The sequence below is a fragment of the Cryptomeria japonica genome, chromosome 6, assembly GCF_030272615.1.
Source record: "Cryptomeria japonica chromosome 6, Sugi_1.0, whole genome shotgun sequence".
In the NCBI taxonomy this organism is placed as follows: Eukaryota; Viridiplantae; Streptophyta; class Pinopsida; order Cupressales; family Cupressaceae; genus Cryptomeria; species Cryptomeria japonica.
Window position 1 is genome coordinate 659741998 of NC_081410.1, and position 144179 is coordinate 659886176.

General features: G+C 35.4%; 1 protein-coding gene across 1 annotated transcript; it reads right to left on the reverse strand.

The window, feature by feature from the left end:
• Positions 1–9752: 9752 nt before the first annotated feature.
• LOC131054817 (synaptotagmin-2) lies at positions 9753–80407 on the reverse strand. Its single transcript, XM_057989426.2, has 8 exons — positions 78876–80407; positions 61518–61759; positions 59567–59585; positions 59021–59226; positions 57380–57489; positions 57097–57195; positions 27499–27943; positions 9753–10406 (listed from the first exon to the last, which is right to left on the reverse strand). Exons 1-8 carry the CDS (start codon positions 79784–79786, stop codon positions 10318–10320), a joined length of 2121 nt encoding a protein of 706 aa, XP_057845409.2. The 5' UTR covers positions 79787–80407; the 3' UTR covers positions 9753–10317.
• Positions 80408–144179: the final 63772 nt, after the last annotated feature.

Sequence of the window (144179 nt, forward strand, 5' to 3'; positions counted from 1 at the left end):
AAGCAAAAACTCCACCAAGAAGAGAGGAGAAGTGAATGTTATCTTCAAATAAATGATATTACAATACATTCATTTTCAGTCTCCTCTTTGCCTCCATGATAGCATTTTTGTATCGATTAACAACCTCTTTATATCTCAACCTATCCTTTTTCCAGTAGAGTAACTTTACATTCAGTTGTTCCTCTTTAATTCTACATACAAGGAGCAGTTGTATAGACTTGCTAAGAGCTCTAAAACACAAAATAAAGCGTTTAAATAACATTCTTCATTCCAAACATCCTATCATTTTGGATTGCCTCCTTGAATGGGAAAGGATATTGATTTTGGTTCCAATACTTTCTCTCCAACTTGGCTGCCCACACTTGGAAGATAAGCATTACATTAAATGCAATAAATGGCATAATATTGAGAGACACGTGTTGCCTCTTCTAAGTGACCACTTAGAGAAGCCTAATAGTCATTCATTTGTCCTTTTTCACATGTCATTCACCATCTCATTCTAGGCGTCCACATGTGGGAAAAATAATATTAAATATTCATGTTCACAAGTCACCATTAGTACTACTAATGTAACCCATCACTACTTATGAATGCTTGACAAACAATAGTGATAATAAATATTACTAATAATTTTTCCAATATACCCTAAGTGCCTAGGGACACTTTCCAAGGATGTTGGAACCATGCAATATGACATACGATTTACAATGTAGATGGCACATTAATCCTAAGATTCTCCCACTTGACATCATATATTGTAAAGACACCCATAGAAAATCCAATCAAAAGAAAAACATCCTTTCGCTCATCGTGAACCATGTATATCTTCATCATGCTCTCATGCTCCAAAAAGATACATGTAAAATCAACCATGATAACCACCATCAAGCAAAAAACTCTTCACATATCCAACATGCCACCTATGGAAGAAAAGAAATATGCCAAGGTAAATCATATTAAGTAGTATTGAAACTTGCACCAATATTTACATGGATACAAGCATCAAAATCAAATGATAACAAAGGCTACAAGTAGTTGCCCTACTCGTACCAACTAGAATAGCAATCGCAACAAATTGCTATTCATTCAAGCTAACTGTACCTCAAACTAGGGTATATCAATCATACAAAGAACTTCATGTCATCAACAAATCAAATCAAAACCACAATCAAATATATGCATATCCATCCTCCTATCTCAAATGCATTAACACAAACAATCTCGCGAATACATAAAACCCACATCCAAGCCATCCCACTGCAAGAAAACAAAGAGCTCCAAGTTAACAAAACATAAGTAACTCTATGAAGATCCATGGTCATAAGCTCCCAATGCCCAACACAGATTACATTGACAATATCCAGGGCTTCAAATCTCATAGATCTGTAAAATAAATTTAACTCACAAAACAACCATTATAGCCCCATGCACCTCGAACAACCTTTAATTCCTTCTAACAAATTCTTGCAAGCTTGCAAAGCTAAGAAATAAAAAACAACGAAATGCCTAAAAGAAAGTTAACCTATAGCTCTAATATCAAATGTTGAGAAATATTTAGGCTCTAACACCAAAGGTTGACAAATTTCAATTTCTATCCAAATAATCAAGATACGACTTTAGTAGATGAGATGCAAAGCTCATACCACTACAATATGAAAATATGAAACTTTTATGCCAATATAAAAAATTAAGTTGCCTTAATATGGAATTACCATGATTAGATCTATTTCCTATTGATTTTAAAAATGAGCCAACATATCATGCTCAATAACACTACCTTATGTGAGCTTATAACAACAATAAACAATGAATAATATCATCATAAAATAGCAACAATTAGACACAAATCAACAACATAAGAGCAACACAACACAAAATTTGTGTCAAGAAACTTTTGTAGGGAAAAACTCCACCAAGAAGAGAGGACAAGTTAGTGTTATCTTCAAATGAGATTACAATACATTCATTTACGTTCTCTTTGCCTCCAACGTCACAACATCTATGTACCTATGAACAACCTTCTTATGCGTCAACCTATCCTTCTTCATGCAAAGTAACTCTACATTCAATTGTTCCTCTTTAATTCTACATCCAAGGAGTTGTTTATATAGACTTGCCAGGAGTTCTAAAACACCAAACATAGCGTCCAAAGAAGACTCTTCATTCCAAACATCCTAACCTTTTGGATTTCCTCGAAATGCGAAATGATACTAATTTTGGCACCAATACTCTCTCCAACTTGGGCACCCAAACTCGGAAGATAAACATTGCATCAAATGCAATAAATGATAGAATATCAAGACACACTTGTTGCCTCTTCCAATTGCCCACTTAGAGAAGCCCAATAGTCACTCATTTGTCCTTTTCACATGTCATTAGCCATCCCATTCTAGGGATCCACATGTGGGGAAAACAATATTAAATATTCATGTCCATAAGTCACCGCTACTGCTTCTAGTGAAACCCATCACCACTTATAAATGTATTACAAACAATAGTGAGAATGAATATTACAAATTATTATGCAAGAGCTTCCATAATAAAAAATATTTTTAACAATTTCCTTTCTCCAAAATGCTTTTTTATAATGTTTTTGCACATTTAAATTTCCTTCTCCACAAAGTGACTAAATATTTTATATTAGTTTGGCTTTGCAAAAGTCACTTATACAATACTTTTAAATTATTAAAACTAGTCGTCTTCTAATTTGTTTATTTTTTCAAACAAATTAATTTTTATTATTTTAATTTTTTCCAAGGTCTAATAAAAAGGGACATTGCATTCCCCAAGGATGATGCCAACATTGAGCACAATTATTTGGAATGGATGTTGTCAACCAATCGAGATGATGTCATCATGACATCAATAGAGAAAAGGACATTCAAGGAATCAAGGATGGAAGGGAAGGTAGGAAAGTAGTGTAAAGCTCGAAAGTCCAAAAGGCGAAGAATTTGAAAAGGGCCAATGAAGATGTCAAGTATTAGAGATTAGAGATGCCCCTTAACATGGGACAAAAGATGTAGTAGGGATTACGACCTCAAACATTTGGGGATTGGAGGAAATGGTAGATAGGTAAGCAAGGATGTGAAAGTCCAAAAGCTGAAGACACGAGGTAAAAGGTATAAAGACATGGATGTATTGAGAAGTCTAGAAGCTTGACAAACAAAGGATTTATTCTTGTGAAGACTTTCTAGCTTTGAGTATCCAAAAGAATAATGACATATGCTTAAAGGAGGGGGATAAGGGAACCACCCATGACGCAATAAACAAACAAATACAACACTAAACCAATAATACACTTTGAACTTTGGGAATGGTGAATGTAGGGAAATGCGTACCAAAGATGTAGGGATGTAAATGAAATTCCAATATTTCAAAGTCCAACAAAATCATCACTTTGGCTAGGAAAATTGAACAACATCTATAAGCAATGACTAGCTCGCTTAAAATTTCTCATATCGATTATAACCCTAGGCTAGTCAAACACAAAATAGAGATATATAGAAAAGCATAGATCAAAATGAGACAACAAAATGGAGGGTCAAAACTGTGATGTAACCACATTAATGAGTAGGAACAAAATTTTAAAAGCAAAAAACATTAAAAATTAACCTCAAAAGCAACAAGAATAATGCTATTTGATTTTTGCACAGAAAAGATCGATAAAGTCCAACGAAATATGGTGCAAAACTAATTCATCGTGCCTTACCAGGCATAGCAAAATGGAAGCTACAAGACTCAAAGGTTAAAACAATCACTAAATTCTCAAAAGCACATGCCAATTTGAAGCCTTCAAAAAAAAAATTTTAAAAAAAACATATCCAAGGTGAATAGAATAAAACATTTACAAGCAACTGGTTCCCAATGAAATCTCTTTGTTTTTTGTACCAATTGATTTTCCCAGTTCATCTTTTCCGTTCACGCTACTATTCCCTTCACCTTGTGCACGACTATCTATTATCTTGTTACCACACAACTTTGTCTTTGTTCAATTCTTCCCATGTTTCTTCGGCAGCTAGGCTATGTTCTCTTCCTAGCCCCCTCTTCTTCCTAAGTAGCCACTAGAGAGTGACTACCTCCGCCACATGACTGTCTACTTTTGTTTTGGCATGGTTTTTCTTGTTCCCCTTTGTTTGGTTCAAAGAACCCCTTCAAAAACCCTTTTCCAACTCCCTTATGCAATTATTCTCATTTTGTCCATGTAGCTTCACTATGCAAGAGTTTCAAAACTTTCTTGCCAAGTGTTTTCTTTTGCCCTCAATAGCAAATGAAGGGTTCTTCCCTTTTGCAACAATTGAAGGATCTTTTCAACATAGCCATTTGTATTGGCTCCATTTGCCAAGGGACTATAAACGTTATATTACAAAAATGAGGAAAACAACAAAAGGTTCAAGTTTTGATTTGTTTGAACATGCATTTGGAAACATCTCACAAAGCGCTCAATGAATAAGCACAAGCTAAACAAAACCAAATTAGTCAACTATGAGCAAACAATTGAAAACCAAATGCAAATTATTATTTTTGGGTGATGTGGATCGTGACTCCACCCAAGTGCTTTGACATCAAAGACCACAGGTATGGAAATGTTCCATGAGTGTGAAACTCACGAACATTTTGGCATTGTTGGAACTAAAATTCCAAACTTTGCTTGATGTGAAGAGCTGACCCAAAAAGCCTCATCTCTTGCACGATTCTTTCAATGAACCAGATATTCCCAATGTTATTTTTGCCTCATTTTCTTAGCTATGCATGAGGCAACGATTTGGTCAACTCGCTCAAACTCCTCCGACAACTTGTGTGCGCATTCTGGTGCATCCAACAAATTTGAAAATGTAATATGCTACCCACTTGATTCGCCCTCATGAAACTCATACAAATCTATAACATTGAATATTGGAGAAATATCAATACCAACTGGAAGCTCAATCTTGTATGCATTTGATGAGAACTTTTGCAAAATCTTGCATGGGCCAATCTTCTTCCACTTCAACTTGTTTAAAATTCCTTGTGGAAATATTTGCTTCCTCAGATGTGCCATCACTAAATCACCAACTTGAAATTCTTGCACTCTTATGAACATCATCACGTTCCTTATATTTGGTGGCACTCTTCCTTTGACTTCCTTGCACAAATCATGGATATACTCAGCAAAATCATCCGCTACAACCCTCCTCAAATTTACGTACACCACTTGGAATGGACTCTTTCCCACACTTGGATTGACAAAGTTATTATATGCAAACCCTGTTTGTGTCAATAGAAAATTTCATTGAGTTGGTTAATCTCCAACCAAACATCTCAACAAATTACCCAAACTTTGATTTACAACTTCAGTTTGACCATCAGTTTGAGGATGGTAGGGTGAACTAAAACCCAATTGTGCTCCCATCTTCCACAAAGTGTGCCAACAATGACCAACAAATTTGGTGTCTTGATTTGAAAAAACTTTTTGGCAAGTCATGCAACCATACTATCTCTTTGAAAACACAATGTAGCCATATGGGAAGCATCACTACACTTGTGACAAGGTATAAAGTGGGTAATTTTTAAAAATCTCTCTAGTACAACAAAAACATAATCATTGCCTATGTGTTTGAGGTAATCCCAAAACAAAATCATGCGAATGCATTCCCATTGTCTCTCGGGTATCGACAATGGTTGGTATAATCCAATGTTCTATCTCACTCCATTAGCATGTTGACATATCTAGCAACCTTGTACCATTTTTTTTTACATCTGCACTCATCCCTGACCAATCGTAGCTCTCATTTAGTTGTGCCAATGTGTTATCCACTCAAACCCCCACTATGTTTCTCCTTCATTAAGTTCTCCCTCATTGAACCTTGAGTTATGTACAATCTCTTCTCTTTGAACAACAAATTCTCTTGTATACAATACTCCAACCATGGAGTTCTATTAATCCCAATTGGACTCTTACACATTGCCCAAGCTTCTTAAAAATCTACACCTCTTCATACAACTCTCCCATACAATCAAAACCAACAACACTCACTCTCATCTCATTCGGCGACAAACATCTCCTACTTAATGCAACAACAACTCTATTCGATTTGCCACTTCTATGCTTCAAAACAAAAGAATAACTTCGTAGATATTGAACCCACTTCACATGTTTTTAACTCAACTTCCCTCGGCTATTGATGAATTGAAATGCATGATAATCAGTATACAACACAAACTCCTTTGGTACCAACATCTCCACTTCTTGAATGCTTGCACAATTGCATAAAACTCTTGATCATACACTAAGTATTTCCTTTTTGCTTCATTTAGCTTCTCGTTGAATTAAGCTATTGGTTTGCCGTCTTGACTTAAAACTCCCCATATTGTTGTCCCACTCACATCATAATCAACTTGGAAGACTTCTCCAAAGTTGGAAGTGCTAACACAGGCTGCTCTGTCACCCAAAATATTGAACCTCTTCTCTGTTGTAGCTGTCCAAACAAATTTTTGTTTATTTCCTTTCATTGTTTCCATAATTGGTGCACAAATTTCATTAATTTTTTTAATAAACTTCTTATAGAAGCTTGTTAATCCATGGAAGCTTTGTGCTTCTAACATACTCTTCAGTGAAGGTCAATCAAAAAAAGTTTTTTTTCGAGTCCATTTTCAAACCACTACTAAAAACCACAAAACCCAAATACACCAACTCTCCATAAAACTACACTTTTCAAATTCACCATTAACTTTTCTTCTTTCAACCTTTGCAAAACTGATCTAACTTCCTTCAAGTGCTCCTCTTTCATTTTACTAAATATCAAAATTTCATCTAAATACAAAATCACAAACTTACCAAAATATGGCTTCAAAACTTCATTCCTCAACCTCATGAAAGTGATTGGTGCATTCGTCAATCCAAACAACATCACTAACCATTTGTACAATGCATCTTTGGTCTTGAATGCAATCTTCCATTCATCACCCTCTCTTATTCTTATTTGATGATGGTCACTCTTCAAATCAATCTTAGCAAAGTATTTGGCTCCACTCAAACAACCCATCATATCATCCATTCTTGACAATGGGAACCGGTACTCAATGGTTATCTTGTTGATTGCCCTCGAATCCATACACATTTGCCAATCCCCATCCTTCTTCGGTGCCAACATTGTTGGAACAACTCACGGGCTTGAACTCTCTCTAATCAACCCCTTATCGGGCAACTCTTGTACTTGCCTATTTATCTCCTCATGTTCTTTTGGTGATATCCCATATGGCTCCTTGTTTGGTAAACTTAAACTGAGAATCAAATCCACACAATGGCTAATGCTCCTCATGGGTAGCAATCCATGAGGTAACTCCATCAGAATTTCTACATATTCCTCCAAAATCTCTCAACCTTCCTTTGGCATTTCCTCTTCTTTTTTCACTATCGTAACTGCTGCAAACTTGGGAATTACGGCAAAACATGCTTTCTCCTTTTTTAATTCTCAAAAATTGGTTTCCAAAAACCAAACATACCTTTATTTTATCTTTACTCTTCAATGGGTTCAAAATGTACTATTCTCCATATTTCTTGACTACATATGTATTGATTTCACCATCATGAACAACCTTCCTATCAAATTGCCACAGCTGCCCAAGAGAATATGACACAGCCATTGGCATTATGTCACAAGACTTCATCCTTGTAGTTTCCAATTTGAAACTCACCAAGCATTGTTCATTCACCAACAAGTGATGCTCCTTTTGCAACCATGAAACTCTATATGGGTTGGGATGCTTAATTATTTTCAATTTCAGCTTGCTCATCATTTCCTTAGACACAATATTATCAATGCTATCGTTGTCCACTGACTTTGCAACATTTTCCATTCACCTTACATCTTGTTCAAAACAAATTTCGTCTTTGGATTGGCTCCAATTTCTCCTTTTTAGGATTAAACAACACCTTTCACAACATCAATGATTCTCCATCTTTGAGGTCTTCTCTATGCTTAGTGGTGGCCTCCTTTTCATTTTCAGCTTGTGCTACATGCACTCTTGCTTCATTTCCCTTTTCTCCATAATGCTGGATTTGTGGACAATCAAATGCCAGATGTCCTGTTTCCCCACATTGGAAACATGTCTCTTTGAAACTTCCTCTACCTCTTCCAAATGACCCTCTTACACAAGAGCAGTCTCCTCTTCCTCTAGGGAAATCTCCTCTCCCTTTGCCTTCCTACATATTGTCACTTGATGTGCCTGCTTTAAAGAAGCAAGTTCAGGCTCCACGCCTCTGGGCCCTACCCTCTATATGCCATTTTTGGCTACCTCTCTGACAATCTGTAGGTCCTCTTTCCCACAATCAGACCCTAGCTCTGATAGCAATTGGTGTAGAACTAATTCATCGTACCTTACCAGGCAGAGCAAAATGGCAACTACAAGACTCAAAGGTCAAAACAATCACCAAATTCTCAAAGGCAGATGCCAATTTGAAGGCTTCAAAAACAATTTATTAAAAAAAAATATCCAAGGCAAACAGAGAAACAATTACAAGGAACTGGTTCCAAATGAAATCTGTCTATTTCTAGTAGCAATTGATTTTCCCAGTTCCTCTTTTCCTTCCATGCTGCAATTCCCTTCACCCTACGTGCAGCTATCCATTCTTTGGTTACCACACAGCTTTGTCTTCCTCCATAATGCCCTACGGAGCCTTGTTATCCCCCTGTTTCTTTCGCAGATAGGTTACATTCTTTTCCCAGACCCCTCTTCTTCCTACACAACCACCAGACAATGACTTCCCCTACCACATGACTGTCTACTTCTGTTTTAGCATGGTTATTCTTAGTTCCCCATTGCTTGGTTCAAAGAACCCCTTCAAAAACCTTTTCCCAACTCCCTTACACGGCTGTTCTTTGTCCACACAGGTTCCGCATCAGTTCCAAAACTCTCTTGTCAAGAATTTTCTTTTGCCCTCTGTAGCAGATGAAGGGTTCTTCCCCTACACAACAGCTTAAGGATCTTTTCAACATAGCCATTTGTCTTGGCTCCATTTGCAAAAGGTTTGTAAATTTTATATTACAAAAATGATGAAACAACAAAGGGTTCAGATTTTGATTTGTTTGAAACTTTGAACACACATTTGAAAACATCTCACAAAGCCTTAGATGAAATAAGCACAAACTAAACAAAACCAAATTAGCCAACTACGAGCAAACAACTGAAAACCAAATACATTTTTCTTTTTGGGTGATGCTGATCAAGAGTCTACCCGGATACTCTGGCATCAAAATGCCCCACAATCGGCCAGTCTTAAACCACACACCCTAAGCAACATATTAAGCCTAGAGAATGTTAGTCAACTCTGAGTGTTTAACACTTTTAAGCCTAGAAGTGTATTCTTAGTGTGTCCACATACATTAAGCAACATATTAAGCCTAGAAAATGTCAGTCAACTCTGAGTGTTTAACACTTTTAAGCCTAGAAGTGTAAACTTAGTGTGTGTGGTTTAAATCTTTCCCCCACAATCTCTTGTAACATAATTTGCACTTTATGTTGCATCCATGTTTTTTTGGGTCAATAATCACCTGCTGAACAATGTTGTTAGCTCACAGTAAAATAGTTGTATTGAAATATCATAAAATATTATGTTGGACAGCTATTGCATGTACAGATATGAAGCAATAGAGATTGTTTACATCATAAATCAGGTTTTGTGATGTTCTCTCATCTCAAAATAACATAAAATTTTGTTGAAGTACTAGTTAAAAAAGAAATGCTAGCAACTTAGACTATATTTAAGACTTGCATTCATTCAAAAATATGTAGCGTATCTGAATACAAAATAAGGCACAATCACGAAAAAGAATAACAGTTGGAGGCATCTGCACACCAAACAGTAAAGGATTGCATCTGCGAATCCAGAAAAGAATAAAACAAATACTTCTCAAAATGGAGACTAGAACCCCAATTTATTAAGAAACCAATACCCTAAACCATAGTGGTATATACCAATTGTATCGCAAAAGGAGTAGCACTACCATTAATAACTAGAATATTCCAAGAGATGGCTTGTGAAGCAAGCTGCTAGCTAGAACCTAACACTATAAAAAATGAGCTTTATAGAAAAATAGCTCATCACATCCATCTTTGAATACGATGTCTGGGTAAACAAATAGATTGGTACAAGTTTCACAAACCTTGAAATCAAGATCACCCATAATTATTAATTTCAAAAAAAATTAAAACATTGCACAAGCCAGTTGATGAAAGCACCTTTGCAATATAGAAAACAACGCATTGGTAAGATAATCAAAACTGTGAAAGCCACACCGCCTTTAAAGCTGAACATGAACTTTTGATTTTTATAGGAAATCAAGGATTGAAAAAGTTTGAACCATCCAAGCTTATAGCCACCAATACACCAATACCAGTGATTAGAGCAAGCCAAAATATTACAGAGCCTGCAAACATGTAAAATTGAAGTTATTTAAGCAATAAACAATCAAACAGAAAAAAATTGTAATAAATTTTCTCAATTAACAGTAATGAATGCTTGCATATATACACTATTTCATCATGAAGTGTAACTCTTGACAGTCCATTCACATCTCAAATATTCAAGAACAGGCAAATAGATTGAGATCTTGCAGGCAATGTAAAAGGTAATATATTGAGAAATCAGATATCCTTTGACACCGAAGATTAGAACAAAGACATTATCATTATTAAGCAACAGCCAGTATTGATCATGTATTAGTACTCTACGTTAACAATCTTGGCAGCAGCTACAGAGCCTCCTATTTTCTTGCCCCATCGTGAGAGTCCTTCTTTCCTGCTTAAATTATTTAGGGCTGCTTGGACTGTAGACACAGAGCAATTGACTTCCTTTCTTTTCTCAGTAGTCAAGCATCAAGCAAAGCGTTACAGTTATTTTATATTATATTTTGCTGCAAGGTCTCATACTATCTAGATCTCCTTGTGAAGACTTTTTCTATAATATATTAATATTATGTGTTGGAAATGTTGTCATTGATGTCAAGGGTATATAGATAATTGAAAGTTGTCATTAATGACAAATGTAGGCAAGACTGTTGTCATTGATGTCATAGCCACTGTAGAAGGAAATCATTGTCCGATAACGTCGTCAAACAGGAAATTGTGGTCCAATATTGTCATTTTCAATGTCAAAATGATTTAATATAGTTAAGTCTTTTGGGAGCAATGATCTTATCAGTAAAACATACACCAGAAGAGTAATGAGTTCATGCATTGACAAAAGCGATGAAAAAGCTATGCAAACTGATATCAAAGGAGATGTAATCATACAAGTATACTAATATCTAGGCATCGATTATCTTCATACAAACAGAGATGAGAAGGCAGCGATTATATGTTAATTATCATAAGGATTAAGGCAGCAATAAAGTAGTATGGAAGGGAGTGATTAATATAATGAGAAGCGATCAAAACAGTAATTACGATCACTTTAGGACCGTGATTTAACATTGTTTAGAGCAGCCCCATGCATATAATATAGACAGCGATTGTGATTAGTAAAACAAAGATTATGATGGGCAGCACAAATGCAACGATTTGTATATCAAACAATGACAAACTAAGAGGCATCGTTTATGATTAATAGAAGATGGGCAGCAATGTTAATGAGTAAATAAAGACAGCGATTAGTAAATACAAACAGCTATAAGCAGCGATTTGTATATTCATGTTAAAGGCAGCGCTAATATAAAGAGCAGCAATTATATTGAACAAAGGCAGTGATTAGTTTAAAGAAAGTTTATAAACTAAAGGTGATGTACTTTGAAAGGCTTCGCACTCAAAGAGATGCCTCTCTTCATGGAGGCATAAGGATATTAAAAAGAGAAAGAATTGTGGAGGAAGAAAGAGTGGTGAAAGGAATAAAAGTAAAATATCATTCAAACAGATTTTGGATAAAGTAAGAATAGGAGATGTGTGTAACTCAATGAAATATCAGTGAATAAAAGGAACATGTTATAAGCAGATTTATGAAGAAGATATCATTGAAGATGCAGATTTGAAAGAGAAGAATATGCATGAATTGAGTGAAACAATAGAACATATATGAAAGTGTGGCGAAAGGAATAAAAGAAAAATATCATTCAAACAGATTTTGGATAAAGTAAGAATAGGAGATGTGTGTAACTCAATGAAATATCAGTGAATAAAAGGAACATGTTATAAGCAGATTTATGAAGAAGATATCATTGAAGATGCAGATTTGAAAGAGAAGAATATGCATGAATTGAGTGAAACAATAGAACATATATGAACACTCAAAGAGATCAAGTGTGGAGGAATGACGAACAAATAAGGAGATCATTTAATAAGTATGAATGAAGAAATGAGTATGTGATTTCTATGAGAGACATAAACGATATGTATGTGGAGATGATATGCAAGCATATGCAATTATACAAGTCCATTTATGTTTTGGTAAATGAGAAGAAGGGAATCATGAAATGAATAAATTAATGATATCGTAATTTCCATCATCTGTTGAAGAAGCAACATAGAAGGTGGTACTCTGCTTTGGAAATTGGTGCTTCCTAAAGAAGATATTGGTGTCTCTCTTGCTGCCTACGAATTCAGTTGTGGGGGTTGGTGCTCACAAATTGAATTGAGGGGATTGGTGTCTCCTCTAGATTGGTGCCAACAAAGATTGTAAGAGGTTTCTATATATAAAGCAATATTTTTTTTATCCCGCTAGTGTTCCACATAAATCTTGTATTCTCCTTGTGTAATTGTTACATCTTATGTTGTTATTGTGCAATTGATATGTTTATGGTATTAAGTTTGGAAAAGTAGAGATTGTTATACTGAAATGCTTATGGTATTAAGTTATTTAGTGGACTCATTACAGCCTCAATAGACCCAAAAGTGTATCAGTTAGGTTTCTATATATTAAACAGCAAGCATCCAATCTTCATCCAAAGTAAGATTGAAATTAGAAAAATGTGAGGTTCAGTAAAGACTAAAGAGTAAACATTAAAAAGGACCTATAATAGGAAGGATGCCAAGGTAGTGTTGTGACCATTTCACACATCGCCCCATTAAAATGGGGACCCCCTTTTTTTTTGCTTTTGTTTTGCCTGTTCTTCTCTCTGCTTTTAGGATTTTGAGTAAGTGAGTGAGTCGTCTGGACTAGGGTTAAGCCTTAGGAGTTGCCTTTTGATATTTTCAAGCCGAGTCCAGTCTAATTTTGAAAGATTATTAAGCATCCTAACTGAGATTGCAATTTTGAAATAGCCTGAGTCTGTCAGGAAGTTGAGTATGTCTCAGGATGGGTCCAGTCAGGATTTTGAAGGCAAATTCAAGTTAGGTCTAGGGGTTAGCATTTTAATGATTGAATTATACATTTTGTCTGGGCAAACTCTAACCAAAATTTTGGAAGCAAGGTAATCGATTCTTGGACTTGAAGATGACTTAGCCCTGCATGATGAAGTGATTTGAAGACCTAATTTTTGATATTTTGGCTTATAAGGGCAAAATCGCTCCTGTCCCTCTCTCAGGGACCAGGGCGAAAGTGACATTTTATGCATCTTGGTTATTGACTTGTTTTAATTGTTTTGTGCAGGGTCGCCAGGGGATATGATCGAACGTGAATTAAAGATTTTGAAGATTTTGAAGACTCAAAATGACAAGTTTTTAAAGTTTAAGACCAAATCGCTCCTGTCCTTCACTGAAGGACCAGGGCGAAATGGTTTTCTTAGGTCATTTTGGGCCTTGGTTGATCGAGCTGAAGCATCAAGGACGCAATGAAGGATGAAATGAGCATAAAGGAGTATCCAGACTTCGTCGTTGACAACGAAAGATTGAACTTTGGGCCTCACAAGACAAGTTCGCTCCTGTCCCTCACCCAGGGACCAGAGCGATTTTCCTCAAACACACCTTCTTGGACATTTTTTGGATTTGGACTTTTGTTCATAACTTGCGAAATGATGGTATTTTCCCCAGCAAAGGAAATTTGAGATGAAAATTATGAAGATTTGACCTTAAGGACCAAAATCACTCCTGTCCCTCACTGATGGACCGGAGCTTGTTTTTTAAAGTTGCACTGTCCTTGCAGGATCAAGACAATTTTATGATTAGAAGAGATCAAGGAGGGCATGTTTTGTCCATTGAATATAATTTGAGCGACCAACTAGCAAGGAAATATGCTAAGATGACAAAAATCGCTCCTGTCCCTCACTGAAGGACCGGAGCTTGGATGCCAAGTTTGCCTTATCCTTGCAAGATTTAAATGATTTCGCGATTTGAGAAGGACAAGGAAAGTACGTTTTGCTCATTGAATATAACTTGAATGGACCACAATGGAGAAAATCGATCCAAATTGGCTAAGGCGCTCCTGTCCCTCTCTCAGGGACCAAGGCGATTTTTAAAGGAAGCTCCTGTCCCTCTCCCAGGGACCAGAGCGATTTTCTCAAAAGACAAGTTTTTGGCAAAGGTGAAGCAAGTTTTACGTTTGGGATGAGTAAAAGAAGGCATAATCGATCCATTGAAGATAATTTTGAAAGTTTGCAAAACACAAGTGGAGCCTATATTGGCCGAGGCGCTCCTGTCCCTCACCCAGGGACCAGGGCAAAAAATGCATTATCAAGTCTCCCCTTCCAAATTTGGTCGAATCCAGGCCAAGGCACATGATGAAGATGATATTTGAAAGGCTTCAAGGGAAAACAAAGTTGCAAAGACCGCAAAACTGGACGAATAATGGCCAAAGCGCTCTTGTCCCTCACCAAGGGACCAGAGCGAAATATTCAAGTATGCCTAATTTTAAAATGCCAATTTTGTTTCCAACATTCAAGATGGAGTAAGCAATGACGTTTTTCACCTTGAAGTCAATTGGAAGTTGACACGATCAAGGGTTTGTACCAAGAACTAAATGGCGCTCTTGTCCTTCACTCAAGGACCAAGGCGATTTTCATAAAAACAATCATTCCCTTCCAAAGCCACGCCAAAGCAAGGTTGTACAAAAGTCAAAAATGTCTTTCGAAGGGCGATGAACAAGGAACCAACCCTAAAAATTGACTAACTTAAGCACAAATGCCAAAGCGCTCCTGTCCCTCTCCAAGGGACCAGGGCGAAAATCCTAAGAAGGTCAATTTTGCCTTGAGAAAACAAGCAAAACATGCATAAAACAAGAGATGATGATCATTGCCTACCTCACATCATGAATTGGCGATTTGGAAAATGAAGTCCAAAGATAAAAGATAGAGCGCTCCTGTCCCTCTCCAAGGGACCAGAGCGATATCTTCAAATTTGCCTGATTACCTAACATTTTGGAGTGCCACTTTCGTTTGCAAGACTCAAGATGAATTAAGGAACAATGTTTTACGCCTTGAAGATGATTTGATTTTGATATGATTAAGGATTTGTGCCATGGACTAAAGATCGCTCCTGTCCTTCACTAGAGGACCAGGGCGATTTCTATAGAATCAATCATTCCTTTCCAAAACCACGTCAAGGCGAGGTCATGCAAAGTCAAAAATGTCTTTAGGAAGACGATGAATAAGGAGTTAACCTCAAAATCAACAATTTTAAGCTCAAAAGCAAAAAATTGCTCCTGTCCTTCACTGGAGGACCAGGGCGAATATCCTTGAAGGAGCTCATTTGGTATTGAAGAAACAAGTTAGGCATGCATAGAACAAATGAGGAAGATCATTGATTGCCCTGCATCGTGAATTGGCGATTTAGAAGATAAAGATCAAGGGCAAAAGTAGAAAATCGCTCCTGTCCCTCTCCAAGGGACCAGGGCGAAAATGTTCCAAGGTACGCCCCTTCCAAAGATCACATGAATTGAACTTAAAGTTCCAGATGAAACGCCATTTCGAACATCAAGGATGAAGTTTCAAACGTAAAAAAAAATGAAGGATGGAGGACCAAAATGCATGGGCGCTCCTGTCCCTCTCCCAGGGACCAGAGCGATGTTGATGTCCCAAATACCTCCCATGCTTAGGCGCCAATATTTTTCAAATTACATTAAAATGCCAAATTCGCTAAAAACGTGAAATATTTAATTAAATGGGCATTTAATGAGTTCGCATAAGGCATTTAATAATTAATTTAGCCTTTTAAAAAATCGAAATTTTAATTGCAAAGGCATTTAAATTAATTATTATTAAATTAAATAAAAAAGGAGTGCGCTTGGGGTATTATTTTAATATTTTTATAAAGGTCGGCCTCCTCTTTATTTAATTTTTATTTATTTTTAGGCTTATTTTCCAAGTTGGCCTATGGGAATTGCAATGCATGAGTGCCTATATAAGAAAGGTACTTTGAAGCATTTTAATCCATCATTCAATCATTGTTTAAATGCGATTTTGAAGAAGCAGTAGAGGTGCGAATTTTGATCCAAGGAGTGCGAACTTTGTTGGAGGTGGAGCGAGTTTTCCTCAAGGCATTGAAGACCCAAGGTGGTGAAGTTGATGAAGGAGGCGCCTTTGCTAGAAGACTTCGATCTTCATTTTGCCTAGCGAATTTCTTAATTTTTGCATCGTTTTTTTAGAGCTAGTTCTCTAAGAGAGGTATGGCAAGATCTCCCTTGTTCAAATTTTGAAATTTTGAATTTCCAATTGCATAATCGTATTTAGGAAATGATAATTCAAAGATTTATCATAAAGTTTCCTAAATTTAAAGCTTAAATCCAATTTATATTTCTACGTTCCAAGGTATATTGCTCATTATGAAATGTTGTGTAGGTGTCAAGATGGCGACCCCAAAGGCAGGAGCATCCACCAGTCGTCCAGCCCTTATGAAGGAAGATCAAAGGAATGAAGAAATGGAGACCAAGATCGTGTCGAAATGGAGTAACATTGGAGATACCAACTTGGGAAACTTCAGTGTGAAGAAGTTTCGAGAGGTCCCTTACATTGGAAAGCCATCACCTGTCGCAAGGAGAATAATTGAAAGTGGCATTATCAAGGCGGCCGGCTTCCCTCCAGCAGTCCAGTGCCATGAGCTGATGATCGAGTGTGCCCGCCATTATGACCCACAGTCAAGATCGATCGTGTCCAAGGAAGGAAACACTTTGGCCTATCTTTCAGATGAGGCTATCAGTGAAGCTCTCCATTTGCTAGAACATAAAGATATGATTTACAAAAGCTTGGAAGGAGCAAGATCCATGTACGAAGATGATCCAAACACTTGCTTGAGCATCATCAACAAGAATTGGTTACTCAAAAGTCGTCCTCGCCTGAGCAAGATTCCCAACACACCACATAGGATCGACTTCCAGGAGGAGTACAGAGATTTGATAACCTTACTCAATCGAGTTACAGGGGCTCCTCAAGCCTTCTATTTTGAGAAGTGGATGTTCTTCTTCATCCAAGTGATAGTTCAAGGAAAAGGAACAATTCATTGGGCTAGAATTATTAGCCATTGCTTGGACGTGCAGTTGAGAAGACTGAAGGCTACTAAATCCTTCCACATGAGCTCGTACATCATGTATGCCTTGATCAGGAGTTTTGAATATGCAGGACTACCTCACAGAGGAGCAATTGGAAGAGGACCTGGAGAAGTCAGAGTTTGTGACTCTTATGTTCATTTGCATCATCCACCTGGGAGTAATTACAAGTTAGTCAATGATACCTTCACAATGAACATCATCAGGACACTGCAAGGCGGGATTCACAATCGGCTATCTCAAGAGGCACAAGAACTTGTAAAGAGGTATGGTGCTTGGTTTATCCAATTCCAGAAGTTTACATATATTAGAGTTCATGGGTGTCCTTCACCTCCATATATGTTGCCAAGATATCCGACAGACAGGATAGTACTACTTGAGGTGACTAGGCAGTTGGCAGCTTATGCGAAGGCATTCAGACACAAGCATGGAAATGGGATTCCTGTACCTATCATACTAGGAAATTCAGTTGAGGTATGTCCTAATGCTCCAGCTTTAGATAATGCAGAAAGAGAGTTGGCCTTATATTCATTTTCATTCTTTTCATTGAGGGAGAATTTTGATCCTTATGGGTATATAGAAGAGATAGTTGGTAGAAAATACAAGCATGAATGTCAGGTAGAGGACTTTTGGATGAATCTCTCAGATGATTTAGGTGAAAAGAAAGATGCATTCCAGATTGCCTTTGGATTTCATCAGGAAATGCAAAGTTTATAGAGTGGCCGATCAAGCTCAGGACAGTGGCAGGCACCTCCAATCATCCTATGATAGAGAGGACAAGGCAGTAAAGATAGATTGGAATGAACCTGAGGTTGTGGACTTAAAAGCTTTGATGGCCCCAGTTTTGTCCTGTACTCGCAGATGGGTTGATGTGCAACATCAAAAGTTGAGAGAGCAGAACATATCTATGACTTTTACTTTGGAGGAAAGATCGGCAGAAGGAGGAGCAAGCGCAAGTGAGGGCCATCCTCATCCTAGAAGCACAAGCGAAGGCAATCCTCACCCCAGAAGCGTAAGTGAAGGCAATCCTCATCCTAGAGGTGCGAAGAGGAAGGAAAGACCTGAGAAAAGAGAATCTTCCAAGAAGGAGCAAGAAGCCAATTGAGATCGCTCATCCGGCACATCTTCTCGACAGGAGAAGAGGACACTTGAAGTGGAGGAATCTATGGAATCAATGGTTCAGAATGACAAACATGAAGAAGGACAGGCATCTCAATGTTCATCAAGTCAATCTCCCCAAGTCAATGAGTTACATGAAGACAAGAATGACGATGAAGCGACATCTCCTCTCCGGAAAGAAGAGCCACTACCTAAAGAAATACAAGTTAGAGAGACAAGGTCCGCCATTCCAGATTGGTTGAAGGAGAGACTAACAAGGGTGATTGTGATCGAAGACGAAGATAATGTGATTGATTTAGATAGCCTTGTCGGAAATTCTCAGGGAGTCACGGAAAAGAAGAAGGCCACCAAAATGTCCAAGATGATCAGAGATGAGACAGGGTCCAGGAAGTTGCAGATAGCTACACCGGCAGTGGACAAGTACGAGGGTGAAATCCTTGCAGAAGAATATGATGTAGAAACCGTTGAGCTTGGTCCACTCACCACCGAGCAGGCATTGGATGAGGCAACTGATTCATTTGAGGCACTTAAAGACAAGCTTAGAGGAGAAATGGAAAAGAATAGAAAACTTGAGAAAGAGGTCGGTGCTTGGAGAGGCTACTTTAGCCACCTCAGTCAGCCTTTGGGACGTCAGGATCCAGCAGTATCTCCTGTGCAAGCACTTCCCCTTGAATCAGTTGGTGAGGCAGAAAGAGTTAAGAGCTTGGTCCAGCTTATGAGCTCTTGGATTGACAAATCCCATACAGTTGCCGTTGAGTTTGCAACAAGAATGATGCAGACCATTCATCGGGCTATCCAGGTCCTTGAGATCATCCACAACCTAATGATAACAGTAGCCGCCTTTGCTCATACTAAAGATGTTATCATTCCTGTTCTTCAAATAATTAGGCAAACACTAAGGAAGACCTTAGCACAAGAAAAGATAATGGATGGAGGAGCTCATAATTTACTAGAGTGGTCTACTTTACTCCAGATGAAGGAAGTTGTTTTTGAGGACACCAGCGCCAAATGCAATCAAGTGGAGGAGGTCATCCATCCAATCCAAGACAAGGTGTTTGGGGTTTTATGTACTATTCTTGGTAGAAGGATCGAAGTTGAGACAGATGTGGATCTTCAAGAGTTGGAAGAAAGAGTCAAGGTCATCTTTTGCAAAGATGAGAATGTTATTTCAGATGAGCAAAGAGATCAAATGTTTGCTACTATGCTCCTGATTGAGAAAATCAAGGAACTCGAACCTGAATGGGACGCAGCTCTTCTCAAGGCCTTTGATCAGATTATTCACTTGGAAGAACGAATGAGGAATCTTCCTGAGATTCCTATTGCTGAGATTGAGGGAATCGTGTCCAGATTCATTGCATATGCTAAAAAGGAGCATTGGAAAGGGAATAAGGTTCTAGAAGAGGGTTGTTATAGATGACATGGCACCTTAATTATCATTGGTCTATGTTTCCTAGATTTTTGTGCCAAATTAAATATTTTGGCTATGCATTTAATATTGTTCAATAAAAAGGGAACTTTTGTAATAAAACCCTAATTAGGGTTTAGGTGTCAGAATCTCAGCCATTGATCTTCTTTTGATCTGGGCCGTTCATTGTAATTGAGGATGCTATATATACCCTCATTCATTTTTCATTTTGTAATTAGAAATAGAGCAATAAGAAATAGTTAGATGATTAGAGCTTTTGGAGAGAAGAAAGTTATTTTGTAGCAAGATTGAGTTTTGAAGAAAGAATTTCAAGCAATTGTGTTGTCTATTTTGGCTTTGAGATCAATAAAATATTGAAGTTATGGTGTTTTATTGCAATTCTTGTGGCTATCTTCATGGTTGTTTGTTTTCTTGAATCATTCTCAGTCGAAGTAGTATTTAAGTTTGAAGGACTAAGTGTTGGGCTTGATTTTGGTGAGATTCACGTTCCAAACCACTAGCTTCTTACTGATTGTAGGAACGCCTTGTGTGGTCAACTGGAGAGACTTGAATTGTTTAAACCTTCAATCGTCATTAAACTTTGGATATGTGCCTTTGTGGTAGTGTCCATGATCCTTGATGAATTGAAAAATCATTTGTTACCTTAGAAGATCGCATCAATTTCAGTTAGGTTGTTATTTCATGGCAATATTGAAATTGGTAGAATCTTGCCAAGTCTAGCCTACATTAGGTCATTCTTAGGATTAGATTAGAATTTATCCCTTGCAAACCCTACCTTTGATCTTTTTGAGAACTTGTTAGTTTAGAGAAATCTTGTTCCTACAGCTCGGAGGACGTAAGGCCCCTTGATGAAACAGTATTCACAACGACCACTGGTGCTTATCCACACGTAGAGACCCTACATAAAAGAACATTGGAGTCACCTTGATTGATCCTTTTTTGCGACATCTTCAGCAATCAGAGGCTTTATTCAAGAGAGGATAAGGTACCCTTGGGTATTTTATTCTGTGTATGATTGTGTACAAAATACACGTCAACAGAATTGGCGCTAGAAGGAGGGCCTTTGGACCACAAATCTAAAGGAACAGTACTATCCAGAAAATTTACCAAAAAAGAAGAGGAATACATTTCGAGCATGATCATGAATCACGATGGTGTTGCCACATGAAGGGTTGAATCAAGTAGTGCAACCTAATTTGCAGATAGGCTTTATTCAAGAGAGGATAAGGTACCCTTGGGTATTTTATTCTGTGTATGATTGTGTACAAAATACACGTCAACAGGTAGATGGCATGAGAGTCAGAGCAATAAAACCATCTGAAAATCAAGTGGTTAATCTGCCAAACTATTGTAAAACTCATCTATAAAAGTATTAAAAAAGCCGGATATATTAGATGCATGATATTTGTCTTGTGTGGACATTCTGTCCCAACTATGATTCATTGTTGTGATGAACATCATGGCCAACAACCCTACCAGACCAGCACACAAAATCATCATGATCATGGCTATCCTCGCATAGGTAGGCTTGTTGCCTCCAACTCATTTCAACCCTCATAGGAACTCCCCAATGAGACACCGGTTCATATGGCCACAAATAGTCAAGCACTGCCATGCTTTGGCAGAAAAGTCAACAGAAAAAGTTGTTCTTGCTACCAGTTTGTATATGTCGTTGCAAAGGCTCAGTGAAGAATCCACTTGTGGAGGCCACACCATACCAGGCATTCAGTTATCTGGTGAGTTTGATGTTGATTTTGCTTCAATAAGAACGCTCATTAAAGACATAACATCATTTTCTTTATTCCAATTCGGAGGATGAACTCTTGTGAGGTGTTACAAATCCTAATAAAGCTTGTTGTGGAACGACATCAGAATTTACTTCTACAACTATATGAGATACATATTGGTAGGAATTTTTTTTTTGTAGTATAGTATGTTAATACCATGGTTGTTGATGTGGATATTGAGCATGTAGTAGATTCACATCCACTCTATCAAGTAGGCAATTCCCTTGTCACGATCCTCCCACATGCTCCAAAATGAAGGATTTGTGGAGGATACACTCTGGCATTATGCATAGCACATCCTTGTGCTTTTGCAGCCAGTTGATGGATGTTTGCTGATACAACTGGTAAATTAAATACAGAAAATAATAATGTACATGACAATGCATATCAGACACGGCAGTAAAATATATCTTTATTCGCACATGCAATTATTACAGAGAAGAAGACCAAAGATGGTGGACCAAGAATTACAATAGATCTGACTATACCGTACTCCCTTCCTTGGCGGTACACAATATATTTAAAGAACCCGACGGTTGCCAAGAGGTACACAACCGTCAACCAACCGACACCTAATTACCTGAGAGTGACAACCCACTTAATACAAATAATTAATACTTTGGTTGATAACAAATATTATCAAATATAACAATAAGCAATTTATGCAAACTACAATGGAGAGCAGAAGGGGATGTAGGAGGCAATCTAAGCCCTCAACACCAAATTTTAAATGAAATCAATAAAGAGAAAGAAAATAAAAAATCCCACATTTCAGAAAAAAGAAAATAAATATAATAAACGTTTTTATCAAGGTTGCATGGGTACTTGTACCCAGCCCCTGGGTACTCGTACCAGAGACTCGGGCACGTCTCCCGCACCAGAAACTTCGTTGGAAACGTCTCCATAGAGAGGAGACTTCTCGCTAACGTATCCGCCCGTCTCCCACCGTCTCCAAGCCAAACAAAAAAAAAGGAAACCTTAAATGTTAAAAAAACAAAACACAAGCAACAAAACAATCAAAATGTAGTACAAATGGAAAAAAAAACAATGCTCAAAACAAATGCAGGTCACAAGGATTTCTTAAAACGTTGCAACAGCCATTACTAAATTATTATATTATATTTAATGTTCAATGTCATTATATTTTCAGAATTTCTATAAATTATTAAATTATATTTAAAAGAAATTGGCGTCTCCAAGTACCCACGTCTCTTATTTTGAAAAAATAGTTGTACCAGTACCAGCACCAGTCTCCAAAGTCTCCAAGTACCCCCGTACCCGTGTAACCTTGGTTTTTATACACAAGAACAAATGCAACAGTTTTCTTAGCAAAAAGACACATCTGATGGATGAACCATTGAAGCCATGTATCCAATTTTACAACAAATTGCAATAATGATCCCTAGGCACCTCATGCATATTTTTAAAGATTTCCAATTCTCCTCATTCTTCCATACTTAAACAATGCTCATTGACCAAATCCTATAAGATTCGATGAGGTGAAGAAAAAAGGTGAAGCAAAGCTACTGTCCATGGACAAACGACTGTTGAACACCTCAAGTTACCTAGCATTGAGAACCATAATGAAGACATTCTAATATTTGAGGATCTCTCTGACGTGATCAAGTTCAAAGAACCACAATGTTTAAGCTACGCATAAGAAGAGCGATCATTCAAACACAATTGGAAGATGCTTACTTTCATCATACTGCTAGTTGAAGATAGGGTGTGCTTATGCAAGTTAAAAGCATGCAATATACTCGTGGTTTGGAAAAACTTGAAGACTGTGTATGAGGCAATTTATACGTTACCCAATTTATATTGTTACCAAACAAAGCTAAGCATCATAATCAAAGGTTAAACTGGAAATGCAGATTTGAGATTTGAGTTAGTTGTAATCATCCCTCTCAAAAACCATCCAAAGGAGCATGCACAAAAGACCAACATTGCACATGGAAGAAATGGCCTGTGTAAAACTAATAAGAGGATTGTCCATTCCACTCATTGTGCAGTCATTTAAAGCTTGCAAACAAATTTTAAAATATTGTGCATAAGTTTTAAATACAATTATGGGAATGGAAGACACCTAGAACAATAAAATTAATGAATGCCTGGCAGATAAGGCTAGCACATGTCAGGGTCTTATCTTATAATTTTTTTGCTTAAAATATAAAGTTAGGGTGATTTATAAAGTTGTAAATAATTTAAATACCCAAATGAATGATCCTATAAACATTTGTAAGGGTCTTATCTTATAATGTTTTTCTTCTAATATAAAGTTAGGGTGATTTATAAAGTTGTAAATAATTTAATTAATGTAAATAACTAAAAGGTTATAAGGTGAAAAGTTGTGACCTAAACACGAACCCCTCAGTTTACCTTAAATATAGGCTTAATCATATTGAAAATCTTACCTTAAATGTAGGCTACTTTGTTTATGGTAAATTGAGGGGTTGGTGTCTAGGTCACAATAATTAAGGGCAAAGAAGGCAAAAGTTGAAATTTCCAAGCCTACAAGTCCAACACAAAACCCTTAGAAAATATTAGAGATTGCATAATGATGTGCACCATGGTAAGTCAAGGGGACAGGTTTGTTGGAAACTTGAGTTGTTGTGCTTTGTTGTGATTGATGTCAACCTATCTTGTGTTGTCATTGATGTCACTGTGTTGCAGATTGTCTGGAAGTGACTGTCCTAGTATTGTTGTGTGTTCTAGTGAAGATGTTGAGGTGTTTCCAAAAGATTGGTGTAGCAAAAGTTTCAATATGCAAGAAAGAGTATTTAATATCTCAATGGAAGAATGCTTTGCATTCTTCCGGTATGTGAAGATTATGTGTCGTGGCTCTGGATATATTCTCATTGTCTTGTGTATATTGCACTATCAAATTTGCAAGTCCTTTGATGCTCAGATGGTAGAATTGGTGGTTGTTTTTGCCTACAATAAGGTTGTCTATCTGAACAAGTCTGGAGAATGCTTGGTGGCTTCTGGATATGTGGATTCAAGTGTTGCAGTTTGGAGAATATGTTCATGTGGTTGTGTAGTGTCCAATTTAGCTTTCAAGTGATGTTTTGACTAGCAAGTGCAGTTATGATGTTCTAAGTTTTGTGTTGTCATCTGGTCGAGTTTTCGGTTGATTGTGGTGATGTATCCTACTTGGATCACATTCCTTGATCCGGGTTTGCTTTGGAGAATGAGTCTAGTTACTATTTTGGGTCTCACCATGGCGTGTGTAGATCCGCATTGTGTAATTTGCATTGGACATTTATTTTTGGGCTGATTGGTTAATGTGCTTTAATGTTTATCTACACGTTTCATTTGATGTCGACCTTGGAGGATGCATTAGCGTGTGTGGTGAATCATTTGGAAAGGATGTGTTGTGATGTTTTAGGGTCCTCTCTATCTCTTGGAGTGGACTGGAATGAATATTTTAGGTCTCGGTGGCTGAATTTATGTGATATTGTTTATTGTCTATGTCAAACTAGTTAAGGGTTTTAATGATTAATCTTGTATATAAAGAAGTGTGAATGTGTGAGTAAAGGTACGGGAGGAGTGTGAATTGACAAGCAACGGATGTTAGATTTGCAAGCAGATTTGACGTTGGATTTGTGCGAAGAATCAGTTGTGAAGAGTTTTGATGATGATATCTATTGTATGATAGTGTTTTGAGATAGTGTTTGAAGTCAGATGTGTTTGCCATGATCTTGGTTGCTTGACGTTTGAAGGCAATGTGTTTTAGTTCTGCAAATCATTTGTATCTTGCCCTAAGGTTGTGCACCTTAGTTTTGCAAGTCCTCTTAGGAGTAGTGGGTTCTAAAGGTGACATTGTAATAATTTATATTCATATTGTGAGTGTGCTTCTCACCATGGGTTTTCCCTACTTGGGTTTTCCACATAAATCTTGTGTTCATGTGTTTGTTATGCTTTGTGCTTCATGATTTATTACTGCTCTGATTATATAGTTGAGATTTAAAGTTTGAAGATCAGAAATTAAGTATTTTTGTGTTCCGGACTGATTCACCCCCCCTCTCAATCCTGTGGTGAGTTCAACAAGGTTGAAATAGGTACCTATTTTTCCTGCATTTATAACCCTTGTAACATGTTGGCTACTTTTGCACCCTTTTTGAATACAATATGTTATATTTTAGCCATTCTAATGGCTTAGAGGAGAATTATGATTATTTATTAAAATTTTTATTTTAGGATAAAATAATAGAAAAAATATTAACTTGATTGTGTTCAATAATGAATGTTGCCTACTCTACCAGCCTATAGCATAACCGGAGAAATATTTTGCAGACAACTCATATGGACAGCTCCTGTAGCAGAGGATTAATGGAAAAGGGCAATTGTTGATGATGTTAAAGATGTGGGATCATGGCTATTCTAATCACTAGTAATTTCCAGCTAGCTGAGAGATATGCAAATGTCATGGAGAATAACGATATTTTGGTTATTTTTAAAACGCTTCATTGAATTTAGATAAGCTGGATTGATATTGAAAGGATTTTATTGTTTTAATTCGTTTTCATGCTAAGCCGTTGGCCTAGCAAAGTGGAATTATATTAGTAAGACTTCACCATTCCTCTTATGAGTTTGGAGAGACAACATGAATAATCTATTGATTACTGTGCAACATATGGTGAATATAGCAGATCTGTTTTATCTACATTTTTATGCCAATTGGATGTTAGAAATCTTTCGTAGTAGCAAGTGTTACAAAGATCATCTCCAGCACAGGAACGTGAGGCAAGGCCCACCCACTGACTTGGGCATGTTCGTGATTGACGATTTCTTTCTTTGTATTTATGTGGCTTGGCTTGATTTACATTCTATTTCGGACTTAGTATGGTTTCATTAGTACCACATATATGTTATGTTGGATTGGATTACCATACAATGAATAAACTATTCTTGTAGCCGTATTGCAAATTGTTCTTGTACCTTACTGTTTCCTATAGCCAGTGATATTTTTCCAAGACTGCTTTCCACATATTGGTATTACTGTTATCTCCCTCTCTTTCATATGAGAGCTGCACACATACACTCAACCTCATTACCTGCAGCCCTTGACCATACTGCCACTGCATCTTCACAAGCTTACGCTTCTGGATCACTTATATTGAATTCAAATACCAAATCTAGTCAGCAAAGCTGCCCTATAGCCAGCTCAGTTTTATCCAATCGCCAAGTGCATCAATTCTATGCTATGAAATGCACTTACTAAAAAGAAATGCAGTCTATTTTGATATTCACGCTCATCTCACCATAATGTACTAACTGGAATAAAAATTTGATGTGGAATTTACATTTGACCATGACTGGCCTATTTACAAATCGATATAGTTCTATAGAGTCCACACTGATGACTGAATAGGTTAATAGACAAAGAGAACTTATATCTCACAATACCATTATGCCCCAGGCCTTATTTGATCTAATTCTAGAGATCTTGAAAAGTTAAATAGCCTAGAAAAATAAGACGAATAAATTAAAATGAGCGACATAAGATGCAAATGGGTTTGCTTTGTAGAGCCATTATTGAGACTGCAGAGTAAAATTAGAGACATCCCGTTGATTATGATATGGTAATTTCTGAATTTCTGAATATAAAAAAGTCTCACTTGTTTCTCCACTCTACTACAAACAATGACCTGTTATCTTGATAATGCCATAGATTATTGGATGTAGATAAGTCGAGGATCCTAATTCAATTTTTACACATTATGTTGTCATAAACGAACAATAACAATATTTGTAATTTTATGTACAACATCCAATCTTACCTTCCTGTTCCTTTTTGTCATCTGTCAACTGACTGGCTGAGCTTTCACCCTCAGTGTTAGTATCAACCATTTTTGATGCCTTGATTTCTTCAAAGTTTTCCTTATTAACTGCTTCAGATTCAAATATTCCTTGAAATTCCTCACTTACAAGCAATGCCACAAGATTGTCCATAAATGACTCATTCTCAGAAGTATCTGAGACATTGCTGCGAGTGGATGTGCCAGCACGAATTTTATCCTCTGAAGTTAACATCTCATCATCAGATATATCATCTTCTAGTGACATGTCTCTTGTCCCATCATCTTCTTCATCTTCCACATAAGCTTTATATGTAAGCCGAAGCAAAATTTCACCAGTAAAACTCTTGCTAAAGAGACCCCAACCACCTTTTAAAACAACCCTCCTATCAGTTGGAACAGTATCTTGTAGACTACCAAGTTCAACCTGAAAAAGAAAGTTTTAAGTTGAGATGAATTAAATCAAGAAAATCTAAAATAAAACAAGTTCAAGGTATACTTTGAGTAAAATCGTCAGATGCATCATAATCTCAAAACTTCAAAAGCATGCAAATGCATTACATCTCAAAGATTAAATTGCATTGAAATCTCATGGATTTTCCAAGATGAAAATTTTGATCTCCACCCATTAATATTATAAAACTGCAACACTCCCAAACAGACATTTGCCAAGTCTATACACATAAATAGAAAAGTGATTGGCATAGATTACACTGGTAGATTCAGTAGTCTTTTAAATTTTTAATTGATACTAACAATAATTGATTCATTATAATCTGATTAACAGAAACAATAAAACAATATAATTAACACATTGGTTAACATTAATAGTTTTGATGCTTAGGGTGATCCAATTTCCAACTCCTCCGTAACAAAATCTGTGACGTAAATAGTGGTGTAAACTGTGCAATAAGAAAGAGTGGGTTTAAAGTTATAAATGCAAGAGTAATTAAAAATGTAGTTCAATAACAGTCTGAAAGTTTATATTTGATGAGCATTAAAATGTGTTCACTGGCAGCCCCAGCCAGAGGCTATCAGTTACCTTCTGTTATGTGAAGGTCTGTGCGAATTAATTAACTTACAAACTTTTAGTATTTGTAAGATATGGACTAAAAAAAGGTTAATTTATTGCATTTTTATTTGCTCCATTGTGTTGTGGCCAACATGGCCTGATAATTTTACTATAAAAAACAAAGTTACCGGGTTCTTCCCTGCAGGCCTAGGTTCTGGTTCTGGTCCTGGTTAGGCCGGGGTACTGATCCGATCCTGGTAAGTCCCTGGGTTCGCCCAGGGTACTGGTATATATGGTCTTGATCAGTTTTGGAGGATTTAGATGTGAGATCCCAAAGTCAACAATCTTTAGTTTCTCAAAGGTTATTTTTGGACTTAAGGCTTTTTGTGTATGATCCATATTCCTAGTTAGCTCATAAGTCCACATGATTATAAGCATATTTGTTGGATGCCGGTGCTTGACTTAAGAGTATCTTGAGCATAGTTAAAAGTTTTGAGTGAATCTAAAGGATTCTTTATTTATTGAGTGCCAAATTATATCAGATCAAACTTGCTGTTATCCTCTTAAGCCATTAATAATTATGTCAGCCTTCAAATTTGCTGCACAAATTCTGTTTTCCTTTATTTATGGGTGATCTCTGTTATCAGACGTGTCATGTGAGCAGAAATATGAACATAAGATCAGAGATGCTAGACCTAAGTACTTGGTGGTGGACCTTATTAGTTTTACCTGTAGGTTTAAGGGAACTTGACAAAGATGATGACAATTGAATAAGGTTTGGATGGTGACATGTACAATCTGCTCAAATTGTGCAGCACCAGGGGAAACGTGTGTGGAATCAGCTGAAAACGGATTGATGATCATAGAACACGAGTTGGTATAACCATAAGTTATTATTGGAAAATGTTTCTTGAATCAACGTGCTTTGAATGTTGAACACATATTTATCACTGTCATTTGATATATTTGGTATATCTGGTCTTGGTATAAAAAATTTATAATTCACAATGATCAGCACTTATTAGAGCAGATAAGCATAATAGTTGCACACACACACACACACACGTTTATACATATACATATACATGTACATGTGTGTGTGTATATATATATGATTTTTACATGTTTCTTGTACTAACGTACCCAAAACGAATCCAAACCTCAAAAAAAAAAACTAGCTAAACCGGCAACTTAGATAAAAAGACAGGGATCCCCTTGTTTATAATTTTCTAGATTTTCAGCGGTTGAATTTGGTGTTTAATTGGTTCAGTGTCTTGGTTACAGTCATATGGTTTCGCTCATCTGTGTTGAATCTGGCATTTAATTGAAGAGCTCTATCCAGCCATCCATGCACTTTTTCCAAATTTCCCCTCAAGTATATTTTATTTAGTTTTTGCCATATTTTCATTATAGAGGATTACTTGGACATTTTGGCAGTTGAGAAGGTGTTTCTTTGATCAGATCACTTCATTTCAGCCACATTTCACGTATTGATCTCTAATTTTATCACTTGAGGAGCATATCATTGATGTAATCATGGGTTATGCAACTCATCCTTCTATGAAAATCCTGACTAAGGACAATTATGAGTCATGAAAAAAAGCATCCTACCACATTGCAGGTGGCTCAATCTTTTGCCTTATATTTATGGAGTCATCCCTTAGCCAGAGACAACATTGAAGAAATCAATTTGGGGTAACAAGAATGATCATACCATAGGATTGAGTGGTACAAGTTTCAGTGCAAGCATCTTCAAAAAAACATATCTTAGGAATCAAGTACTACACACAATTTGGACCAAGATTTGGGAGATTTATGGAGATCCACATAATCCTCCATTCCCAAATGATCCTGCATCAAATTGCCTCATTCCACTTGATGATGTTGCCAATTTACCCTTTGATGATGATACCTTAGAGTTTGAAATGATGTAGAAGTTGAGTGTCTTGATGATCCATATACTTCTCATATAACTCCTTCTCCAATTGAGATCACACATCTATCTTCAGTAGGTCTGCTGTTGGCTCATTAGAACTTCTTGTGAGTCATTGCAACAGGTATCTAATTGTCTCCCTGATTGGGATTCCTATTTATCAGACATTGCTTCTTTGTTTGTCGAGCCTCATATTTTAGATTTCGAGGACCAATTTGAGGGGTTATCTCTCTTATTTGGTGGCATTCATGGCACAACTGTCGTCACATCATCTTTGTCTTTGGAATTAGTTCAATATCAATTTCCATTTGTTCCTGGTTTGTAGCCTTTTGTTGTGATTGGGCATATACTTGATCGAACAATGGCATCATCATCATCATCATCTACCAAGGACTTACTGACAAATGAGCATATTTTAGAGACATCATCCTACATTTGGATTCTTCTTCCTACCAATTCCTATCCAAAACGGGAAGCATTCTCGAATTTGAACTTGATTTATCTTCTTCCCAAGGAGAGAAATGTTGTTTGTTGGCATTGGACTATGTTTTGTCTTCAGGCAATCACCATTTCTACAGGATATTATACATTGTGGGTGGGCTATATAGTTTCTCTCATTGCCTCTTAAGGGGGAGTCATTGATTGTGTTTATAATGGATTAGTCCTTGGGAGGTATCATTGAGTCCTGCATACATCATTCTTGTTTGTATCTTTTCTCTTTGTGTATGCAGGTAGAGGATGATGCAATTCTAACCCCAGCCAAGCAGACTCTTGACTAGCTAGTATGAAGATCAGGTATGAACACATATGAAAGGCAAGGGACTAGCGGAAATTCCGCAGTTCATGCAAATGATAGCTAATGATGTAAGCCCAGTCAATCAAACTCCCGGGAGCACAAATTACCAAGATAAAGTGGCACATCCACAATTCAAAAGAATCAGAACAAGCATTCCCTACAACATGGTGCCAAAGGACTATAATCTCTGCAACTTCATCCTTAAAATGCATTCTTTTCAATTTGGCGGGCAATTGGGACTTACCTCCTTTTTCAGACTTCAACCAATTTTTGGCAATGCAGTTCATACACTAGTCTCCATGCATTTTGAAATATTCTTCACCAGCTAGAATGGACATGTCTTCAAAGGGTTTCTTCTCAAGAAGGCATAAAGCGCGAGAGACGCTTTCAGCATTAATCCGTGCCACAACCCTACCGCCGTCTAGCGAATTTCTTGTGTCTCTGGGTTGTATCTTTTAGAGCACGCAATAATTAAATCTACGCAAGGCATGGCGGTCGGAAAACCAGCTGCAAAAGCCAAGCCACACTGAAGAATTCTTTCCCGCAACGGAGCTCTCCTATCTCCTTCAAGTTCTTGTAGGAAAATCTCTAAGTTCAATTGTTCAACCTCTGTGTCTCGCACACTTGCCCAGTGGTTTTGTATCACACTCTGCAGGGACACAAGCTAGATAATGCAATTTGTGAAAACTTGGAAATGAGAGTTGGTTCAAAAATTATCCACCACTCCGTCTGTGTCCTCGAGTGATGTGACATGCCTTAAATGCTACATTTACTTCGCCTATTGAAACGGTCTTTTATTTTGGCTTGTTCCCTGTTGACAGGCAAACAATGTTAGTTCATACAACAACTTGATGCAAAGGCGACGCCCCAAGACCTAGGTGAGGCTGACAAGTCGCGCAATCGGGAAAAATATGAACTTACAAACCTAGGGTCGGGACTTAAAAACTTTCCACAACTCCCGCCAGAGCGACTGAAGCACAAATCAATGGGAGGTCGGAAAACCGAATACTTTTGGAAATACCTAACCCCATGACAAGACTTGGAAAAGGGACACTTCGCGCTATAAGACTTTGAAAACTCATAAAGCTCGCAACAAACAGCTTGAAACATGAAGCAATAAGGAAACACTTAAAAAAAATTTTAGAGGGCGGCTCCAAAATTAAAAAAAGGGGGCAAAATGCTGAAACGTTGGATGTTGTTGAGTTCAAGCTTGACATCATGCCAAGCATATCCATGGAAAAGCTTGACATGGTCATGTCCAAGTTCATCGTATTTGCTCTCAAGGAGAGAGACAAAGGGAACGTTTTTCTAGAAGAAAGTTTGTTGCAGTCCTAGTTGGCATGGAATTTTGCCATTTGTTCTATTTCCTCGCATTTTGTGCCAAGGAAGGTGTTCATCTTCTATTGGCTGGTTTTTATTAAGTTTGGCAATCGGTTGGTTACAACTAACCTTAATTAGGGTTTAGTTGTCTCAATCTTGGCCATCGATTTTAGATTGATCTTGGCCCTTTATTTGTATTTGGAGCTCTATATAAGCTGCCATTTTTTCATTTGTAACTAATGAGAGACTTGGAGAATTGTTGCTATATTGCTGCTGGATTAATATAAGACATTGAAGCTTGGTGATTTTATGTTATATCTTGGAGTATTTGCATGGTTTTCCATCTTCTCAAGTTAAAGTTTAAGTTCGCTTAGTTACTTTCTCAATGAATGAAAGATCTTTGTGTAAGACTTATGGTGAAACTTTCATGTTCATACTACTTGTATTTCGCTGATTGTTAAATACTTTGCATGGTCAACTGAACTCTATAATCAAGCTTAACTTCAATTTCTATTCATTCATTAGTATGCATTCTTTTGATGGTATTGATGATTGTGAGTGGTGATTTGAATATCATTAACTATCCTTAGAAGATTGCACTAGCTTTGTGAAGTTGTTCATTTCATGTCAAAGCAAAGCCTAGTTAAGCTTCACTAAAAACTTGCTCATTGTCCTTGCATTCCTAGATTAGTTTAGTATCTTTCAACCCTTTAATCTTTTGCACATTTTTTATCAATCATTAGTAGTAGCAAGATAAGAGTGCCATTGAAAATCATTTACATCTAGACTCATTGAGTATTCCTTGTGTCTAAGTGATTCATCTCCTAAGAACAACTACATAAGTCCCCTTAAAGTACCCGCAATCACATCAACCATTGAACTATCTACAAGTCAAGACCTGACAATAGAAACCTTGGAGTCATCTCGATTGATCACATAATTTAGCATCCAAGGAGATTTTGCTCAAGAGAGGATAGAGTGACACTGGTATTTTATTTTGTGTTGCATAGTGCATAAAAACCCATCAACAGGCACCTTGATAAGCTTCTTTCATTAATCACTCCGATCATGCTAAACTCACATTGTACTACCATTTGAAGCCCATTCATGTACCTTTCACTTTGCTTCATCATCCTCTACATAAGAAACTTATATGTTGAGCTTGTAGAACTCTTCTGTATATTTTGACAATTACCTCCCTTTGTTTCAAATTCTGTAATTGATTTAACAAATTCAGGTGGTAATCTACAGATAAAAACATTGATTATAGTTTTACCAACATTTGAACTCATGATCAAATCTTCTCCTTTATCTATCCATATGTACATGATCCCACCATAGGTATGCATGACACTTCAATTTGGTATTAGCAAGTTTCACCCTCTTCAAGTCTTCTATGGAGTCAAGTTCAAAGTACTACTCCAGATTTGAAATCAAATCCACAAGCTGTTCTTTGTGTTGTTTCCAATGCTTCCAAACTTGCTGCCATTGCCCTCAACATCTCTACCGTTTTAGCGTTCACATGAGCCACATCTCCTCCTCAACTCTCTACATTCATAGGATCCACGCACCTGCAACAAAACTCTTAGAGCTCTCAAGGTCGACTCGCACTTCAGCAACCCAGCTAGCAACTTGGCTCTAATACCAGTTACTGCAGTCACGAGTTCAAGTGCCCAGTGGTGCCCAGTGAAAGGTAGTTGATCCCACAAAAACAAAACATGAAACCAAGGAAAAAAAAATGATATAGCAGCGAGTTCAAGAATGAAACCAAAATATTCTATCACCCCTAGTTTAGGAGTACAATAAAACAATACTAATACATTTTAGCTCACAAATTTAACTAACATTCTATGCTAGCTAGCTAGAAAGACTTAAATTCTACATCTTCACGACCTCTTGTACTTGCACATACACCTCTTCACATTAATTTTCTATGATGTACCTATGACTCTATCTGCTTTCTTTGACCTACCTACATATATTAGTCTTATATGAAAACAACCACTCCACAAGGATAAGCTGCCAACAAATAACAAGAGAATAGCTTCCGTCATCTGCCAATTATAACAACTGCAGTGAATGTGTCATGTCCCCTCTTTGAAACTCGAGACTTTGACCAAATGCCATTATCGATAGGCATACCTCAGTGAATAAGGAGCACTGAATAAGCCTATAATATATGACAACTGTAGAGAAATTGTCATTGATGTCAAAGAATTGGCACCTACTCATAGCAGCAAATATGAAGAAAACTAATGAATAAATACTATATATATATATATTCTACAATACAGAATACATATGCACTTTGAAGACTTAGCTATACATATTCTACAGTCAGGAGTATATATAGAGACAACACTACATAATCTCAGTCTGTTATGGCAGTGAATATATATACAGACAACAGAAAAGAGTATAGTCTCAGACTGACAATAACAGTAAATAAATACAGTAAATACACTTAGCATCAATAATATAATAATATAATAAAATATTATATTATCAGATTGCAGAAACCATAATATATATATATCAAAACTAGCAATAAATATGATAATATTATTAAGCACTGTGTAAAGAATATTCAAATATTTCCTCTTGCTAACCGACAAAGGTATATTGACCAGTTCCAAAGATAGCGTGGCCAATAAAACTCATATTTGGACAAGCCAGTAAACACGTAAGTCACATCTGGATAGAAATACGAAAATCATATTTTGAAAAGACTGGTTACAAAATGACTCCATGAAGAGATATGTTTGTGAATTGAAGCGATTTACTTCAGACATGTGTTGCGATTCCTTAAAGAAAGGATACGACTATATTAAAAAGGTCATTCACGTCTAAAACAATTGAAATCGCTATACTATGATATAACAACAGAATTAGTAAATAAGTTAAGATTTATTAAATCGGTGAAATCAGTTTAGTATATTCATAATAATTAATATAAAGATGTGAACTTTCGATGAAGGGATATGAGCGCTATATATATAAAGGGAACAGATCAGATCAGAACGGTTATGAAGTTACAGGCAGTAACATCCTTGTTGTGGATGGTATGCATGGGGAGGTATGCTCAATATGTATACCTAATATATGAAGCCTGATAATGTTATTATGTAGAATTTAATAATGATATAAATATAGATAATAATATAATAATTATAATTATAACATTATCTGATATTTGTTCTACATATATATATATATATATTAATATAAATGTATATATACATATATATTACCAGTGATGCTGAATCCATCAAATATATATATATATATATATATATATATATATATATATATATATATATATATATATATATATATATATATATCAAGGAACACTGTTACTATTAAATATATTAAATCTGTGGTATATGAACAATGCTTACATTGAAGTGACAATAATAAGATAAACAAATAAGACAATTCAGATTGATAATTATGAAATATCAAAGACATCAATAATATGTTCTTAAACTGTCCTAAATCACAACCAGTTCTATACCTTCTATTCCCCAAGGAAGATGGGTGCTGCTAGGGAGGGGCGGAGTAAATCCATCCGATAGGAAGCCCCAAGGGTGAAAGACTCCTCCTGAAATCTGGGCTGCAGGCCCCAAGGGTGAATGGACTGAATTTGGTAATCTGGGTTAACCTTAAGAGTTGGTGTCAAGCGCCCTAGGCAGCCAAGCCCTCTTCTGGGAAAAGGGGTCAAAATAGTTTAAGTTTAAGTATAGTTTTAAGAAGTTATGTCATAAGACATTAGTTAGTTTACTTAATTAATAATGAAAGGTAGTAACATAGATGTTGCTTTGATAATTGACAGAGTATAAATAGGGGACATTACAGAATGGTAGTGGTAAATACGCCCAATTAGTAGTTAGAACTGTAACCGCCAGCTAAGGATAAGCTAGAGATAATTACCCATGCCTCCACTAAAAGACAAATATCAATAGAAAGACTATTTCCCTCAAGAAGGTTAACCCACAATCTAAGCTGGGAATTGCCAACATGGTCAATAATACCAAAAAGGAAAAGGCATGGCGAGACCCAGCAGGGAATATGGCCTAGCAAGGATTTTTCACAAACACAAAAAGGTATGGCGAGTCCCTCCTTCATGCCACGTAGACCAAAATGAAATCCCCAACTTAGACTTAGAGAATCAACCCAGACAAGGAAGTGTGGGCCCTGCAAAATCTACAGCCTCAACCACAAAAGACGAGGGAAACGCTAGGAAGGAGTGGATCCCAGCAACACCCAATCAAGAATTTAAATCACATTTTCATCTGCCCTCACACCCAGCACCAGCCAAAATAGTTTATTCAAGCAGAACATATGGGCTAAGACTTAAAACACACAAAAGATGCTAGAACAAAATTTTATTAGACATATTTTTGTGTATGCAAGGTTTAATGTGGACCCAAATGCTCTTGCATCATGATCACAAAATTGGAATCTAAGAAAGAGATAAACATGGCCAAGTTCCAACTTCTAAACTCCATGGATCTTCTTCTAGTCTCTAGACCTCTATCAATTTCAACATCATCATTCCATGGTATGCATGCTAGTCTATGACCTTCAAAATTCTGGGAAAATATACAAGCCTTTTAGCAACAACACCTCATAAGCATTGTTCCAAAAGTTTCTGACGTCTTCTAAGGGCCAATTATACAAAACTTCAATTTGTTCAATATTTCTCTTGGAAACCCACTTTCCACAAACACGTCAACACTTAATCTCCTACTAGCAAATGATTTGCTCTGCTGGTTTCATTTTCCTTCACCTTATATTTCTCACGACTACCACAATTGCTTTTTCGCCTCTTCATAAAATTTATGCATATATTTTATATAGGATTTTGCTTGTACACTATTGGAACACTAAACATATTAGTAACTCCTTTTGTTGACTTCAATATGTGATCTGAAATGATGTCCTACAACATACATTGTTTGCAAAATTGTCTAAGGTGAATTTTACTTGATCATTAATAAATCCCATATCCTGATTTATTTCCAGCAAAAAGTTTTAGCAAATTACCCAAAGTTCTATATACGACTTCTGTCTATCCACTTGTTTCAAGCTGATATGTAACAGTAATATATAGTGTACCCAATTTCCTTTACAAGGATCTCCAAAAGTGGCTCAAAAATAAAGTATCCTATCTAATGTTATGCTCTTTGGAAAATGGTGCAATCCAACTTCCTTGAAGAACAAATTTAATGTGTACCATTTACTAGTCTTCTTGTAAGAGATTTTGTCTTCTTTGAAAATCTTCAAACACTACATATATACCATCATTAGATCTTTCATCCTCATGGTTAAGTCATTCCAAGGTCTTTTTAAGGACTGCTAATCACTGATAAAGTCCATTATTTTAACGGGATCCATTTGCTAGCTCGCCGGCACTGCACCTATGCACAAACTCGCAACATCTTTGTACATCCCAATCCAAAACTACCTCTCCTTGACCAACAACTGATAATGCAAGTGACTGTAGTCAATGTACAAAGCATTATATTATATTTCAATAACATTGGTTATCTGACAATTAATTCTTTGTTAGCTTTGAGTAGTTATAAGCGTAGGTTGCTTGACGGTTGTGCTTCTTTTGGCAACCGTCAAATCTTTTAAATAGATTATGTATCATCAAGGAGAGTAGTGTGTTCTACTTCTAGTTGAATTGACTTTGATCCTTGGCTGACCATCTCTAGTCTACTTGCGTAACAATTTCATGTACAAATAAAGATGTATTTCACTCCTATATCCGGTATGCATTGTCATCTCTATTATTAATTCATGTATTCATTTTATCAAAAGAGTAGTAAACATTTAACATCGTTGCCTTACAGAAATTGGGTCCAATATAAGAGATTCATGCAATAAACATTTAACATCTCTTATCTTGGTGCATCACCTCCTTTCTTTTTAGCATTTCCTTCTTCCCTTTTCCTCTGCAAGCTGTTAGAGTAGGTCCAGAAGTGGAATTCGAAGTGATGAGTTGGTCCAACACTTGCACCTGCATTGAGAAGGAAGTTGGCCTTCTCCAAAGACTCAACCTCCCTTGTGCAAGGTCCCACATTTCAGGTTTTTTTCCATGTTTCAAAAGGTTGTTGGGTTGATAGCTCAGCAAGGGTGCAAACTTTTGTGACAACAGAAACCAACAGTGGTGAATATGAAGATCCTTGAAAGGAATCTCACTAATACAATTGTTGATGGCAAGTCTTGTATGAGCATACTTCAAGAAGACACTTGGAGAAGTTTGGGCAAGCCAAAATTTGGTCCCCAACTTTTCAACTTGCTACCTCATTTTTTGAAATTTTCATTTTTCCCACCTCAAGCATAAAATCTAAGTTCATATGTCACTCTTTGCCCTGAAACGTTCACTTAGCATTGGCAAGTATTGTTTACAGTTGGGCTTTCAACACTTTCGTACCTTGTCAGTAGGCTAACATGTCCCTGAACCTTTCCTTTGGGTTCACAAGTTCAAGAAATCCTTGACCATCCAACCCTTCTTAAAAACGTTGTCGGTCTTCTTGATGTATGATATCTTATAGCCGGTGAATCGGGAAGTTTTGGAACTCGTGTATTCTTCACTAGCCTGGTTTAGCAATTCAACATTTTTACCGACCACCCGACTCAAAGCATTTCCGACTCTTGAGGCACTATCTTTTCATGATGCCAGCCAGTTCAGTTCATTCATGACCAACAGATGATAAAAGACATGAAGCGTGTTAGCACAATTTTCAAGAGAAGTTGTAGTACCTTAGCCACCAAAATTAAATGCATTTGATGTCTTAATTCTTGAAAATGGTCGCCATCTTTCTGACTTCTTTTTCGTCCTTAACATACAACAACAAGAGCTCTAAGTTTTCCGCATCACGAAGGAGGTTGCATAGAAGCAATGAGACAGCTTAGAATCAATTTATCCTATTTCCTTACCCTCACCTCTTTATGGTGTCACTTTTAGACAGGTTATCTTGAAGGCCTTGAATGTTCCTCACGCGGTCCTATGCAATGTATTTCCCTTGAACCTGTACAAACTCACTTGCTGAATTCCAGTACTATAGAATTCTTTTGGTTGATTGATTATTATGCTTGAAATTTTGGACCTTTGATACCACCAAGAGTAGAATATAATCTTGATGGCATGAAAAACGTAATGAGGAAGACACGTTCCCCCTCCCCCACAGTGTTTTAGAGAAGAATGCAGCATGGCTCTACAAGAGTCGTTTTTCTTGAAGTCTTGTTTAACTATCTTTGTAACGACTGTCCTCAAGAAGTCGTTACCTCTGATGATAGTTATTAAAACCTAGTTATAAATAAGAATGGAGGGGATTCATTTCAAAAACAAAGGAAGGAGGATGTAATGCAAATATTGAAGGAGCAATTAATGAAAATTATCTAAATTGATTCCTAAGAGTCATAAACTTTGAGTAACGATGATCTAACGGTTTATTCTTCTTATGTGGAATGTATCTCTATTTAGATAATTTCCTATTGTTTTCAGAAGTAATCAAAATTTTAAATTTGAGTATTTGTTATGAATAATTCATATTTGAATGGATATTATAACAGTTATTAAATTAGATATTTGATTGTTTAATATAGAATCTTTGTATTCTATCTTGTCCTAAATTTATGTATTTTTCCTTTTTTAAGCTTTCTAGTAAAAAGCTTTGCCTTTCCCCTGCTTTCCAATTAAAAGCATGCCTAGTTTTCATTTATTATGTTTTGTTAGAAGATAGTTGCACCTTGTAAAATAAATAGAGTGCGGGTGTAAAATATCATTACATCTGACTGAACGGATGGTTTCAATTGCCATTTGTTTCAGCGTAAGGAAATAGAGTTAGGTGGCAAATTAGTTAACCAACAAATTTTTGGCGACTCCGTTGAGGAATATAATATATATATTAAATACTATTGCATGGTGATTTCGACGAATTGCTTGTTTGTGACGAATCAAAATGGTGTTTACCTCCCGAGGATATATTATCAGTCCTTCAACCGAATTTGGGTTGGCAAGATGAGCAAGAAGACCTAATTACACAACTAAGAACTTTGGCTTGGAGGTGTAGAAGAAACTTTGACGATTACAGAAGTGTTGGGGCGAGTTTTACAAGAAGAGGAACAATTAGCCCAACTTCCTAGACTGGTGAGACATAGGGCAAGGAGATTTCCTGTTGTAGCTAATTTGGGGGATCTAGATCGTAGAAGAAATCAAGAGCAACCTCGAGACCGACCTAATAATCAACCAAATCCTCTCTCAAATAATTAGAGGGGGGGTTGGCAAATTTGTATTCTTCCATTGATTTAAAAGCAAATTTAAAAAAAAAAGATACACCAAAGGTGATCGAAAGAAAGATGTTCTGGATCCCAATTTTGATTTGCTCCAATCCATTAACTTTTTGGCATTTCCACCCACTAGGAAGATTAAGTCTCCAAGTAGACCACCTTCTCCCCCTCGTCCAAAGGCTCTACTTAACTTGTATTGATTCTAGTAGGGATTTCCCTATCCTTACAAGTCAATTTCTCCCTTGTTAATCTAATCAACATGGCCCTGCCGATCCCTTTTGGGGAGCTGCAATTGGACCTCTTAATTTAGGGGCGTAGTTACATGACTTACCAAGAAGCTCAAGAAAAATAATACCCAAATTTAAAGGAGATGGAAAGGTTACTCCTGAATAATATATTGATCCCTTCTTCGCAGCATGCTCAATTTTGAGGGTCCAACATGAAGATGTTGCCGTCTGATTATTCGTGGAATCCCTCACTGATGACGCAACTGAATGGTTTTATCATCTACCCAATGGAACAATTAATACTTGGGCCACTATGAGAACTAAGTTTGAAGATAGATTTAAGTCTGCTGAGAATGAGCACACTCTAATCGCTCAATTATCTTCAATTAAGTTAGAAGTGAATGAGCCTATGCGTGGTTTTGTGGCAAAGTTCAATAAGATAGCTGATTGAATCCCAAATAACCTCAAACTTGAGGATCTTCTTCAAAAGTGTTTGTTATCAATACACTCCCTTCGGATGTTAGTTTCCCTATCAAAAGAGAAGGTGCAGCTGATTTAGCAGCAGCACAAACATTGGTTACATTAGTGGAAGAGGATCTGATAAAATTTGGAAGGTGGAAAAAAGAGTTACAAACCGGTAAACCTCAAGCGACCAGTTCTATGGACCTGTCAATTCAGAGATTGGATAACGACGTCATTACTTTGAAAAGACAAATGCCTAAAATTTCTTGTCAACAAAGGACTTTCCCTAAGAAATAGTCTCTAACTGGGCCTACGCAGAAATTAGCCATAGAAGCTCCTCTCTCAGCAAGCAAGGGAAACCACATAGCATGTAATTTTCATCGAACGATGGATCATGATGGCTCCTCTTGTCCTGAAATGACAAGGTTTATGCAAATGATCTCAGTAAATGATCAGCAAGACAAATATCAAGTGAAGGAAGAGCTCTCACAAAGTACTAATGCTACTGTAAATTTCTTTGAATATGAGTCTGATTTTGAGAAGGGGGAAGATATATATACCTAGGTAGGTGGTTCCAATTGTGCCATATTTGCCAAAGGATAATACAATCAAAGAAAGGAAAAGGAATCCAAAGAACGGAGCAATGGCACCTCAGCCAGTCAAAAATTCATCCTATCAAGAGGTGCTACCTGGAACCATAGAGAGAGTCAGAAATAATCCAAACTACCTCTGCCAAGGTATCTTCCAACTCTTGTCCCAATGAAATCCTTTCATCTTTTGATATTGTGGAATCATGTAAAAATATTAAAATCCAGGTTTCCCAAGCTAAATATTTTAAACTCAACCCTGCTGAATTGGATAGGCTTGTCAGGTTTATTAAATAAGAACCCTTACCCTCTCCTTTAAAAGGCCTAGTGTTTGATGAAGGCCTTAACCCCTTTGAGAACTGAAAATGCTCAAGCTCTAATTTGACTTCTTCTGATATCAAAGGTCCTCCTGAAAAGCTAGAGCAATTTCTTGTATCTCTATATATAAATAACTATATAGATTGAGCAATTGTGTGATAGACTCAGGAACTTCCGATAATATCATGCTTGCTCAAGTAGCCAAAGCCCTTGGTCTGACAATCACTTCTCATGGAAAATGCTACTCCATGGACTCTTCCGAGGTACTCATCTTAGGATAGATTAACGATGCTCAAGCCACTCTAGCCTCGTTCCCTAAAAGGAGATTGAAGCTCACCATCCTAGTGGCTGATGTTCCCGTAAGCTACGGGATGTTGCTAAGTATGAGTTTTTCCAAAGACATAGGAGGAGATATTCAAATGGACTGGTCTTATGCTACCATACCCATGGATGGAAAGAAAGTTTCCCTAGAGTCAGAACCCAAAGCAAAATTTATAGTATTAAAATTTGGAGATCCAAGGTCTGAGATTTTGTATGTTGACGCCAGGCCTGGTGCATATACGTTAACTTCCACTACTGTAAAGAGTATCAACACAAGCTAATTTCGGCTTGCCAAAAAAGTTGTGGACCTTAGAGTTTGATAGGAGTTGTTCCTCTTCTGGATCCAATGTTGTATCTATGCCTTTATTGCTTCCTAAATCAGAAACTTTTACTTTCGATATTAACGACGAAGACCAAACAGGAGGAATTATTTCTAATGAGGCTGCAAAAGGGTTTGTAAATCATAGTTCAACTCTAGGGGCTTTTGTCTTTTGTGATATTGAATTCAAAGATTGATAAAGTTGATATAAAAGAAATGAAGCAATCAATTCTACTCACTTCACTCGAATATTCATCAATAAGTTTCTTGGTGAAGAAGATAGAGGAAAAGAGTCACAAAAGGAGGTAGTGTATCCTCCTACTTTCAGAAAATCTCTCCCTGAAAAAGACGTTATGCAAGCTCAAATGGTTTCATTTCAATTCCTAGTTACCGGTGATGTTGGTTCAATAGAAATATATGCAAGTGAAGATAAAACTGAAGAATCTAATGATCAAATAATGGAGCACGATGAAAATAAGGGTAAATTACCTTTTCAATTTACTTGTGTAGCCAATGATGATTTCCTTGATGCGAGGGATGAAGAAATTATTACATTCAGGCTAGATCCTATGCTTTTAGAATGTTGTATTCTAGAGCCAAGGCAAACATGCGCATGTCCAAAGACTGCCTCAACTTGCACTCTTCAGAAAGAATGTTTGAGTTTCGATGCTTTCTTTGCATATCCAAATGAAATCATTGAAATTCAGAAATTGTGACCAATACAGAACCAGATTATTTCACTAATGTTGTATATGGGGTCATTAAAGAAATGAAGTATGATGAAAAGTGGTTGTTCGGGCTTGAATATGTTTCAAAAAGGTTTCTAAACTTCATCAGTCTAAAGTTGGGTATTGAAGTGACCGCATTATGGCAATTATGTTCAAATTCACATTTTGGCCATTGTCCATTGTTTCGCAAAGGATCATATTTTTCTCAGCATGTTGATGGGTTCATTGAGTAGTTTTGGGAACCTCTGGAGGTGGGATTCGCTTGCCATGTTCTTTGTTGTCATGTTTTGGCTTCTTCGTTTTGATGTTATACTCGGTTTCCCTATCCTTTTGCTTCTATTTTGATTGCATCGCCCAATGGATAAGGCCTCTAGCCAAGTCTTCTAGATTCTTCGTGTCCTGTCCAATCCTTGTCCCCCTTCCAGGCCTGTTGTTGCCTCAATTTTTGAAATTTTCATTTTTCCCACCTTAAGCCTAAAATTCAAGTTCATATGTCACAATTTGCCCCGACATGATGAATAGCATTGGCAAGTCTTGTTTACAGTCAAGTTTTCGTCAAACCTTTGTACCTAGTTGACAGGCTAATACGTCCCCAAACCTTTCCTTTGGGTTCGCAAGTTCAAGAAATCCCTAACCATCCGACTCTTCTTAGAAACGTTGCATGTCTTCTTGACGTATGAATTCTTATAGTTGGTCAATCGATAAGTTTTGGAACTTGTGTATTCTTCGCTAGCCTAGTTCAACAGTTCAACATTTTGCCAACCACCCAACTCAAAGTATTTCCGGGTCTCGAGGCATTGTCTTTTCATGACATCAGCCAATTCAGTTTATTCATGACCAATAGATGATGATAAAAGACATGAGAAACATGTTAGCACAATTTTCAAGATAAGTTACAATACCTTAGCTGCCAAAATTAAATGCATTTGATGTCTTAATCCTTGAAAATGGTCGCCATCTTTCTAACTTCTTTTTCGTCTCGAACATGCAACAACAAGAGCTCTAAGTTTCCCACATCACGGAGGAGGTTGTTAGAGTTATCTTGTATTAGCTAATAATTATTTATTTAATTATTAGTCTATTAAACTCTACGCTTAAGCTAAACTTAGGCATTTAATACACTTTATCCCTTTAGGGTTTCTTTAGGTTGCACACCTTTAGGGTTGCTATTATCCTTTAATAAGGATTGTATTGTACTTGTTAAAATTGATTCCCTTTCTGAATGATAATTTTTTTCTTCAGAGCATTTATGCTTTTTTGCTTTATGTGCCTCCATTCTTCTCTTGTGACAGGTATTTGCATGCAGGTGTTCTTGGGATCTCTGAAGTTGTATTTCCTCAACTTCTTCATGGTATCAAAGCCTACATCTGCGGCTGCTTGTTCCTGATTTTTCAGAAGATTTTTGGAGGAGGGTTTCAAGTTTTTTCAGAGTTTTTTATTGGATCTGCGGTATTTGTTTTGTTTTTTATCATGTTGGGCTCAAACGGACCTCATCGTTGAGCTCAGAACGCCCCAAAACCCCCATTTCCATATAAAATTTGTCAATTTTTTACAAATTTGGGTTCTAAAATTTTTTCTTTGGTTTTGCCTTTTTGGGCACAAATTTCGAGAAATTCGTCAAAAAAACATAACAGTTTGGGCCAAAACAGATCTCACCGTTGGCTTCCGAAGGGCGTTTCTAGTCATTTTGATATATAATTCGACCTATTTCGGTGACAAGTGCATCTGGGCCATGATTTTTTCATTGGCACGTTTTCTGAGGCACAAAAATCCGTACGGCTGTACCTGCAAATGCGTCAAAAGATTTTCGTCAAAAAAAAAATAATAATAATAATAATTTTTTTTTAACCCTTTTTATGCCCTAAAAGAGGGTTTTTTTTTTTGGCCATTTCTTGGGCATACGGAGTCGTTTTTTCGAAAACGAATAAGTGTCGGAAAGCTGGTTCCGAGCCGGACCTCGTCATGTTGGTAATTTTTTCCAATTTTGCTGTTTGACTGTGTTTTTTTCCAATCAAAGTGGGGTCTCTTTTTTGCACTCCAGGAGCCATAGAATGAGCATTCGAACTTTGTTTTTCGAAAACTTTATATCGTTGGAAAGCTTGTTCTGTACACTTTCCAACCATATGAGTTTTATTTCCAGATTCTGCTCCATGCATATTTTATTCAGTTTTTTGCTTTTCAGCACTCTGGTGGATATCTTGGTTGTTTCAGGTCCTGGGATCTCTTCTCTGGGTAGGATGTTTCTATTTTGGTTCTCGTTTCTATTTCCAGTCTTCTTATCATTGTAGCTTGTATTTATGCAAACGCACTAAGATAAAGTGCCATCATGCATTGTTTACATGGAATCTTGCACCTCTTGTGCCTTATTGTACATGCACTACTTATAAAGTGCCATGGGGGGGTTGATGTTTGCCTTGTTTGCCATCTACCGTTGTCCAGTGAGTGTTCCTTTCACGACATTCGCCTCATGATGTGTGTCAAGTGAGTGTTCCTTCCACGACACCATGTACTTTCTCTGCACCTTCGATGTTCTTGGTTCTTCATCATGCAGTTCTTGTTGGCCGTTCTTTTCAAAGTACTTGTCCCTCACCCTTTTCAGCATTATGGGGAGGTTTGTCTTGTTGGTTCTAATGCTTCCTTGGTTCGATTGATGAGTTCTTCAGGCTTTGGTGTCTCATGCCATCTGTATCTTCCAGTTCAGTTGTTTGCCTTTGTTTGCCATCTGATTCGAGTAGTGCCATTTGAGGGCACTCATGCAGATTACAGTCTTCTCTACCTGGTCATGTTCTATTTCAGTGGAGGTTCTTCAGATCAATAGTTACTCTTCGGCAGTGTTTGCAGCTATTTCCTGCTTCAGTGGCGTTCTTCTTGCTTTTCCATCTCTTTTTGGAGTAGAGTTTTTTCCCATGTGGTTTTCTCTATTTCTCCAGTTCATAGAGATTTGTTTGTGATTGGGTACCTCATCAGGCCTTGTTGTCGGGACCCAAATTTGCCTTCATCATGTAGTTGCATTTTTTGCTTCATGCATTTAGTTTTTTAGCTACTCCCTAAGTTCATCTTAAGGGGGGGTGTTAGAGTTATCTTGTATTAGCTAATAATTATTTATTTAATTATTAATCTATTAAACTCTACGCTTAAGCTAAACTTAGGCATTTAATAAATATTGTAGGTATTTAATAATTATTCTGATTATTAAATACACATTATCCCTTTAGGGTTTCTTTAGGGTTGCACACCTTTAGGGTTGCTATTATCCTTTTATAAGGATTGTATTGTACTTGTTAAAATTGATTCCCTTTCTGATTGATAATTTTCTTCTTCAGAGCATTTATGTTTTTTTGCTTTATGTGCCTCCATTCTTCTCTTGTGACAGGTATTTGCATGCAGGTGTTCTTGGGATCTCTGAAGTTGTATTTCCTCAACTTCTTCAGAGGTTACAGAGAAGAAAAGAGACAAGTTAGAATCAATTTATCCCATTTCTTTACCCTCACCTCTTTAGGGTGTCCCTTTCAAGTAGGTTATCTTGAAGGCCTTGAATGTTCCTCACACGGTCTCGTGCAATGTATTTCCCCTAAGCCTGTAGAAACTCGCTAAATTCCAATATTGTAGAATTCTTCTGGTTGATTGATTACTATGCTTGAAATTTTGGTCCTTTGATACCACCAAGAGTAGAATATAATCTTGATGGCATGAAAAATGTAAATGAGGAAGATAGATGTCCCCCCCTCAACCCCCCGGATATTCGGAGAAGAGTGTGACATGGCTTTGCAAGAGTCATTTTTCTTTAAGTCTACTTTAACTATCTTTGTAATGACTGTACTCGAGAAGTTGTTACCTCTGACAATAGTTATTAAAACCTAGCTATAAATAAGAATGGAGGAATTCTTTTCAAAAAGAAAGGAAGGAGGATGTAATGCAACTATTGAAGGAGCAATTAATGAAAATTATCTAAATTGATTCTTGAGTCTCGTAAACTTTGAGTTACGATGATCTAATGGTTTATTATTCTTATGTGGAATGCATCTCTATTTAGATAATTTCTTATTGTTTTCAGATATAATTAAAATTTTATATTTGAGTATCTATTATGAATAATTCATCTTTGAATGGATATTATAACAGTCATTAAATTAGAGGTTGTTGCGATTTGATTGTTCCGAACCTTTGTATTCTATCTTGTCCTAAATTTAGTTATTTTTCCTTTTTAAGCTTTCTAGTTAAAAGCTATACCTTTCCCCGCTTTCTGGTTAAAAGCATGCCTAGTTTTCATTTATTATGTTTTGTTAGAGGGTAGTTTCACCTTGTAAAATAAGTAGAGAGCAAGTGTAAAATATCATTACATCTGACTCAACTGATGGTTTCAATTGCCATTTGTTTGAGCATGAGAAACGGAGTCAGGTGGCCAATTTGTTACAACTAGTGGGTGCAGATCAACAAGGTATTAAGGTACTTAGAGTTTTTAATGGGAAAAAAGGTGATTACTGGAAGACAAGCGTTTTTATTGAACTTTGTGGTAATTTCATTAACGAAAAAAGCATAAAAAAGCATACATCGCATTTTTTGGTTGAGGTTGTAGTAGCAGTGAAAGCCAATCACAATTGGAAAAAGAAATCTCCATTGAAAACAAGGTTTGAAGTATGTAAGTGATTTAAAGATCCAAGTTGTAAGCGAAAAAGCAACTTCCTCCAATTCGTCAAATTCAAACTCTAAAGAAGAACGGACAGCGAAGTATGATATGGGTTTGATAGAGCATAATGACATAGGGATCCTAGAATCACAGTCATGCTCAAAGGATAAAAAAAAGTTCTCTACAAACTATTTCACTGGCAAATGGTGGAGTATGGGGTGTTTTCGTCAACATGTAATATTTTGAAAGCTATGAAGAGCAATTGATGCAAAAATGATTTTGAAAAGTTGGACGCTTTATGTGTGGAACACAACCTATGTTTTGCAAAAGACAACAATTGTAGTAGAGGTATCCAACCTTGCAAAAGAATGCAAAATTACTAATGGTACATCTTAGAGTACTAAGAGAAAAATTATTACCCTAAAGTGCATAAATATTTGTCAAGTGAAATCAACTTCATTGAAAAGTTACATAAAAAAGAAAAAAATTAAAAAGGAAAGATTGGAACAAAAAAGGAGAAAATATCATATTGAAAATGAAAACTTAGTAATTGAAGGAGGAAATATTATACTCCTTGACTACATTGAAAAGCCCAACTACAAGACCCAACTACATAAAAGGCCAGACTATAGTAAAATGATCAACTACATTAAAAGGTCCAAACATATCATATGGCGAGAAAAGAACTCAATTGCATAGCAAGGAAAGAATTATGTGGTACGACTGCCTTATCCCTCAATATGCATTGTATGGCTTCTAGTCTACATCACAGTAATATCTAAGGCCATTGTACGACATATTTACACCATCATCAGAAGCTAAAGATTGCATGACCCAACTTGCTTCTTAAAATTGTATAGACTGCAAGACAAGAGGTACAACCGACACATTTCAATATTTTATGACAAAGTCACTTGGTGTTTACATGCTAGAGAAATAATATTGTACGACCTTGCACATTCTTCTCAAATATTGTATGGTGGGTTCATATCGTATGACGATGTTTCCAAACTCTTTGCATCATACAGACCTTGCAATTTTTATACAACACAACCTTGTTTACTTTTTACACTGTATGACAATGGCCATGCATTGTATGACAGCGTCAACAACTTCCCTCCATGTGCATTGTAACATTGTATGCGCCTTCAATTGTCTCAGCAAAAGTCTATTCTCGGAAGTCATTCTCATCAAGAATCTATTCTCGAGAGTTTCATTGTGTAATCAAATGAGGTCCCTTGGTTGGTTGGTCTAAAGGATTATTCACATATTGGCATGTGTTGGTTGAACGCTCCAAAATCTATATTATTTGGATCTATCAACATTGGTTTTTGCCTCTTAAAAGATCATGAAAATGATGTGCCAAATGGAGGTCTGTGTGGTTTTGAAAGTCTTAATATGGGCTTGGTGGCAGGAGCTCCACTTCTCAACCTCACCCTATATCGCTATAGGGAGCAGGAGCACACCTTGGGTGCTGCCCCCATCACACTCAATTGGTTTGCCAAGTACTCTTCAAGTTTGAGTTTGCAAAGCACTCTTCCAAGTTTGTTAATAGGTCCTTGTTTACAATACCATCATCAATTTGGAAACTCTTCCCTAACATTTCTTGATGTTTACTTGTCATTTGGAAGACGACTTTTTCTCTTGGGGGGATTATGTAGTCAATGTACAATGCCTATCCATAATATTGGTTATCTGAATATGTATTAATTGTTTGTCAACTTTAGGTGGTGGCTAATAGTTGTTTTTCTTTTAGCAATTGTTAGGTATTTTAAATAGATTATGTATTGCCAAGTAGCATGTTCTAGTTGGATCGACTCTGATCCTTGGCTGACCATCACTAGTCTTCTTCTATAATAATTTCATGTGCGAATAAAGATATACTTTACTCCTATATCTGGTGCACATTGTCATCTCCATTATTAATTCATGTATTCATTTCATCAAATAGAGCAGTAAATAGTGACCACCTAATCCACTACTCTGTAATGATTTTAACGATTTCTTCACCATTCATTCTCTTGAAATAAATAATTGTGGCCTCTTAAACATAAATCCCTCTAGGATGAAGTAATCCAAAAATGGGCTTTTTCACCATTGTTAATTTTGTTAAAATTTTAGTGATCAGAATTAACAAAACTCAAAAATAGACAAATGCAAACACATACGAACACAAGGTTACCCTAGGAAAACCTCCCTCTTGGAGAAAAAAACCCAGCAACAAAGATCCAGATCAAAATAATTATAATCAGCAGTGTTACAAGTAAAATTCAGCTCACTTACCTTTAGGTCTAGGCACAATGTCCCAAACATCATTCTTGATGATGGACTAGTATTCTTCATCCATGGCTAACTTCCATGCTTGCTACTTCATAGCTTCTTCTACACTGGATGGTTTGGTCTCAATGGTGTTACACATCAATGCAATATAGTTGGAGAAGAACTCAGGTCTCCTACTTTCTTTGAAGGTGCCTTTCGGAGCTGCAAAATTTTCTACTTCTTGAATAGTGTTTCTAACCCAAAGTGGTCTCTTCTTGCTAACCACAATGTCTCTGGGCCCATCAGTTGGATCTATGGGCTCAAGTGGATCATTATGCTCAATAGACTTCCTCTGAATCTCAAGGTTAGTATCAACATCCATATCTTGATTTTCATTTAGTTCTTTATCAATGTCAACCAAAGAACCCTTAGATCTTTTAAGAGCAATATTTTCTTCAAAAGTAACATCTCTACTTACCTCAATATACCTTTGACCTGGAATGTGAATTCTAAAGGCTTTGGAAGATTCATTGTATCCAACAAGGATACCTTTCTTCCCGAATGGCTCCAACTTGGTTCTCTTTTCCTTAGGTACATGAACATATACAGGGTTTCCGAAGATCCTTAAGTCATTGATGTCAAGTTTGACTCCTGTGAAGGCTTCTTCGAGAGTTGTGTTCTTTAATACACGGTGAGGGCATCTATTCTAAATGTATACTGCAGTTTTAGATGCCTCGGCCCATAAGAAAGTCTACAAATCCTGATCGTGAATCATAGCCTTTGCTGCTTCAACAATGGATTTGTTCTTTCTTTTAGCAACCTCATTTTGCTAAGGGTTGTAGGGAACACAGAACTCCCTCTTAATTCCTGTCTCAACACAGAAGTCATAAAAACTACCTGAGGTGTACTCACCTCCATTGTCAGATCTTAATACTTTAATTCCTTTCCCAGATAGATTTTCAACTAAGGCCTTAAATTTTTTGAACCTACTTAAGACTTTATTAGATTCTTTAGATTTTAGAAAGTAAATCCAAGTCTTCCTAGAAAAACCATTTATGAAGATTACATAATATAAGAATCCACTAGGTGAAGCAACTGACATAGGTCCATATAAATCAGAATGAACAAGTGCTAGTTTTTCTTTAGCCCTTCTTTCACTTTTACGAAATGGACTTTTAGTGTTTTTACCCATAGCACAACCTTTGCAAGTATTATCATGAAATTGAGTAAGTTTAGGCATACCTTTAACCATCTTCTCAAGTGAAAGGAGAGATTGGAAATGTAGATGACCAAGTCTTCTATGCCATAGCTCACTAGACTCTGGAGCCTCATGAATGAGAGCTTGAATAGAATGAGTTGAAACCTTGTATAAGCTCTCATATCTATTACCAATGACACGAGCTTATTTGATGCTAGATTTCTTAGGCCATGCAAAGACTCTTCCCTCAAAAAACGCTACCTGATAACCTTTGTCTTCTAAAGCAGAAATAGAGATGAGATTTCTTTTGATTCAAGGTACAAACAAAATATCACTGAGATGAAAAGAAATACCAAAATCTAAGTTTAAAGAAGTAGTATTGAAACCTCTTACTGAATATCGAGCATCATCACCAATTACCACGTGAAGATTAGACTCCTTCTCCACGAAGTCTAAGAGGTGCTCCTGATAGCCTGTGATGTGTCTAAATGCACCACTGTCGATCAACCATGTGTTGTTGTCTGTCGGCACATTGTTTGACAAGGCAAAAAATGAAGAGGAAGTCTTCATTATCCTTCGGTTCTGCAACTTCGTTTAGATTCGCTTCTCCTTGCTTGGGTCGATTTTGGCATTCCTTCGCATAGTGACCAAACTTGTCACATCTGAAGCAACGGATGTGTGATAGATCTCTCGGCTTCTTCTTTGAATCATGAGTAGCAGGAAGTCTGAAATCTTTATTCCTCTTGAAGTTGCTCTTCTTCCAATGACCACCTTTCTTCTTGACGGATTGAGCTGCAAGCATATGATGATCACTACCATGAGAGCTTCTAATTGCTCCTTCTGCAGCTAGCCGAGATTCTTCTTGGACACAATCTCCTCTCAATCGTTCTAATTGAGGAAGCTCGATCCTAGCACTGATTCCTTGTATGAAAGGTTCCCATGATGGAAGAAGACCGTTTAGAGCCATCATGGTTAGATCGTTATCATCAACTTCTTTCCCAACTATAGAAAGCTGATCCTTTAGATCAGTAATCCTCATGAAGAGGCTATGGATTCACCTTTCTCCTACTTGACATGAGAGAGTTGTTGCTTCAAGGCTAGGATGCGGCTGGTGTTGTTGACCTCATACATCTTTTCCAAGGTGTTGAACATCTCTCTAGCAATCTTCTTCTTGGAGATGGATGACACAATATGATCCTTGATAGAGTCAATTATCACTCTTTGTGCTTAGAAGTCCTTTTTCCAAGCTTCCTTTTCTTCTTCACTATTAGGCTCGCCAACATCCTTACTGACACATTCAGCAAGGTCATTCAAAGCCATCATTACTCTAATCTTCCATGATGTGAAGTTGGCAGCACCTTCCAACCTATCTTCAGCTCTAAGGTAGGACATCATGCTGATCGGAATAGCAAGATAAGTTGAGAGTGAATATGCCTGTTAAATCTGATCACAAGTATTACGAACCAAGCTCTGATACCATGTTAATTTTGTTAAAATTTTAGTGATCAGAATTAACAAAACTCAGAAATAGACAAATGCACACACATACGAACACAAGGTTACCTTGGGAAAACCTCCCTCTTGGAGGAAAAAACCCAGCAACAAAGATCCACATCAAAATAATTATAATCAGCAGTGTTACATGTATAATTCAGCTCACTTAGAGCATAGAAAATAAACTTATCCGATCTAAAACTTTTAGGCGATCAATATAGGGGCAGACTTATTCAATATCCACACTCAGCACATATGTAATCCACAATACAATGATCCAACCGGAACTGAAGTATATGCTGATTGAATAACGACAAGTAACAATTCGGCAATCTCCAATGATGTTCACTGAAGTGCAAGGTATATTCGCCAGTGATCGTTGATGTTAAGTTACGGATAACAAGTTTGTTATGTTCACCAATCAATGTTACAAATTCGCTGATGGCAGATCGCATATATGCAGAGATCATTCGCTGATTGTGATTATGTTGTAAGGCATCAATATGCCTTTGTTATATACAAGACACAAGTCTTCTTATCTCCCAAGTCGGCCTTGTATCTTGCCGCCAAAAATAACACTTATGAATATTCAAATACATATGTGTTTTACCGCCCAAATTGGGCCTACCCCATTTACAAGTTACATGAGTTTGGCCCCAGCCCAATTACATAATTGATTGCTCTAATTATCACAATATATTTTAAATTTTAATTGCCAAAGGCAACATTAAAATTTAATCAGGTTAGAATCCGATTCTAGCTATATTTTTCAACACCCATGCCCAAGGTTCTCAACCATCCTTCCAATCTACAATAATATTCACCTTCTCTATGCAATTCCTTCATGATGTCCAACACTGACACTACTACAGACATGGTTGTCAACAATACAACCCTTCTAATCAAAGCATCTGCTACTTTATTGGACTGTCAAATTCTATGCATGTTGACAAAAGAATAGCTCTATGAGTATTCAATCCACTTCATATGCCTCTGATTCAATTTTATCTAGCCATTTGTAAACTTCGATGCCACTGATCAATGATCAAAAGCCTACACTTCTTTAATGTCTGAATTATGGCATACATTGCCTAATTATAATCTGATATCTTTGGTTTGTCTAATTCAAACTCCCACTCAAGTATGCACTTGATCTTCACTCTCAACCAAAGACCGACCCAATAGCTGTTCCACTTGCATCACAATCCAGTAAACACTCTATTAATATCAAGTAAGACTAATACAAGCTTTTCTCTGACCTTCTATTACAAAAGATCAAAACTTATCTATATTAATAATGTGCTTGTGAACATTTCTTTCTTCATATATTCAATCAAAGAAGCATATATTCCACTAAAAATCTGTATAAACTTTCTGTGAAAACTAGCACAACCATGAGAACTTCTTACCTCTGTAATGCTCTTGAAGTTGAGAGTATGCCATTCCACTGTAGCCTTGATCCTTTTTGGATATATCTACAATCACTCTTGGGACATGACAAATCCTAAATACACTCTTCCTTCATGAACAAATCACTTCAAATTTATCGGAAGCTTCCCCTACATGACTGCGGAGATTCAAATCAAGACGGTTTACACAATATGCTTATAGGCTCAAAATTATTTGGCAGCACTTCAGGAAAACTAACAAAAACAATTTATCTAGAATTAACCTTAGTAACAGTTTGTCTGTGTTATGTAACCAGGAGGATTTTTTTTTAGCTCTTGTGGAAATTGTTAACTTCTTCAAATATTTTTGTTCCAGTATAACTTAATGACTTCCTTTTTCTTTGTAGACTTTTTCCTGAAAGGCTGTCATTTTTCGATCCTTGCATATTTATTAAGATGGTTCAGTGGTTCTGGTTTGTATTTCTACCAACTGGTTTATTTCACTTTAAATAATAGAATCTAAAGTTCCTTCGTAGGGCAATAGGAGAAGATCTTTGTAATATGCACTTTAAATTCCTACAAGCTCAGTTAACTGCTAGATATACCCTAATTAAAAAGTTTATAATCTCCACAAAGGGTGAGGCTTAATCAGAAAATGCTTGCTTCCTTGCTTTGGTGCAAAGTGTAAGAGTTACCTCTGAGAACCAGATCTGATGTAAACAGTATAACTCATTAGGAGAAGATTAGTTTTTTTCAAAAATATAATATGTTATCAATATAAATAGGGATAGGTGGGCTAGATGATTGTTCTGCCTTCAATGAATGAAACCAAATAATAGTAACAATAAATCAAAGACTTTGCTAGAAAACGCTGCACTTTGAATTCTAACAGCCTACATTTTTTTCTAAATCCATTTGCATATGTACCTCAAAACTATTTGGCAAGTAGCAACAAGATACTTGACACGCTATTTAGAATCTCTAGTCCCAATTACAGCAAGGAGCTCAATGGTTCAAAATACAATATTTCCCTCCAAATGCATTCTGGTTCTGCAAACAGATCTCTTATTTCTCGAGAATATTCTATCTACTTCAGTGTTGCAGGAAGACACATCTTCCACCCCCTGGGATCTGTCATCAGTACCAGAGACAGGTGCAGAGGCATCTCCGAGGACAGGAGGGCATTGCTCCTGCATTTTGACATGTCTCCAAACTGTATAATATCAAAATGAAGTCAAACCCTTGATTTTTTGAAAAGTAGGTGCTGCGGTTGTTTCATTCATAGCAGCCTTTAACTAGACAAAGTAGCTGATCTCTAGCAGAGATGAAGTTCAATGGACCTGCATTTTCATCAGGAGCAGCTTCCACCGTAACAATTAAGAGTTCAACTTCAAACAATTTTCCTTGAAGCTGTAGGTTATTTCTATTGCCTTCTGTTCAATCCATTTTCTCTGCTCTGCACTCAAAACTTGAAATAATTGTTTTTGAATCTGTGTTGAAATATTGACACAGATTTTTTTATTTTTTAAGTCTCCATTGGAAACCAGAATAATTTTTCTTCGCATAAACAAAAATGAAATCATGTAGAGTCTACACTATAGTGGTGTATTATATAAAGATAACTTTCTTTGTTTTTTTATTCTTTTTTTTTAAGTTCGCAGATTTTTATTAGGAGAGTTTCAAGTTGTATTATAAATTTATAACTTAAAGCTTTACTTCTAATTTTTAAATTTTGACATTTGAAATTTAAAATTTAATATTTAATTTGTATTTTATTTTTAAATTTACTTCTTAATTTTAAGTTATGTACAAAAAATTTATCAATAAAATTTAACAAAGTAAATTTAAAATAACAAATAACAAAGGTTTCTTTTCTTTTTTTAATTCTAAGAATCTAATTAAAATAGGATGTTTTAAACTGTAATTTAATGTAATTAATTTTTTAATTTTAGTCATTATTTTTATTTTACATCTTTTTGATATTTATTATTTATATGCTTGACATTTTTTTATCTGTACCAATTTTATATTTATATAGCAGTACCCATTTCCTAATTTTTAAATGGTGCACCAGTGCCAGTCTCCTAGCAACACTGATCCACTTCAACTATGCTACTGTTTCTTCTATCAAAACAAATAATCTTGTTCACTTTGCTATTTGCAAGCAAATGGGTTTTAGCATTAAGAAGTATATGCATAATTGCTATTAATGAATGCCTGGGAAAATTCATATAACTGCACAAATATCCTCATATTTCTTAAAGAGTGAGACATGATGACAAAATACCTCACCCATGCCCACGGTGTGATTTGTGAGACCAAAATAATCTCTCACTTTAACACTCAGCTTTTGTTTCTGTGGATCAACAACAAGCAACTGGAAATCCTGCATTGTTAAACCAAACACCAAACAAATGAATGTTCAAAGTCAAGAAAAGCAATGTTTCTGAATACACTTTCTTTTGAAGCAAAAAAATGCAAAATAACTAAGGCTTGAGATTGAATCAGTAAATATACAATAAAACAATATCATTCCCTATAAATTCAGATCAATATTTGTCCATATTCACCTGATTCCATATAGGAGCACCAGGAGGACCAATAACAGTAGTCTGGCTATTTTTCTTACTTTGGATGACTTGTTCGCCTAAAACAAGGACTACATAAGGATCTGTCTTTCCTGTCAAAGCATAATGTGAGGAGGTAAATGACTACATTTAAAGTACAGTATAAATTAATTATTTTTTCAAACAAATTCACTGTGATCCTCATAGGCAATGTGAATGACATGAAAGGAAAATTGCATATTTATAAGCATTGACATCTTGTTTCTTATTACTGTACTATAAAGTATAAACTGCATTTTTTTTATTAGCTATAAAAAAATATGTTTTGGTCCATAGACTGACTTGACGTTGGCATATGGGTACAACTAATCCTGTTACAACAGCAAAAAAGGACTACAACCTCTACAAAATAGAGTGGGGGATAAAAGCCCCAACTCCAGACAAAGACTCTCACATCCCCCATTACAAATAAGAGAAACCTAACACAAGGCATAATACAAATGAGCAGCATGCCCTCTTATTATCCATGGAGCCCTGTTGAGCTAAACCACTACCTGCAACTACTCTCTCCATGAAGGAAAAACCACTACATACACATGCAATAGTCCTATGTTGAGCTAAAACCCACAACAGAATGAAAATCCCCCTTCTTCCAAGTGTGGAATACTGTTTAGACTTTTCTACAGCCAAAGGGAAGACCAAAAATTAAATAAACTAAAGTGTCACATACTTTGGAACCCTATAAATCATTCTTTTTGGGCATTTTTAGTTAAAACGTGGCCTTTTTATTTCATACAACTGTTGGAGTGTTTTTACAGCTTGTATGATGCCTATTTTGTCACATATACTGTTTGTGCCACCTATAGAAGTCGCCAAAATAAACCAGCTAACAATTTTTAAGGTTAAAATGACATCTCACAATCTTCAGCAGCAATTGTTTATGACTATAACAGCAACTGTGTGTGCTTCAGCAGCAAATGCAAGAACTTCCCAAAACCATAACTTCCTCATATGAACTCAAAACTCGATGTCATTTTTTAAAATTGCATAGAATTTCAAGAGAAACAAGAATATGCAAAAAAAATTCCACCTTTGATAACTGGTTTCAGCCTTGCAACAAAACTGCACATTTACAGCATAACCCCGATGGTCTAAACGTCAAAAACAGAACCAAACCACTTAATCAATTCAGACAAATATGTATTTTGTATCTAGTTGTATCCTATCCAACATTTTCTAACAATGTCATATCTGTACAAGATGTATGTCCCTATGGTGTATCTATATAACTTAATGGACCATGCTAGACAAAACACATTCAAACATATGCCTATCCAAAATTATTATCATTAACATTTATACTTTTGAATGAGACCAACATTACTAATTGAGATTATTATCTGTTCCAACACCATGATAGGCTTCTCTGGCCACATTGAACAAAACACTCAAACATGAGGTATTCAGACCAAAATTTAACAAAATTTAAAACCACTCAGGCAAGGAAATCATATACAGTACCTTTATTAAAGTGGATTTTACATTTATCAGTATATAGAAAAACCGTGCATTTATGTTGTTTTTCAATATACTAATGTACCATCAAAATTTTAAAAAATCACAAAAGTCTGAAGAAAAAAATACCAAATGGAATATAGTTGAGCTTTCGAGCATCTACCAACGTGACAGATAACTCCCCTGCAAAGTCTTTGTTGCCTTCCTGAATAACTCCACTTTTGAAATATTTTGAATCAGGTCCTGTTGCTTGCCCCTTTTGAAAATCCAGCACAATTTTTTTTGGACGAACAAAGAGACGAGGTAGATCTTCAGTGAATAGCTTAGTCAAAAACCTGAAATGAGAAAAACCAGAAAAGTTGGTGCACAAAGAGAAACTGTGTTAACAATATTTTAGAGAGAAGTTTTGAACTTGATGTATCAACAATATTTTAACTTTTAACAGCTATTTTCTGTTAAAAAAAAAAAAAAATTTCAAACATGTGACTACAACTAGGAATATCAGCAAAATCCTTATCAGGAGAGAAAGAAAGAGAATTTTTAATGTGTTCATAAAAAATGATTACCCTTAATAGAAATTTCAAATCTTCAACAACTATGCGGGAACACAAAAAATACACCTACAATTTTATATTGAAACTGTAAAGATACAAGCAACAACGACTAAGTACTCACATTGAGAGAACTGGAATTGCTGGCAGATTACGACACCAAGGCAGCGAAACAAAAACACAAATTGAGTGATTTAGTCTGGATTCCAGGGATTGGAAAAATACAAGAGTGCTCTTTAAATTCACATATACAATATATAGATGCCAAAAAGTATTACTGAATAAGAATGCATTAAAAAAACTTGATGATTTCACTTTTAGACAATGTAAAATTACCAAAAAAAACCAATCGTTTGATTTTACCAGTGCTTAAAAATTGAAGCCCATGAAACAAGAACCAAATAAATTATATATTGATATGAATACAGCCTCAAGTAATTTAGACAAACTATATATTGTATCTATAGAAAGTGGAAGGAACTTCCTCAAGACCAGTAAATGCTTTGGTAACTGGAGAGCTAGGCCCTTGATGCAAACCCAAATCACAACTCTCACGATTGTTTTAGTAAGATTTTAACAGTGTAGGATAATGTTGCCAGGAAGATGGATCCTCAAATAATATTCAAGAAATGTTTTAGAAAAGATTGACCATTTTTTCATTGTCCTTCATTACCAAATCTTATTTCTCAGCCAATTTATAAGAACAGATGTTTTCTTGGTATAAAGGACCCTATATGAAAAAAATACTGAGGTTTACAGAACATGTTAGGATAATCATGATTAGTGCCAAAGTGATTATAACTACATAAATTCGTTATGGTTTGATAAATTTTAAACATCCCAAACAAATATAAACTTACAGTATTAGCCAATTGCATGTTAAAACTTAAACTTATACTTGATTTTACATCTTTTTTTCATTTTATATATTCCCATCTTCCAATGCTAATTGCAATGATTGCACTTTCGTGCAAACTTTCCAAGTAATGCAAGAACTTATGTGGTGTATCACTTTGCTGAGCATGGAAAACATGGCTATGAAGCTGCTTCTTGTCTGTATATGCAGAAATATGACTAATAGTTCACCCTAACTTCTAGTAGAGGTATGTGCTGTATAGCTACCCATTCGGCCAACCATTTAGAGTCAACTCCCTCCTGATTGTGTTGCAGTAAGAAAATCATTCAGTCCATGTAATTGATGTGTAATATCTTAAAATGTAAGAGACTTCAAAATCAAATCTTGCCTTACTTTGAGATCCCAAGTATTGTCACCTAATCCACCTTTATCTTTGGAAGTTCCTACACTTTAGGTTACCAGGTGAGCCTCAAACACCCTTGTTCAAGTGAGAGAAAACACCACCTCATAAAGGTGACAAAACTTCATTACCATTTGATTATGTGTAGTCATCCAAAGCATATTACAAAGGTACAATTCAATCTGAATCAAATTTCAAAAGGCAAGCTTTAGTGGAAAACTAGATGTTAAATGGTAAGTGAATGCATATGCCTGTCTATACCATGTTTAGCTTATTAAGTTCCAGTACATAGATCATACATATTGTGTTCTTTCTTATGTACCTTGGTGAAGTTGCCAATGGTTTGGGCTTGAAAGATCATACTCAAAAAAGGTTAGAATTAGGTTTTGATATTGTTACTAATTCTAACTGCAAGTTGCTCAATGGATGTGAAACCAAAAGATTTTTCTAAATAAGCCTCATATATTTGTTTATCAACAATAATTGGGCAAGGTTCGCAAAACTAAATGGTATGAACAAAAAACTTGATTATAGCCACACCTATTAGAGAACTATAAAGCGGAAGGTCTCCACATTATATCTTCAGACCTGCCTCCACATAGAATGTTTCTTCAATGCATTTTAATTCTTTAAACAAATAGCAGCATATGAGGTTAAATTTTCGACTGGAAAAAGAAGAGGTGGAGATAATTAGATATTCCAATGTGTTCCCAAAGAAAACAATTTTTAAGTGACAGGCTAAACAACATAAGTTCCATTCTTCCACTATGGTTATTGAACTTGATTATTCTAGTACTGATAAACTACCAGAATACATACTCATTAGATTTAAAAGGCGAAATGGAGCCAAATTAAGCTTGATCTTTGGTAGAGAGACAAAAGCCCAGGTTGCTGTCCCTACCCAGGGCTCTGAGGGAATCAACCGCAACTTTACCCACAACTCTCCATCAACATCTAAATCTCGTATCCCAACAGGGATCATTACGGGCATGAACCCAAATTTTAATGAAAGCATCAATAGCATACGAGCTCCACCTGTATAACGAAGACCAATCTGATACCTAGATATGCATTAAAAGGAATATTAGTTCTCTTAATAATAAAGGCATACATCATTCATTTAAAATGGGTTGCCATATGTTATATGAGATACAATGTATCCACATATTCATTTCACAAAACAAAAGCATAAAAGCAAAATGCATGCATCCCTGGCATAAAAGCATAAAATTTCCATCAATTTTATCTAGGTTTAAAGTTTTAGTGCTTCAGAGAGAGGACTGGGGTTAGGAAATAAAAGCAAAATGCACACCTCCCTGGCACAAAAGTGCACATAATAATGAGAAGGATTCATCACAGAATTTGCAAATACATCATGATACATCATATTTTGCAGAAGGCGATCCTAACTCTAGATTCACTGAGATTCTGAATGCAGCAAAGAAAGAGCCAAAGGGAGAAGTATTTAACTAGTCGATAAATAATGTTGTAATTACAGAATTTGTCATTATCATATTCTACGTCAATAAATAATGTTGTAATTACAGAATTTGTCATTATCATATTCTACGTAGCACATTTATACATTTAAGATTTGCTATATTTAGAGCATTTATCTAAGCTTCTCCACATCTTTGTCAAATACTTGCAAATTTCGTCCCATAACTACCTTAGCTAATGCAAAGACTAGTGAAAGTTATCTCACCATAGATTTTTTAAAGAGATTCTATTGTTATGAACTTACAACATATAAAGATAATGTAAATATTTGTGACCAACAATGAAATGGCTATTAGTCCCAATTTCCAGAAAAACATTTTTTTCTTGTGTGATTTTAGGCAGTACATCATGGAAATAGCTCCTTTACCATAGTTATAATTTCATAATTGCCATTTTAAGCAGTTAAAAGGCTGAATTTAGGAAGTTCATAATGGGAATAGCTCCTTTAAATAGATAATTATGCATGGCATTCCTTTAAAATTCCAATGTAGGCATTCATCAATTTTCATCAGGTGTTTTTTAAGAGTCACATAAGAGATGCATCCCTAAATTTAAAGCTGCTAAAGGTAGAAGGTGAACAGCCTAGCATGCACTTTATACATGCCATATTACTGAATTTGTTCTGAGTCCACCTCATACGCAAGCTGGTTCATATGGGGTTAAACCAGTTTCATCAGGATACCATTCAGGCCTTTGGGTCTACCCCAGGAACATCTTACATGTGCCTTGGGCTGACCCACAAGCCCTGGGCTGAGTCCACGAAGAAGCTACCCCAAAACATTAAAAAAGTCATTTTTTTAAGAGACAAAAACAGAAGAACAAAAAAAATACCTAATCTAACCTTAAAAAAGCAACCATTTTTTGCCTCTTTGGTAACGTGGCGATGATTGAGCAGCTTCTTAAAGGCCAGGGCTATCTTTTAGAACTGTAAGGAGTGACAGTTTAAGTATAGAAGCTCCTATAATTGAGCACAATCCTACTTCAGTTTGACTGCTAGCAAAGAAACTAGAGCTTGTGGTGAGCCAGCCAAACATGGATTGCCAAATTATTGCTTTATCAAAGAGCAAGAGAAAGCAAATAGTAAAGCTAAGATATATAAACCAAAATCGCATCCTTCATCCAAGAAAGGATTCTATATATCACCTATAGGGCTATCCTCAGGTAGTCCAATAGTGGCTGCCACACACTCATTTCTTGCAACATCATCTTCAAAAAAATAGATAATGACACCCCTTTCCCAAAAACCACAAATGATGGAGGCCATTAGAGAGCATTTTAAAATGAGGCAAGAAACAATATCTATGACCTCATTGTGCATTGTATTTACAATTTTATGCCAATGGGCTTCCTTTCAATGCCGTAAGATCCCCATAACAGTGGGAAATGGTGAGGAGAATAAATGAGGCACCTTCAAGACATAGGAGCATGAAAAAAATAAGCATCACCTTAAATGGCTAAAAAATGAGAATTTCAATGGAAAATTGCAAGCAAAAACAAACTCTAATTAATGTTGATGCAATGTGCTCTAAAGAGGGAATGTCCTTTAGGACATTTGATTGTGAGGAGCAGTTAAAGGATATAGACATCATCCCCACCACTTGCATAGAATCGATTGAGTTAGTGAACATTGTCCAATTCATAAAGGACAATGTTAAAATTTGTTAAACCATGAGGTTGTTGGTCAAGGCAAGATACAAGCACATATTTTGGACAAAATGTGGCATTTGGTCACTCAACTAGATCATGCAAAAGCTTGGCGTACAGATCAAGTGAATGAAACAATTTACTTAGAGATTGATGAGATATGAATGATTATGACTCATCATCCTATGCAACAAACCACTTTCAAGTCCTTGAAATTGGGAGCTCTTGAAGGTAACTTTTTGAAATCACAATATTTTATTGTATAATTTACTTCACTCAAAATTGTTGGATACTTCACCTCATCTGCCCAATTTCCTGTATTGACTACCAAATTTGTCTATGTACTCACAGATACGTATATGATACTTGTAGATATGACACAAATACAATATCCATATATGAGCCCATATTTGAGTTGTATCCAATATGCCTGGATATGGTACCACGCTATTGAGTGACATACCCAGTTTAGTGTTATACAAAAGCATTCAAAATTGCAAAAGGAATAAAACGTCACAAGTAAATTGTTCACAGATATATTTAAATCAGTAAAAACAAATATAATATAACACAATAAATATTATAAACTGAAAATATAAAAAACACTACATAAATAAATGTGTTATGTTACATGCTTTTTAATTCTTAGATGTATAAATAATTATATATATTCTTTTTAATTTTAAATTATTGTATCCAACCATTTTGAATCAGGGTGTCTTGAAAGTCCATTGAACAATGTATATATATCTAATACCATATACTATAACAATACCATACCCCTTTCCATGCAACTTTGACTACACTTTTAAATTTTGGATTTATAATTTTTATTTAGCATCATCTACTTTGTTTGTTAGTTTTACAAGTTTAAGAATAAAGTAGATGATGTTTTAACTTAAAATTTATTTAATTTGTTTTCAAAACACCATATTAGGTTGCAGAGACTTAATTTGACTGGCACACAATATCTTGAGATGACTTTGAAAATACAGGAGGCATTAAGCTCCAAAGTAATCACCAATCTTTGGAGTGTGTGAACACAATCTAATAGAGAATGGGCTCAACATGTCAAAGCATTGATCCTTTATGATGATTGCTGGGCTTGTGCAAAGTATACGTTGAGTATCACTGAACCCACCATAATATATTAGATTCAATAATATGGACTAGTCATGTTGGGGAGAGATATATGATGACATGGACTGCATGAAAGAAAAAATGTAGGGCATAATAGTAACTAAAAAACAACACCCCTACGAAACATCTTTCAAGTAGGTGCAAAATATTATAATTAAGCAATGGAACAAGATGGCCACACACTGAATTTCCTAGCATTTACTTTGACCCCTAAGTAGTATTGCACAAAGATTCTTTCTTTGCTTGATAGGTTGACATCATACAAAGACACAAAAGTTGTTGAAAGGTATAAATCAACATTCACTAGACTCTTCCTTAGTCCAAATGTAGAAGACCTACTCTTGTGGGAAGTTTGAAAAGTTTATAATTTCGGTAGGTCACAACCTTAGTGCTCTTCAAGAAAATTACAAGGATGCCTGTATGTGGTGGTGCCCCTATGGTTAAGCATCTATTTAACTACAACTTATTACTATCAAAGTTCTATCACACAATTATATTTTTAGTTTTTAAACTCTTACTTTTCTTTGGCAACCATAAATCTTATAGTTTGTGTGGAGTTTTTCTTAAACCTTAAATAGTGGTGAGTCCATTTTCAACTAAACAAAACTACAGAACACATTCCTTTATCCACTCCATGAAGCACAATTGGGTGGTAACAAAAAAGCAGAGAAATAGTGTATGTGCATTCCAACACACATTTTCCCTCTCATAAGCAAGTTAAGTACAGGAAGAGGGCAACAAGGCATTGGAATGCAGCACCAAAGCATCTGTAATGAAGTTACTTGCATTGGAGAGAACATAATAGGAAAAATTTGAGAGTATATTAGAAATTGGTTGCCAATGCTTGATAATACTAGGCTACTTGAAGGGAGCAACCTCGTTCCTCAATAAGAATATAATTTCCAATATGATGATAATATACTAAGCACTACCTTATATCCTACCCTCTCAATTAAAATATCCTACCCTTTGAATGAAAACACATCAAAACGCCTAGAATTTCATTTCAATTGGTTCCATGTTAATAAGCTACTAGAATCCCAAAAAAAAAGTTTGCTCTACCCAAGGGAATAGCAAACATAGGGCAATCTAATCGGTATTCCCCCATGGAAAACTAAATACTGTGGCATTTCCCTAAACAACTGACTATATTTATCAACATAGGCAATCATGACCTAGATTCAAGAGCTAGATAAATAAAATAGTTCAAACATGTAACCAACTTACTAACTTTGTGATTGATCCCTAAATCTCTCCACTCTTTCATGAAACCCACTACTTTGAGAGTTTGTCGAATGCTAACTCTAGAAATTATATTGCAAGAAAAAGCTGGTTGGGTACCTCCCAATTCCTCATCTAGATCATCAACACCTTCTAATACTTCTGTTGCTTCTTCTTTGCTAACACCTTCAATGTAGAACAACATATTTTCATCACATTTATGCTCTCAACTATATTTTCTATCACAATTAAAGCATATCTCATTTACCTTTTTTCTTCAATTTGTTGAGAAATCAATCTAGTAGACTAAGGGAATGGTTGCAATGGAGAGCTCCTCTCTCTTATGTTTATGAATCCATGCCTTTATTTGGCCAAAACCTTTCCTCTAACCTATGTGCCATAATAAAAAAATTAAATAGAACAAATAAATTAAATATGAATACCTCGTGTTGGATGTGATCCTTGAGCCATTAAAAAACAAATCATCCAAGCTCTTCAATATTAACTCTACTTCAAGGATAGGTTCTCAAGTTGATGAATACAATCTTTGACCGACCATGTTATCATAGTTTGGTCTACAAGATAAAGTAATTCTCAAAATATAGTATAGCTATAGCGTGTCTACAATTCCTTTCTAAAAACTAGTTGGGTGACATTAAGAGTTTTCTTCTTTTGAGTACACGACCATCTATATCAAATTAATCACTCAAGTTCCAAATATAAGGATGACGTTGGAAGCTTCTATCCACTTGAGCTCTAATGGATATTAAAAGAATCTCCATTTGGTTAATCCAAGTGATTTGATCCTCTCCATTAAGCTTCTACAAGTCCACTTCCACTAACATTTTTTGTGAGACTAACAACCTCTTGACAGAATATATGAGAGATTACAATAGTGCATTGATGCCAGCCATTTCTGATTTCATTTATTACAATTTGTGCATACCCTATTCAAAATGGCACACATCATTGAATGAAAGCAACATCATATCAAAAGTCCGCCTTAATCCTAACTCTAAATTAATATCATCTTTGTTAAGAGTTTCTCCCAATGTGTAGGAATTCTTGTCTTGGCCTCTAGATTGTGGCCCCATCATTTTAAGGCTTCATGTCATGTTCCCTCTATTTTCGGACAGTATACAGCTATTAATGCATCCTTAAAAGGAAAAATAATATCCAGTGATTATGAATTTGCACTGATTATTAAATATCCTTAAAGAAATAATAATAAAGTGGTATTCAGTGATTATTAATTTATTAAATATCTTTAAAGAAAATAATAATAAAATATTATTTAGTGATTATTAATTTGTATAAATATTAAATATCCTTAAAAGAAAATAATAATAAAACAATACTCTATAATTATTGACTTGCACCGATAACCAAAAAGCCTAATGTATATTTATTAATAAAACCGATTGGGAGGAGTTGTGGTTGGGGGGAGTTGTGGGTGGTGACTATTCATAGAGTCGCCGCCACTCCAAAAAGGACGTAACTCACCACTATGAATGTGGAAGGGAATATATGGAGAATTCGAGGAAGTGTAGAAGAAAAGGATACGGAAAGAAAAAAGAATAATCTGTGCCACATAAGAGACACACCTGGCATCCGACCATCTTCTGGTATAAATTCTAATTATGAACTAACTCATCCCTGACGGGATTCTTCTGTTCAACAATATCTGTCTGTATCGCAATTATTATATCATTTTACTTATGTATTTGACTTCCATAAAATAAAATATTCTGCACAAAAGTATAAGTGCCTGTATAAATATAATCTGTAATAATCGTATTAAGTTCTGAGATAAACAATTCAATCTGCAATAACCATATTAAGTTCTGAGATAAATAATCCAATCTGTAATAATTGTTTTAAGTTCTGAGATAAGCAATTCAACGTGTAAACCATTACTACATACAATCAATCTGCTCTTGTCTTACTGATATTCATACTATAATCTGTAAACTCTGTCTGTTAAGAAAAGACAATAATCTGAATTATTAAAAATTAATTGAGCAATAATATGATTTGCAATAATGATTGGATATTAGCGATTAAACTGGATACTGGCAAATGGACTGATGAGTAACCAGAGTATTAAGACATAACCTGGTTTGTTTGTAAGCAACCTGAACAGCTATATTGATTCATGAGAAGTAGGGGAACTGTTGCATAAGACACCCTTCTTGATCAAATAGGGGAATTGTTATATAAGACACCCTATATGATCATAATGAATAGGGGAACTGTTATAAGACACCCTATGTGATCACAATAAGTAGGGGAACTGTTATAAGACACCCTATGTGATCACAATCAGTAGGGGAACTGCTATAAGACACCCTCTGTGATCACAATCAGTAGGGGAACTGTTATAAGACACCCTATGTGATCATAACCAGTAGGGGAACTGTTATAAGACAACCTACGTAGGGGAACTGTTGTATAAGACACCATATATGACCATGTTAGAATAACTAAACAAAACACTCTATCAACCTTGTATGATAGCATACAGTATAAAAGTTGTTTCAATCACAAAATATTGATTTTGTTGTATAGATCACTTTATAGTCATCTTTGCATATAACTTTACATGGTTGTGTCTTTATATAATGTATATGTATCTCTCTGACCTTGTTTTTGCAGGTTAATCTACAGCAGAAGTTAAGGTATTTCCCTAAACCCTTAAACTAAGAACTAAAAGAACCATAATTATAGCATTTAATAAACAGGGGACATTACACTTCACAATGCAAAATTTTATTTTCATGATTGTCCAAACTTTGGTAGGACAATTTCAAATTGAAATTGGCCCAAATTCCAAAAATGCAAAGAATAAACCCACAATTAGTTTTTGCAAGATTTTCAAAAATGTAAAGAGATTGAAAAATTTCCAAAAGTCACAACTTGTAAAGCAAATTTATAAAAACCTAAATTGGCAACAACTCGTTCTATTTATCACAAAAAGTAAAAAAAATGGACTGTAGCTTTCTTGAATGATTCTTCAACCTCAATTAAAAAATTGCAATAATTTATAGGATACAAGTGAATCTTCAAAATTGGGGTTTCATCCATGATTTTCCCAAATACAGAGCTCCAATACCACTTGTAATGATACTACTTGCACAAGAGAGAATATAATAGGAAACACTTGAGAATATAATAGAAATCATTTGCCAATAGTTGATAATAATAAGGCACTTAAAGGGGGCAGCCTTCAAATGTCTTCAATAAGAACAAAATTTGTAATATAATGATCATATACCAACCACTAGCTCCTTTATTTACCTTATGACATGGAGACTACCCAAGCCAACCCTGCTACCAATATAAAGCAAAAAAGAAAGATCCTATATTGATGTCCACATATAACCAAAAGTAGGTAAATAGGACTAAAAGTTACCATTGTTAACAGTACAGAGTTTTACAAAGAGAGAACCGTAGAATCAAAACAATAAAAGTACATAAGACAAAATAAAGCACCATGCTGCCAAAAAATAGTAATACAAATAGCAAAGAAGGGTAAACAAAAGTGCCAAAAGCATGTGTCAGTGAAGACTAGAAAGAACTATTGAATATCCCTAACTACATATAAAATGGAGTAACCATTTGAGCCATCATTGGTCACTATGAGAGATAATGATTGCCAAGGAATATCCAAGGTCATAAGACCCGCACTAGCATAACCTGGGAGGAATCAAAGTACTTCTTGTAAAAGCTCCCATAACATCCAAGGCCAGTGTAGCTCCTTTTATAGAAAAGAAGCTCGTAAGGTCACTAAGAGAGATGATCATATGACTTAATCAAGGGTTACACTAGCCTCAAATCATTGGTCACTATGAGAGATAATGATTGCCAAGGAATATTCAAGGTCATAAGACCCACACTAGCATAACTTGGGAGGAATCAAAGTACTTCTTGTAAAAGCTCCCATAAAATCCAAGGCTAGTGTAGCTCCTATAGTAGAAAAGAAGCTCGTAAGGTGACAAAGAAAGATAATCATATGACTTTATTAAGAATTACACTACCCTCAAATCATTGATCACTCTGAGAGATAATGATTGCCAAGGAATATCCAAGGTCATAAGACCCACACTAGCATAACCTAGGAGGAATCAAAGTACTTATTGTAAAAGCTCCCATAACATCCAAGGCTAGTGTAGCTCCTATAGTAGAAAAGAAGCTCGTAAGGTCAGTAAGAGAGATGATCATATGACTTATTAAGGGTTACGCTACCCTCAAATGAGCCGCACAATGCCAATGCATTCTATAGGATAAAACTGAAGAGTGTAGTAGCACGGGATGCTACTATTGCACAACTTTCCTTAGTCCCAATCAAAGATGACTGCTGCACAAGACTTGTACAACTAATATAAGTAGTACTAGCACCACCTTTGGTTCTAATACACCAATTGATGATATCGATACTCTTGATGAAGAGCATTATAATGGTTTGTATTGAATTTCCCTTAGTACAACTAATAGAAGTTAGCACCACTTTTGGTTCTAATATATAATTGATGATATCGATACTCTTGATGAAGAGCAATATAATGATTTGTATTGAATTTCCCTATCCAATTGCACTAATATAAACTATTCCAAATATATCCTTAACATTTGACATTGAATTACCAATTATCATTTGTGTTCTATATTTAATTTTGTACATTTTCAAAAACTTATAACCATTTTTGTTTGAATATTTTTTATGTCTTATATATTGTACAGTTGAACTTGGCAATGCTTAAAAAAAATAGGCATGCATGTCAATCTGATGATGATCCACTAACCCAACTGATGACCTTACATGACATGAAAATTAATAAAACATGAACTTCAACATCTTCCTCCATGGTGAAAATGCCTTGTCACCTACTCAAAATCACCCATGTGTCACTTGATGGTCAACTAAAGTCAATCGCAAAGCATCTATAACTTCTTTCTCATTAAAAACCTTTGTTTTCATCCTTCAAATGATGTTTGCCCCTAAATTTGTCAATTCACCCTATTGAGAAGTGGACCTACCCCAACAAACGATTGCTACCAAAAGGCAAACAACTATTTTTGCCTACAATACGAGTCTTTGCATATGTGAGTTTTTTCCTATTTTTGGCATTTTAACTCAAAGTTAGCAGCTTTTTTAGGTGAGTTGTTTTTAAGAATTTATTTGTTTCTATCTCAAAACCTAAACCTGTTCTTGCTTTCCTTCCTATAGACAACTCCTTTCATGTGTCCAAATTATCACTATTGAAGCCCTCCAACTTTCATTAGCAAAGCTTCCAAAATTCGAATTTTTAGTCTCTTGCACAGCTGTTGCAGGCCATCTATCCTTTTCATCAATTATTAGGTTCCAAATTTTTTCTATTGAAGAACTCCAACATTCATGACCAAAACTTCCATAGTTCCAATTATTACCTACTTGCACAACCATTGCAGGCTATCTATCTTTTTCATGCATTATTAGGGTCCAAATTTTGTCTATTGAAGAGCTCCAACATTCATTACCAAAGTTTCCAAGCTTCCAATTATTAGCCTCTTGCACATCCATTGCAGGCCATTTATCTCTTTAAGTCCGGCCATAAGTTTCCTCAAGAGAAAGATACCAAACAAACATATTCTTGAAAACACAATCAACATCAAAATTGATCTATACTTTGGATATCTCTAATCCCAAGGATAAAATTTCATGTATATTCGCTTTTAATAGTTTTAGTTTTATATTAGTTTTGTTTGTTGTGTATGTTGAAAGCATGGTTCAATGAGTAGATAAGATTTGATTTTATTGTAGTGCAAAATTCCCAAAACACATGGAACATGAATGATGGGTGTTTGGGTTTCAACTTGGCTTCATTTTATAAAGGGAACATTACAAAGAACTAACGTAATCAACAAAGAAAACACAAACCAACAAGACATTTACACCATCATCCACATGCTCCTTAGATGAGAAGAGGGTAGTCCACCTCACTTACCATCGCCCTCATCAACTCTTGTCTCATGAGCAATAATGAATTGCCTAAAATCATCCCACCAATAAGAGCAATCCTGAGTAGGCTGATTTTGAATCATACAGAACCCAGCCATAATAAAAATAAGAAAAAAATTGGCAAACTGCTTATTACATACATAAAACAATCCTACAGGAATACTTTTTTGAAAGTGTATATAATATTTAATTTAAGATAGATGAATATATTGGCCAAGTGTATCACCCAAACACTCTTGGAATCCCTAAGACCCAACTTGGGGTACCTACCTTATAAAACAATTTTCGTTTATCATATGCACTGTTTGCAACAACAACAAAAATAAATAAAATTAATAAGTTATAACAATAAAGATCTCATTTTAAGCTTTTTCCAAGATATATCAATAGCAATCTCATTGTTTCAAAAAACATATTTATCCTTTAAAAATTGAGATTTCAATTGCAAGAAATTTTAGGTTTCCAGTTTTTTTAGTTGATTCCAGATTTTCTCATTTGTCATAGAATTTTCTGTTAAACAAACAATTTTCCGTTCAGGAACATAATAGTGGCATCAAATTACTTTCATGGACTCTGGGTCACCCATGTTGATTATAATTAGGGAATGGATTCCAATTGCCTTGGGCAACATTGGAATCCGCCCAAGGGGGCCAGCCCCTTTCTCCAACGTGTAGGGCTGGGCCCTATACCTCACTTCACTCCACGCTACATAATGAAACCCCACGCTACTAATAACGTGCTTGCTTAAATAGCGTCGACCCTATCTATCAAGGCATTTCGGATTAAAGAGATTCAAATTAAATTAAAAGTAATTTAATTTATATGAGGCCGACATAAAAAGGATTTTGCATCACATATATATAAGACATATCTGCCTCATTCAAAATACAATTAATACACATCCTTCAAGCGAAATACATATCTGCTAATGATGCGAAGTTCACACATGCCTAAGGATGCGAAGTTCACACATGCCTAGGGATGCGAAGTATACATCTGAGTTCACACATGCCTAATGATGCGAAGTATACAATCTGATTAATGCAAAAGCTGGTGAAGGAATTTATGCGAATCATCCCTGCCAATTAAAGAAGCAAACATCAAGTTCTTGCTGTCATAAAGAAGGCTGAGCTGTTCCAGAATTAAAGTGCCAGGGTTACTGAATCAGTGCAGATCTAAGACACATCAAGAGTGCAGATCTAGGGCTTGAGTCTGAGTGCTGATTGGTGTGTTGAAGGAGCAGACCTGATATACATGAAAGTGCAGACTTGTGGTTGATTCCATCAGCCCTAAGAACAAACACTTCAGACATCTTCAAGGACCTAAGATAAGTGTTGTAACTGTTATATGAATATAATCCATAATCAGATCTGAGGATCTTTTCTGGCTGGGTTTTTCCTCCTAGGAGGTTTTCCCAGGGTAACCATGTGTTGTTCTTATTTTTTTGATCATTTCTATGTCATGCCTAAATCTAGAAATCTCTAAATCTTTCAGCTAATCAAACTAAATTCTGATTTCTGAGTTTATATTAATCTGAAAGTAGTAAAAATAACATGGTATCAGAGCTATAGGCTAGATCAACTTTCAATTTTCAGAATTTAGTACTCCTTTATTTCCAGATTGTTGTCTCATTCACAAGTCAAGTTAATGGGGCTGAAAGTTGAAGATAGACTTGATGGAAATATCAGAGATAGGTTCATACTAACCAGTGATCAGATTTAATCATGTAATTTCAGTCTCTTGTCCTTTCCTTCTTTCGTGACAGGTTAGTAAATATAAGGATCTCTCAATAAGACGACTTTGATAACAATGAAAACATTAAATGTTAAATGAACGAATCTTCTATTTTAGTCCTTGTTAAACCGAATATTATAAGAGGATGCTTGGTTAATTAAGGTTGTTGTTAAGGGCTTATTATTTTGGGCTGCAACTTTATGTAGTGGTTAAGATCTGATTTAAATAAGAGTTGCAGATCTGATTGTGAAAGGGTGTGTCTCTTGCCAAAGAACATACATGATGAGGAGTTGTGACCTCTCCCTCATATTGAGAGACATAAAGGAAAGAAATCAAAGCATCCAATGATATCACCTCGGATCGGATCGGATCAGAACTGTTATTAAGTTACAGGCAGTAAAATCTTTGTTCTAGGTGGTATGCATGGGGATGTGCTTAATGTATGCTTAATATATGATACCTGATAATGTTCTTATGCAGAATTTAATAATAATATTAATATGGACTGCAATATGTATGACAGTTATACTTAATTTCATATATATTCATAATACATGACAAGTTAGTATACTTATAGCCTAATGCTTGTTACTACTGTCAGTATTTAAGAAAGTTGAGAATGGAGTTGTTTCCAAAGAGGGGCAGTCTAAATCCAATCAATAGGATGATTCCCAAGATTGGGTAAGGATCAGCATCCCGTAAACTTTGAGGGTATGGTACCAAGATAGGGTAAGGGCTTGGAACCGTAAACCTTGAAGGAGCCTATTGTATCTTGGTCTCTGAGCGCTTTGGTAACATAGCCATCCCCTTCTTCCTTAGAATTGAAGTAGTAACGTAGGTTGACACTTGCGTTAAGAATTATGGATGATAAAATTAATTATCTAGTATGATATAATTAGTTCTCTAGTATGGTAAATGAACAATTTACTTATTAATAATTGATAAATTAATTGAACTATGGAATATCACAAATTGATTCATGTTAAGATAGATTTTGTCTTCTAATCAATTTAGTAGAAGTCATAAGTATTTTGAAATAGATTAATTATGGTTAAAACAGGCCTAAACCTTATAGGGGAAATTTTGTGTACGTGCCTGTCTGTGACCTGATCAATTAAATACTAAAATTAAATATGGAATGTATGCCCACATTATAAATCTAGTGCTTAATTGTTCCAATGAGTGAGATCAAAACAAAGAAGAAAAGTTGAACTTCATATATTTGTAAAGACATTGCGAACTTGAATATTTCCTCTCTGTTTCGAACTTTGTTTAATTTGTGTGTGCCTTTATCTATGTGCGTAAGGGAAAATAAGCCAATTACATAAGTATCACTGCTAATTGAGTAAATGAAGTATTCATTAATGTCATAAATAAGTGAGTTAGGAATTTATTGTTCACAATGCTTGTATTTGCTGTTGGATATCTAGAGGTTGATCTAAAAATCCTTTATCAGAATTATTTTATTATATACTGTAGCTTACTAATTGCTATTGATTCATGGAAGTATAGGCTCTCACTATCATTGCTTGGTTAGTATCTTCATTGGTAAGTATACTTCACACTCCTTGCAAACATTCTATCAGTACTTCCTCACCTATGATCTGATTGTGTTTTGACTATCAATTGAATGATTCTATGATAGTTACATAAAACTAACTTTTCAGTTGAGTATTTACTATCATGAAGTGTGAAGTATGGTGATGTACAAGTTTTCAAGGTTATGTGTTACAGGCTGGCTCTTTTAATTTGTGTCACATAAATATTGTCTCAGCATTCTATGGATCATTGGTTATACTGTTAAAGAACGCATCTAACTTATCATGAATGTTGTGATCCTCACCCAAGGTCATTTTTATATAACCTCATATAGTAGGTGATGTATGTCGAGGGCCAAGGCCTCACTGACATCAGAAATCCATAAGCTTGGATTGATGTGGCTTCAAAGGACCTTTGAAATAAGGCATAAGGATCTTCTCACTCAATTAGAAGAAGTTTGAGGATATGTCCTGATCATAATTGCACCATGGGTCCAATTCATAAAAGATGAAGTTGGCATTTCTCATCCTTGTTTATGAATACTTATGATCTATGATGCTTGGCTATCAGTCTGATATTGAGGATTAAGAGGGAGCCCTATGACCTTCAATAAAACTCTTGGTATGAAAGAGTATTTGATAAGCCTAGGGTTTTTGTAAATATTCTAACCTATTCCTTAAAGTATTTGAAATGCTAATTCTAATGATCAAACTCTGACTGATAAAGATAGTCTCATGATTTAATATAAGAAAGAATTAGCTCAGAATTGAGATGGAAGATCTAAACCTAAAATGCATTACTTCTAGGTTAGAAGTGTGGCAAGGATCTAATGAAATTATTCTAAGTCAAGTTTTCTATTGTTATGTTAGAATTATGGATTATAAACTTATATGGAAACTAACTTGAAGAAGTTGAGTATGTCTGCAGCCAACTATGATCTTGTAGATTCATCTGAATTGAGGCAGGTTGATTGGCGAGTGCTTCAGCTAAGCATATTGTTGCAGGCAAGCATATTTTGATATTTGCAAAACACAATTGATTATGGGCTGAAGCTACTTAGGTTCAGATTGGTCAAGAAGTGTTAGGGACAAGGAAAACACTTCAAGCATTCACCCGCTACGATCTCTTGGACCTACAGGGACAGTCCTCAGTTGCATTAAATATTACTGTAGCTAAATACATTGTTGCAAATGTTGCATCAAGAGAAGCAGTGTGGTTTCTCAAAATTCTTGTTATGTTGTTTTGATTTATTATCAGGGTTGTATAGAGATACCTGACAATTCAGTGTTTTATGGCAGGACAATCCTCTGTTGCAGATGTTCTCAACAAGCCTCTTGAAGCTTGAGATAGACTTGGAGCTGTGGAGAACATCGCCTTGGTTGAGAGGCCTCTCAACCTCTGTGATACATTGTGTTGTATCAACCACCCTCTGCGAGCAATGTAAGGTGGTAGCGTAATCTTCTCAGGGAGAAGAGTAATTGTTACCATCCTCTGCAGGCAATGTAAGATGGTAGAAAAGATTCTCTCCACCCTCTGCGGGCAATGTAAGGTGGATCCAGTCTATGCTTGTGTGCGAGCTGGAAGACTATGTTATGTAGTTCCATTCTATGCTTGTGTGCAAGATGGAAGACTACAATATTCTGATTATGTCTATTCCATTTCTTGCTTGTGTGCAAGATGGAGGATTATGTTTATTAGATTCCATTCTATGCTTGTGTGCAAAATGGAGGACTATGTTTTCATTTTATGCTTATGGAGAGCAATGATTATGTATCTCCACTCTATGCTTGGGTGCAAGATGGAAGATTATGATGTTACATTCTTCTTTGGGAGAAGACTGAGGTAAAGACAATGAATGATGGATATGCGTGATCGATGGCATGGAAAGACTCCATGATGTGCATGAATAATTGTGTATGTATTCATGACTTGCAAGTGTGCATGTTAAAGTTTGAAGTCACCCTCCACAGGAAGTACAAGATGGATACTATGGGATACTTGTTGTGACCCTCTCTCAGGAATAATTGAAGTTGACAGCTAAGTTCGGATTACAATTTAAACATTGTATGTATTACTTAGGGTTGGGCCCTAATCTTGTAACCTGGTTGTAAGATTATCTTTCTCCCTAATTAAGAGGGAGTGTTGATTATAATTAGGGAATGGCGGATTCCAATTGCCTTGGGCAACATTGGAATCCGCCCAAGGGGGCCAGCCCCTTTCTCCAACGTGTAGGGTTGGGCCCTATACCTCACTTCACTCCACGCTACATAATGAAACCCCACGCTACTAATAACGTGATTGCTTAAATAGGGCCAACCCTATCTATCAAGGCATTTCGGATTAAAGAGATTCAAATTAAATTAAAAGTAATTTAATTTATATTAGGCCGACATAAAAAGGATTTTGCATCACATATATATAAGACATATCTGCCTCATTCAAAATACAATTAATACACATCCTTCAAGCGAAATACATATCTGCTAATGATGCGAAGCTCACACATGCCTAAGGATGCGAAGTATACATCTGATTTCACACATGCCTAATGATGCAAAGTATACAATCTGATTAATGCAAAAGCTGGTGAAGGAATTTATGCGAATCATCCCTGCCAATTAAAGAAGCAAACATCAAGTTCTTGCTGTCATAAAGAAGGCTGAGCTGTTCCAGAATTAAAGTGCCAGGGTTACTGAATCAGTGCAGATCTAAGACACATCAAGAGTGCAGATCTAGGGCTTGAGTCTGAGTGCTGATTGGTGTGTTGAAGGAGCAGACCTGATATACATGAAAATGCAGACCTGTGGTTGATTCCATCAGCCCTAAGAGCAAACACTTCAGCCATCTTCAACGACCTAAGATAAGTGTTGTAACTGTTATATGAATATAATCCATAATCAGATCTGAGGATCTTTTCTGGCTGGGTTTTTCCTCCTAGGAGGTTTTCCCAGGGTAACCATGTGTTGCTCTTATTTCTTTGTTCGTTTCTATGTCATGCCTAAATCTAGAAATCTCTAAATCTTTCAGCTAATCAAACTAAATTCTGATTTCTGAGTTTATATTAATCTGAAAGTAGTAAAAATAACAACACAATGATGGCTACATTCCCAAGAATTCAAAAGAATAATAATTTGAAATCAGAAATTACAATTTTATTGGAATTAGAAATAAAGAAATTATATCGATGTCCACAGATGACAAAAGTAGGTTAGTGTTACTGAAGAGTACAGCCAGTTACAATAGAAGACAAAACAGATTTAGGAGTTTGAACTTAAATTCTCATAATTAGCATAATAAACAAAGCAAAAAAGAAAAGAAATGAATGCCTAAATGTTCTTTACCGTGTAATAAACATATAGATTGACTCGGGCACAATTAAAAACTCAGAGGTGCATACTCACTGCAAATCATTGGCACGGCGAGAAGTTCTCCGCTCCACACTTCTGACTGAGATGGGCTCTTCTCCTAAGAAAAACTGTTTGATTTCCACCCTCTCCACATAACCAGGCTTCATTAAATTGTCTATAACAGGTTGAAGAATCCCAACCATCCAATTCTCCAGTCCAACCCGATAAACCTTCCACAACTTTCCAAGCACCATGTTCACCCATTCTACCGACTCCTTCCTCTGCAGATCCTGTTCGAGAAACTGAGAAATGTTTGTTGGTACCTGAGGCCTAATACTGTTTTGTACCTCGGCAACCTGCTTGCTATTTGTTTTCCTCGACGTCCAGACTTTGTCAAAGACAACTCCCACCAAGAAAAAGAATCCAAAGAGAGAAACGGCCGTCCGAGGGAAAGCAAGAAGAGGAGGTATAGGTGCACCGTGCAAGCTACCAAGCTGAGTGCTCAACTTGTACACAAATGGGTCATCCTGCACACTTGTTGCAAAGGAGAATGTCGCATGTTTCTGTTCAATACCCTGCTTTCTTCCCAATGAATTTGAGGTTGAAATAGATAAACCAGCAACTTTCAATTTCTCTTGTGGATTTGCTTCTACCGCCTCCCTTGAAACTTTCTTTGAGAGTGCCTGTGTACTTGGTTTTGTTGCATCAAGAATTTCGACATTGATGGCAGGTTTGTCCTTATTATTACTTTCAACAGAACAAGCTACTAGTCTCCATCGACCAATTTTATTACTCCTGGGTCTGTAAGAATACCTAGTTCTAAGGTTTCTACGATTTTTACAGGGCTTCAACTGCGGATAAAACAGGAAAGGAGGGTTAGGATTTCTATACTTACAGGGAGTTAACTGTGGAGAAAAGAATAAAGGAGGGTTTGCTAGTGCGACTGAGGCTGGTTGCAAAAACATTTAAAAGGACAATATAGTTTAGCCCTAATTTGGAACTGGGCGTACTTTTTGCTACTGAATGCAATAATCATGGAAATTTGCAGAGTTCAACTCTGTCTTATTATAGAGAAGCAGGGATAAACTTCTTAAGAATGAATTTTTCTGGAGCGCATTTCTCCACAATGAATTTTTGCTTCCGCAATATCTTTCAGCAAGATTATTTAATTTCATAACCTCGTTGAAAGGCATCTCAGCACTGCATAACTTTATTTTTTCTGAATAAAAATGCTAATGATTCAGAAATACCTGATTCTTGTTGTAACTGAAACGCAAGTACCCTATCAGCTTCACTCCATTTCAAGCTTTTTTAAGTAATAAAAAAATGATTATATTGACTGACAAATTTTGTTCAATTGGCGAGGGTTTTCTAACCTTGAAAAGCAACGTTTTTCTCCTGCGAGTGAATAGTTTGTGCTGAAGATACGTACCTACGGCTGAGAATCCAATCTGTAAATGGCTCTTTCAAATTGTTTCGTAGAGGGCACCACAAATTCTATTCGCGCTTGCGAACGAGTTGAAGGCGTGTGAGATGACACGTGGATTGCGAGTGCGGTCTGTGTTTAAATCAACCAGTTGTTGATTCACACGTGGATGTCGCGCCATCTTGACATGGATAAAGTAGTGTAAAGAACTTTGACCGTTGAAGTAGTTTAAAACATCGAAAGAGATGTTACTTTTTCTACGAATTTTTAGGAGTTATGTCGATAGCGCTAGGTATACCTAGATTATAATTATTTTTTATTTTTATATTTTTGGTCAATGAGCATACGGTATGCATCTTTATAATTAAAAGCATTTTATTTTAATACCTAGATTATAATTATTTTTTATTTTTATATTTTTGGTCAATGAGCATACGGTATGCATCTTTATAATTAAAAGCATTTTATTTTAATAAATATAATAAATTATTATTTTAATAAAATTAAAATGACATTAAATTTATTATCTAATTTTTAAATTTTTAAAAGCATTTTATTTTTAATAAATATAATAAATAATTATTTTAATAAAATTAAATTGACATTAAAACTATTATAGAATTTTTAAACCTTCAATATCTGTTTGTTTTATGAACAATTTATTATAAGGTTCCTTAGCTCATTCATTATAAAGTAGGTGATGTTTTTTTGCAACATGTCAAGATATGTGATATTTTATCAAAGATTCAACTACATTTTTTTTTAGTTGATTTCATTTATTCATATTTCATGAGTAATGGCTCATAATAACCCATCTCTCATGAGTATGAATAATCCACTTATAAGATATTGAATCTAAATGATTTTCACTAGGGTAAAGCATCAAAATATTTTGAGAGGTCATCCATGCCAATACTACTCTAACTCAAGTGCAATTAACCATAGATTTTCCCTAAAGATAAAGCATATTTAGCTTGCTACCTCATTTGCAAAACCTTCGACAAGTGTTATGCATTATGATCTATTCATTATAGAACTCCTTGAGTTGTCCACATGAGCCTTGATACAACTAAATGAAGGAATGTTTTCCATGTGTCAACATCTCCATCCACTTATATATACACTATAACATCACATCTTGAGGCACATAACATCTCATCTCTCCTTGACATATTTTATCCTTGAAACACGAGAACACAATAATAAGACTTTAAATACAACACCATGTCTTATCCTCTAAGATGTGAACTTTATAATGGCTTTAGCTTGATAATGGATAGATTCAATTTTTTATCCACATTTTGTTGCACCCATTTAATTTTGATCCTCAACATAGTAAGTCCTCCTTTTTACTATTTATAGTTATTACTTCTCATTTAGTATATGCAATTTCTAAGATCTTATGTAAGGCATGCAACCCTTAAGTATATCACAAATTTAAATGTATTGCTCAATTTCACATAAATATGGAAATGAAATGAAAAATCATTAATATACATGAATTACATATTACATCTCACATGTCAAAGTGACTAGTTAGGTATATAGAGCATGTGAAATATGACATACAAAGAATGTGACTTAGGCTCTCATGTCCATCTAGTCACCACAATACAAGTGATGATATAAGAATACAAGTAACATGATTATTGGAGTCTTCGACTGCCACTAACCCAATGGTCATCTACAAACCAAGATACGAGAACATGGCTTAGATGCTTTTCTACCCAACCACAAAGCTTACACTTCCCCAATATTCTTCCTACTTGAAGAATACCTAACCTTGCATGAGAAACCTAGTGACCTAGGAATGACGAGCATGATGGAATCTAGTGCAACTGGATATATCTACATGCATTTCACATATGAACATATTGTCCTACTATCAAGATATGATAGAGAATAAATAATAAATAACAAAAACCCATCTATGTCAATGGTAGACATAGCTTTGGCCAAAGCAATCCAAACCATACATCAATACATAGATCGTAAAAAGAAAATTTGCTCTCTCTACTAGCTCATATTTAGCACTCATCCCAAAAGGTAAAGACAAATCACGCAGAAAGAAAACTAATTTCCTTATCAAAGACAATTCAAAGCATAACATGCATATGCCAAATCATAAAAATAACTCTTATTTTTTATGAAAAATGATAAACAACATGATACATCGCATTTTAGTTCTACTATGATTTCATGCAATATTTAATGTAAATGCATGATACTTTTCATGCAAAATTGATAACTACGTGATAATTTCTACATTTCAACATCTACTATGATTTCATGCAATATTTGATACAAATGTGTATACTATCTAAATTTTATGTGTTTCTAACCGTTTTATTTGAATTTTTTACAAGTTAGAATTATAAGAATTCAATCACACAATAATAACTTCACTCTTATTCAAAGTTCAATTGTAATTTTTATTTTTATTTTTTTGGTAGGTAATAGGCCGAAACTGCAATATTTTGAATTATTATTATTATTATTATTATTATTATTATTATTATTATTATTATTATTATTATGTTTGATTAGATTGACCCTAGACCTTCCCCATTTTTATGGAAGGCCAAAAGTCACAGCTTAGAATTCCATTTTAGATGTCCCTATTGGGAATTGAACTTGGGTCTCCACAGTGAGAACCCAGTGTTTTAACCAGTTAAGCTCAACCCCTTGGACCAATTGTAAAATATTGTTTCAATGATAATAAAATAAAAAGCTTCATTTCCAATACCAAGGTCTATAAATACAAATTTTGAACTATATTTCAAAACTCCTTATCCTTAAACCCTTAATTTAATTTAGCTAAGAGTGATCAACTTTTCTAACAACCTCCTAAGAATTGACACAAGTATCATAACCTATTTATATATTAAAGTTTTAAGATTTTCATAAGATATAATTGAATAAGCAATAAGCAAGCCATTTAATGAAACTATTGCAAGATTTTTATTTTTAATTTGTATTGAATTAATGCTTAGAGAAAAATACAACAAACAAGGGCAATTCAAGGACTACCACAAGATATATAACAACTATCAATAGAGCACTACTAGTGACCAAATGTGTATACAATTTTTTGTAGCTCGACAAGAAGCCCCAAACAAGAGCTACAAATGTTTGCAGCCAAACATGAAGCCACAAATAGTAGTTATTATAAGAAATAGATGAGCGATTTTTATGGATAAAAAAAAGTAGATGAGCAATTTTCAATGCGCCATTCTAGAAGTTTAAGCATTGGGTTCTCTTTGGAAAATGATTCCCTAATTTTAAGAATTTGCTATGGATTTGATTAGTGGAGAGTAATAGATGAGCGGATTTCATGGAACTAAAAAATAGATGAGCAGTTTTCAACACCCCATGCCAGAAGTTTTAGTGCAGGGTTCTCTTTGGAAAATGATTCCTACATTTTAAGAATTTGATATGGCTTTATGGAAGTCACTTGAGTAGATAAAGTAGTGAGAAAACTAAACTCAGTATTTTTATGACAATGGGTCGCTAAATTTTTATAAATTCTTGTTCTTTAGATGACTTAGATAAGTTTTAAAATTCACCCTAGTTTAAAGGCATGTAAAATATTTCATGTTTAGACTAAAACATATTTGTAGAAGGTTCTCAAGGGTTGAATTTGTATCAGTTATATACTTTAAGGGATATATTTCTAATTGGATATACATATAGATCCCTATAGGCTTTTGGTTGGTCATTGTCACGACCTATTTTTTTTTATTTTAGTATTTTAATAATTAATTGACTTATATCAATTTTTTTATAGAATAATATATTGTAATTATGATGTTATGTATTCACATGTTTATATGTCTAATCTAATAAGGAAATCTTTTAAGATTATATTAACATTGTGAAATGCAATATAATATTTATATAAAAATAGAGATGAACTAAAGTTGAAGAAATAAAAAATAATAATACATATATTAAAAAAGCTATTGATTTGAACTAAACCAAACATTCCATCATCATGGAGGGGTCAATTTGCATGAATGAAATGAGTTTATAGAAGTCTGTGAGAAAAGAAAACAACTCAAACTCCTCTAAAGAAGGAGACGATTAGGCAAGAAAAGATAGCGCCCAAAATAGAGAATCATGCACAACAAAGTGGGACACATAAATTAAAGCATTGTGTTGGCTATAGAACACAATGATTTGGGCTTTTCTGGCAATGAATTTCATTCTTTAAAAGAGGAGAGAAGGCCAAATTCCTTTGCTAGACAAGGAGATATTTTCCTCGTCTTCCTTCAAAAGGTATATGGAGTTTTTCTTGAAACATTTTTTATCTATTCTATGGTGGAGGCTTGGGTTTGGAAACATAGGGGATACAGAATTAGGAAGGAGGTGGTTGGATAGGAAACTTGACCAAATTTCCTTTTGTATGAAGATTATTGTAGCAAAATCATAGAGAAAAATCATCCTTAGTAATTTGTGACCTTGGCAAGGCATAGTCAAGGGTATGCAATTCATAGTAAGAGAAAACACAGGATGCAAATCATAGGAGGAGTAGAATCAAGCCTTATAGAGAGTGGGATTGAAAAGAGGACTTGTTTGGATAATTGTGTCTCCACCTTGCATTTATATAAGGTTACTGTATATATTACTTGTTTACATTTGAGCATGGATTGGTCCGAAAATTTCTGCAAAGCTATAGATCAGATAAATAAGAATGTTAGTAATCATTCATTGCAAGATCATGTCTAGATTTGAAGATGTAAGAATTTGTCAAATATAGCCAAGATCTAAAGCACAATTAATAGCACAAAAGAGAGATGAAATATTTGATGAGAATGTATTTTATTCTAATCAAGATGCAAATACTATCAACTAGATCATTACATACAATGTAGATGAGCCTACTTATAAAGGCAAGGCCATATGGATATGTGAGCACACAATCATGACATGTGGCTCAATGAGAAACAAGGGTAGGTAGGAGAAATAATAAAATATTCCGCAAGAGGTGGATCACCCACTGAAGGTGGAATGTAACAACAATATAAGACCATAAAAGGTGGAATGTCTCCTACATACATTATCCCTGTGTGCACACTTCCCTAAGTGTCTCATATGCAAACTACTACGAGATGCATCATCCTAAGTCAACTTAAGTAAGGTGTAATTATGAGGAAAATTTTATACCAACACCACCCCTTAAGTGCAACTTAGGGGAATGCACTTAAGCTAACAATGCAATATGGGTCTCGACTACAAGGCCATGTTAGGTACCCATGTACAAATGCAAATGCACACAAACTAATGCAATCTCTCATAAATAGAGAAAGACAAAAAAACCCAATGGGAAAAAACTCCCCCCAAAAGAGAGATGAAAATTGTACAAAATAACTCTCATAGAAGTATGAGAGGGATAAAACCTCATGTGAGGAAAAGGTCCTCCCCATAAGAGAGAAGAAGAGAGACCAAGTACCCCCCCTCAATGTAAAATCTGCACTAATGGTAGAAGCTTGAAACTGAATGAAACAATTGCTCCATGATCATTGAACAACGTTCCTCCCCTTAGGAAGAAACAAAACCAAAGTTGTATCCATAAAGTCTCCCCAATCATGAAGGGAAGATGTAGGGAAAAACTCATGATGAACAGATTCTATGAAAACTGCTCAAGTGTCTCCATGTTGATGCCAAAAGTTGCCCCCTCCAAATCAAGTGTACTGATCCACACTGCTAAAAAAGGCACTCCAAGACCTAGTGGAGATGAATGTAGAACAAGATCCAAAAACTCACATGTCTCCTCTAAGAATAAAGAGACCTCCTCCAAGTCTTGTACATAAGAATCCACAATCATATCAACCTCGAAAGAATGATCATGTAGAAAATGAACAAGAGGGTCAAAATATTCCCTCACAACAATCGAAGAAGGATAATCTTCTTCAAAGAGAAGATGAATATCATCAATGATGTCTCCCAAATCTACAATGCAAGACTCCACAAACGAACATGCAGTGTCTATGAAGTTGTCATCCCAAGGAACTGAAGCTGGAAAACAAGGAATATCCTGTTGCATCGAATCACAAGAAGGCAAAACTATTGCAATATCTGCATCATCAAGTACACTAGTAGATATGATATTAATAGGATGAGATGAAATGCAAGGCTCAAGAATGGGTTCACAAGTGAGAATACCCAAGTTCAAGTACCCAAAGTTGTCCTCGATATCCGAATCATCATAAGAAGTGTGATCAACATATGAAGAATCAACCTCATCAATAGGACCAAAATGTGAAAAGGAGTATAGCCAAGATGCATGATCAACCACCCCAGTCGCAATGATAGTTTTACTCTCCAAGTCTTTAATGATAACTGAATCAGGTGTGAAATCCATAGTTTTCCTTGTTTGCCCATGAGTGATTTGATAGATGGAAAGAAGATTGTTTGTCAAATGAGGTACACACAACACATCATTGAAGGAGTTATCCCCAATGGCAATAGATCCTTTTTAATCATATTCATATATGTATGATTTCCCATCGAAATCAATATCATGTTGCAAGTCTCAAATGAAGAGAACATAGACTGCAAAGATGCCATGTGATGAGAAGCTCTTGAATCTAGAAGTCATCTCCCTATATCATGACTTGTAGTAGCACAAAGAGCTTGTCCTTTATTTTTCCCAGAAGAGTGATCCTTTCCTTTTCCCTTTTCTTTGGAAGAAGAAGCCAAAGTAGACATTCTAGAAGGCAAACTAATTTTATTCTTCTCAAGAAGATGTTTCAATTCATCAATATCCTTTTTGTAACAATGGTGTTCATCATGTCCTGACTTCTTGCAATATGCACAAAAAAGATTGTCCTTATATGATTTCCTCTTAGGTGAAGATGTAGAATCACCTTGTTGTAGAGAGGATGATTGTGCTCCATCTTGTTGTGGCTTTGGCTTAGACTACTTTGGGTTCTTGTCTTTTCCTTGACTGCTTTGATTCCCTTTATTAGCCACCAAAGCTTGTGACTTTGAAGATTTGAGAATCCCCATCTCGATCAACTTAGATTGCTCAAGTATCAACATCTCCGTGAATGCATCAAATGATGGTGGAGTGTATGAGGCACCTTGAGCTAATCGATGGGTGTGAAAGCTAGAGACAAAGGCTGCATACTCTGATGGAAGCTTGTCCAACAAGTTGTAAACCAATTGAGCATGCTTCTTGTCAATGCCAAAATCCTTAATCTTTGCTCTTAGCTCATTTTATTTCATGAAATAATCTTGGATTGTATCAAAATCCTTGGGACCCAATATTATGAGTTCACCATCAAGCTTGTAGCCCTTAATCTCATCAACTTGACCATACAATCTCTCATAAATATCCCACACATCGTTGATTGTAGTACTTTTCTCAATGTGAAAAATGAGGTCATCTGATACATACATTCTCAATGTTCCAAGTGCCATAGAATTTTTCGTGAGCCATTCAACTTGAGTGTCAAAATCAGCCATAAGATCAGGTGGTGTTGTTATTGCTCCATTTACATAATGAATAAGTCTTTTTTCCATTAACTTACTCCATGCTTTAATTTTCCATGATGCATAATTATGTGGAGTTAAAAGTGGAAATTTAGGAGAACCCATCACACCAAAAAAAAAAACACAAGATAGAGAGAGGTACAATCACACAAGACAGCCCCCCAAATTCACTCAATCAAAGAACCCCCCCCCCAAAAAAAAGTAAAAATAAAAATAAAAAAATAAAAAATGATGATTTGTCGCTTTATACTCTGTGTGTACAATGGGCCACTTGCAAATAAGGGAAAAGTGGACTTTTGATTTCAACTTTACAACTGCCTTAAATTAGGTTATAAGAGACTCCAACAAATACTGCAAGAGATTTAAGCTGAGATCCAAGAAAAATACAAGTACCAAATAGGCCAAAAATGACCAAATATTGAAAGTACAATTTATACTCAAAATGGTGAAAAATAGATAGCACCACGAGAAAGTAGATAAAAAATTATGCACTTTCAAGAAAACCGACATCTAAAAAGGAGGTTGTATGATCCCGAACGAAGTATCTGAAGTTGCAAAATTGAGGATTGGATAGGTATAGTTGTGAAAAACTGAAAATTATGCAAAAAAAATCCACCAAAATTAGAAAAATCTACCACCATTGTGAAGAGCATAAAAAATTAGCCCAAATAAAAAAAAATGCACTAAAAAAGGAGCTAAAATGAGCAAGTTATGGGCCTCCAAAGTTGGCCTTCAAAACCAAAAATCTCATTGGAGAGTGGCTAATAAATTTTCAAAAAAGGCTGTCGTCAACAAATGATGAACTTAAATTTTACACCCGTCTAGCCGTCATCGAAACTTCACACCCCCGCGTGGCATATTTGTACCTTACAAAAATGATGATGTGGCAAAATACGGTTGGTTTCGTATGATGACGTGCCTATATAGATTGTCTTTGTGGCAATGTACGGTCGGCTGACGTGCCCGACATGTGGCAATACAACTGAGCAATGACTGCGCACCACGTGTCTCCTGCGTGGTTAACTGGGCGAATCATAAAATGTTGTGTGGCTAAGGACTGTAAAATATGTCTATGTGTGCTAATCAACAGGCAACATGTGTTGATAATTGGATAGCTCATGTGAATCAAGTTTTGTCGCGTTTCTCCTTGAGGTGGTGGCTTGGGTGAATATTGGAACGACACATTGTTGTGATATTCTATGTGGGCAAATATGCAACCTGAGTGGGTGGGACTAGAGGAAGACATTGGTGGGGAGGCCAGAAGGAGGAGCCAACACGTAAACGAGGGCATTGGTGAGAGCAAACTGGGTGGTCGGGAAGAGGGACTTTTTGATTTTTGATTTAAAAAAAAACTTTCATAATATTTTAAAAACTTTTCAAAATAATTAAAAAAAACTACGAATTAAGAAAAGTAAATATTAAAATAAATTCGCAGAAATTTTTATTTTTTATTTTTTTAGAAATCCATATTGTATAGCCAAATTGGCTAAAAATTTCCCCAAGGCCATGGAATCAATTTTCACCAAATATAGGCAAATTTATACTTAAAATTCATGGAAACAGACTACTAGGCGCAATGGTGAGGTTTAAATTGCCATAGAATTCCCCCAAAATGTGCTCCCATAATCCAAAAACTGAATGCTCCAAAATGTCTCTGAATAAACTACTCAATGAAGCCCCAATAGCTCTGATACCATGTAAGAATTTATCAAATATATCCAAGATCTAGAGCACAATGAATAGCGCAAAAGAGAGACAAAATATTTGATGAGAATAAAGTGTATTCTAATCAAGATGCAAATATTATCAACTAGATCATTACATATAATGTAGATGAGCCTACTTATAAAGGTAAGGCCATATAGATATGTGAGCACACATTCATGAAATGTGGCTCAATAAGAAACAAGGGTAGGTAGGGGTAGGTAGGAGAAATAATAAAATATTTCACAAGAGGTGGATCACCCACCAAAGGTGGAATGTAAAAACAAGATAAGACCGTAAAAGGTGGTCTTTATCCTACAAACATCATCCATATGTGCACACTTCCCTATGTGTCTCATATGCAAACTACTATGAGATGCATTATCCTAAGTCAACTTAAGTAAGGTATAATTATAAGGAATAATTTACACCAATAGAAGATGCTGAAGTTTCTATTTTTGAAAGTTGCAAATGAAAGTTGCAAAGTTAATTTTAAAGGCCTTAGAGGCTTTGGATGGGTGTGAAAGTGGATGTAATTGGTGTAGCTAGTTATAGCTTGATAGAATTCTTCACGAGGTTTTTGACATTTCAATGGTTCATCAATCAGACTCTCTAATCAAAATTTATTGCATCTAGAAGTTGGATAAGTGTTGAACACATAAATGAGCAATGAAATGGAGTTACACATGTTGGTGTGTGTTTTGACACATCCTAGGACATCTTGGATTCGAGATAAGTTGGGCACCACTTTTTAGGTAGTTTTAGCTCATGGTTTCGTAATACCATTTAATGATTTTATGTATTGTATTTCCTATTGCTAGGAAATAAATAGGTTCAATACCAAAGATTGTGAATATCAATCACTATCCAACAAACTAATAGAACAATTAGATTCAAGGCTTGAATAGTTGTAAAATGAAAAGTTGAAATTCATATGCAAATCTGAAAATTAAGTTGCATTAATTGTGTAAAATCAAAATTAAATCTTTCTTTGTGATGTCAAAAATAACTTGATTATCATGCTTAATTAACCCATCTTGTGTGAACTTATAATTAAAATAAATAATGATTAACATCAACATAAGATAGCAATAATAAAGCATAAATCAGAAACATAAAATCCACACATAACACAAGATTTATGTGGATAAACCCTTGCGAGAAAAAACTCCACCAAGAAGAGAGGAAAAGCTTGCATTATCAACAATTAAAGTGCTTACAATATAATTACTTACACTCTCCTCTTTGCTAACATTGTAGTAGAACCTATGTACATGTGAACAACCTCCTTATGCCTCCCACCTATCCTTTGTTCCTAAAAAGAAATCTACATTCAACTATTACATTTAAAATCTACACCTAAAGGTTGAATTTATAGAATGACAAGAGCTCCAAAAACCATCAATAAAGGTTTTCAAAGAAGCCTCTCCATTTCTCATAACCAAAATCCTTGGAATTCCTCCACGAAACTTGAAAAGAGACTATTTTAGTTTCCAATACTACCCCTCCAACTTAGGCACCCATCACAGCCTTATTTGGGCCCTTAAACTTAGGTGTGCCATTTATCTCTCATCATCTTAAGTCCTACCCTATTTCAAATTTCAAAATAATATTCCCCCCACTTAAATATTTTATTTTTTCACGTAGTTTATAGTTTTAGAATCAAGATCATATAATCTCGCAATCCTAAAAAAATGGGCCTATTTTGTTGGAACATAGGTTCTCGGGACACCTATGTCTAACACTTTTTAGCTAGAATTTGGGAGATTAATGAGTCCTTTTTCATATATAAGCAAGTATTTTTCCTCATTTGTGATATCAATCTATCAATACATAAATTATGCAAATTAGAGATATCCTTATGATACAAATTTTTTGCCTTGTGTGAAGTGTTAGATCTACGAATTCAAAGACAAATCAACTAACATCAAGTCTTCATTCAAGTTCATTCACCATGATAAAATCTTTAGGAAATGTTGGAGGTTATAGGGAATCACTGACTAATGATTGGGTTGTACCTCCCTAAGGGGTTGGGTATGATTTCATGTTGTCCTCATATTTCTACAATTAAGCTCCAGATTTGAGTTTTGTCATTTCAAGTTATGTGATTCATGCATTCTTGAATTACTTTACAATTTATATTTAGTCAATATCATTTAGGGTTTTTCTCTAACACATTGGAGTCGGACTCTAGTTTGCATTTATGCACTTTAGTTTATAGTGATCTTAGACACACTTAAGATTCAAGAGAACACACATTATTCTAATTCAAATATCAACTATTTATGGAGGTGGAAATCACCAAAATAGTGGGTAACTAAGGAAAACCCCTATATAGCCACAACCACTCCTTTTTGTTTTGCAAATTCAGCTACAGGTTCTTGACAAAGATGAAAAGTCAAAAAGTACTCAAGATCCATAAATAGGTTACCACTCAAAAGATTAGTGGAAAAGACCTAGAAAAGGGCATTTGGGGTGCCATTGTCCTGGACAAGGTTGTTCTATGTGTCATTGTCCTCCCAATTCAATATAAAATTTTCTAGAGTACCAACACAATATATCGAAAACCCAGATCTAGATATGTGTGCAGAGGTTCATCAGTTGGACAATGGTGTTTTGGGCACCATTGTACACTCAGTTTCAATTCAGTTTTCAGGTACAGGTGCACCTCTGAGTACTCACCCCATTTTTGTACATCTTTTGAAAATTTTATTTTTATGTCAAATAGTGTTTCAATTGTTCATTCATGCATGTTTATATCCTAGTTACTTGCACTTCAAATCAATTAAATCAACTTTCAAAGTAGCAAAGGAATAAATTATCTAAGGATATGTTTGACTATTTGACAAGGGTTAGTCAATCACATTTTCTCTTTAGTGGCTTTGTATTTTGATGTTTAGTTGGAAGAGGGTTTTGGTCTTAGTCTTATTCATCTCCCTTTTTCAATACTAAACATTTTGGTGAACCCAACATTCTTGCATTGCATTTTTAGATTTGTATGTTCATTTCATTTTTATATTATATTTGCATTTTACATGATTTATTACATTAGATTGCTTCGTTTCATTGCAATAGTTAGATCAAGTGTTTCTTTTCATAGATTAGAAAACAAAAACAAAAGTCAATCCCTCTTTTGGAGAAAGTGATTCAATTGTGTTGGATCTCTTTTGACAATATTGGCATGCCTTTGATGAGTCATTTAGTAGTTATGACTTTGATATGTTGGATGAATCCCTTAATGACTTCATCTCTATCAAGTCTTCCTCTATGACTCCTAAACCATCATTTTTCCAAAAAATTATCAACAGGATACATGTGAATGGTTATAAATATGAACCCAAAAAGCCTAGTATTGTTGTGCATCTTCATTTTTATGTTCCTAAAACTCCTAAAAAACTGATTATTGTTGTTAAAGGTGGTAGTACTCCTAAGAGTTCCTTGGATTCTATAAAACAAGTCACTCAAGAAGGTTACAATACAATTTCCCACACATAATATGAGAAACAATAGTCAATCTACTCTTGTGCTAGTTGTTCTTTTTTCTCTTCCTACATCTTTACTAATTCCTCCTACACCTTGTCTTCCTCAACATCTTGGAAAGGAATATGATCTTGTTGAAAAACTTCATGCTACTTCTACCAAGATATCCCTTCAGGAGCTAATTCAAACTTCATCTACATACCATGGAATGCTACAATACCCTTTAAAAAATATAGGTATTCAATTTAATGTGAGAATTAATGACACGACTTATTTGTTAGAATGTATGCATGCAACTAAATCTAATATTGTGTTTTCCCATAATGAGTTGCCTCTTGTAGAAGTCCAAAATCATTTTGATCATCTTGTGATTATTGTCCTTATTAATGGTAATGTTGTAAGGCTAACTTTAGTGGACAATGGGTTTGGTCTTAATGTTTGTAGCATTGTCTTACTACTTAAAATCAAAGTTGATCAATACTTCCCTTATTCAACTTGATTCTCTATCTATTCATGGATTTGATAATGTTTCTACAACATTGTTGGGTACTATAACCTTGCCTATTAAGGTGGGTCCCATTATTTTATCAACACCTATCCATGTCATGCCCGATAGTCTCATATACAATCTTATTCTAGGTAGAAATCGGATTCATTCTATGCAAGTCATCCCTTCAACTATTCATTGCAAAATTAAGTTTATCTATGAAAATGAGATGTATACTTTGGAAGTCGACACAAACTTACAAAGTTGCTTACAAATTGAATTTGGATCTCAATCCCCTCTAAATTTTTTAATTCCTTCTTCAATTAAAATAGAAACACCATCTCCTCCTAAAGATACCCCTTCTCCTAAAGAGGTTCTTTCGAAGATGATCGAGGTCATTAGATTTTACACCTTCCTTTGTGGTAGACTATAAAATCCCCTCAATAGAATCTAAGACCAAGGAGGATAATATAGTGGATCCCACAAAAGATTCTAAGTCACTCGATACCAATTTTTTTGTTTCTTCAACTAATTCTTTGACTTCTTCAAATACTTATTCTAGTTCATCTATTTATGACATTTGGAAGTATGAGGCTTTACCATCTCTTTTAGAAATTAAATCTCTTTATGATATTGGTTTCCACATCTTAACTAAGAGTGGATATAGAGGCAATGGTTGTGGCCCAAAAGAACAAGGGATTAAAGTTCCTTTGGAAAGCTATGCATGAGAAGCTTATTCTGGACTTGGACATAATCCCTCAAAGCCCACCAAAGCATCTCGTAGACCACCGCTCAATGTGAATGTCATCTTTTCATCTCAATATCTTCCTCTTATCAATCCTCACCTAATTGATGTTGATTTTTCTTCTAGTACACCTTTATTTGACATCTTTTCTATATATGATTCCTTAGTTGAGTTCTTAGGGGTTTATGATAATCATCCTCCATAACACCATAATCATAAATTTCCTTATTGTTTAAATGTTGAAGCTTACTTTGGGAAAGACACTAAATTACTAATTGATACCTTAGAGGTGAATCAACAATTCCCTCAACCAATGGATGTTCCTCAATAAAACAAGCTCCTTATAAGGGATACTATTGATGTCAAAATGGACCCTCATAATGATGAGAAGATTGTTAAAATATCATAAAATGTCTAAAGCTAATGAAAAACATGACCATTCTTCTCTTCTACGTGAATTTCCTAAACTCTTTTCTTGGACCTATTTATACATTCCTGGCATTGATCCTAAAATCGTATCTTGTAACACCATGTTGCTTCCCAATGGTAAGCCTATTAAATAAAAGATTAAGAAGATGAATCCCAAGATAGTGTTGCTTATTAAAGTTGAGATTGAAAAACTCTTAGAAGTTGGCTTAATTTGTCCTATTGATTATTCTCCTTGGAATTCAAACATTAAATTGCCATTGCTAAACCAAATAACAAGATTAGAATGTGTATTGATTTCCAAGACCTCAACAAAGCTTCTTTGAAAGATAATTTTTCTCTTCCAAATATTGATATGATAGTGGATTCTACCATTGGTCATTTTTTATTATCCTTTATTGATAGCTTTTCTAGATACAACCAAATCTTTATCAATCCTTGAGATCAATATAAAATGACTTTCATAACACTTTGGGGTATGTTTTGTTGGGTTTTCATGCCTTTTAGATTAAAGAATGTCAGTGAAACATATCAATGTGCTATGAATCTTATCTTTCATGAATATATGCATAAAATCTTGGAACATAATATCAATAAAATCTTAGCCAAATATATTTTGTGTCAAGATCATGTCAAAATTATCCTACAAATCTTTTAACATATTCGTCAATATAACATGTGCTTGAATCCCCAAAAATATGTTTTGGGTGTTGACAGTGGAAAACTATTAGGATTCATTATTTTGCGCCATGGTATGGAGGTGGATACAAAGAAAATTGATGCTATTGTCAACATCTTGTCTCCTAGAAACATCTCTCAACTTTGCAGCTAACAAGGAAAAGTTCACGCTATTTGTTGATTTGTTTCACATCTCACAGATCACACTCTTCCTTTCAGACAATTTCTCAAGAAGGATTATGTTATTTAGTGGAATGTGGATTGTTGGAAAGATTTTGATGACTTTAAATTTCACCTAGCTAATTTTATTGTCCTACAATATTATATACCTAATTATCCTTTTCTTCTCTATATTGTTGCTTTTTCTAATGCTCTTGCAGCCTAATTAGCACAAAATGATAGCGATGGTAAATAACATTTTGTCTTATTTTTGCAACTCATAAGTTAAGACATTACCTCCTTAATGCTGAAATGTGTGTTATCATTGAATTTGATTCGTTAAATCATCTCTTCTCTAAAATCAATCTTTCAAGATGCTTTGCAAAATGGGTTATGTTGTTAAATTAATTTGACCTTAATTTTGTTTCTCAAAAAATGATTAAAGGATAAGATTTAATTGACCATTTAGCTAATGTTCCTTCCCCTTTCACTCTTCCTAATCAAGACTCATTCCTTGATGATCTTGTCATTCCTTTGGATGTGGACAATACTTCGGATTTTTTATTTGATGGATCTAGATGTCAAACTCACACTGATGCTAATGTGATATTAGTACCTCCTTTAGGAAAGTTGATTCCTCTATCCTATCATCTCAAGTTCTTGTGCACTATTAATATTGTTGAGTATGAATACCTTATCATTGGTTTCAAATTGACTTTATCCTTTAAAATTCAACACTTGTGTATCTTTGATGATTCACAATTGATTATAAAAAGTTATGGGAACATATCACACCAAACATACTAAACTCTTTTAATACCATGACTTAGTCTTGTCATTATTTTTTAAAAATTGCTTCATACACCATAGATCCTATCCCACAAAAGATATTTTTCATGTAGATGCAATGACAGGTTTTGCTTCCCTTATATCCCTCGATGATCCTTTTGTGGATTACCAATTTACCATTCATAATATTATCTCTCCTAGTATTTTTTATAGTTATATAGTGAGACTGCGTGTTGTTATATCATGGATTCTGATGAATGGCAGTCCCATATTATTTGTTATTTGTGTGATGGTAATTCTCTTGGTCCCATGAGTAAGAATATTGGAACTTGAATTCACAAAATTTATACACGATACATCATTCTCCCTAATGTCCTCTATAGGTGAGGCTATAATGGTATCCTTCTTTATTGTCTTAACAAAACAGAGATCCCTATTTCCCTTGAGGAAGCACATTCTGGTGCTTGTAGGAGGCATTTTGGTGGTAGATATTTGGTCTAAATGTTGTTTTGAATGGGATACTATTGACAAACTATGGAAAAAATTCCTTTTTAGTCAAAAAATGTCATCAGTGTCAACAACATAACAATTTGATTCATGCTCTTGCTTATGAACTTAGAGCCCATGTTGCTCCTTAGACGTTTTCCTTATGAAGTTTGGATCTCATTGAAAAAATCTCTCCTCCTTCTTCTCAAGGACATACTTCCATCATCAGATCTACGTGTTACTTTATGAAATGGGTTAATGTCATCTCACTTCAATCCATAATTGTTGAAGTAATTTGTCAGTTCATCTTAGATAATATAATTTCTCAATTTGGTATACCTTCAACTTTTATTTCTAACAATGGTACTTCATTTAAGAAAAAAGATGTGAAGAAGTTTCTTAAGAAGCATCACATTCAAAATTACTTTTCTACTCTTCACTATCCTCAGTCCAATGGTCACATTGAAGCTTCTAACAAGATAATTGAGAAAATCCTTTGTAAAACTATTAACAAGAATGGTAAGGATTGGCATACTTAGTTATATTATAATTTATGGGCTTATCGAACTAGTATTTGTACAACTATGGATATTACTCCTTATAGTCTTGTTTATGGTGTTGGTGTGATTATGCCTTTAGAATTAAATATTCCTTCATTGCAAATTTCTCTCAAGGGCATCCTTGATGTCAATTATTTTAGAGACAGTGCGTGTCTTCAACAAATTGAAATGCTTGATGAACATTGTATAAACACTCTTGAACATATTCAAGCTTACCAAAAGACTGTGCAACAAATCTATATCGACAAGGTTATTCAATGCTCTTTCTTGGTTGGTGACTTGAGAATCAATGCAACGTAAATGACTTACTAGGTGAAAGAGGAAAGTTCAATCCAAATCATCTTGGAACATACATCATCACTGAAGTCTATGGATCAAGTGCTTACAAAATAGTAGATGTGGAAGGTATGCCTCTTAAGGATCCCATTAATGCTATGTATCTACATAGATATTATGCTTAATTCCCTCCTTTCTTTCTTTCTCTTTTACTAAATGTTATGGTGGCATTTTCTCATTAAAGCATGTTATGTTAGATAGTTTGATTATCTTGTTATTTTGTGTATATTGGTTCATTATTGACAAACTATTCTTAGGTTGTCTTGGATTTATGGTGTAATTTCTTAGAAGAATACATTTCAACATTCCATGTGTTATGTTAGTTAGATAATGATGTATTTAGTTCGAAAACATTTTTAGCTAGATCACATAGACATTTAGCTTAACACGAGTACACTGCATCATTAATTGCACATTTAGTTAAATACTTATTAATTTGTTTAATTAAATCACACATGTATCAATTTAACTGTTGTATAATTAATTAAAAACAAGCTAATGGTTGTTTAATTAGTCACATATGCATTAAACTATACATATACATATACATAACCATATTTGTTAATTTCATTGAAGCAATATAACACATTGTTTTGCATTAAGGGAAAAATATGAGAAACATTATATATAACTTTCTATATACAAAATCACCACTGACATAAAATGTGATGTCCAAACATATACATCTCATTAGTCTATGGATGATGGCTACAAGAGCCCTCAGGTCTTGGTTGTCGTGGTGGCATGAAGGAATGTCTATGAGATGTCATGGATTGTGAGTGAGGCCTAGAAGCACTCCTCTACTCCATAGCCTCAAAAACTCATCTAAGTCTTGATGCCTCCAATCTAGCCTCTGCAAGCTCATGTCATAGCTACTCATTCTCCTCTCGATAGATCTCTAGCTCAACACTTATGGAATCAAAGATATCTTTGTGTCTCCTCGTGCTATTTTTTAATCTAAGAATAGTCTATGATGATCATGGTATGTGCACGTATGTGATCATATCTCAAAGAACATGACCCACAAAGTCATGCCATCCCTATGTACCAACTGTAAGAAAGTAGAGAAATCAATATTAGTAACATCATCATGTATATCAAAATCAAGCATCTAAACATAAACAAATATTAAAATTATCACATATTCTTAACTGGATCCCCCTCTTACCACTCAAGATTGACTGAAGAAGGAGTATATGATATTATACTCTGCATTGTGCTTGGGGGTATAGCTTTGCTCCTCACTCCACACTCATGTAGACTAGGTACCTTAGTAAGTGAGACTAGTGGTGATGATATACGTGCTTGAGAGGTAGGTCTCCATAGTGGTACATAATCCTCATCAATCCCCTCTACTCCCTTCCCTCTATCCCTTGCATGTGGTGGGTCAATATTTTGTGCCTAGAAGTCATCATGATTAGGGACATAGGACTCTCCCCGCTCTCCCTCAATATCATCCTTATCTATTGGTCGAACCCATGGCCTCAGTCCCCCATAGGATGACCCTTGGGAAAGATGGGGATAGGATTGGTGGCTTCCCAATACATGTTGTATGCTCACTAAACACCAACATCATCAAAATTATTGGGGGTTGGTGCATCTCATCTCTCAACTTCCCCTGAATCAATAATCTCAACATCTATTATTATCGGTCTAGGTTGATCTCCAGGTCTCGTAGCACTTTGAGATGATCGTACGTACACCTATATCGTGGTGGGAACACCCTATATCTGGCCAAACTACAACATTACTTGATCATAATAAAATGAAAAATGAGTAGCTATGGCGATGCTCCAACAAATGGTCTTGTTACATCCCCATCAAGTGTCTATGTTGTTCTGGCTGCTACATCACATGGTTATAAGGCCTCTAGGTGATGTTCGTGGACTATAGACGATCAAATATAACTCTCTAATACAACAAATCCCCTCTCTGCCATGGTCTCCCACATTTATATGCATTTTCTCATATCTCATCAAAGGTGATATCCATAGGAAATCCCACTTGCCTGGTACATGCTATATGATCAAATACCAAAACCTAGAGGGAAGTGCATGTAATCAAACTCTTCCCCTCATAATACATATATCTACCAAGGTTGTGATAGAGATTCACAAACATACTCTATTCCCATGCATAAATAATTTGACTCTACTCCACCTCTCATATAGTATGAACAAGTCCTCTTGGATGGTGTGTGCCTTGTCTATCTAGCACAACAACACAATCTACAATAGTGATGATTGTCCTCTAGGAAGAGGAATGTATCCAGTAGTATGCACTACCCACCATATGAAAATATGACCTCTTGCTTCTCTGGGTGTGGTGAGTCCAATACAATACATCTTGTCCTTTACCATTTTAGTGGGAGAGCATCATCCATATCATCTCACAATGTGACCTCATATTGAAAGCCGCAAAATGTGATACACATCCACTTGTGTGATTGTCATCTCTCCCCTCAGAAGATGGAACATAGAGGTGTTCATGTCTCGCTGCCCCATCAAGGTCATGAAAATTGTATCATTATAAAATATATTAGGTGTGCAATATACCCAATCAAGTCCTACATCCTAGAGTAACCTCTATTTTCCTGATTCAAGCTCTCCAATTTGACTACAAAGATATGTGCTAGTGTCGCCAACTCTATGCTCTCGCATCGAGGGAAGCACCTGCAAACACAATAATCATAAACTTTCATCAACATTTTTGGAATCATATTCTCTACCTTTGTTGTAACCATTGTGTGCCTCATGGTGTCTATTTTGGGACCATGACACTCACATGGGACCATGACACTCACATGGGACCATGACACTCACATGGGATCATGACGCCCATATGGGACCATGACACCCAAATGGGACTGATAGGGAGGCAACCTAGTTTTACATCAATTTGGTTTCTTTGATGGTTTGCTTCTATCCCTTTCCGGGTTTGAAGTCTACCCCTCTAGACTTATAAGGGCTTCCCTACCATTTGTTTTCTTATCTCACCTTCCTCAAGCTCACAAAGTAAGCTTATTCACTAAATCCTTGCAGGGGTTTAAGACACACACACATTCTCTCTCTTTCTGCAAAACCACCCATCTTGTTTGGTTTAGCAAACTTTTCCCTATGGTTACAAAATGTCTCATTTTTAGGCTTGTAGCCTTCTAGATCTTTTCCTAGTTCTCAGCAGTTTCCTTCCCCTGCAAGTTATCTCCTTCAAATTACTGATACCTAGCTTGACTTTCACCAAGATCGCCTAGGCTCAGTATGCAGAAATGACAATTTCCATTTCCTGGTCTCTCTCAAATGAAAACCTACTGTACATTTCTGGCTCTGCTCGATGATGTCCAAAGATCTTGTGGAGTTTCAAGTCAGAGCCATTTGATTATTGCAAAAAGGGAACAAAAGATGAAAAGGAAAACTTTATTTACAGATCCCAAATTTATTCACGGGTTCAAACCAGCAACTCACAGAACAGAGAAATGAACAATTGCATTAACAGCTTACGTGAAACGAACATAAATGAAACTCTAATTGAAAACCAAAAAATGGACTTCTCTATTGTATTTTAGAAAAAACAAAATGTGTTCTCCGAGGCAATCGACAAACAATGATCAATGATCAATGATACATGATACATGATTAACCATTAGCCCCTTACAGATGCTCGTTGGGTCTTTTTATACATACATCCTTTATTTGGAACTCCTCCTATTGGACGAGATAAATCTCATTACCAACTGTTTCTATTTGCAACTACACCAATGGTTTGAAATTTAACCATCTGCGATAGTCTGCATTCATGAGAAACACAATATCCCACACGCACCAAGAAGTCGGGTCGGTTCGTATTCATAAACACCAACAAGATCATCTTTAGTGTCCAAGTGTTTACCTTTTGGACTCTGGTTCGAGCACACACCTGCAGTCGATCTCTACTCCTTCAGCCATCGGTAAGACCACAAATGTGTTACTTTGATCTCTCAATGAACTAGTAGATGACTCTTTCGATAGCTGATGACATCTCGATCGTTCGATCTTCCTTGATCTGCTTGATCTTTATCTCAGTTGAACTACTCTCTCTTTTGCCACGGTATTACTTCCTGGTTTGTCCGTGCATCCAGCTGGGCGCCACTTGACCTGCCACTGGACCGCCACCTCACCAGTCACTATGTCGCGGGGGATAACTAGCGAGTATCTTCATCATGTGGTATAGAGACAATCGTTTGATCATCCCAAACTTGCTCACCCGTTAACTCGCCTGAGTTGCTCTCTTGTCGGGTCCCACCACTTGGTCGCCAAGTTGCGGGGAATAACTTTCATGCATCTCTCTATTGTGGTATAGTGATCGTCGTCGATCCATCTTCAACCTGCATGGTCATTAACTTGCCTCTTTTTGCACATGCTTTGTCGCCAAGTCATGAGGATTATCTGGCGATCATCTTCCCATCGCGGTATAGTGACAGTCATTGGATCATCTGCGATCACCGTCCAAATACAGGTCAAGTTAATCATCGAGGTAACGTGAAACCACTCCTTTCAATACCTGATACAACCACTCCAAACTCTGGCAAACTCATCAGGGTAAGGCTTTCCGATCGGGGGTAGGTCTTGTCGATAAGAGAAATTTTAAAAACTACAATTAAACAACCATACAAATGGACTAGAGCCAGTCCTTATGTATTTACATGACCATTGGAAGGTCTCACAGGCCAAAATTGGTTAAGGTGCATTTCAACCCTTAGGTGCTCCTGCACCAGGGACCGTGGTGCCCATGTGGGACCATGGAACCTAGATGGGACCATGACACCCCGGTTTGACCATGGCACCTAGTTAGGGGGGTCCACGTGACAACCTAGGGTTACATGTAGAAATCGAATCTTAAAATCAACAAATGAAATGCAAGTTAGAGTTGGATGTCCTACCTTGTGTGTCTAGCCACCCTCCTCAATCACTCGCCTCAAGACCTCCATCCCCATAAGTTGATATGTTTTTTTGTTCAACATCTTAACCCTAGTAGACCCCTCTAAACTAAAGTCAAAATATGAATAAGACAAATGAATAGTGGAGTTTTCACTATTTAAAGGTATATTTGTGTAAGAAATCCTAATTTTGTAAAGTTCGCTAATTCTTTCATATCTCAAGGTAGAGAACTTTGATTTGAATGTCATTTGTTACATTGGGATTGTTATTCAATCCTCTCATATTTCCAAATGCTCATTTATTGGGTTTGAATTCATGTAGGACCTCATTGAAAGTATTTGTCATCAACTATCCATCACAATTTGAAGTGGTAAACATGATACTCTATTTCTGCCTCCTAATTAGCAAGTAGAAACAAGGGCATATAGCTACTCTTGAATTTCATCACTCTTAGTAAGCATTCTAGGTGATTTTGATTTTGACTAAATGAATGTTTATTTTTCTATACTTTAGCTTGCATATGTACGTACTATCATATGACCACTAAAGTGAGGACTAAATGTTGTGTTGTAAATTGTACAACTTTAATTGGGGTGTCCAATTCCACACTCTCCTGTAAATCATTTTAGTATGTCTCATTTTACTATACATTATAGGACCTTTCTATGCATTTAATTGATGATTAATTCAATAATATATGTCCTCTCTTAATTTAAATCTCATCACACTCTTATTTGGGCCCTTAATTTTAGGTGTGTTCTTAATCTCTCATCATCTTAAGTCCTACCCTATTTCAAATTTAAAAATAACATTTCCCCCACTTAAATATTATAATTTTTCATGTAATTTACAGTTTTGGAATCAAGATCCTATAATCTCACAACCTTAAAATTTCAGACCTATTTTGTTGGGGTATAGGTGCTTGGGACACCTTTGTCCGACAATTTTTGGTTAGAATTTTGGGAGATTAAAGAGTCTATCTTACCATTTCCAAAACTATGCCTAATGCAAAAAAATGATAATTCTAATTTATCCTTTTACCAATTCAAAGTTAGAGTTTCATATACAAGTGAGTCATTTTCCTTAGTTGTGATATCAATCTAGCAATACATCAATTATGTAAATTGGAGATATCCTTATGATGCAAAATTTATGCCTTGTGTGAATTTCTAGATCTACAAATTCAAAGACAAATTAGCAAACATCAAGTATTCATTAAAGTTCATTCACCACGATGTAAACTTTACGAGATGTTGGAGGATAATAGGGAATCACCAATTGATGATTGACTTCTAGTATCCCTAAGGGGTGGGTATGATTTCATATTGTTCTCATATTTCTACAATTAAGTTTCATATATGAGTTTTGTCATTTCAAGTTATGTGATTCATGCATTTATGAATTAGTTTGAAATTTACATTCAATCAAAATCATTTAGGGTTTTTCTCTAACATATTTGAGTAAGACTCTAGTTTACATTTATGCACCTTAGCTCATAACAATCTTAGACACACTTAAAATTCAAGATCACATGCATTATTACAATTTTAATATCCACTTTGACTATGAAACCCCTATATAGCCACAACCACACCTTTCTATTTTGCAGATCTAGCTATAAGTTCCTAATAGAGATGGAAGAGTGAAAAGTACTCAAGATCTAGAGATAGGTTACCACTCTAAAACTCAATAGAAAATGTTGGCATTTGCATGAAGATTGCATTGATGAACTTTTATGTTGTCATTGATGTCAATTATAATCGATAATGATGTTGTAATAATGTTGTTTTGCAACTAGTAAGTGAGCTTGTGAAGCAAACCGGTATTACTAGAGAAGAAGTGAGATCAACCAACAAACCCTACTTGTTGATATGCTAAACCCTAACTGATGGAGCTTGGTGAATCGATTGTATTGGTTTATGATCAAATGATAAGCGATAATGATTATGCCATGTATGCATGTTGTATGAGAAGAGTTTCAAATGGTTTTTGGCACGCAGAGATAACAATTTTATCTTGAGAATGAGCAAGTTCATTGCATGTAATGGAAACCGCGTGATGAGTTACAGAGTTTGATGAAGTGGTGATCAAGGAGCAGTCGAGTTTATCTTGAATGATGTGCAATGATTTCTATGTAATCCAATGATCATACTTGAACCGATTTGTTTGTAATCTTTATGAGATCTTAGGTTTGTGATGTGTTACTAACCTATTGTTTTGTTTATAAGGTCGATGAGTTGTTTTGTTGTGCGTTGGCAATTTTGGTTGAATGTATAAGTGAGTGGTTGCTGAACCAGTTGATGTATCTGCAGTATGTGTAAAGGCAGATACGAGCATGAAAAGAATTTGATCAAGCAGAGTAGTTCTATTCACCAGATCAACAAACCCCTGTTGTTCTCTAACAATTACAATAGTCAAATCCCTTAACCGGGTAAGCTCTAACAAGATTAGTGTTATCTAAATACTCTAACCAAGTGATCCATTAGCTTGGATTTCAAATCCTCTACCGAGGTTACTCCTAACAAGGTATTGCTTCTAATAGGGCATTATAGTAAATCCCTTAACTGGGTGGTCCCTAACAAGATCTGTTCTTAACATGACTTATTGTAAAGCTTTAACAGGCTTGGCTCCTAACAGAGCAAACTTCAGAAGAGTTCAAAATACTTGTGGGTATTCATCCCCATTGTGGTTTTTCCCATTTGGGTTTCCACGTCAAAATCATTGTGTCAAGTGGTGAATGTTTTTGTGTTTATGTTTGATATGGTTAATTTGCTTAACAACTAAATCCACTTATATATGATATGATGATCGACAAAAATCTAAAATGAGCTTTTACTTTTGTCAGTAAAGTATTTGGATGTTTTGGTTAAAAGATTTTGAGAGTTTCAGAGTTGTTTTACTGTTATTATGTTATGATAGTCAACTGGTTTACTTAACAGTGATATTGTAATTTGAAAGTTTAGTGTTTGAACCAGTCAGTTTTGAGTTTGACTTGAGGGGTTGTTTTGTTTGGTGAAAAGTTTATTTCAGTTTTCTATCTATTTTTTCAGCCCCCCCTCTCAGTAGTTGACCGGATCCTTATTTATTCATCATACCATCAATTGGTATCAGAGCATTTTAGGTCCTCTAAGGTCTAAGCCTAACATCATGAGGTAAAGATCTTGAAGAACATGATGAAGAAAGAAGGTCTGAAGTTTAATAGGGAAAACTACAAAATCTGGAGTGATAGAATGAAAATCTATATCAAGAGTCTAGGAAGTCAATACTGGGAACATGTTGGTACTCAATATGTTGCACCCAGTGGGACTATGTCTGATGATTAGAAGAAAGAGCAACAAGAAAATAATCAAGCATTCGAGGCCATTATCAGTTCTTTGTCTGATTCAGAGTATCTTGATGTCCATGGTCTAGAGACTGCTTATGAGGTATGGAAGAAACTTGAGGAAATCTATAGCGGTGATGAGCATGTGAAGATTGTCAAAGAAGAGAGTCTGAGAGGTAAATTTGATGACATGCAGATGGCTGAAGGTGAGAATATACAACAGTGTGGTCAGAGGATCAAAGAGATAGTTGATGAGATCAAGAGTGTTGGTGGTAAAGTGGACGATGCCACAATGGTTAGTAAGGTGTTGAGAACCCTTGTACTAGTCTACCCTATCCGAGGTGCAACCATTCAAGAGCTAAAGTCTATTGATAAAACTAAGGTAACCCTTTACTCCATCATTGGTAAGCTTACTACATCTAAATTAAATGGTTATGATGGTAGTGCTCAGAAATCCAAATCTACATTTAGAGCTTCAGTTTCTAACCCTTCTATGAGGAAAAGTAGAGATGTTAGTCACAGTTATGAATCTAGATCCAGCAGAGAAGTTGATGATGAAGATAGTTTGATTAATCTTGAAGCATTGTTGGCCAAGTGGTTTCCCAGAGGTATCGATAAGTACAGAGGTAAATTACCTTTGAAATGTTTTGCATGTAACAAGATTGGACACATTGCAACTAACTGTCCTAATGGTGACAATGAGAATAAGCGTGAGAAGTACAAGAAGTACAAAGGAAAAGGTAAAAGGGATTGTCTCATTGCAGTTGATGGTGGTATCACTGATGAGGAATCTGAGGGAGATGCTAATGAAGACATTGTCTTTGTTGCCATTAAAGAGGAGACATCTGATCAGAAGGCATTAGTTTCTCGCATGGATAGTTCTAATGATTGGATCATAGATAGTGGTTGTTCACACCACATGACCAGTGACCAGAGTAAATTTCTTACTTTGAAGGAATTTGATGGAGGAGTTGTGAGATTTGGAAATAACTCACCCTGCATGGTAAAAGGAAAGGGAACCATTTCTCTTAATGGAAAGAGCAGTGCAGATGATGTCTACTAGGTTGAAGGATTAAAGCACAATATTTTGAGTGTTGCCCAACTCAATAACAAAGGTTATCCATTGGAATTTAAGAACGGAATGTGCAAAATCTATGGGAGCAAAGGTGAACTAATTGCAACTGGCAAGCAGACAAAAGGTAACCTGTTTCACCTGAATCCTAAAGTCAACAACTATTTAATTGCTAAAGTAGATGATAGTTGGCTTTGGCATCAAAGATTGTGTCATATAAACTTTGATAACATTGTTAAGGTCAACAAGTCCAAGTTGGTAAGAGGTTTGCCTCAGTTGGACAAACCAGTGAATGCTCTGTGTAAGGAATGTTAGTTAGGAAAGATGTCATCCTCAAATTTTAAGAGCAAATATTTTTTAGCAGAATATTTGTTAGATTTGGTTCATACAGATCTCTGTGGACCAATAAGGACTAAACGTATTCAAGGTGACAAATATTTTATGATCTTCACTGATGATTGCTCAAGAATGATGTGGGTCACATTCTTGAAGGACAAAACAAAAGCCTTTAGTAAGTTCAAGGCATTCAGGGCCTTAGCTGAAAAAGAAAGTGGTAAGAAGATAAAGTGTCTGAGGACTGATCAAGGTGGTGAATTCACTTAAGAGGAATTCACTAGATATTGTGAAGACAATAGAATAAAGAGGTAGCTTTCTACACCGAGGACACCACAACAGAATGGTATTGCAGAGAGGAACAATTGGTCAGTTGTTGAAGCTGATAGAATGATGCTTATACAAGGAGGAGTAGCAAAATTTTTTTGGAGAGAAGCTGTTAGCACAACTGTCTACACTATGAACCAGATATTAGTAAAAAGAGGTAAGGATAAAACTCCTTATGAATATTGGTATGGTAGATCACTTAATGTCAGCTATTTTAAGATTTTTGGCAGTAAATGCTTTATCAAGAGAGGTGACTATGTTAGTAAGTTTGAGGCTAAAAGTGATGAAGGCATATTTCTTGGTTACTCCACCAAGAGTAAGGCCTACAAATGTTACAACAACCAGACACAAAGAATAATTGAAAGTGTTGATGTTCGAGTGGATGAGTATCCTAAAGTCTTAGGCGAAACTAGTGAGGAGAAAAAGGATGAAGAACCTTGCATTCTAATTTTGGAACCAAAACCAGTGAAGCCAGAAGCTGATGAAGTGAATGTTGTAGTACCAGTTCAACTGAAACCAGTAGATTCAGAAGAAGATGATGAGAGTGAGGAAGAAGAACCTGAAGATAATGATCATAGAATTCCAAGGTATGCGGGACTTAATCATAATCCTAACCAGATTATTGGAGATAAAGATGTTGGAGTGTTAACCAGAAGAAGAATTAGAGAGAATTCTTGCATGATCTCCATTATTGAGCCTAGATCTGCTAAGGAAGCATTTGAAGATGATCACTGGATTAAAGATATAGAGGAGGAGCTTGGCCAGATTGATAAGAACAACACATGGACCCTAGTACCCAGACCGGTGAATAAAAATGTGATAGGTACTAAATGGGTATTCAGGAGTAAACTGAATGAATATGGAGTAGTAGTCAGAAACAAAGCTAGATTTGTATGCAAAGGTTATGCACAAGAAGAAGGAGAAGACTATGGTGAGACATTTGCACCAGTTGCTAGATTGGAAGGTGTTAGGAATCTACTTGCATTTGCAACATAGAAGAGATTCAAAGTATATCAGATGGATGTGAAGTCAACGTTTCTAAATGGAATACTGGAAGAAGAAGTATACATTGAGTAGCCAGATGGTTATGCTTTGACTGATGAAAAATATATGTTGTGTATTTTGCACAAGGCACTATATGGTTTGAAGCAAGCACCGAGAGCATGGTATGAAAGGCTACATTCACACCCGATGAAGATAGGTTTTGAGAGAACTAGTGAAGACAACAATATATATCTCAAATTTAAAGGAGATAAGATACTGGTTAGTGAAGTGTTTGTGGATGATATCATATTTGGAGGCAATGATGACATGAGTGATGACTTTGAAAATGAGATGAAAAGTGAATTTGAAATGTCTCTAGTAGGAGAAATAAAATTCTTGATAGGTTTGCAAATTCAACAAATGAAAAATGGTATTTTTATCACACACTCTAAGTATGTGAAAGAGGTACTGAAGACATTTGGAATGAGTGATTGTAAACCAGTTGGGACACCAATGGTTACAGGTTGTAAACTATCTAAGGAGGATGAAGCCGCATCTATTGATGAAAAGAAGTACAGGTCAATGATAGGAAAACTGCATTATGTTGTTCACAATGGACCGTATATTGCTCATGCAGTTGGTTTAGTTGCTAGATTTCAGAAGAATCCAAAGGAGACACACTTGATAGCAACCAAGAGGATATTCAAATATTTGAAAGGTACTATTGACTATGGATTATGGTATCCATATGCAAGTAACTTTGATTTGAAGCTTTATACAAATGCAGACTAGGCAGGTAATGTTGATGATAAGAAGAGTACAACTGGTGGTGCATTCTTTCTTGGAGGAAGACTTGTATCTTGGAGCAACAAGAAGCAGAGTTGTATATCATAATCCACTATTGAAGCTGAGTATGTTGTAGCATATATGAATTGTACCCAGGCAATCTAGATGGAAAACATTCTGGAAGGATTCAAGCTGAAGATTATAGAACCTGTCAAGATTTTATGTGACAACACCAAAGCAATAAATATTTCAAAGAACCCGATGTTGCATGCTAGAACCAAGCATATTGAGCTGAAATATCATTTCTTGAGAGAAAAAGTGCAGAGTAAAGATGTGTTATTGGAGCATGTATCTACCAAGGAGTAGCTAGAGGATATCTTTACTAAACCTCTACCTAAGACTACTTTTGAGTATCTTAGAGGTTAGCTAGGGGTTGTGCCCCTACATGAGGTCAATTGAGCATGATGTGGAATACATCAGTCCTCAAGCTAATTGAAGAATCTTGAAGCAGGATTGGTGTAGAGTGGAGTTATTCCACATGAGGAGCATCAAGTTATAGGTTGATGTTGCAGACCAATGAAGTATGACACTACATGTTTTAATTTCACTTTGGCATTGTTTTCAAAGGGGGAGAAGAACTATATGATTACGGGGAGAAGAATTGTATGATTTGACAAAGAGAAGATCTATAGCCAGTTACCAGCTGAAGACATGAAGGGGAGTACATGGTAAAATGTAAACCAAGATTCCTATTCACAATCATAGCAATAAAGGGTATTGATACTTTTATTGCCATCAATGCCAAAGGGGGAGATTGTTGACATTTGCATGAAGATTGCATTGGTGAACTTTTATGTTGTCATTGATGTCAATTATAACCAGTAATGATTTTGTAATAATGTTTTTTGCAATTGGTAAGTGAGCTTGTGAAGGAAACCGATGTTACTAGAGAAGAAGTGAGATCAACCGGTAAACCCTACTTGTTGAAATGCTAAACCCTAACTGATAGAGCTTGGTGAATCAATTGTATTGGTTTATGATCAAATGATGAGTGGTAATGATTATGCCATGTATGTATGTTGTATGAGAAGAGTTTCAAATGGTTTTTGGTGCGTAGAGATAATGGTTTTATCTTGGGAATGAGCAAGTTCATTGCATGTAATAGAAACCGAATGATGAGTTACATAGTTCGATGAAGCAGTGATCAAGGAGCGATCGAGGTTGTCTTGAATGTTGTGCAATGATTTCTATGTAATCCAATGGTCATACTTGAACCGATTTGTTTGTAATCTCTATGAGATCTTAGGTTTGTGATGTGTTACTAACCTATTATTTTGTTTATAAGGTTGATGAGTTGTTTTGTTGTGTGTTGGAAATTTTGGTTGAATGTAAGAGTGACTGGTTGCCGAACCAGATGATGTATCTGCAGTATGTGTAAAGGCAGATATGAGCATGAAAAGGATCTGATCAAGAAGAGTAGTGCTATTCACCAGATCAACAAACCCTTGTTGTTCTCTAATAATTACAACAGTCAAATCCCTTAACCGGGTAAGCTCTAACAAGCTCAGTGTTATCTAAATCCTCTAACCAGGTGATCCATTAGCTTGGATTTCAAATCCTCTATCGAGGTTACCCTAATAGGGTATGGCTTCTAATAGGGCATTATAGTCAATCCCTTAACCAGGTGGTCCCTAACAGGATCTGTTCTTAACATGACTTATTGTAAAGCTTTAACATGCTCGGCTCCTAATAGGGCAAACTTCAGAAGAGTTCAGAATACTTGTGGGTATTCATCCCCACCGTGGTTTTTCCCATTTGGGTTTCCACATCAAAATTATTGTGTCAAGTGGTGAATGTTTTTGTGGATATGTTTGATATGATTAATTTTCTTAACAACTAAATCAACTTAGATATGATATGATGACCGATAGCAATTTGAAATGAGTTTTTACTTTTGTCAGTAAAGTATTTGGATGTTTTGGTTAAAAGGTTTTGAGAGTTTCAAAGTTGTTTTACTGTTATTCTGTTATGACAATCAATCAATTTACTTGACAGTGATATTGCAATTTGAAAGTTCAGTGTTTGAACCAGTCAGTTCTGAGTTTGACTTGAGAGGTTATTTTGTTTGGTGAAAAGTTTATGTCAGTTTTCTATCTACTGATTCACCCCCCTCTCAGTAGTTGACCGGATCCTTATTGATTTATCATACCATCAAAAAATACCTGGACAAGGGCATTTGGGGCACCATTCTCCTTATCAAGGGAATTTTAGGCACCATTGTCCTATACAAGAGCATTTTGGATTCCATTATCCTCCTAGTTCAATCTAAAAATTGCCAGAATCCCAATGCACTGTCTTAGAAATCCAGATCCAAATCTATGTGTAGAGGTTCATCACCTGGACAAGGGCATTATAGGTGCCATTTCCCACTTAGTTTCAATTCAATTTTCAAGCATAGGTGCAACTTTGAGTTCTCATCCCATTTTTGTACATTTTCTAAAGATTCTATTTCTTTATCAGATAGTAGTTCAATTGTTCATTCATGCATGTTTATATTCTAATTACTTTGTATTTCAAATCAATTAAATCATCTTTTAGAGTAGAAAAGGAATAAAATCCCTAAGGATTGTCTGACTCTCTTTGACAAAGGTCAGCGAATCACATTTCCCTTTAGTGGCTTTGTATTCCAATGTTTAGCTGGAAGAAGGTTTTGGTGTTAGTCTCACTCATCTCCCTTTTTCAACACTAAACATCTTGTTCCACACTAACATGTACCAAGTTGTGTAATTTGTGATCTTCTTCACCATTACCACACTAAAAGGATATCAACATCTAACATTCAAACAAATAGAACATGAAAAAAATAGATGTAAGTAAACCTCTCATACTGAAGGTAGATCAAACAAACTATCCATTCCCATCAAAGGGAATTATTCCTAAAGCCACATACCATTTCCTATAGCTATCCAAATAATTCATCAAAACTATATCCATAGCTTAAGCCCGATAATGAGGAGAACAACAAAAATCCATAAAACCATGCATCTTCTTCTCAACAAGTCCTTAGAATTTCTATATTCAAGACTTACTTGAGAAAATAAGATATAAAATAAATAATGCATTTGATAGATAGGAATATAATACCTCTTATATCATTCACCTATTGAGTAAACCAAGTGTGGGTAAAAATATTATCATTTGCTCAGAAGACCAATAAATAAATTTCACAATAAATGACAATGTTGTCTTCAAGTCCATAATGGATTCACATCCATAACCAAGTGTAGGTTGCTCAATCTTTTTTCTATAAACCTCATCAGTGAGTAACCATCTCAAAACATGATCACAAAAAAGTATGAGATCACATAGCCTCACCCAAGTCTTTTCAGTCTCTATGAATATCCATCAATCAATCCATACTAACTTAAATGCAACCTTACAAAATCATGAAGCTCCAAGTAAATGATTAATACTCAAAACCAAAGAGAACCAAAAACACCTCACTAAAAACTCAAGAGTCCTCCATTGCACCAAGATATCACCATAAGCATCCATCATCAAATGATGAATCCACATTATTGCCAAAACTCCCACTAAACCATGTAGCCAAGTTCTCTAGGCATTGTGTTAACCATCTCCCGATTGAAGATCTTCTGTGGCCTCAACATGATTAAAAAACTTAACCAAGATCTCCCAAAAGGAATATTCAAACCATGACCTCCAAACTAAGAATATACAAAATTACATCCATTGTTAATAGAACCAAAGATGTCAAACTCTCACTGCAATCTAAAGGTAGAATCTAAGAGCTCCACATAAAACCAACACCCATTGCAAAAGATCATCCATCTTCTAATCAATTATTGCCCATGTCTCATGTCAACATACTATAAACACAAGTTAGAACCAAAATCTTGAAAAAAGGAAGATAGAAAATATTATGTAACTACATAAAGATCCCACTGAAAGTGATATCAAGTTGTGCATGGCATCATATACAACATCATTACAAAAACTCCATTGAAAGTGAATAGAGGTTCTCATGCACCATAATCTATTGTTAAGATTCAAATGATAAATTATATCAAGTACTCCAAATAACCCTTTTCTCACTATAATAATGACAGTAATGCAATAATGACCAAACCAAATCCTCATCAAACAATTTACAAGATTAGTACATATGCAACATCTCAAAGAAGAAATACATAATCAATGCTTTAATATCAAATAACTAAAAGATTTAACTTCACATCAATATCATGCATAACAAAGATAATTGGGCATAAAAAGTCAATTTACAAGACTAAAACACTAGAATCAATGCTCTTCATCAGGGTCTTATGGTTTTAGTTTACAAATTGTTGAAAGGGAAATCCATAGAGAAACCAATTAGAGGTAAAAGTACCAAGGATGATGACACGGAAAGTGAGTATAGTGGTTTTAACTTTGACTCGGAAACTGAAGGTGAGTCGGAGGATCTTAGCAAAAAGGGGAGGAATAAGGGGAAAAGAAAGAGGATTATTGTTGATTCTGATCTCTTGGACTCCGAGGATAAGTCCTTTGAGGAGAAATTAATCAAAAGCAAGAAAGGAACAAGAATACCAGTAGGGGAGCTAACAAGGTAAAAAACATAAATTTTGATAGCTTCTGATGGGGATGCAAAGGAGGAAAAAAATGACAATATGAAGGATAAGGAGGAGGATGAGATTCTGGATGTGGGTCATGGTGAGGACATGAGTACTCAAGGATTGTAGAATGAGGGCCAAGAGAATAAAAGGGGAAATCCTAGTGATTGTCATGGGGATAATGATAGTATTAAGGGATTTTGTGATACTATCAGCAAAATTGTGAAAGATATTAGCAACCTGAAGAATGATATTAATGTTATAAAAAATGCTATGATAGGCGAGAAGCCTCTTTCTGAAAATGTTAAAGAATTAGTGGTTGTGAACAACATTGCTGAACCTATTGAGGCCATGGTCGGTAAAATTCTTGAAACAGAAAAGAAGGTTAAGGAAATGGAAGGGAATAAAGAGGCGAACAAGCTGGAAAATACCATGAACAACCTGGGCAATAGAGTCAACAGGATGGAATTAACTGTGAAGAGGATTACTGAACATAATTTCCAGATTCTTAAGGCCTTTGTGGACAATATGAATATTCTAATTAATAGATTTGATAACATTAAAGACAAAGAGGGCGACAAGGACTAGATGGAGAAAAAAGGTCATGAGAAGATAACTAGGGCCAACACCAGGAATCAGGGTGATATCAAGGGACGAGAGCTGGATGAATTGAAGAGCTCTGCGGACAACATGAAGCAGATGGCAGTTCATGCAGAAGATATTATGAAAAATATTTAGCTATCTCGGTCTCTGTCTTTGTCTTTGTGCTGTCCTTTTGCTATCCTTTTGCTATCTTTGAGCGGCTCTATGTGTTTTGAGTTCCCTTTTTGGTTTGGATGGGAATTGTTTTTTGTTTGGGTGATCAGGCATGGTTTTTTTTTGCTTTAATGCTTTTTCTATTTCCTGATATGTAAAAAGGTTCGATTTCCTTTCAAAAACTTGTTTTTACTTAATCAAAACACTAGAATCAATGCTAGATCTGATTTTCCAAACAAACCCACATTGGAGTAACCATAGATCAATAAGAACCTTCCAAGCAACCATGCAAACCTATAATTTTCTCCATCAAGAACACCCTAAATCTAGTCTTACCAAAGATCAACATTCCATATATTTTAGGTAGCATATAAAAATTGCAAAACCATCTCTATAAATATAAAATCCATTTAAACATCTATAAATTCACATTATATATTTCATCTAAATAATGAAAATATTGCATATCTACAAAACCGAACAATTGAAAACAAGAGATCATTGCAACCTAATAAGAAAGAAAAGTTTCCTAGGAGCTTAAACCATATGAAACATATCACCTCCACAACTTATAAAGAGGTCAATGGCTTATCTTCTAATTCTTTCATGTAACCATGGGCTAAAACCATGAGCCCAATATAAGCACTCCATTTCGTAGTCCAAATAGCCTATGTATCTCCATGTCACCTAGATATAAATACCCATCCAACATGAACACCTTCTCACTGCACATAACCACAAGGTAAATGAAAAAAACTATAAAACAAGAGGATGCACACATATTATTAGATAAGAGCTCTATATTACCAAATTGTAACCAACTCCATGAAGATCCATAAACACGAGCTTCAAATTCCCAACATAGATCACATTGATAATATCCATGGTTTCCAATCTCACAAATTTGCAAAAAAAGATAAAACCAAATTAACATTTATTGTAGCCCTGAAATCCAACAACCTTTAATTCCTTCTAATAGATTCCCAAAATTTTGCCAAGCTTAGAAACAAAAAATAGAGGAATACCTAGAACCCATAACCTTCAACCTTGATACCAAATGTTGGGAAAATACCATAGTTTGTGAAGATCAATCTCTATCCAACAAAATAATCAAAAGATGAGATTCAAGGCTTGGGTAGTTGCAACAAGATAATGTGAAACTTGAATGCAAACTTAAAAATTAAGTTACCTTAATTGTGGAAAACCAAAATTAGTTCCTTCTTCATTATGATGCAAAAAATAACCTATTTATCATGCCTAATCAACCTATCTTATATGAGCTTATAATACCAATAAATAATAATTAATATTAACATAAGAGAACAAAAATAAGGCATAAATAAAAAACATAACATCCACACATAAAATTGGATTTATGTGGAGAAATCCTTGCACAAAAGAACTCCACTAAGAAGAGAGGAGAAGCTTGCATTATCAAAAATAAAAGTGTTTACAATACAACCACTTCCATTCTCCTCTTTATCTCTTGTTTGTCTCTCTTAATGGTTCTAATAACTAGACTTTGAGGTCATGACTTAGGAATTGGACATCCATACTAAGTAGTTATATGATCATTGTGAAAGCTCATTTCTCTGTCAACTCGGGGTGTATACTTGAAATGGGTTAGCAAGGTATATGCACTAAAGTCCTCATTGTAGTCATTCTACTAAAAATGTTTCTGGAAGTAAGTAATTGAAATGCTTGAATAAAAACTAACTTGAATTCAAAAAATAGGAACTTGATCCATAGCAAGCAGGCATGAAACTACTTTGTCTACCTTGGTTGCAGGAACTGTCACAGGAATAGTCAACTTCCAGGACAACAAACTAAATACTAAAGGAAAATAACCGTTGAATACAAAGGGTGGAATTATTACTAAGTGGGTGTTGGCAAGAGACACTATTCTGGAAGAGATTTGTGCTTGAGGATTTTTTAGGGGTTGTCATTGATGGCAACTCAGATTAGATAAGTCATCTGGTATATGCAAATTCACTTTACCATAAGTTTTTCTTAAGTCTGGAAAGTGGAAAATAGTGTTCGATAGAGTATGAGTACATTGCACAGAACTCGATTTTGAGTACACGTTTTTGTTTGTAGTGGAAGAGGTATTTGATTTGATGTTTGGAATTGCTTAGTCCGCAATCCTAGCTTTCTATGTTGATTCTAGTGCAAGTTTGATGATCTGGTATCCGATATTTCAGGAAGAACAAAGTTATTTGGGTTATGGTTGTGTAGCGTGTTATGTAGAATCTCTGGGATGATTTTTTTGATTGGTGTCATTTGAGGTTGTTGTGCTGACTTATTTGAAGCATAATATTAATTTGTTTTGGTTTGCATGAGCATTGGTAATAAGATTGAGCCGACTTTTTATTACACGTTTCATGTTGCGTGTTATGCATTTTTGGACCGAGATGGAATCGATTTAATTTGATGATGGGGATATATTAGACCTATCTATTTGAGAATTTTGGTGGTTGGTGTGGTTTGTGAAGATTGTATAAGTGTTGGTGCGCAGTTTCATGTGCACTATCCCTAGATTTATGCTTCGATATATGATAGAGTAGAGCAGAACAAAGCAGTGTGTTAGAATAGTGGTAGAAGAATCTTTCTGCTTAACCGAAACTACATTTTGGCATTTGTAGATTCTATTCATTAGTTTAGACAATCAGTCATCATTTTTAGGACAATGAGTCCTTTGGGGGTGTTAGCCCTCTTCTTTGTAATTGAGTAGTGAGTTCTAGGCAGTGTTCCTGAATGCACATGTACATTCCCCTTTGTAATATCATTATACTCCTGATCACAGTATTATAATATTGTGGGTCTCAATCCCACTATGGTTTTTCTCTTTTCGGGTTTCCACATAAAAATTTCAGTGTTATGGTTTTATGCTTGTGTGTGTTGAGTTTCCACATTTTACTTTTATTTATTTGCACCAGATGGTTTAAGTATCAGTTAAAGAAAGATATAAATTGTAGAACATTGATTCACCCCCTACTCTTAGTTTTCATTGATTCCAACAATTGGTATCAGAGCCTAGTTTCTCTGAGGAAGCCTAACAACTTGAGGAAGATCTAGGAGAGAGAATCAATGGAATCTAGTTTATAGAAACAACTTAATGTGGCACTTGAAGATATAAATACAACAAGAAATGAAGTAAATAGCCTGAGAAGAAATCTGAGAGATGTTGAAGACTTAATTGAGTCTCTGAAGGAGAAAGTGAGCACATATAGGAAAAAGAGAAGGGAGCTTATGGACAAAATCAAGGAGAAAGAAGACCGAAGCGTTGATAACCAAGCCTTAAAAGACAAGATAGATGAATGTGAAAAACTTGTTAGAGATAATGCAATCTTGAAGAATGAAATGTAATCCATTATGATGAAGCTGACAAAGGAGATTGAAGACAATACGAAGAATGAGGAAAACTTGACTTAGTCAATAAAGGATAGATCAGATGAATGTTACAGACTTAATCATGAAAATGACCCGTTGAAGCTTGAATTTATACAATCTAGGAACAATGAGCATGATCTTGAAAGAGAGATCATAATTCTGAGAGATCAACTCACCCCTACTAATGAATACAAATAAAATTTCAATACTAGCTCAGCTAAGTTGGATGAGATGCTACAAAATCAGAAGAATAAAGGTGATATGGGAGGACTTGGATTTGAGAAAGGAGAAAGCTCTAGATTTGGTCAATGCAATGCTAAACCTCAGAAGAACAGCAAATCTCTAGTAAGACAACCTAATGCTTATAAATTTAATGGTAAATTCTTTGTTTGCAATAAATTTGGTCATATGGCAAGTCAATGAAGAAATAGGGCAAATCAGAATAATTCATCATTCCCCGGATAATGTTTCAATTGCAATAAATATGGTCATAAGTTAGTTGTGTGCAAAAGTATGGTAAATAGGAGAAATATGAGATGCTATGCTTGTGGAAGATTTGGACATATTGCTAACCAATGCAGATCAAAGGGAAATCAAAGTAATTTCAGACCTAATCAAAGAAACAACATTGTTTGCTATGCTTGCAACAAGTCCGATCATATAGCAAAATTCTGCAGTAGCAAGAATATGAACAAGAATATTTTGGCAGACAAAAAAAAATCAAATGATAAAAGAAAAGCAAAGGTTGAAGAGATCAGAGAGAAATACAAGAAGAAGTGGGTTAAGAAGGGTGATTCAGATGCAATAGATGGGTCCGCATCTGATTTTGGTGCTAGAACCTCATCAGGTAACTAAGGCATTTGGCCTTAGGGGAAATATTTTCATGCAGATCTAAAAATCCCATGTCTGAGATTTGTAACTTGCTACAGGAGGTTGCAGATGGTTGTGTAGTCAATTCTGAAGGATCTCCAGAACACTTGATGCTGATTTGTGACTTTGGAATAATATTCATGAGATACAAAGCATCTGAAAGGAGTTAGGGTTAAGCATTTATTATACCTAAAAGTTAGGTATGCAACATATTAAAAGGAAATTTAACTTTCATTTTTCACATTGTGCTCAAAGCGAAAGAGAAAGAGAGCTTGGCGAAGAGATTGTAAAGAGAACCCAAAGCTTTAAGAGATTTGGTGAATATTTCTTGCATCTGGTTGAAGGCAAAAAGGTATTTTTTAGAGTTCGATTTTTTTTTCAGTTCATAACCTAAAATTCAATAATGGCATCATTTGGTGTGGTGACTCCATTGGTTGTTGACATAGCTGATAGGGAAAGACCTAAGTTTAGGAAACACCCATATAAATCGATGGACGATGATCCACAAGGGGCATTTTCGTCCATTCCGTATGGTGTTTTGCATGTTGAAGACATTAGGGCATATATTCATTATAATTTTGAAGAACTTGGGAATGCTGAGATGCTAAAGCTGTACACAAAGCACATGGTAGATGCCATGGGTAATCTCAAACATGAATCAAATCACTCTAGGGCAAGGGTTTCATCCAATTTGTGAATTTTATGGTCTTTGACGAGCCCGAATGGGTTATATTCATTATGAGTAGAATTCATGGGGAGTTCATGTGGCTTGATAGGCTGCATAAGATCACAAAGCAATCAATCAAAGTTGTAACAAGCTTAAATGCAACTAGTGTAGTTCTTGGCCTAAGGAATATGAAGAACACGACCATGATGGAGGTTACCGGTTCTAAACATGATGAAATATCTATGACAATCAACAACATTGTTGAGCACGATGTTAGATTTGCATCCATGGTGACAGGTTACAAAGTTTATCAATCCAGTAGAGAAAACTTAGTATCCGGTACGACCATTTATGTTGCTTTTCAAATTCTTAAGGAAGATAAGTTGTATGATTTGTGTGAGGTTCTTCGGTGTGAGCTCTTGAATAATATAAAGAAGATTAAGTAGGATAAAAAGCATGTATTCAAGTTCAGTGATTATCTGCCTGTACTTCTACTTCATGAATGAGGTCGCTGTTGTAGGAAAAGTTCAATTAGCTTGTGACATTGATGGAGGCTGTCGATCCTAGGACAATTTGGATCATGCCCATGAGGTATGAGTGTTAATGCATATGCTCAAAACCTTTTGAGCAAGCCAGTATTTCTGTAATTGTTGTAAAGATCTATTTTTTTTTTCTTAAGTCCCCTCTCAAGGTTAGTGTAGGAAGTTGTTCTGCTACCTTAACTTCCTTTCAATTGGTATTAGATCTTGATCACCTTTGGTTTCAATTGTGCGTTGTTGGATTATTTGAACTAATCTAGATTTGCATAGAAGGTACTGCATGATCTTGTTCTAGGAATTTTCAAATGGAAGGTTTGTTAAGGAAAATAGAGGTGGAGAATTTTTTTGGACATAATTTTGAGATGTGAAATTTGAATATCGAGGATATGAGAATAGATCGAGAGTCATGGGGTGCCATTATAGAGAATATTTTCAAACCTAAAGATCAATCCTACTATAGCTTCTCAATATGATGTTATGAACCATAAAGCCAAGGGTATAACTAGATTGTGCTTGGAAAAATCTATTTTCATCAATTTTTATGAAGAGTCCTCTGCAAAGAAGCTATGGAAGAAAACAACTTGGTGATATGTATCAAGACAAATCTGTAGTGAACAAAATTTTTATAAGGGATAAATTGTATACAATAAGAATGGAAGAGGGTGGATAAATTAATAGAGCACCTAGAAGAATTTAATATATTGGTTTCTCATTTGGCATATGTTGGTGTTAAGATGGATGAGGAGGAGAAATGTCAAATCTTACTTTGTTCTTTGCTTGATTCATGGGATTATCTTGTTATGGCTATTAGCAGTACTTCTGTTATTTTCAATATTGAAGATATGGTAGGTTCTTTTCTTTTTGAAGAGATGAGGAGGAATGCATCCATCAATTCTAAGAAGGCCCTAAGTTTTCATGGAAGACTTAAGGAAGAAAGACAAAAATAATCGAAAGTGTAATAAATCCAAGTCCAAAAGGAGATCCAAATCTATTGGAAAGTCCAATGTTATTTGTTGGAATTGTGCCAAGTTTAGACACTTCCATATGGAGTGTGATGAAAAAAAGAAAAAGAAAAAGAAGAAATTTGATTTTAATTTTGAGTCTAAGAAGGAAGATGGTGATGTGATCATTGCAACTTTGGTTAGTTTATACATGTAATGATGCATGTCTAATTGAATTAGGTGCATCTTTTCATACGACTTCTAATAGAGAGTGGTTTTCTAAAAATGAAAATATAATGGAGGTAGGGTGTACTTGGGTGATGACTCTCAGTTAAATATTTTTGGATGTGTTAAATTTAGAATTAGGTTTCTTTATGGTAGAATAAAAACAATTAATGGTGTTGTATATCCTTAGTGTTCATGATGGGAAGTCTCTCTCAACAGAGTTGCACCTTGTTAAATAGATAAATAAAAGACGTTTAGTGGGATTCCATTCTTATTCACACCTTTCTCTAGTCCAATATCAAGTCAATTAACTAGACTCCTTTGGAGTGCTCCCTATCAATTTGTTTTCTCCTGTTACTCACAAGCATAGCTGGGATTCACTTGAGTAAATCCAACCTTGAAGTTGCCAAGTCTCAAACTTACACTTGTAGGGGTCTCAGAGGGTGTGGAGAAGGTGTTTCAATGACAATCATGTGGTTCTTTGTTTGGTTCTTCTTCATCTTCCTATCGCTTTCTCTTCTTCCTATTTTCTAGGCCTAGTAGCCCTACCTTCATGGTTTTTGTGCAATTACTTAGAAAAATCCCAAAAGAACACCTAAGAGATATCTTTATCCAAATACCCTTTTGGAAAAAAAATTAGATTCAGTGGGTTAGGCTGTCTGGAACGGCCGTATAGGTATGAACCCCAAAAATGACTCTTTTTGAGGGTTTAAGGATTGCTAGTCTTCTCCACTAGGGTTTATTGTCTTCTACACCCTGCCACACCTTCCTGCTCCTACTGAGACTCCATTAGGATTCATTATTTCATTCCAAACACTTGGCACATCCACTTCTTATCTCCCCTGCAAGCAATGACAAAAATGACAATCATATCCCTAGCCGAGCTATGGTAGAGCTCGCTTAGGATATGATGGAAAATAGTTTCCAAGCAACCTCCAGGACACTGTAAAGATTATGTACATTATTTACAGGTTCCATGACCTAAATCCGAAGGTCCATTTAACAAACTCGATGGGATTTCATGTTGGAACCATGTCTAGGGTCTTAAACCCTTGCTCAAACCGAGAGCAGTGAAGTAGGAAAGAATTTGTAAACACACACTAAAACTGCACTAAGAAAGTATAAAACCACTTCCTAATCAACACAATAACATCTACTAAACCACCATGAAAGGACATTACTAGGATCAAACCATTTGGTATAGACTGCTGTTACAAAAAGACAAGAATCTTAAGTAAAAAACCTAGAAATTGCCTTCAATTTTTATTCAAACTTTGATCATGAAATTTCCAACCCATTTACAATCATTTAAAAAGAATTTTATATGCATCCTTTCTCATAACCAACCCCTCATTGGTTTCCTAACCTCGAATTTGATCAATTTTGCAAAGTTGCTCAAAAAGTTGCAAAAAGTTGTCAAGCAACAATGACAACTTTTGCTCCAATTTGCATTTTTGCAACTTAGGCATTTATCTTAATTCTAAACCTCCTAGGATGGTTCCCTAACATCAAAATAACATGACCAAATGCCTAATAAGGCCTTACAATTATTTTTACACTATTTTGCCAAATAATGTCATTTTTGGCTTACAAAGGCACATTGGCCAAAACTAAGAAAACAAACAAACCTTGATGACAATCACCCTTCAAATGAATCCCAAAAACACTTGTGGGACTATCAAAAGTATATTATTCAATCATTGATCCTAAATATTATCAATCACTCCAAAATTTAGAAATGCATCAACAAAACTAGTTAAAAACTAGGTGCTCCTGCACCAGTTCATGGGCCTTTTGACACACCTAACATAAGCTAAGTAAAACTAAGTTGAACTCCTGAAAAAGGAAAGGAAGAAAGGACTCCCAACCTTCCAATGTCTTTATTGTTGGGTCACAACAATGGAAAGATAGCTTAGTGTTCACGTGGTCTACTTCAATCAAGAGGTGTATCAGTTGCAAGTTGGGCTCTCAGTACAAACTCGTACTCAAGTAAATAAAGTGAAAAAAATAGGATGGGGTTGCAAGAAAGAAAATAAAATGAACAAGTGAATCATGTAACTATGAAACATATAGTCCATGAAACTTAATATTATCAATAACATTCAAGACAACATTTAGTAGAACTTCCAATTAACATGCAAGACCATCAAGTTACATGCAAGCAAAGCAAGATTCTTAAAAACATATTTTTCACAACATTTCTCAATTCCCATACACCATTAACATTGACAATATGATTCATAGAATAATAATGCTTGGAACAATCAAATGCTATCTAGAATGAGAGAAAACACAAAATCACAAAAAAATACCAATTTTGAAGAACAAAATTCATTGACCATGCGATCCATAAATTGCTTGCATTGATTTAAAAGCATTAGCAATTGCTGATACTGCAACTACGTTAGTATCTACAAAAAAAATAGAAAACTTGAAAATAAAATTACTAGCTATTGACCTCAAATCATCAATTCTCGGACCCCTCCAATGACTTAAAATTTTACATTTATAGAGCTTGAAATCCCCAAGACTTAGAACAAATCTTAGACACAATTAACTGTGCTCTTGGCCTAAGTCAACTACTAAAAAACAAGTCTTCGTTAGCTAGAGCTAGTAATCGTACTCTTTCTTTTGTGCAGGTTTCTCCTTCAAAGTCATCACAAAATTATGCATGTCAAGAAAACTATCTCTGGGATGGATTGTCATGAATTTTACCCCTAGGAGCACTACTAGTTGTGTCAATGCACTACAATTGCTCCTACTTGGCTGAGACTATTGGAAGTATACCTTCATTTCTATACCTGTTTACTCACTCTTTCTCTTGAAACTCCTATAGTTCACTAAGCAACACTTAATTGAAGATAGGGTTGGAATCGGAACATATTCTACATAGAACTTGGAAACCTTGATATTTTCCCTTAATTCCTCCATTTTATCCAATAAGTTATCCACCACCTAGGTTTCTTTGTAGGACTATAAGACAAGGTACATATATCTCTCCATTAACAAAGTGTCAAACTTGACTTTGGAAGAGAACTTCTCTACAACATACTGTTCTCATTCTCTGAGCATTGATTCTTGGGTAAGCAAATTGTCTCATGCACTCGTGAGCACACATTACCATAGGATCTTTACAACATATTCTTCGTACCCCTTCAATAGATCCAAGAAAGAAGTGTGTCCTTTCAACACCTCAACCTACTGGTAAGTTATATCCTTTTTAAATTCTAAATTATAATTGCAACCCTAAAGAATGGTGAAATTTTTACCTCCTAGTAGATTTCTCGCTTGATCACATCTTCTCCCATATTCTTGATTTTTTTCAATACCTTTATTTGATTTTCATAATTCTGATATTGAGTATCCCATTGAATTGAAAGGGAGATCATGGCCTTTTCTAAGAAATACACATCTTCATATATATCCATGGTCTCTTGTAGAAAAATCCTCACCTACCTCAACTGGTCGCTAGCCCATGTATCTGCACCTGCTGCCTTATCCTTCATAGTATATAAGGACTTAATTTCCTGTTGAGGGAGTACTAAGGAAGAAGTTTGTGTATCCACATACCTAGAGTTAAGTGGAAGTGACAAGTCCACAAGTACCTGCTTGTATTATTCTAACTGAGCTTTGATCTCTTGCTTGGACTTATGTTTCTTTTCTATCCTTGTATTGATGGTAGCAATGGTAACATCTAATGTAGCAATTTCTCCCCATTTGGTTTTTTTACTCAAATTCACTTGAGAGACTTGGTAGCTAGCTAGACCTTTCTCTTCACCTCCCTTCCCTGGTACTAGAGTGGCTATGTTTTCCATGACCTTGCCTAACTCAGTCCTTGTCAAATGATGTAAAGTTTTTACCTTTTTTCTTTTCCTAGGAGTTTCAACCATAACATCTTGGAGGGTCACCTTGAACAAAACAATTTTCCTTTTCCTTTTAAAATTGAATCTTAGCCATTTAGGTGTGCATTGGAATCTTGCTGGTCACCTTGAGATGTAATTTGAGCAGTTATTTCTTAACTACGTGAGTCTAGTTCTTGCTCTTTCTTCTTCTTCTTGTTATTTTTCTTCCTCACGAAGTTTTGATTATATTTGTTCCTTTGGCTCATCACTTCGCAAGGAAGGTCATAGTTGATTATATTCTTCTTGGTGTTGTTCCATGGATCCTCTCTACTCTTCCACTTCATGCTCGATGATTTCCTTTTCTCTTTCTCATCCCTTTCCTTTTCTTTATCTTTCCTAAGGAGTTCTTCCTGGTCTTGAGGAGCGAGCACCAAGCGACTATCTTGATCATCTATCTCCATGGCTTCCTCTTGATGCTCAAACCCTTGTAGTTGAGTGGTATCAAATATTTTATCCTTTTCTTGTGTAACCGCTAAAGGTTGAGGAGGCATTTCATCCTGAGGGATCACCGATATTTGAGATAAAACATATCCTCCTATATCATAACTCAAGGAAGCTTATTCTTGACTTTGGACTCCTTTATTCTTGTGAGCTAGCACAACAAACAAATTAATTATTAGATTTTGTCTCATCTGAGTCAATATTATGAATCTCTACTTTCTCATGAACATGTGGTGGCTCTGTATTACTAGGAACTTGTGACTGAGAAGGAGCTGCATCATATCCTTGTTTTCTAGATGATCCTTCTCCTGAAGTCATTCAAATGACTATCATTATTGGAGCAATAGAGGCTTGGGGGGTAGAAAAAAAACCAATAGTAACCCTTTTCTCAGACCTTCCTTTCAAGGACTTCAATTATTTGATCTTCTTGTCCAACCTTTGTTGCAACTCTTCTTTCTTAGCCACTGACATAGGAGTCTATTCATTAGTTGCAGTTGACTTTTTGTAATCACTTCTTCTTTTCCTAACATATTCTTGAGTAGTTTTAGATTGAGGGTTCCGAGTTGTCTTCCTTTTGTTTTTTTCTCTTTGATGGGTTACTCCGCATTCTCAGCCTCAACCATTCCCCACTCCTTTGAACAATTTTTGCAGTGACATTTCCTATTTTCAAGTCCTTTGGTTCAGACCATCTAATTAGAGAAAGAGGTCTTTCATCCACCTTTTGTTCTTCATAGAGTGGTCTAAAATTATCCCATCATATAAGAAATCCTTTGTGATATCATCTTCTATATCAAACTCCCTCATTTGGAAGGCAACAAGTCTACAAAACTTCTTCTTCACTTCAAAGCTATTCTGCATACATGCCCAAAAGTCCTCTAATGTAGGCTCATGTCCTTGGTATGTGTTTGGCATTAGACCTTTCAATATCCCAAATGGATCAAAGAAATCATTAGAATAATCAAACTCCTTAATGTTTAGTGCTTGTAGTTCATGGACTACTGTCTTGGTTGTTTGTAGATTTTGACACTTATAATGTTCTAGAGTGAATGGGAAACTCACCCCTGTCTTATGTTTTAGTGTCATCAGGGCTTGTACTTGCACAATTTGTGTAGAAAATTTAAGAAGCACTATTCTATTGCTGCAATAATGGGAAGGACAAAAGGGTTTCCTGTGTACCCGCTCAACCAGATATATGTAGATCTTGGGTTTTGAATGAACTAGGTTCCCCATGTCTCTATCAAGGCCATCGACTCTTTGAAAAACTTGTATCCAATATCTCTCATGAGTTTGCATATGACTGCATAGATAAAAGCATCATTCACCCTTTTAAAATGATCATTTGATGCACTAAAGGACAATTGAGTATAGTATTCCCACACACTCTTGTCATTAGGACCCTCTCCTAGTCTTCCTTAAGTATTCAAGCTTGGGTAGACTCCACTTCTTGCTACCTTTCAAACTGCATATGAGGTCATGAAGAACCTCTTGGTTTCCAATACACTACAAATTTGATTATGGATATTATCAAAAAATATTTGAGTCAAATCAAAGTAATGCTTACCCTTAAGGATGGTAAAGATGTAATAATACATCCATAGGTGGTAATGCATGGATTCTTCCTTCCCAAAAGAATGATTCAACATGATAATTAGATCACAAGGGGCATATTTGAATTTAGTCCTATGAATGTTATTTGTTGCCTTCAAACCTATCTTCTGAGGCTCTGAAAGATAAGTATTATTCAAATAGTCTTTGTTGACATCCACATTGCTATTAAATTCCTTTATAGGCTCTTCTTTCATGGTTTGTAAGACTTGTTCAAACTAAGGAATCTTGAAGGTTAGGGCCAACATTTATGGAGAAAAGTCAACAACAATATTACCCTTTGTATCCTTACATTATCTTTGTGTCTTTGTCATATTGTTGTGCTATTGCCAGGATAAACTCAGGTGTCTACATGGCTTGAGGGAATATAGTACTTTGAACTAATCCTGATCTTCCAATTCTCCTCTAGGCACTATTAGGATCCTTGCCATATACCTCTTGTTTTATTGCTTCTAACTCAATATGGCCAATTTTAGTGTCTGTGATCCATTGCAATTTGTTCTCAAATTTGAAGGTAGTTATCTTGTGTTGTTATTTGTACTTTATTGTGATTGGAAGATTTTCAAGCCTTGCCTCAGTCTTTGTCTTCCTCATTGAGGTCCCTAGCACATCTATTGCTTCTATAAGATCTATAAAACTTGTAAAAGGAAGTCAATTAATAACCACTTCTCAAAGAAAATAGTTTACTCTCTGTTAAATTTTCACTTAGGCATAGGAATCCGAAAACCCAGGGTTTCGAGGTTAGAAGGGCTTCTAAAGGGAACACAGACCAAAAGTCCAGAATCTTGGGATTTTGGGATTTTGGGTTAGGAAAGCTTGAGTAACTCAGGAAATCAAGATTCTGAGATCTTGAGGTTATGAAAGAATAGTGATACGAAAACAAAATACCCAAAACTTTGGGATTTTGGGGTTGTGGGGAAGCAAGGATTCAAATATTTTAGGTCTAGAACCCTTGAGGTACGGGACTCCGAGCTCAAGCATTTAACACAGGAAGGAAAACTTTGGGATCCCAGGGTCCCGTGATTCTAAAATTATACAGAACTATACTCTAGAACTTTGGGATTTTGAGGTTCTAAAGCTAAGGAAAGACCAACCTTTAATAATGCTATCGAGACCTTGGGATTTTGGGATTCTGGAATTCTATAGCTGATAGGACAAGCCAAGACTTAGGGTATGAACACGCTAACTAGGGTACTTTGAAGATAGACAAGAAAAGCAAAAATTTATCCTTGGGTCATTGTTAGGAGCCAAGAGATGATCGCAAGACAAAAATGCCAAATTTACGAGGGAAATCTGACTTATTACAAAGCAAGAAAAAAATGAAAACCCTAACCTAACTAAACCACAAAACCAGAGAAAACAAAAATAAAAATGAACTAAGAAAATAAAATGAGACAAACAAGGCAAGAGGAAGGAAACAAACCTACCTCACTAATGACATGAAAAAGAAGCGCCAAGAAAAATCCAAATGCTACAAAATCTACAACAATAGACTCGTCGATCAATTGCCAAAACCAGGAGAGCTTGAATGCGAAAGTTCAAGGATGTGAAATGAGAAGAATAGATTGTCTTGGTAGTATTTATACCCCTAAAAAAGTCACGAGGTTTGAGGCATCAAAAAATTGGTGGACAAAAACCTGGGATTTCGACATCCCCGGGTCTGAAGCCTACATAACCTAGGAGGCTATGATGAACTCTAGAAACCTGGGGTTTTGGAACTCTAAAAAGAAACAAACAAGGAAAGAAAACTAAGAATTTATGAGCCCAGAGTTCCAAATTCATAACAAATCAAAATTGATGCAAAGAATCATGAAAATCCAACTAAGAACCTCAAATCATTCGTGAAGTTCAATTATCAACACAAATCTTCCAACATGTTAGAGGCATTGTCATATATTTCCCAACAAAATCATCAATCAAATAACCATTATCAAATCTTCTCCATAGATATCAATCCATCATGATTGTAGATCCATATATTATGCATTAAATATGAATCATTTAAACCCTTCATCTATTCATTTCTTGCAACAATGGGCTCTTTTAGCCTTACATATTGATTCATATTGACTCAAAATGACATTACAAATGAAAATGTAATTGAATATACTTATGAACTGATTTTTATCCTCTTATAGACTCCTTTTGTGCCTTTGTGTTAGGTGCTCTTGCACCATACTCCCGACCTTGAAGAGTTTCCAAGTCCTTTGGAAACATGGATGAAAATAACCTGCATACTGGCTGCTCCTCAAGATGTTGCTCCAAACATAAGTCCACCCTCAATTCTACACCAAACTAACCAACTACTTTGCCTCACTCAAGAGTGTTTCCTTGCCTCTCTCCCTAGGTCTTTTGGCAACCCATTGGACCTCTTTCTCAGGCCTCTTGGACCATCTCCTATGGCCCCATGACAGACCTTCATGTTTGCCTACTTGCAGCTAGTGGATATACATCTACAACCACAACCATTAGCAAACCAAAATACCAATCACTTGCTCAGCCTAGACCTTTTGCTGAGCTCTGATACCAATTTGATGCAGAGAATCATGAAAATCCAACCAAGAACCTCAAATCATTCATGAAGTTCAATTATCAACACAAATCTTCCAACATGTTAGAGGCATTGTCATATATTTCCCAACAAAATCATCAATCAAATAACCATTATCAAATCTTCTCCATAGATATCAATCCATCATGATTGTAGATCCATATATTATGCATTAAATATGAATCATTTAAACCCTTCATCTCTTCATTTCTTGCAAAAATGAGCTCTTTTAGCCTTTCTTATTGATTCATATTGACTCAAAATGACATTACAAATGAAAATGTAATTGAATATACTTATGAATTGATTTTTATCCTCTTATAGACTCCTTTTGTGCCTTTGTGTTAGGTGCTCCTACACCAAAAAGCCATTACAAACTCGAGAACTCATAATTTCAAGATTCCAAAGAAACACCCCAAAACCAAAAAGCAAGGTAAACTCAGGATTCTAGGATCCTGAAGTTCCAAGTTTTTTTAACAACCTAAAGCTATTATAAACTCGAGGATCCGGAAGTCCAAAATTTTGAGGACAAGAATGAAAGAAACAAAGAAAGCAAAGACCTCAGGGTTTTGAGGTTCTGAGTTGAAAACAATTTAAGGGCTATTATGAAATAAGGAACTCAAAGGTTCGGGATTCTAAGGGAAAGAACAAAAGAATAACAAAACAAAGAAAAATGAAATGTGGCAACTCGGGGTTCCGGAGAGAAGAAGAGAAAAACCTCTTGAACCCGGGACTTCAGGATTCCAAAAACAAAAGGGAAACAAAACAAATAAAGAGAAACAAGAATAAAAATAAAAAGGGAGACAAAAAAAAAGAAAAAAGGGGGGACCTAAATTTTACTAGCTAAAAATGGAGGGGGGGGGGGTGAATATGTAGGTCATAACATTTGGCCTAGCTTGAAATTTGTTATTTGTGAGAAAACTAATAGATGTAGGTGTGCAAGTAGTTCTTTTGATGCATGTTGCAAAATGGTTAGAAGTTCTATAGTGATTGCTAGAGGTGTCAAATTTGACACATTATATAAGACAGATGCATATAGTGTTGAGTGTAATAGTGCTTTTATGAAAAATAAATATGTGAATACTTTGTTGGAAGAGGTGACAGTTTCACCTTCATTAGATGATCTTGGATTTTGAGTACCTAAGGGTGCTCTTTCTACTTAATCAAAGTTACCTACAAATAAGACTATGTTATGACACCAAATACTTGGCCACATTGGAGAAAAGGTTCTAAAGACCCTAAAAAATAAAAAACCTTGTTCAAATTTTGAATTACTATAATCTTGATTTTGATTTTTGTGAGCAATGTATTTATGAAAGAAAAAACCACGTTCAGTTCAACTCAAGTTCTCACAAATCTTATGGTGCATTAAATCTTATTCATTTTGATGTGTTTGGTTCTACATATGTTCTTCCCATTGTAAAATCCACATATTATGTTTCATTTATTGATGATTGTAGCAGAAGGACATGGGTGCATTTTCTATAGGGTAAATTTGTAGTTTTCAATTGGTTTAAAGAATTTAAAGCAACGGTTGAGTTACAAACTAGAAATAAAATAAAAATATTGAAGATTGATGATGGCGATGAATTTTACTGTAATGATTTTGATAGATTATGCAAATATTGTGGCATTTATAGACAAAAGACAACTCTGTATTCCCCAATATAGGATGGAGTTGTAGAAATAATGAATAGAACACTAATGGATAAGGGTCGGAGTATGCTGAGTGGCGTTGGTCTAGAACAAAAGTGTTGGGTTGAAGTTGTTTCCACTACATGCTACCTAGGTAAGAGGTCTCCTACATTAGGTCTTGTTGATAAAATGCCTATGGAGGCATGGTGAGGTCACAAGCCTTCATTGAGACATCTTAGAGTTTTTGGTTGAAAGGCATATGCACGTGTGTTGAAGGAGAAGTAAACAAATTTGGAGAACAAGGCTATGCAATGCATCTCCATTGGATACAATTATGGTGTGAAAAGATACAAACTTTGGGATCTTGTTGCTTAGAAGGTGATACATAGTAGAAGTGTTACTTTTAATGAAACCAATCCTCCTTTTCTTACATTGCAACCAAAACAAACTAAATAGGAAGATGTGATTCAACTTCCTTTGACACCTGAGAAAGTTGAATTGATACTCCTAGATAGACAAGAAGTTGAGGGGAGCTCATCTATCTCTGAATATTCATAAGATGAGGAAGAACCTCTAACTCATCTTGTTTGAAGGGGGTAAGTGCACCAAGATGGTAAACAAAAAGGGGCTATAAGTGGACACTTTTTTTCTTCTTCTGAAATCAGCTAAACTTGAACTTGGAGGAGCATCTTGAGACTCGTCCACTCAAAATTTGAAGATACTCAAAGAACAAAGATTTTAGTATTCTGAATCTTGTTTCCAAACTACTAAAGTTTTTAAAAATTGGATAAGATTAAGTCACGGGTAAAATCTTCCGCACACACAAAAATGTTCCTATTTTTTTCAGCAAAACATAACATAGTGTTTGACGTGCACATCAAAAAACTTATAGTTGCATTTATTATTTTTAAAAACTATTTGGTAGAAAAATATTCAAGAGAGAGCACTAGAAGTTGTGTATTTTTTGTTGACTATTTTTTATTTTTATTTTTCAAAATGGACGCATCTTGAAAAATGAAATTTCAAGATTAATATGTTGATGTTGTTCATTTAAAAAAAAAAATAGATAAAAGCTTTTAATAGTTAAATGCAAGACACACATTTATAAATTTAAGAGTTGCATTTTCTAGAAGACAAAAAAGTAAAAATCAAAACGTGTTTATATGCAACAATTTGTTTTTTGTATTTTAAAATTGCCATGATTGCTTTTTTTAAATGTCATATTGAATTTTTTTTTCTCACATATATATTTTGTTTTGTACAATAGAATAAAAATTTAATCTTTTATTTTGTAATACACACACACATCGACAAACATACATACATGTGTGTGTGTGTGTGTGTGTGTGTGTGTGATATCTAGAAGCATATATGTGATGTATAACTTTTTGTATATATATTTTGCATTGTAGAATACAATAAAAATTTAATATTTTTTTTTTGTAGTATACTGATACACATATTTTAATGTGTGATTATAACTTGTTGATATATACATAGTGATATGTTTTTGTATATGCAAAATCTTTGTCTACTAGACATTCTATATTCATATTACATAGACATGTCTACACACTACCATCTCAATCCATAATATTGTTACCATGTTCATGAATGCTTTAGATTTTAAATAATAAATATAGATATAATTCATTAGCATGACTATAGGAAGTTGTACACAATCTTATTCATACCATGATACACAAAGTACTGAGAGAAAGGCAATACACCTTGTGCATCTAAAAACCTATCATAGCAAGTCAGCTATTAACATTACAAAAAATAAAATTGCATGCATTAAGTGAAAGCAATTGATTATTCATGTGGCTATTATTTAATTTGCAAAAAATAAAAAATCGCTTTTCATGTATATTTTACGAAGAAAATAATTAGCTTTAAAGGAGCATTTGTGCAACTTTTATTTAATTTGTAAATAACGTATGCCTTCAAATTAGAGTTGGAAAGGTGACTTAGTTTATATCAGTACAAAGAATGGTAATCATTCGGACTATCTTATAATAGTAGAGGAAGATAGTAATAGATATATTGTACATTCATTGGAAAACTCTTAAATAGCTTGTGAGAAGAAGTCAATGTGTTGTACAAACATATATAGAGCAAGTCTAACTATTATTTAATTTTCAAAATAAAAATGGGTTTTCATGTATATTTGATTAAGAAAATAATTAGCTTGAAAGGATCATTTGTGCAACTCTTATTAGTCCCTGCCTTATAGGCAATACTAATGTTTTCACATCAACGTTTTATCCATTTTTTGCATTGAAAACTGTGCTTTTTAAAATATTAAACATGATTTCTAATGTTTGTTGGGTCATGAAGTTTTTTTTTTGTTTTTAAATATCAAAATATAAATTTCTGGTTGGCTTGTACAATTTTTCCCCGGGGAAAAAATATTTTTTGATTTAAGTGTAAAAAAACTGACCAATCGTTAGGAGGCAATATTAATAAAATTAAAGGCTCAGTTGTGAAAGTCTGACATTGGGAATGACTGAAAGATGAGAACATTAAACAACTTTTTGGGGTGTCTTCTAAAGATTTATGTGCAAACAAAGAAGAATTTTTATTTTTTTTATTTTTTAAATCAAGCTCATTTATTTTTGTTATTTTTTAAATCAAGCTCATTTATTTTTGTTAGTTGTGCATCTGATATGACTATCCAGGTATCGCGTATATCTGATAGCTCTGAAATATAATTTTGATTACATTCATCTTTGCTAGTTGTCTCTGTTGCATATGTAAGTCTTAAAACTGTGGTATGTTTAATTGGTTCAATCACATATCGGTGAAATATTAATGTGTGTACAGAGAAATGGTGGAAAAGCTTATGGATTTCTATGTCGATGAAGCAGAGAAACTTACAACACTCAAAGCTCGTTATTAAAGGTATAAACATTTTACAGAACATATATTATGTACATAAGTGTGAAAAAAGAGAAAATGATAAAACAACTAATGAAAACCAGAGTCCAGATGCTAAAGAAAATCACAGTCAGGTAACAACTATTGTCACTATATCTATCTCACACAAGCACACCTTTAAACTTCTTTTTCTTTTCTGAATTATTTCCATTTGATTCATTTACGTTGGGCAGATCCCAGTCATGACATTTATGTGAAATCTTGCCAGTAAAACCCTTACTTTTAGAAAATCTTCTACCTCCATCCTCTCGAGCAATCCTATGAGTATAATTTTTCAGAATTTTTGCCCCCCCATTCGCTAAGAACTTCAAAATTTGGCATGAAAATTTATAGTTTTCTTATTTCTACCTAGATGTTAGGAGGCTGCACTGGAACTAATTCTACCAAAAACTTAACTCATATTTATAGTTAAAGGGAAAAAAATCGTATCACCCAAAATTCTAGAATTGCGAAGTACTGTTCTGAAATTAATTGCTCAAATGGCATACAGTACCGAAGTAATTTTCCTGAAGTCATTTCAATAAAATAAATAATTTCTCGGTAGTCATTTCTTCACCTTCAAAGGTTTTCATTTATGGACAAGCAAAGCTTCCATGCTTATCAAATTTTCATGTCATTAATTAAAATGTTAAGCAAAGCTCAGTCGCATCGATCTTCAGCTTGAACGCAGCGGAGAATCACCGATCCATCATTCAGATATGTAAACTTTAGTGTACCAAGGATGCCCTAAAATCCCTCTTTCATTTGGCGCTTCAACCCTTAAATTGATCGGAATTGGTGTCTACCGACATTGTGGCAATGCTCTTTTCACTGGCGATGAATTCCTCCACGTGCCTCGTTGAAGACGCCACCACAATCCTTGCGTAGGTTGCCACCCACAGAGAGCTCTTAAGGGTTTCAAAAGGTTTTCCAAATTCAAGTGTGCTTTTTTCTTCCCTTTCGCTCTCTTCTTTAATTTGTAGTAATAACTTTTTCCGATTTAAGCTTCTACAATTTTTGGTGATTAGAAAACTCTTTACAATTTCAAGCACTGTAATTGGAGAATTTAAAGATTTTGATTTTCTAATTGAAGCTTTGGAAATTTTAATTTTTTCTTTTTTTTTAACTTTTTTGGATTTTTTTGTTTCAGGCAGCGGCCACAAACAGGATGGAGAGAAATGGAAGGAAATTTTGTCTCACAAAAGGTATCTGAAACAAGGCAAAAATCTGCTTTACTTTTGGTTTCATTCCTCACAGGGATTCTTTCCATGTGTTTTTAAGTTTAAGGGAAGCAATTTAATGTTATAAATTGAAATCATTTGCAGTTTCGCTCCATTTCCTGCCTAGATTGCAACAAGGTAAGTTTTCTCCCTTAAATCTTCATACTTAATTTGCTAGGTTTAATGATATATTTGTAAAGATTTACAAAATCACGACCAATTTCTTTGGCCGAAGTCGCAATATTTTGAATTATTATTATTATTATGTTCGATTAGATTGACCCTAGAGCTTATAATTCCTCTTAGATGTCCCTATTGGAAATTGAACTTCGGTCTCCACATTGAAAACCCAGTGTTTTAACCAGTTAAGCTCAACCCCTTGGACATTGCCAATGAATTTATTATAAGCCTCTGCTACATGAGATTTAACAGTATGGCTAATACATACTCTCAAGCATGAAATCTTTTCAAAGTTTCATACATGATCAGGGCTTGACAAAGAGATCAATCTTGGTGAGTGATTTTTATGCACAACAATTTAAATTTTAAAAAATCAATTAAGAAGTTATGGGAATGATTGAAGAAAATCCTACACCTTAAGCATAAAGTCTCTTCAAATTTTAAGATATGGTCCATTAGGGCTCGATAGAATGATCAATCTTGGGTGTGTTTCTTTTGAGAACTAACAATTTTTTTTTTCGAATACTAGTTATCTTTAATTTTCACAATCAGAGCTTTTGCACTGAATTTTATTTTCGACTTTCTTCATTGATGCCATGAAACATGTGAAAAGTATCAGGATATGCAGCCCTACTTGCAATATATTTAACTACGGTTTCTTAGGTATCTAGATATCTGGAAAATAATTAACCGTACTTGTTGTGTGGTGATACTTTCATCCAACTCCTTGTTTTGTTGATAATAAAAATGGAAGTCATAAGACTTCATGTTCTTGCACCACAAATTGCTTTGCTTCTACAGTGAGAATCAGCACCATACATGGTAGCTCACTACTCTGGCAGCAAAGAGTCCATTTTTCTTACAAGGTAAGAAGAGCTTGAACAATTCTTTAATGTGAACATTCTTTCTCATATGTACCTTTTTTTCTTAGACCTCTATTTATAAACTTGTTTGGAATAAATGAAGCTTTTCTCGAATGATATGCACAAATTAGAGCAAAGAGATGTCACTATTCATTTACATTGTATAGGTATGTTTTCTTAATTTATACTTTTTTTGGCATGCTATTTTGTTATTGCCACATGTAAAGTTCCTCTGGTTAATTGGAGAAAAAGTGGCATTTTGTACAGAGAAAACTTCATTTGATGTTTTATCCCGATTCACAACTTTTGTTATACTATTTTGTTTTTGGTAATATATCTAAATTATTTTTTATGATTGCACGTGAAGTCACTTTTATGATTGCAGATGAAGTGAAATTTATGGATTTATTGAACTTCATTTATTGTGAAACACTCAAATCATGCACCAGAACTGCAATGTTCAAAGTTCTAATGGTTGCAAACAGTTTTGAGGTTATCTTGTATGCATTTTTGTGTTGATGCTTTCAAGAACTTATCAATACCAGGATCCGCATTAACAGAAAAAGAAAATGAACTTCTTGTGAAGCATCTTTCAAAGTATTAAAAGTAAGGTTTCCATTATTTAGGATTTGGTGATTTGAAATATCCAATGCGATAGGTAAACAACTCTTAAGATATTCCAACAAAATAAATCCTCTTAATAGATAATTAATACTATTAGCATAGGGATCAAATGGAGGATTCAATTTGGTACTGAATGCAACGCCGAGTATGTTGCAGACTGCTTCAGGGAGGCCAATAAACAAAGGGTTAGGTCACGCTTACAGAATTATACCAGAGATTTAATATAGCTGAAAAACTTTGGTTACATGGAAGACTTCAAGTAGCTATTTTTATATTGAGTGTTCCATATAATTAAAAAAATTAGTTATGATATTAGAAAATTGCAACATAAAAAAATGTCTTTAAAACTTAACCAGTATTAATGAAGAGCTAAAATTTTCTTCTAACATTATGATATCCCTTTAATTTATCTTTAAAACTCCTTACTTTCACTTACATGTCCGCTAAAATTAAGTAAAAAATGCTCCTAATCAACTGGAAACTTAACTTAGTCAGCCATTGAATTTTGAGGTATCTTACAAAGTAATCACTTTTAATGATGTTGGAATATAGTTTTACAATTTTCATAAAACTAATATTTTAATTCAATTAAAATTTGTATAATCTCCCAAAATCTATGAAACCCCCGATTATAAAGGCCGAATGCAGTTTTACATTTTCATCACAATACCTGATCAAATTTTTTTAAGAAACCTGGCCATGGAACCTTAGACTAACACTCTTCTAGTTTTGATCTACGTCTTCCATTTGAAGGAACCTAAAAATATAGAGCCTGATACTACATGCCTTTGGCTCTTCCAAGATGGTGATTATGCTTACAACTTTCTTATAACCCTCAAGATCCATTGTATACCCAAGAAAATAGACCAAAGTCTTTTGATCATTCATTTCAACTGCAATTTCCACACTAGAAATCAATATTTTCTATTAATCTCTGCTATTTCTTTTTGCAACTTTTTGCAATTGGTAGGGACTCTAGCTGTATCATAGCTCTTGTTTAATTTGCAAATAGCATAAATGAAAGATTAATATATGCCTTCAAATCAAAGATGGAAAGTTGACTTATTTTATATTAGTACTATAAAAGGACTTCCCAAAGAATGGTAATCATTTAGACCATCTTATAATAGTAGAGGAAGATAGTAATATATTTATTGAATTTTCATTGGAAAACTCTTAAATAGCTTGTGAGAAGAAGTCAATGTGTTGTACAAACATATACATGAGAAAGTCTTCTTTCATTATTAATATTGGAATTCAATGTTAAGTGTTGATTGATTTATATTATCATATTCATAATGACGTCTCCATTTTCATCATTAAGATTTTGCCTTAAGACAAAAGTTGCATGTTTTTCATATAACCTAACTAATAATGACTTGCCCATGGCATTAAAGGTCGATTGAGAAAGAATAATTATTTAGGGCATCTTAAAGAAAAAGATACATTGCATGCACATACAAAAGCACAAACATCTTGAATTCGTCAACTTTATCAGTAAAAGTATCATAAGTTAACAAAAGCCAAGGCATTAACATTATCTTTTACAAACCAAAAATACATGTATGAGTGCTGATTTTAGATTGTCCAACATGTAAAGTAGGGCTAGAAGGTAAATTATATTGCTTAATAGTAATTGTTTAAGTCACAATGCTCTCTATTTCATTGCATTCTTCAAGATGGCTTGTGCACAATACCACTGCAAAGCCCAGTTTTGCCTTTAAAACTTTATTGCATAAGATAACATGAAACAACACAAAACAAAATTCTATTCATATAGATGTTAATGTATAGCCTATATCATAATTTAAAAGATACAATTAAGTGAAGAACTTTTCTTACCTATTATATACAAATCTTAAGAGCAATCCTTGTGTTCGAATAGGGCTATTGAGTTGATTATTTGAGACATTTTTGAAAAATTGAAGTTATGAAAATATATGTTAGTGACACACTTCAAGCTCCCAAATTTTCAATAATGGGAGACATCATTTCTCGGATAATCAAGGATGAAGACAATAATGACTTATAGGAAACAAAGGTTGCAAAGATAGGCAAGTGAGATGGGTATTTTCCCACTAAACTTGTTGCTAGTTTGATCAAGGGCAATCGGATTTTTTAACTTCCCCAAACTTGTTGAAAAGCTTATACTCAATGAATTGCGAAATAAATGGCTGAAAAATAGCACACATATTGAGTTTGAACTTACTTTTAGCTTAGAGTACATATATATTTATTTATAAATGTAAACAATGAAATTTATTTACTTACAATAAAGGAAATGAAGTTGTTAACATATGTTTATCTTGACAAGCACAAGTTTGTACAAGAAGATGAGACCTAAAGAGACCTCAACAACAAATGGAAAGCATATAAAATGAATACCTACAAAACTAAAAAGCAAAATGAGATAAAGTAGTTAACAATGAAATGTTGTTTTGCCTAAAATATGAAAACTATATAAATATGAACCAAAAGATTTAATATGGAAGTGGCTATAACCTATGTTTGTACAAGGAGATGAGACCTAGAGTGATCTCAACAACATATGAAAAGCATACAAAATTAAGACTTGTTGATCAATAGAAATAGTTCTATGAAAACAGCCTTATGGGAAACTCAGTGATGGGGGAGCTGCGCGGGTTCACTGAGTGACCTCTGAGATTTTAGAAGCCAACTCTTCATACAGGGGGAGAAAAGGGGGAGAAAAGGGGGGAGAAGGAAAACTTAAAACAAAGCTACTCTATAGCGATGTGCTAAAATTATTTAAGTACACTATAAGCACAGAGAAACTTCACATAAGTGTAGCTTTAAGGCCCATTCAACAATCTTCATGCCCAAAAAATCAAGATTAAAATATAAACAACAACCCATTTAACATGAAGCGACAAATACCATTCATCTATCAAATAACAAAAAGACATAGTTTAATCCATAGAGTCTTATAACATATATTCCATAAGTTATATAAAATTACAAAATACAAAAATAAAAATTCATGCACACTGAAAATAGTGATCATATAGGCCACAGGCACAATTTGATTATCACAGTTTCAGTAGTACAATCACAAGTTAAAGGCGTAATTCACATAGCAATTGTGTATATTTCCCCTCTCAAATTCTAAACCCCTTTTATAATGCACCCATAGGCTTATATAGTGAAAATATCTTTGATCTGAAATGGTGATTGCAGCCAAACAGGATTCTGCATACTCACCGCGTGTCCACCGTCATCATGGAGTTTGTTGCAACCGTCATGAGCTTGATCTTTGCATCACTATTTTCCTCCATGCGCACGACATGGTTGCCACCTGGAAATTCCCTTTTTCTGTTGCAACTGCTTGATCACATGGGCTTCTTTTCTTGCGCCCCTTTCTATGCTCTCTGGTTTTGCCACACGACGCCTCCTGCGGCCTTTCGCCTTCGAAAGAAATAAAGGAGCGTTTTTGAAATCTCCCCAGGCTCAAAACATGCTGGTAGAGCTTTTAGAACCTCCCTTCCCTTTTACCTTAGAGAACCCCATGATACTTACATGTGTCACTCTCGTGTGCATTCGAAAGACAAAGAAGCCACAGACCTACTAGAAACCGCGCCATGCTGACAAGTGGTACACTCATAGCTACTTTGTGCGAACAACAACAAATTGGTCTTGACTTGGCAGGATCATAACTTTCTGCTTTGTGCTCGAAATCTCAAGCCACTTACACCGTTGGAAAGGTCTTCAAAAGATCTAGTTTTAGTCCCTTAACACCATGCCTTTGGCTATCGAGTTAAGGCACATGGAATAGTTTCGACCCCATATATCACTCCAATGGCCTCCAAAAATGTTAAATATTGAAACATAGATAAAATACCGAAATTGTGGAATTTTAGTTTTCTCACCATTGATCGGTTCATCACCTCTACACAGCTCCGAGTCTCTTTTGGATTGATTTTGACATGTCTCGACCAATGCCTTGATCATAAACCCCCAAAGTGTAGATATTATCTTATTATCTACAGTTCTTGGCGACTCACGGGGGACCTCTGCCTGTGGAGGTTGAACCCAAAATCTCTTTCTTTACATACCAGAATGCCTTATTCATGCGGGAGCTTTCACTTTGCTGATTCATTTCAGATATCTTAGATCAGTTTTTTATGACGAATCATAAAGGGACACAAATGCCAATATTAGAGAACCAATAGCCTTAGTTGTCCATTGGGCTCAAAGTCACTAAAAGGATCCACAAAACGTGTGCACTACTGCACTTGGATGTAAACTGGAAACCAAAACATGCGCAGCATGTGCAAACACACTTCTTGGAAAGGAAAAACATCTAACTACTATTTACATGATCTCCATGCTCTGAAATAAAATTACACAAAGCCATTAACTAGCTTATCAAAGTAGCTTCCCCTTCTGACCAATTTCTGATGCTTCACATGTTCTTGGACAAGCAGCCACAAAGGAAAAAATAATAAGCATCTAACAAACTATTGGAATGCCTCCCATATACTAGGAATAAAGAAGCCTACCCATTTTCGAATGCTATCCTCTTGCAGTGAATGAGTAAGCTGAACCTTCTCTCCTTGGTACTCATCTTCATGCTCAGAGGCAAGCATGACCACGGGCGACTTGTAACTCTCTAGTTGAGCTAGATGCTAGATGGGGTATCCTCGTGAAAGTATCAAGTCCAGACAACCAACATTGGACTTGCAGTTATGCTCTGCTTCCTCCAGGTCTTGTTGACTAATAGGGTTTGGTTCTGATGGCTCATCTGATGGCACAAAAACCTCCTCTTGTTGCGCATGCTCACAATGATCTTCTACCTTGGGATATGATGGCTTGGTGTGAATAGATGAGCATAAAACTTCTAACTCATCCCAAAATTTATCTTCATCAATATCCTCCTTGCTTCCTTCCACGATAAAGATCACCCTTGCTTCGCAGTAGTCCTTATGAAGATCCAAAGAAGCATTGAGATTATTCTCTTGCTCAGCCTCGAGAGCTTCCTGATATTCATGTGATTCACTATGCTCTTCAACATCTTCTTGCTTCTTTAAGACTTCTCCCACTGTAGAAATGGAAAAGCCTTCTTTCTCGTGGTCAATAAAGCAAGGAAGTTCTTCAAAAATGATGAACAAATCCTCTTCTTTATTTTGCTCTCTTATTTGGTCAATGCTTTGTTGCTATTGGGAAAATGGTGTCTCAGGGCACAAAATGATGCGAAATTCTCCCTGAAGCTTCTGGTTGTCTAGATAAGAATTTCGGTAAAGTTACATCGCAAGATCACAACTAGTTTTGAAGATAACAAATTTTTCATTTTGGAGGGGTCCAATGAAAAGTTTAAATTTAATTTTGAGGAATTTAGAGGCCCCAAAATGCCTTGAAAATTGGGCATAAATGGTGTCGAAATTTAAGAGACAATAGAGCACTTTGCGATCTTTCTGGCGCTTCAAACGGTTCGTCAATAGGACACACAGTTCTCAAGTTATGGCCTCCAGAAGTTTGCACTCCTGAAATAGGAAATATAAAATACATCAGACACATAAATGAGCTGTAAAAAGGGAGGGACATGTCGTAGAGCATCTAGAAGGGATATAAGGTCGGCTACACCTTATTGGGTGGTTTTAACCCATAGTTTTGTAATACCGTTTGATGGTTTCTTTTATTGTATCTCCTATATATGAGGTAAGTGAGATAGAGGTTGTGTGTAAGAGTCTTATGGCTATTGAGTTACCTCTGAATCTCTGATTAGTGGTACTCTTGCGAAGAGATTTCTCTGCAAGTATATTGTAATATATTTTGATTGTTGAATAATATATTGGGCGGCTTTTGGAGTGTGGGGTTTTTTTCCCGAAAGGGTTTTCCCCTAATAAATCACTGTGAAATGGTTTGAATGTTATTATATCTATTTCTATTTTCTATAACTATTGTAATGATCTATAAAAGTTTTTTGCATTACCCTCCTCTCAAGGTTAGTGTAGGAAGTAGTTGCTCTACTTTACTTCCTTACAAAGCAGTATCAGAGCTTGATCACCTTTGGTTTCAGTTGTGGGTTGTTGATTTTTTTGAACTAATCTAGATTTGAGTGGGAGCTTTTGCAGAAGACACTTTTTGATCTTGTTGCAGGAATTTGCAGATGGCAAGTTTGTCAGGGAAATAGAGGTGGAGAAATTTAATCGAATAATTTTTGAGATGTGGAAGCTGAAGATGGAAGATCTGCTAATAGGTCGAGATCTATGGGATGCTATTGATGCGAATGTACAAAGGCCCTCAGATCCTACTGCGACATCTCAGTATGATGTTATGGACCAAAAAGCCAAGGGTCTAATCAGACTGTTCCTGGAAGACTCTATTCTGATCAATGTCCATGAAGAAAACACTGCAAAGAAGCTATGGACTAAGCTTGGTGAAATGTACCAAGCAAAATCTTTATTAAATCAGATTTTCTTGAGGAAGAAATTGTAGTCCTTGAAGAAGGAAGAGGGTGGATGAGTTGCAGACCACCTAGAAGAATTCGATATGTTGGTGGCTCAATTAGTATCTATCGGTGTTAAGATTAATGAAGAGAAGAAATGCCAGATCTTGCTTTGTTCTTTGCGTGATTTGTGGGATTCTCTTGTTATGGCTATTGGTAGTACTTGTATTGTTTTGAAGTCTGAATATTTGGTGGGTGCCCTAGGTGAAGAATTGCAAAGGAAGGTATCCCACAGTTCGAAGAAAGCCCTAACTATTCGTGGAAGACCTAAGGAGAAAGGAAAGAAGAATGAGAAGCACGATAATTCCAAATCGAAAGGGAGATCGAAATTTGTTGGAAAGTCCAAAGTCATTTGCTAGAATTGTGGTAAAACTAGGTCACATCCATAAGGACTGCAATGAAGAAAAGAAGAAGAAAAGAAGAAGATTG

Coding starts and splice junctions, on each gene's coding strand:
- LOC131054817 (XM_057989426.2), bottom strand. CDS start 79,786: ATGTTTTTGCAACCAGCCTCAGTCGCACTAGCAAACCCTCCTTTATTC. Junction 61,760..78,875: donor CGCCGTGCCAATGATTTGCA/GTGAGTATGCAC, acceptor ATGCATATCTAG/GTATCAGATTGGTCTTCGTT. Junction 10,407..27,498: donor TGACAAAAAGGAACAGGAAG/GTAAGATTGGAT, acceptor ACATGTTTGCAG/GCTCTGTAATATTTTGGCTT.